The sequence below is a fragment of the Dryobates pubescens genome, chromosome 26, assembly GCF_014839835.1.
Source record: "Dryobates pubescens isolate bDryPub1 chromosome 26, bDryPub1.pri, whole genome shotgun sequence".
NCBI classification, from domain to species: domain Eukaryota; kingdom Metazoa; phylum Chordata; class Aves; order Piciformes; family Picidae; genus Dryobates; species Dryobates pubescens.
Window position 1 is genome coordinate 4526346 of NC_071637.1, and position 121896 is coordinate 4648241.

Genomic DNA, 121896 nt, shown 5'->3' on the forward strand with positions numbered 1-121896 from the left:
CGAGGGGGTAACGCAGGTGTCCTGCTTTCTGATTTAATTTACCGCAGACCTTATTACATCCATCACAGTTCAGTTCAAAACGATATGGTCCCTTTTCTATCAGCCAAGTTGGAGGTGTCTGAGAAATGTCTAAGGTAGGAGGGGAAGTCTGGGGCTTGCAGGGAAATCTGATCAAACGCTGCCTCCGTTTCCAGCATTGCAATGTCAGCAAGTCTCAAACCTCTCTCAAAACCCGTGTCACCCGTGCAAGGTCACAAAGGCAAAAGAGAGGAAAAGGCAAAAGAGAGGAAAAGGCAAAATGATCTTTAACAAACCTCAGAGGTCTGAGTTTCCAGAAAGCAGGAGCTGCATTGTCCACAGGAGGTAGCTCACTCTGACACCTATCAGTCCATTTTGCTCAGATCTCTTAAACTACTTCTTGGTTTAAAATTGTTTTCCTATAATTCCTCCCCCATTGCTGGGTAAAGACCTGCAAGCAAAGCAAATACATCTGCCAGCATCTTGGCTCTTCTGCTATTGAGACATGTTCAGAGCAGGACTGAGTATCTCTGGTTAATGCTAATGCTCAGTTAGCGTCCTAATGCTCTCAGGAGCAGTAGCAAGGAGAAAGCCTTATGTAAAGCATTTAGAGACTGGCAGGAGAAGGTGATCTAACCTGACTCTTAATATTTCTCTTTTTCTAATTTATTGTAGCTAATTTCAGACTCTTCTAGGGTCTAGAAAAGGGCAATGGGGCTGGTGAGGAACAGCTGAAGGAACTGGGTTTGTTTAGCCCAGAGAAGAGAAGTCTGAGGCCAGACCACCTTACTCTCTACATCTCCCTGAAAGGAGGTTGGAGTGAGGTGGGAGTTGGTCTTTTCTCTCAAGCAACAAGTGATAGGAAGAGAGGAAATGGCCTCAAGTTGCTCCAGGAGAGGGCTAAACCAGATAGTAGGAAAAATGTCTTTACTGAAAGAGTGGTCAGACATTGGAACAGGCTGCCTGCAGTGGTGGTGGAGTCACCATCCCTGGAGGTGCTCAAAATACACATAGAAATGGCACTTTGAGACATGGTTTGGTGAGCATAGTGGTGTGGGGCTGATGGCTGGACTTGATGATCTTAGAGGGTTTTCCACCTTAGTGATTCTATGATTCCGTGACAGTGTTAACTTCATTTGAAAAGACAAAGCTCCCTCCGGTTTGAAGAGCCTCATGAACAACATATAAAGTCATCAATATGTATATACTGAAGGCTGAAATAGCCTCTGGTTGTTTAGCAGTCCAGCAATAGCTGGCATGTAGCTTCAGAAAAGGTATTTCTGTGCTGAAAGCATCACTATCAGCTCCCATTCACAAATAGTTTGGACATGATATAATAGCAAAGCTGCTCCAGAGCAAGCAGCCCCCAGATTTCACAGATGTGCTGTGCAGCTGGCTACCACCCAAGCCCCAACAGGCTCCAGCTAGAGCAGAGCAAAGAGGTTGCACCCAAAAAGTCTGAACAGCTCCTCCCTAGGATGGCAGAGAGCAGAGTATGAGCTGCATTGGTCAGCACTGACCTGCTTGTTTCCATCAGCAACAAAAATAGATGGGACATCATCCACAGGTAACACCAGCTGGAGGGTCCTCAGAGGTAGCACTACATTTCCTTTTGTGCTTAGGGAAAAGGAATGCACAGCAGAACAGCAAGGATAAATTCCACTTGCTGTTTCAAGACATATTCAAGAGCTAATTAAGGCTCTTCTGGTCTCAAGCCCACTACACAAGGAGGCAAAACAGGTGGAGGAGCAGGATACTTGTGTGAGGTTTTTATGGCATCAGGCAGCTCCAGGTGTTGCTGTTTAGATCCTGACATCCTGACCCACCTGGGTGATGCCTCTCAAGCTCAGAAACGCTGTAAAAATAACAAACACACACAGATTTCACGGAGAAGTTCTTGCCTCTCCCTGTCTTTACAGTAAGGGCTTGATGTTTGGTGGTATGGCAATCAGCACAGTGTCTGGATCTTTTGCAGTCTTTGGTATGACTACACTGCCTGTGTCTGACTAATGCTAGCAGTGCAGAAATGCCAGTCTGCAAATATTCCTTGGAGTCTGCTGGAAGCCAAGTAGCTGTCTTCTCTCTTAGCTGTGAAAGGAGGCTACTCACAGCACTGATGCAAAGCTGAAGTAATTGATTTTGAGAAGCATTCAACTGTGATGGTGATACCACCACGGAAATGTACCTAAGTTAATGAGCTGTCATATTCCAGCAGCATTTAAATAATGTGCAGTACAAAACATCTGGGACCAGGTATTGAAAGGGGATATAAAAATCCTGAACAGGCAGTGAGCATCCAGTGGGTGAAGCAGTGCAGGGTAATGCAGTTAGCATCTAACTGAATCAAGCACAGGGCGGGGGGAAAGGCTGTGTTAAAGTGACAACGTCAGCTCTTGATTATCTTCATTTTCAGATGGGTCTTGCACATCACACAATCAAAGAAACATTCATGCTGGAAAAAACCCTCAGGATCACCAAATCCAACCCACAACCCTATGCTAAAAGGTTCACCCCTAAACTACCTCCCCAAGCACCACATCCAAGCCACCTTTAAACACACCCAGGGTTGGTGACTCAAGCACCTCCCTGGGCAGCACATTCCAATTCCTGCACTAGACCCTGCAGCTCCCAGGGTCTTCTTTAAGAGGTTAGTTTGTAGGTGGGAGGTACTTCAGCAGCTTCAGCAGGCTCACTGTCTGCTGCCTGTGTGTGACTTCTTTCAGCCCTATACCTGCCCCAGACATTTTTCTGTGGGTCAGGTTAGAACCTCAGAAATATCCACGGTACTCCACTGCCTTCGTGAGTTTAAACAGGCAAATTCAGTGAGCTTGGCTATGTATAACTGAACCCTCCCTGTGCTGACTCTCCATTGTTTTGGTTCTTTCAGGCTAACAGAAGTAAAAATCAGTAAAAACTTATTTTTGGCAGCAGAGGCAGCGGGCACTGCCTGAATACAGAAAAGCAGCAGATGAGCTGAAGCGTTTCCATTCTTACATGCTCATTTTGCGTGGTGAACTCCACTCTAAGCCAAAGAACACGCTAAAGAAAATAAAGCCTGAATATATCCTTCCCACATTTGCAAACCACTAGCATCAGAATATTTTTTGAGCATCCTAACTATTCACCACTTTTTGGCAACAACTTTATCTCAGTCACCATCTCCAATGCCAAGTTTATTTTTAAAGAGCAGTCCAGTTCCTGCTCCTTCAGGTTTATGCGGACAGCTGTTTTGTTTTGCTCTTCCCGTGCTATGAAAAATCTGTCATTCAGTATTTAATTCTAGCACCCTAACTGCCTCTCTTGGGACAACAGAAGAGCCTCCAACAAATATGAACCCATCAAGATCCTCAAGCAGGATAAAAAAAAAAAGAAACAGCCAAAGTGAAGGCTAAAGCAAAACAGCAGGTCAGGAAGCTCAAAGGGTTGCAGCGTTGATTTCTTTGGCACAAAAACCACTGGGTTAGTCTCGTCCCAACTCCGATTTAAATGGAATTATCCCGAGGTAAAAATGAAGGAATGCAGTGGTGAATCAGGCTCCTTGTCTCGGGTTAGCACAGAGCTGGGAGGAAGGCACCGGGCTGTGGGTGATGCAAGGTGTAAATGAACAACACGCGTGAGCAAGGCTTGATGTGTTCCTTATGCTGCTCGCTAAACTGTGTCAGGGGTTGGTCTGCACAGCTCCATGCAAAGACTTGTCTCTTTGGTAATACAAAGGTTTGGCTGCTACTTTGAGATCTTAAACCACACAAATAGAGACAAATGGTACAGTAAGACCACCGTTTCTCTGGCAAAAACTGGAAGAAGCCACATTTAACTGTGAGTGTTTAAGGCTGCAAGCTTTTGTTTGGGAGCAATTTGTCATCCTTCCTTCTAACCTGGCTGCCTGAAAGCTGTATTTGATTTTTTTTTTTCTCCCCATGTGAAGGTTTAAAGGCTGCTCCTTCCCTCCTCCTTGTTATCATAGAATCAAGAAGGTTGGAAAAGACCTCAAAGATCATCTAGTCCAACTTGTCACCCAAGACCTCATGACTACTAAACCATGGCACCAAGTGCCACGTCCAATCCCCTCTTGAAGCAAAGATGTTGCCTGTCCTGACTAACGTGCAGAGAGCAGGGGTCTGGCTGGCCAGTGGTGCAGACTGCAGAGCTTCAGGCAGGGTGCTCTGCTGTATTTGTACCCCTCAGGAGCACTGAGGGCAGGTGACTTAGCCTGACTTCAGGCTCTTCTAAACACTGCACTGCACCCCTTAGGTATCCGCACATGCAAAGGGCTCATCAGACAGTCTGGGCATCCTGAAACAGAAGGGCTAAACACTCATGGTTACAAGGCTGGTCAGTTAGACTCAGTTTCTTGTGGCTTTCTGTGCACATCAAGCATTTTTCAAGAGAGAGCCATAAGATAGGCAGAGGTCAGGAGAGAAACACCCACTGGAATGTGCAGAACTGTTGCCCCAGTGCCACATTCTAATCTCTCTTTAAAGCAACAGCTCTACTGCTGTGTTTACTGGATAAGGAGATATTACTTCATTTGAAATCAATGAAGCATATTGAAAAATCAGAGTTCTGAGGACAATCTAAACCCTTAAAAGCTCAAAGAGCACATCATGACTGCTTTAAGCATCAATGGACCTATTCTTACAGCAGTGAGGGAACCTCCCTGTGATGTTGGAGCTGCACCGTCAGATTTGGAGGGAATATGACCTGGGTGTACACGAGCCTCCTGGGGAGGCGAGTGACACTTCTGGAAGCAGCTTCCTGCCTTTCCAGGATACCTCTTCTGGAGATTTTCATATCTTGCTACAATCTGCCTGCATTTTAAAGAGAAACTTAGCCGAGCAGGGGCTTCTCGCTGTGTTTCACAATACCTGGCACTGGCTGCTGCAACAGTGAGCACAAACGCCCTAAGAAAAACACCACTTCAGCCATAATTTCCTGTCTTTCTGTTTCTGCTTTTGGGGGTTATGCATACCATTACCTAGAGCTTAGCAGTGTTGTGAAAGATACTAACCAAGTGTAATGACTTGGGGAATTCAGCTCACTTTAGAGTTTCCAGAAATTCTTTTCCCTGAAGAAGTTTTTCCAGCTATTTTATGGGCACCAGAAGGACAAAAATCAGCTTGCCCAGACAGCAGCAGTGTGAGCTCTCTTTGGACTCTCACTGTCAAACGCAGAAGGCATCTGCTGGGCAGCTCTTGAAGTATGCAGGCCACAAGATTTCATCAAGGAAACTCAAGTTCATGTCCTCTTTTGCAAGAGGTATATTCCCCAAAAGGGCTGGGCACACCTCCAGAGAAAACTCATCACTGCTGTGGAGCAAACTGGAGAGGGCAAATACTTCAAGTCAGGAAACATGCCCTCGCTGCTCCTGCACTGCTTGGTGACCACTGGCCAGCAGCGCTGGGACCACAGCTTGTGCCTGAGGTTCTGCAAACTGGGGCACTGCAGTGGGGCACTGGAGCTGCTTCAGTATCATCTGCCTGGCACCAGCCCGTGCACAGCCCCTTGGTGGGTATTCTAAAAGCTCCAGAATGTCCCTAATAGCTGCCCAAAGTTGTAATAAGTATTCCTAGGATTTCTGCCCTTTTGTTAGATAACTCTGATTTGTAAATGTTTGTTAACCAGGGCACAAACTCATTCAGGAAGCCCATCCTGTGCCTCCAATGACACTGGGGTTGTACCAGCCCAACGAGAAAAATTACCAACAACTAAGGCAGGGAGGGAGACACAGGTTCTGTTATCTTTACTCACCTAAACTAGCACTTATGTGAAAGTAACTCCATGGAAGCTGATAGCTGCTGAATGAGGAAAAGATCAGCAATCAAATAATATTCAAATAGCATGAGAACCCCTCTTTCTGTAATAACAAAACTGAATGTCAAGGGTGAGGATGATCTACACCAACAAGGAGCAGAGTGTGCTTCTTTTCAAAGGCAAAAAACATCTGCTCTGGGTTGTTGGTTTTTTTCCCTGAACACTCTGAAAGTAGTTGGGTTTGCCTCAGGAGGTAGAAAAGGCTTCACTCCTTTAGTAATGCCTTCATTTTTCTTCTGACCCCTTGGATCATTTAATTGGGCGCCTCTTAAAGGCAGCATGTAGGTAAACTGCATGCATAATTAGCCAGCTGGGTCCCCTGCCAAGAGTGTGTCATTCAGTATCTGTGAGTGCCAGCAGGGTCAGGCATGACACATGGTGCAGTTCTGAAAAGCAAACAACCTTGAGGTCTTGTCCATAAAACATGGAACGCACTCAGGGCTGTCTCAGGCTCTTTCAGCAGGTTCTCATGCATGACCAGAGGTGTGGATTTTATGTGCAACTCATAAAGAAAACTCTCCCATTTGCACGCCACAAGCACTAGCAGGTGATGGCTCAGGGTAGCAGAGGAGGTGAAAAAACATTGGCAAAGACATTGAACTGCTTCTGCATGTAAAGGACAGAGCAGGCATCAGCTGCCATGTGGTGGCTTAAGGAGCCAAGCAGCAAGTCTGAAATATGGTTGGGAATCACTGCTTCGTGTCCCAGCAGGACTAGCTCAGCCCCCCTGGGAGGTGAACTTTTAGGAATCTGCTTGTAAGTGCATTTTAAGTGGCAGAAAATACCCTGGCAGGGTCCACCCTTCAATTTCAGTGCAAATGTGGAGCCTTGCACAGCTTCCAGGCAGTTGCTGGTGCCCTGGTTGGGCAGTTGCTGGCACAAAGTCCTGGGTGGATTTTGCAGCAGGCTGTGCGTAAAGGAGCTCTAGGCATCTCTGCAGCCACCTGAAAAGCACTCCCAGCACCAGAGCTGCACTGTGCTGTGTTTCTGCCTTTGCTGGAAGTCATCAGGCACCATTGGGTCTGCAGCAACAAGACACAGCTTATCCAGAGGCTTATCCAGAACTGATGAGCAGTGAGACCATTTCCTAGCCACAGCAGAGTAATTTGATGGGTTTTATACCATCACTTCCATCAAAGTCACTCTTACCTGAAAGCTCTGCCTTGCCTGCAGTTCATTTCCTTCCAAAATCCAGATGAGACTCACACACACAATAAAGCTTTACCTGCCCACGCACAGTGAAGAGCCATCAGACAGCATCTGCTTCAAGGGGCTCCTGTCTCCATCAGTTACCTCTGCTCTTCCCAGGCTCAGCTGTAACTCAGCCACCAGTTACCTGCTCCTTTGAGGGTGTATGGCCAAGTCTGGTTTTGTTAAATAAATGCTTGTTTTGATGAGGACTTTCCCACTTCTTGTGGGAGACAGAACATGGGAAGCACTCAAAAAGCCAGTGATGAGGACCAACAGTGACATTCATACCCCAGTCATGACTGCCCTAAAGCTAAGACCCAGACATGGATCTCAAGCACTCAGGTTGTACCTCCTTGCTGTCTCACGACCTGCTCTGCAAAACACCCCCTGAACGACAAAGGATGAGCAGGGAATGTCTGAAGGATTTTGGCTTCTCAGGATGCCCACATTGCCTCTTACCACTGATGTTTCCTTACTGTGGACACTTCATAGGCCACTGCTTTGATTTGTTGAGGCACAGGCAAACTTTCACGTTCCAAATACATAGATCTGCAAAACTGAGAACTTTGTATTTCTTAGTATTTGAATCTTTTAGAGGCCTGACTTCTAAGCTCTTCTCCACGAGAAGGAAAGCTTGTAGCTGCTCTGTGGGCTTGCTTATGTAAGGTAGGAGGGAATGCTGACAAATTCCTGGATTCCAGAAAGTGGAGGTTTCAGCAGCACACCCAGTACTGTGAGACTCTTAACAGTCATAAGACTTTGATGTTTTGAATGATGGATTTTTCCACCACTTCCACTGGAGACTGCTCCATAACATGTCCCTGGATCCTCATGTTGCTGTTACTCAGCAGTTTTGTGTTTTCACTACAAAACCACTCCTTTTGTACCATTCTTGACGTCCCATACAGAGGAAAGCCAAAGTGTGGAGGTCTCTCAGTTCCCCACAACGCTCGGGGACATGAGATTAATACACTTCTGTGGTCCAGCAGAGGTTATCACATGATTATCCCCAGGAAATGAAAGTGGCCAGCACTTTTACACACTTAGAAGCATATCCCCAAAATCAGCATTCAAAAAAAACCCCCCCACCCCAACGCTCTCCAATCTTCTTGTTTAACAAAGAAGATATTGTTTGGAAGATAGAAAACAAATCAATTTTCTACTATGACCTCATTAAAATTGGATTTAGGTCCCAACGCAGAAGAATTTTAGAACAACATTAGTCTCTTGCCCTTAAATCTCCATCTATTGAAGCCAGTCTATTTATTAATTCCCCTGCCAGAAAGCATATTTTGACTGGCCTGCAAGCTGAGCAGACAGTCTCTCCCCAGAAGCTCACACATGAGGGCCATTTCCTTGTTCACTTCTGCTCAGCAAAGAGGGTGTTCCCAGCCCTATCACTTTTAATCAAAGCACCCTTGCCTCAGACACAATCGCTCGCATTGACGGGGAGATGGGGACTGAGCCCTGCCCAAGAACACAAAGCAGGGAGAGGGCAGCGCCTCTCTTATCTGCAGCGAGCGGAGATCAGCCACAACCTGTTCTCTTCTCACCGCACAGCAAAGCCAGTGTGTGCTCGGCACAGCCAGAGATCCTCATCTTGTAATTTTTAATACAAGACATATCCAGCCTGAGGGAACAAATTACTCTTCTGTGTTCAGCATGCTTCAGTGCCTTCAGAGGGCTGTGCTTGAGAAACACAGTTACTTTGCTTGGCAGGAACGGCCTCTGAAAACAAAGGAGAAGGCTCTCTGCGATCAGAGTCAAGTTCATCCCAAAAGCAACAAAAGAAAGCAGTTCGGGAAGCCGGACATGCTCTGGTGGAAAATTGTCAAGACACGAGTTTCCTTTCTAAGTGGCACTGTGCAACAAATTGCTTTCTGTGCAATCCCAAAGCATGTCTTTAAAAAAACCAAAAAACAAATAACCACAACAGTTGGCAATTGGCAGGACGTTGTATCCCAGCTTTCCCGTTGGGAACCTGGAGCCGAGTACAGGGGAGCTCCTTCTCTTCCCTCTCCCTGCTTTCACGTGTGCTGTTAAAATCTCAGCCCTTCAGGACAGGCACTATTTTCTCATGTGAAAGGAAAAGGGGATCTCAAATGCTACTGAAACAAAAATCCCTCTGAGAGATGCGAAGCGCGTGGATGCCTATAAATAAGGCAGAGTGGGCTCGCTGGCTGAGACCCTCCTGCAGCTGTGCCAGCCACCTGGGCACTAAATCATCACACCCTCAAAAGCACCACCCCACAGCAGAGATACTACTGTAAGAATCATGAGATGTTAGAAGTTACAAGCTTTGAGAGATCTGCTTTGTTCTGTTGAGCACGAGTGGAAAGCAGTTAAAACTACAAACGGAATCATAGAATTGTCAGGGTTGGAAGGGACCTCAAGGCTCAGCCAGTTCCAACCCCCCTGCCATGGCCAGGGACACCTCACACTACAGCAGGTTGCTCACAGCCACATCCAGCCTGGCCTTCAAAACCTCCAGGGATAAGGCGCCCACCACCTCCCTGGGCAGCCTGCTCCGGTGTCTCACCACCCTCATGGGGAAGAACTTCTTCCTGACATCCAATCTGAATCTACCCACTTCTAGTTTTGCTCCATTCCCCCTGTTCCTATCACTACCCAACCTGACTTATTCTGTCACCAAAAATAAATAATAATAATAATAATTAAAAGGAAAGCCATTTTGGGGCAATTGCCTGTCTTCAGAAACAAAACCCCACAAGGAGTACATTTGTTTTACTGAGCTAGGACATGGGGCTCTTTTCAGTGCTTGACAAATGCCATCAAATGCTCCTTTTTGAATTTCCTTTGTCTGATGTTTTGCTGCACAAAGATTTCTACAAGGCTGCGGATGTCAAACAGGGAAAAGGTCTCTGCCTCTCTGACTGCAGTGCTTCTGCTCCTTTTTGTGTAATACTCCTCATAAGAACCTTGTTAAAAAAAAAATCCAGTGACCAGGGCTGCCCCTTTCCTGTTTCTCTGGAAGGTTCCCAGATACGATAGGATTCTGTTCCCACTTTATATGGTCCAAATGACAGCATCAAAATGCTGCTGCTTTATTCTATACCCACTCCAAAAATCACTTCACATTTTGGCAACTGAACATTTTTGTTTTCCACCTCTGCTGGCAGGGCAGGAGGGTTTCCAGTTTCCTAACTTTCTCCCTCTCTACAAAGAACAATACAACTTGGAAGGGGCACAAAAAGAGAAAGAAAATGTAAAAAAGACAAGAAAAAAGGGGGAAAAAAAGTGATATTGCTTTGCGTGGAGGATGTAAATGGTGTTTATTTATCCCCTTAGGCCAAACTATAGCCCCATTTTCTCTTTAAAATGTAACCTAAATGTAATCTAAATGCCTCTCTTCCCAAACAGTTATGCAGCTTTGGGAACAATGCAGGCTGTATTTTCCAGTTTACAAGTAATAAAGTGTAACTTGCAGGAAGGAAAGCCAAGATAAAGTATCCTGTCATCTTTCCATACAGTGGCTGCTACATTAATCTGCAAAACTAAGTTTGCAAAACCATGCACAGCCATTCAAAGGAGGTTTGGAGTGCACACAACTGCATGGGTAACGAGGACACGTTTGTCTGCTGGCTTGTGGGCATACTTCTCTCCAAGCGCAATGCTTGTCAGTCTCCTCTGAACATCTGAATGCACAGACAAATGCTCTCAAGTCTCTTCCTTCCTAACAATTGTCATGACAACAAAGGAAAACCATATGCAAAGGGTTACATGCACAGAGCCACATGCACAGCCCAGCAGCAACAACAACAAAAATCCTGCAAAACCAGTGCCCATGCTCCCTGCAGGGAATCTGATTTGGTCTGGTGTATAACTAAATCCCCCGACACTCCGGTTTTATGGTGGTGTGATGTAGCGGTAAATCAGGGCCATGCTGACGATCTAAATCAGAACAACCAGCATGTTTTTCATTTCAGAAAGGGGGGGAAAAAAAAAAAAAAGAAGAAGAAGAAAGAAAAAAAGTTTGCAAGAGAAAGTTTGCCAGTTTCAGCACTTCCTGGCCGCCAAGAACATTTGCTGAAAATCAATGGTCTGTCCAAAACCTAATGTGAGCAGAAATTGTAGTGCAGCTGTTCAGAATCTATACTGCTTCCTAGGCAAAGTTTCTAAGCCCTTTCAGTCCTTTAGAATAATAAAAGTGATTAATGGTCTCGAGCACTGTGAACCAAGTGTTTTGAAGTGTAACCTGCTACTTGTAATGCACTCAATATTTCTGATCTGTATTGTACTGGCACACGGGGCCTCTGGAAGTTAATGTTAGAACAGGCCATGTTTGAAATGAATGAAGAGAGGCTCCTGAAGTCTGGCAGCAAACCCATTTTCTTCCAAACCAAGACATTATTTTCCATCACTTTGTAAAGACAGAAGTGACTGTAAATATAGAAATATCTGTCATTTTATACAAAGGTATACTCTTAAGAGAGCGATGCGGGTGTCACACAGTATTTTATCAGCAAAGTGATCTGTCTCACTCAGTGCAAGGGTTTGCTGTAAAGGAACCTCAGCTTGTTTTGGAGAAACATGGAAGTGTTTGGTCTTCTTAGAAACTGTGTGCAGCAGAAAGTGGATCAAAAGCTTCATGGAACATATCCCTGCCATACTCGTGCCCCTCTTGGGTGCTGCCCCAGACATAAGCACAACCCTTAGAGCCAGATTGATCTATGTCAAGAGCTGGTGGAGTCATCTAAGCAATAAAATCCAGTGAGGCACAGTAAGATGCTGGTGACCAGCACATAGCAGGCACCTGCACTGTACAGCTGCCCAGGTCACCATGGAGCACTTTGGTTTGCACCAAGCCACTCTGCAGCTGCAACATGCCTGACCCCCAGGTCTGCTTGCACAGAGGCTGCAGTTGCACAACCACCTTCTCCTGAACAATTGGACTTAAGCCTAAATTGTTAGTTGGCTCCCCATTTATCTTGACTTGTTTGCTCATGCCCTGTACCAATTTCAAGCAAACACACTGATGAATTTGGGCCTCATTTATCTCCAGATATTGCCAGGAGCATGAACATATGAAGAGGCCTCAACTGCCCTCAAGCCTCGCCTGAAACCTCCACCCACAGCTGCTGCCCATGGCCCAGGAATGCAATTTAAGCTCAGCCCCATGGTAGAGAGACCTTGCCTAAGCTGGAGGTGTTGGTGCCTCCAGCCTTGGCTGCTGGGTGGACCATGGCCATATGCTGTAGGTAGTTCATCCCTGATCTTCTCTTTGCCCCTTTTGTATCAGACTGGGCTCCATCGCTGGACCCTGGATCTGGCTCACTGCTCCCTGTGTCTGGGGCTTTCAGTGGGTCCCACTGTCAGCATCTATAGTTGCCTTTCCTGGAGTCGTAATTCCCTTAGGAATCTATTGTCATTTGCTGCTCCCTGAAAAACAAACAAAACACCCACAACAAAAAAACTACAACAAACATAAACTTTAAGTGAACAGTTGCTGGGGTAGAAAAACATCAACAAAATACAATGGAACAGGAGAAAGCTTGATGGCTGGATAGAATCTCCACCACTGCTTCAGCACCTCTGCTACTTGTACTTCCCTGTCTGCTTGATGTGTGTACTGGAAGCTCAGGAAAGCATTACCAGGAACACTCAGTTAACATTTATAAAGAGGTAATGTGCTAAGTTCTTATGAAACTTTTTACTCTAAATTTACAGGCCTTATATGCAGTATTATTTTGGAGACAGCATATTGTATTCATTAGATATTTCAAACAGTATAAACAAGGCAGTAGAAGTACTCAAATTGCTGCAAGCCAGATGGAGATCTTATCATCCTACCTCCCACAATATGGAATTAACCTCTCTTTGAAAGCCCCAAGTTATTCTGCTTCCAGCACAGCAGAGGAGTGGATCTCCTAGGTCAGTGCTGACCCATGCCATGCAGAGCAGATATTTGCCTGTCCCCTCTCTGCTAAGGAGGAACACGAAGTGCAGCCTCCTGCCTGAGCCCTGGTTACAGCAGTGCACAGTAGTGGAAGGTGAATGTAGGCTTAAGCAGAAACAAAGTAAAAATTAGATCATGAGAAGCCCGCATTTTTGCAGCATAAGGGAACATTTTAGTCTAATTATCTTCTTGAGCACAGAAAGAAAAGGAAACATTTTACCAGAGTCAGTTTTTAAAAGAATTATCCTAGGTAAATTGATCCACAGAGAATTGCTCCCAAAACTATAAATCAAATTGATTTACTTGCTTTACACTTCTAAAGGGTGACCAGTGAGTTATTGGAAGGTTGCAGGGAGCCCTCAGCCTCACAGGCTTAGGACGTGGCTTATTCCTGCCTGTAATATGTGTTAACAAGATGCAAATGATCTCTGCATCACAGCAAACTGAAAGAATTGTATTCTTGTGTCCCCACCAAAAAACCAGAAGAGAACAGACTGTCTGTGAATTCCTAGCAATACCTGACTGGGTCTGAGTTTCTTACATTTCACTGCATTTGCTAGGAAAGAGCATTTCTTGTTTGACTTGGGGTGGATCTTTACAGTTTGCATTCAGTAAATGCAGTACAAGTTGTCTATCTCCATTGGTACTTCCCAGCTTTTCAGCATGAAACATTCTGCCCTTTCATTAGTTTGTAAAACCACTTTTAAGCCCAATGACTACTAATGATGGGAAAACAGCAAAACGTTCTTATGCATCTGTTGCAGTCTCAGCTTGGTTTCAAATGCTTAACGGCCATATTTTGGAGCAATTTTTACAACCCCCCCCCCGAAGTTTTCTAACCGAAGTTCAGAGGCAGCCGGCTTGACTCATCTGAGCAGAGCAATCAGTCTGGCAGAATTGACTCGTGGTCATTCCACCTGACAGCCTCCCCTTTTGTGGCAGTGTAACTCTTGACTGTGAAAATGTTGTACTGAGCAAAACCTTAGTTCCGCTCGTAAATCAGCCCGACGAAAGGTCTGAAAGCCTGGTTCTGTGGTGTAGTTAAATTACATCCAAAGTGCAGCTGAATTTGTCCCTAGATTTCCATCAAGTACAATGAGACTCAAAGAAAAGCTTGCTGAAGACGGAGCACAGGTTAGAAAGCCAGATGAGGTTTCTTGAACCAAAGTAGATGGATTTTAGGCAAACATTCTCCAAGTTTAAAGTAATGAACTGAAGCATTTGTCTTTGATTATCCATTTTAATGTACATAATAATGAAACTTCATTCCCATGGGGACAGGCACATTAAATAAAGTTCCAGAGTGCCTGCATTCTGATTATGAATCAAACTCCTCCTTGCAGTCAAAATCCGACGTAAAGTTGGAGGAAGGGTGGCTTTGGATTCACGTGTGAATGAACTTCCCAAATACTTGCCAATTCCACAAGATAAATTAAATGGAAGACTTCTGGAAGGCTTGCCAGCCACTGCACCAGCAGTGCTGTTGAGCTGCTGTCACAGCAACAGCTGAACAAGTTTGACGCTCTGGCATCAACAGCTAACCAGTGCCTAATTTGGAGGCCACCCAAAATTCAGCTTTCTTTGGCTTCCTGCAGCATCAACTACCTGGAGGCAGATGCAACATTATATGGGTCAGAGGCAACCTCAGTGATGTCCCTGACTTACATTTTGCCTCATGCTCACTGCCGCTCTAGTCACAAACAAACAGGACCAAAAGCTGTCGTTTGTTAGTAGGTTTGCCAGCCTATGGAATTCCTAAGCCTTCCCTGAGGAGGAAGCTGCTATCTACTTAATCTGAAATGTTAGAAAACGGGGTGGGGTGGGGGGGTGGGGAGGAAGAGCTAATGAGAAAACAACTTCACAAACACCTTCCATGTCCTTTCACAGCCACAGGAGTGGACTGTGTGCCTTCCTTTTGGGAAAACAGCTACAGCCTATTTTCAAAAGGAATGTGGGGGGTTTCTTGTGTGGTTTTTTGTTTGGTTGGGTTTTTTTTTTATTAAGAATTAAGACAAGCTTTCTTAATCTGACTTGTAATGCCCATATTGATTAGAACTGAAAGCCATCCCTTTCCCAGCTCTACTCGGGTGTAAAGACCTCACACTTAGGCACCTCCCCTCCCAGTGCTTCAGTGTCCAAATGCTTCCCAGTAATTTTTTTATTACTGGTAATTGAAATAACATCAAATCTTAACGTGAAAACATTGCTCCAGCTCTGCCTCAGGGCCAGTTTTCCAATCTCTCCTGCAGACCATCATTCCTCCCACCCAGCAGAGCCACAGCCGCTTCCCATACTCAGGAACAGGGTTCCCAACTCCATGTGCTGAGGTGAGTCAGCAGGAAGCGTCCATCCACACATCATGCTCCATCCCAAGCTGAGAAAGCCACACAGCACAAGAATTTTTGCTCTCCCAAGATGTTATTGAAAGAGCTCTTAAAATAAAAAAAAAATCACAGAGGAAAACAAGCAAACAAACAAACAAAAGATAGCTCAAAATGGTCCCAAAAGTTCTATTTCCATTTCAGGACCTTTTCATGCAAACTAATTGCTGTGCAGTTGTGCTGACAGGTGAAATTGGTTCCATTCCTACTGTGAGAGATGGCTGAGTGCAGTCAGCAAATCGTTGGGGGGGGGGGGAGGGTTGTCATTGTTTGTGTGATTTTGTGGTCTTTGTAGTAGAAATCATTTTGCTGCTAAAGTGTGAGGTAACAGGAAGGATGGAGCAGAGGGATCTTCTTATTTCTCCAGGAGAAATTCCAAGCAAAATAGTGGGAGGGTATTAAAGAAAAAAAGAAGAAGGAAAAGGGGGGAAAAAAAAGGGTAGTAAAAAAATTCTGCTTTTTCTCATTTCAAGCCAGTAGTGGAAATTGATTAATGAAGCCCGTCTGTAGCTGGTACAAAGGGCCCAAATCTTCAGCCAATATAAAATAGCAACCTTCTACCTTTAAAAACCAGAAAGAGGAAGGGGACATAAAGCTGAAAAACAAAGAGGCATATTTGATCATTTAGTGATGAAGAGATCAGGCACTCCTCAGTCGCAGGGGTTTATTTGTGTGCATTGTGTCAGTGATTGCAAACCATATGTTTTAAGAGCAGCTTCAATAGTATCAGTAGCTACAGTCCTCCTCTCAGATTACTTTTTACTGCCTGCCTAATTTTGAGCTTTAATAGCTAACATGCACTTTGTTTATCAGTTACAAATGTTCTGAATTTTGATGAGGCAGGCTAAACAACACATATTGATTTGTCATCAGTCCCAGAGACCCAACCAGCAGTCTGCTTAACGTTGTGGCCTGCGACTTTGCAAACAAGCATTTCTGAGGCATAAGCGTAATCTTGACATTGCTGGCTCTGGTTTTGAATGCTGAACACGAGATGTTAGCACTGGGATCCTGACATAGCTCTTGTCATCCCTGGAAGAATCCATCCTACAAGGTGCTGAGCCTTCTGGCATCAAAAGTGCAACTGATTATAGCACCATTAAGTCCCCCTGGATGGCACTCCAGCTAAGCAGGCAGATCTGTACTGAGTGCTGTATTGCACTGAGCTCAGACTGCTGCTTCAAGATATATTTAAAGTCTTTCTAGGATCAGACCCTCAGTACCTTGCAGGACTGAGTACTTATACATGAAATAGCTCTTTTGAAGTAATTCTGTTTCAAGCATCACAGGATGTCAAGAGGGGATTGGATGTGGCACTTGGAGCCATGGTTTAGTTGTCAGGAGGTGTTGAGTGACAGGTTGGACACGATGATCTCTGAGGTCTTTTCCAACCTTATTGATTCTATGATAACAACGAGGTGCTGGTGGTTTGTTCTGTGTTGGGGGTGGAAAGGGATCTCAAAGATCATCAAAATAGTCTCTAGCTTGTGTTACCCTCTAATGACTTGAGGACAGAGCACCTCTCCTCTGTTTTTAAAGCACTAAATAAATTAATGATGTTATAATAATAACAGCAGCAGTTCTGGGCATTCACAAGAAAGGAAGCAACCATTAGGCTTGAGAATGTAATTTTAGTGGAGTCTACAAAATAATGTGTCAGGAAATATTAGGGGTGCCAGCTTTCACAGTTTTGTTGAAAGTCTTCTCAAATGTGAGGGTTGGGGGGTTCTGGTGTTCTGGCTCTGTTGGATGTTTGGGGTTTTTTTCCCCCCCACAAAGCTTGAGCTCTGCCATCATGTGAAAACACGAAAATGTGAGGTTCTGTGGTTTAATTTTCGAAGACCAGTTAGTTACTCAGTGTTGTGGCTGCAAAGAGAAATTGAAAACATGAACCCAAAGGCCAAAGAACAATTAGTAAGAGCCCCAAATGCATTGCTCTTAAAATCTTACACTTCGTAAAGCTATTTCTTGACACTCAGGGTCTGACTTGGAACCCCAATAAATCCTCCACATCCTTTTACAGGGCTTCTCACCTTGGTGTGTACCAGAGGCTGGCATCACATCTTACGTGTCAGAGAGGACTGTAAAGTTAAATACTGACCATTTTCTTGGTTTTGAAATTGGAACAGTTGTTTGTCCTGGTGCAGCTCTCTTCATTTTGATGGTGAGGTGCACATCAAAAACGGGAAATGTTTCCTCAAGGAAATACCCTTTCCAAGTAACAAAACTTTGGATCTAGCTCCCTGCCTCCTCAGAGGAGAGGCTGAGATGCAGCTGCAGGCTCTCCCACACTGTGGGTAAGCTCTCTGGATTCCAGGCTTTGGCTGAAGGCAGCTCCCCATGTGCCCTAAGGCTAGGGTATGGGCTGGCTGCTCAGGTGCCCCAGGCTGCCAAGGAAGGGGACCCTTAGCTCTTCAGTCCATTCAGGAGCTGTCATCTGGGCAGGTGAGTGGGAGCATTTCCATGTGGTGGGTATGTAGAGCTTTCTGCTCTTTTCCTTGATTTTTCAGGTTTATAGGAATAAGGACAGGGTAACAAGCCAGGCAAATGCCCTTCTAAACCTGGCTTGGTCTTCAACAAAAAACAATTCCATCACTCTGAGAAATCCCCAGGCTCACAATGACCCAGCCTGATGAAAGGCAGACTTCCCCTGAGCCAGCTATCAGGACTTGCTCTCCTGCCCTTCAGCCTGGTACCGCTGGTTCTTGTGCACCCCAACCAACAGTCTTATCCGCGGGGCAGAAACCATTTTGCTCCCTTGCCCCTTTTAAATTCATTTTAAGGTCTGCAGATGTTTTTCTGGATGCCAACAATGACAAAAATACTTAAAATTCCTAACTGAAAAATAGCCTTTATCTCCTGCTTTGCATGATTTTCCCACTGTGGCCTAATCTACTTTTCCAAATATTGCATACAATGTTTTTTAGCAAATAGAAAGGATATTAGGGCAGACAAATGGTGTTTACCCAGCAGCTCAAGAAAGGTGTTTCTGGCAACCAATTCACAAGCTGCAAAAAATTACTTATACTGAAAGGGACAAGGAGTGTCTTTTTGTGTGCAGGGCGCTGTACAAACAATGAGGTCCTGGTCTCTGACTGGCTCTCTGTGGCATTACCACAAACAATACTAATTCTTAAATACCTGCCTGCCTTTAAGCACTTAAGTAAATAATTGTGTTGATTGTTGTAGGACTGTTCACATGCATAAAACTAAGCATATATTCAAATATGTTGTGAAATCAGGGACTGAGGGAATTTTGCACGCAAGGCATTTCTAACTGATTACTGTATATGAACTTACTTGTTAAGACCAGCTTCAAAAGAAGCTAATGCGGCACTGAGGTTTTGGGGCAGGGCAGGGGGGAGGAAAAAGGGAAAGATTTTTTCTTCCAAGGCGGATGTAAAGGTTTTCTTGGACTTCAGAGACTCCTCACCGGGAGCACGATTACAGGCAAGAAAGGCAGCAAGGAAGTCCCCCTAAACCAGCGATCTCTCCAAGTTTAATGTGAGAGCGGTGTAAACTCAGACCTGCAGATACCCCATGGGGAAATCAGGGGGTTAGTGCTGGGAACTGATGGGGAATAACAACCAAAAGAGCTTTGGTTTTTCTAGGCCGACGGGAGGTAGCTCATGCTAGGAAGGCTGCCAGCTCTGAACCGATGCTGGGAGCTTTGTCTCTTTTGGATTGTAGGAACACACTTTGCAGTCGAAGTGATCTGAGAGATCTTGATAGTAAAAACAGCTGTCTCATTGCAATGATGTTTTTTGTTCCATTGTCAAAATTTTGAGTTAAATCCATGAGTGGGCTGCAGCTTGTTCAAACCCTGAACTCAAAACCCTTTGTGCTCCTTTGGCTTTTCCACTGCGGTTCATGGGATATCTCCTTCCTGAGGAAAGGGCTAGGTGTAATAAAAGCCGTCGGGGCGAGGACTTGCAGGTCTCCGCTGATGCCTCCCCAATGCTGGAGAGACAGAACGGGAGAGCCGCAGCCTGCCTCGGAGTGGTGAGGAGAAGGGACTAAGGAGGAAGAGCAGGGTATGGAAATGAAACGCCCCAATGCTGCTGTGGCCAGGCTGCATCCCCAGCAAGCAGGTATGCGGGTGGGAAGGGGCAGCTGTGTGGTACTTACGCTGTGGGGATGAGGCTGACACAGGCAATGTGAAGCTGTGTGCATGGTGCTCAGCACGAGAGGTGCATGCAGTGGGAGGCCCCTATCTCCCTAGCATGAGCCCTTCAAAGGTGCCTGTTGCACCTCTCCTGGATGCATGGAGAAGATAAAGTCCCTGGTAAAGACACCAGAGAGGAGCAGAAGTGCCTCTCAAAGTGCACATGCCAGAGGCTGCCTCTGATTTTGTGCTGACATGGGAGAGGGGGAAACCACAAATCCATCGTGATTCCCTTGAGATCACAGCTAGAGGTAGGATCAGAGCTAGAAGCAATATCAGCTGAGGGGCTTTCACGCTCTGGGGAGGCAAGAGCTGTGTGGTGCTCCACGTTTGTGAGTGCACAGCGATGGCTTGCGCGAGCAAAGCTATTTCAGCAGGACCTAGTGGCACATTGGGTGTAAGAAAGACTGCTGTCCACAAAAGTCTTGCTTTTCAAGATGGTGTTGGAAAATTGTGGCTAGAGATCAGTGACACAAGGGCTGCTGTGAGAACAGCTATGTTCAAGGAAGAAGCCGCAGAGAAGGTGGCGTTCAGGCAGTATTCAAAGGTCCAAGTTTTACACCGAGAATCTTCTTTTAAGAACTTGCAGCTGAACGTGTCTGCTAGCAGCGGCAAAGGCACAGCTGTGGCTAGGACAGCAGAAAGCTCGTCAGGAGCTACCTGCGATCAGTGCGAGCACCGACTGCCCGTCGTTAGGGACAGCGGGGCAGGCGGCCGGGCCGGGTCTCCTCCCGCCGAGACCCGGCGGCGGCGGGTGACAGGGCAGGTCGGTGACAATAGCAGCGGTGCTGCCCGCGCGTATCCCGCTCCGGCCGGGCTCCGCGGCGTGCGGGAGCTCCTCCTCCGCCCCGGCCCCGCAGGCAGGACAGCCGTGCGGGTGCTGGGACCCCTCCAAGGGCCGGGAGAACCTCCCGAAGGTTGCCGCTGCCACACGCCACGGCCTCAAGCGTGCGGTAGGTGCGGGGCGGGCCGGCCTGCCCCCGACGGCAGCTAGCGCAGGGACAGGCCCGGCGTGCTACTAGGGGCCGGAGGTGCCGGTGACAGGCTGCTAGGGAGGGGGGCGGAGGGGCCGGCTGTTCCGGCCCGGCTACCGGAGAAGCAACAGGTCAGATGAACCGATTAAAAATCGCCGCGCCATCGGTCGTGCTGGTGTGTGCCGGCGAAACCCACCGCGCTGTTCCGCACCCCCGCGGGAGGCGCGGCGGGGAGGGGGTGGGTGCGCTTGGGGCGCAGCGCGGGGTGCGGAGCCGCCGCCCCGCTCCGCTCCGTTCCGCGGGCATGCGCGCCTGCCTCGCACATGCTCACTGCGCCCGCAGCGGGCGCGCACACTCCGCAGCGCTGCGACTCCGCGCTGCGCCTTCGGTGAGTAGGGGCTTGGGGGGTACGGCCGCGGAGCGGCTTCTCCCTGCGCCCGCAGAAGCGACCGGCGACAGCGGGGTCCCGAGCGGGGCTTTGCCTGCCCGCGGCTGGCCCGAAGTGTGAAACTGTCTCCGCGTGTGGTGCGCGGAGCGGTGCGGGGGCGCGGAGCGGAGCGCTGCCGCGAAACAGTCGGGGACTGGCGGCGCCGGGGGAGCGCCGTGATTTCCCTCCGCGGGTGCGGAGCAGCTCGAGGCGCGTTGCGGTGCTTTCCGTGGCGTTGGGGTCTTGCCTGCGGCGTTGCGATGGAGAATTAGCCGCGGTAGTTAATTGACGCGCGGCGCAGCGTTTGGTTTTATCTTCAAGCTAGCTGCGCTCCGTAATTGTTTTTTAAACTGAAGCGTGCTTTTAAATAAAACGACCGAATGCTGTTTTCTGCGGCTGCACGTGTGAGGGAAACTTGTGCAGTGATTTATGCAGTTTCAGTAAACTTCTCTTTTTTTTTTTCCTTTTGAGCGTTAAATTGTGCTTGAGTCCCGCGAACGGCCTCCGAAGGAAATTATTTGTGGTACACAACCACTCTTTTCCAGACATTTCAAATAACGATCTATTTCCATTGTATCAAATCGTGATTGTTAAAATACACACGGCTAACCAATAAAGACTTTGTTAGTCTGCATCAAATCTATGAACAGAAATTTTGTTCAGCGTGGTATCAAATTCGCCCATCCCTTAGCGCAGTTACAGGCAGGGGCAGGAAGGGTTTAAAGTTTGATCCTTCTTGTGAACTGTACTGAGAATTCCTTCTCTCTGCAGTGCCATCTGTAGAAGAATTTTCCCCCTCAGTATCTTGAGGAAGGATGTCTAACATCTTTCTGCCTGTCCGCTTCTCTGTGCGTTGGGGCAGCCGGGTCCCCAGAAGATGGCATGGATTTAACTTAGTTGTACTGTGCCTAATGGTCCCTGATCGTTTCAAACACCAAGCGTTACGTTGTTTTGTCTTACTCGTTGCTACGTACAGGATAAATTCTCGCTCATCCTTTTTGCCGCCAATAAACCGTTTATATTCTTCAACGAAGCTGATGTTTTTTTGCTACTTTGAAACTGAAGGCATTGTGTGGCCTCTAACGTTGCACAGGCAGGTAGGAAAGGCTTGCAGTACAAATGCCCTGAAAACAATCAGTGCTTGCAGCTTTGGAAGCGTTCCAGAAGCTTTTTCAGCACGTTTTGAAAATTCCCTTGAAATGGCACAGCAGCTGATAATTTGATTTAATTATTCTAATTTATATCTCTTAATAATAACTTGAAAAAACTCTTAATGTGTGATGCAAAATTAAATTGTGAAGTTATCGAGTGGAATTATCCAAGCAGTCCTCATGCCTCTTGGACTCCCCCAGCAACAGGTTCGAACATTTGACTAAATAATAACAAGTGGTTTACTCTTTTTGGGTTCAGGCTCATCGATTTGCTTTGCTTTCTTTTGTTTTGCTCACTCCCCTCAGCTCATTTTCTTCCAAAATACTACACAGAGACTTGATTCCCATGCCTCACTAATCTTACCACTGTTACTGGGTTGAAATGCTTGAAATGGGCTTCTGTTTCAAGTATCTCCCAACCTTGGCAGTCTTAAATTTCATTAGAAAAGCTTCATCAGGGAGAAATAAAAATGTTGTTGATAATCCTCACCCCCCCCCCGCAACAATAAGTCCCATATCAAACTAGACAGCGTGTGTGGCTATAGAAAGGAATTAAACTCAGGTGTCCAGATGAAGAACTTGACCTCAGAATATCACTTAAAGAATTTTGTGTGCTGCTGTGGTGGTGTGCTTAACTGGTTGACAGGCTGGGTTTGGGGTTTGGTTTTAGTTTTCTGAAAAACACAGTAATTTAACTATTACCCCTGCAAAAAATGTGCTGCGTGTTTAACCTCGGTGCTGTAAGGCATCGCGCTGAAGGCGGCGGGGCTGTATTTGTGTGTCCGTGTGTGTGTGTATGTACACACTGCTGACAAAGAAAACAATTAGAGATGTTAGTAATTTTCTGCTGTCTTCCCAACTGTTATTTATGATGTGCAGCAGTAAAACAGCCCTTCTGAAATCAGCTATAATTCTCTTCAGAAAGATTTGTTTCTTCTGTGCCAGATTTTGCAGGAACCAGATGGTTTTAAGGTGTCTTCAAACTGGAGAACAAGCAAGAACAGCGCCGAAGACTAATTATTCCTTGCAGTAAATTGCTTTTGCAATAAATTCACAGGTTGTTAGGCCTAATCTGTGGAAATGATTGTTAAGATTACTTGTGCAGTGAAAAATGCCTTTCTTTCCCTCCCCCCTTTTTTTTTTTCCCTTTGTGTGTGAAAACTAGCAGGAGTTTTTAGAATGCTAAGAAAATATTTTGGAGTTATTTTTGCCTGCCTAGGGTAACTCTTATTAGGGACGAACTGTTAAATGAGGTTGTGAATTCAAATCCTTTTCTTAACCCGTGGAATGCTGCAGTTTTAATGGGAAGATTTAAAATCCATCCCGTTAAGTGGAAGGGTCATTTGGTAGAGGGAGCAGGCAAGTCTGGTGGTGCTGTTTTGCAGTGTGCAGTTGCCGTATGCATGTGCACTGTTCAACAGCAATGCAATATAAACTTGATTAGTCCGTGGTGTGGTCTCCTGGACTAACAACCAGGCTCTTTTCATTAAATTTCACATTGTGCTACATGGGACAGAGGAATAGTTATCCCAAGAAGGAACAGAAAAAGCAAGAATGTGTTCAGAGGTAAAAGGAGCGGCATGTACAGAAGGGAAGCTGGTTAGATTTTAGATGCATCCTCCTTCGGTACCTTAATTTAGTAAAAAGGACAAGATTTCTTAATATTTTTATTTTAAAGTAAATATGTAGATAAAATATAACTACTCAAACCTCTTGGCATAATACTCACTTTGATATAAACAGGCAGAACTCAGCAAATCTCTTTTCCTCCCTTCTGGAAACCCGGGAGCACCATTCTGTTTGGGACTGTTTCTTACTGGGTCTCATCAGAAAACAATTGTTCATGGCAGTCTAATTCTTAAAACAATTGACCTTTATTTGCAGATCTTAACTCAACTAATGATGTTTAACAAACACCTTGTTTTAATCAGGTGAGGATAAGCCCCTCAATTAGGATGCAAATAATTGCTCATCTCGCTGGGGTCATTCGGGGCCTGGAGGTGTTGCCATTTGCAGGTAGATTCAGTGCTACCAGAGTGTTGAAGCAGGAGGCAGGAGAAAGCGGGAATAAGGATTTAGGACTATGCAGTCATCTTGCAAAATATTGTTTGATCCCAGCATACAAAACCTGATCCAGCTCTCTTCATCAGCAAGCTGTTCAGTTGCTCCTGATTTGCAGCTGCAAGAGGTGTGAGGGGAAAATTGGATCCAAATTAGTGGTCACTGTGAGATGGTTCCAGTGAGTGTGTCTCAGAGTATTTAATTAAAAATAGTCAAACCTTTTTGGTCTTTCTACTTGGGCTTTAATTATGCGTTGGAATTGTTTCAGAGGTGTACGAAATGAGATGGGAAAGATTACAGGGGCATAATCCTTCCCTTCTAAAATTATTTGTCTGCAGCTGCTTAAGTCCTGGCATTAGGAGTCCCATATAAACATGTTTATTTAGCAGCAGTGTTATCTGTTAGATTGTACATGGTTCATTAACATGGAGAGAATACTTTTTTGTTTAATAGTGTGTGGGAGCTGCCAGAGGTCAGAGGAGGTTGTTTGCCTGAAGTCGAGATCGCATCTTGGCTTTGCTCTCATTCTGTTGGTCACCTCTGCTGCATCCGGGAAATTCTTCCTTAGTGGCATGTGAAGGTGTTTTCCCTCCTGTTTATGGCCAGGGGCTCTGGGGAAAGGCAGGAGTCTGCTGCAGAGCTGTGGTAAGGCTTGTGGGGGAATTCTGAGGAGGGTTTGTATTAATTTCTAAAGGATTGCTTTAGTTGGGGTTTGATTAAGAAAAGCAGCTTGGAAAGGGAGGAGGGCAGCAGGGGAGTGGGGAACCTGGGACGCTGCTGTTGCGATGCCCACAAAGTGCACGGCTGTGGATTTTAGAGTCGGGGAGATGGCGGTCTATGGATTGGGAAGTTCAGAGTGGTTTGTGTGCTGGTGAAGTACTTGTTGTTGGGATGGCTGGGTAATAGTTGGACTGCACTGGAAACGTGTACCTGGGGGTGATGCTGAGCTGAGGCTCAAGAGGGGAAGTGGCACTTCCATCTGCACTGGACAGAGTGGGAACAGGCCCTTTGGGCTGGAGAAAGCTTGCAGGGTGCTCTCTGCTTTTTGTCATGTTGACTAGAAACGCTCTTGAATGTATGAAACTGCATCAGCCAGGCTGGAAATACCTTGGAGAGGAACAGTCACAGCCTGGAGTTGAAAAAGGTTGTTTGACATGGTTTGCTGTGCTTTGTGCATCTACGCACTGCTCCGAGGGGCAGATGTGCGCACACGCTCAGATGCACCGATTGCAGGGGTTTTTTATTTCAGCTTCTTGAAAACATTTCTTGACGTTTCCAACAAGTTGGTGAATTTCTGCAGCCCAGTTTAGGCTGGTTGGGTTGGGTTTGGTTTTTTTTTTCTTTCTTTCTTTGTTTTGCCTCAAAGGGAGAAGATCATTAAAAAAAAAACCTCCTTTAGAAAAGAACAGAAAATTGATTTCTATGATTTTTATCAAGCAGGCCCCGCTGGTAGATAATGACCAAAAGGCATTGACTAAAATGAGCCTTAGCACAGAGATCAAAGCGGCCTTGGAAGATGCAAAGTGACCGAAGCATGCCACAAATGTGCTGCTTTTTTCTTTTTTTTATAAAAGCAGAGCAGTAAAAATAGAAGGGATTTAAAAAAAAACAAACTGAACTTGTGCCTTGGTTAGAAGTCGTAACTGAAGCGCACCGAGGGCCTGGATATTGTTTTTAAAAGCCAGCAAAACAGCTATTTCTGAAAAATAGTAGGTTCCCTCAGGAGAGGGGAGAGAGAGAGAGAGAAGAAAAGTCGGTGTTATGGAGTGGGGGGATGTGGGGGGGGAATGTGTGGGGCAGGGTTTTCTCCTTTGAATTATTTTCAACAAGTACTTACCCTGTTCTGTAGGTTTAAGGAATTATGTGGACAGCAATGTTGTTTCTTTACCAAGGCAGTGAAAACACCAAGAATCTTTTTTTCTTTTTATATAATTTGGAAGGAATGTCAAAAGAATGAAGTAGTTAAACCTAAGTGTATTAGATCATACGCCTTAAATGCATAAATAAGCATAACTGCAATCACAGAAACCAACGTTAAAACCACCAGGAAAACTCACCCACAAACCCTAATGACTTAAAGGGAATGACTTCAGCCATTGTGAAATTTGTGCCTATTTGTTGACTGACTTTTTTTTTTTTGCAGAGGCAGAGGGCCTGTTTCCTTGGGGTGTGGGATTTTGTTGTTTGAAAGACTGCTTGGGGATTGATTTTTGTTGTTGTTTTGTTGTCACTGCCAGGTTTGAATACAAAGAGTGGAAATGGGATGGAGGCTGGGAGAGCCTGGACATGATTTGGGCCTTAGCAATTCGAAAAGCAGGTGAAGGGTTTGTTATTGATGGAGGGAGAGTGGTTGAAACTGATGGAAGTTTTGTTTTTCAGATGTTAGAAACTTCCTCGATGATAGCCCATTTCGAACTTATTCCCAGCTGGTTTCCTCTGAAGGAAATGAAGGTTTAAAGTATTTGGTTTCCAACCTGAGAATTCTTCAAGTCTGTGTCTTTGCATGAGCGCTGCGTGAAGTGCTGGTGTCATTCATCTCCCCTCTGCTTTTTGGAGAGGAAACTGACACATGGTAGAACCTCAACTTTGTCTTTGCTGCAGCACCCCTTAATAATTCAGGAAAATGGAAGTCCTGGATGATTTCAGCCATAATAGATTTCTTTGGGAACGTTTTTAAACCAGTGCTACACACTGCAAGCTTTGGCAGAGCCAAGTTGCTCCGCAGACAACTTTTCTCTCTGCTGCCCGTTTCTGGCAGTGGGGTCCTGCATTTCTGAGTTGCAGTAATTAAAGAGTGTCCAGATTTAATTGTCCCTTCTTAGATAGGCAGTAAGAAAATGGGTAACGTGATGCCATTTGGTGGCTGACTGGAAGAATTCAGTCTCTTGGTGCAGAGATTTTCATTTGCCATCCCGGCTTTTGAGAAGGAAAACAGCCCAGCTAAATAAATCAGTAAAAGTCCTAAATAAAAAGAACAATTTAATACTAGCCAGCCTAGCTAGTAACCAGTTAACCCACAGAGAACTGATGCTTCTCTCTGTGCTGCAAAGAGCAGACTTCAGAGGGAAACAGAACCAGGGCAGGAAAGCCTGGGACTCCCAAACAAAGACAAGGGGACGTGGGGGGAAATTTCTTCAACTCAGCAAATGCCTTAAAAAACTGGAAATGCCTCTAGGATTACTCAGGCACCCACAAGAAACAGTGAGGGGAAAGTGGAGCAGGCATCTGAAATTATTATTTTTTTTGGTTGGTTGTTTTTTAACTAGGTTGGGTAAGCAAAGCAACGTGGGGGCCTCAGTAATTTACAGCTTGGTCTGTGCACCATGCCGAGAGGTTCATCAGCCGTCTTAAAGGCAATTTTTGCATCTCTCGCAGATTGTGCCTTCTGACGACAGGTTTGATTGCAATTGTCCTACAGCTACTTTGGAAGGACTTTGATCAGCTTTAGAGTTTAATGGTCGCTCTCTGAGGAATCTTTGTTGGTCCAAAACGTGTTTGCAAAATGCTGTTAATCAATTTTGGCAACCTGCTCTTCGGCTTTGTAAGTGGACAGCTTGGAAGCGTACAGAAAGAAAACTTGAAAACTGCACTTTCGTCAGCAGCCTGGAGTACTGCTCTACCAGTTTGTTTCCACCCCACCCTACCCCCCCTTTCTGTGGCTGAAACAGCTCAGAATCTTGTTTAGAATTGAGCAATACTTTTTATTTGAAAAAGATTGTTTTTCTACCCTTTTAACAACTGAAAAGCACTACTTTTTATGAAGCGTGACCTGGGTTTTTGTTTAAGCAAAACATTCACATGTTCTATTCTGTGTCCAGTTTTTCCCTCCTCTTTTTTTTTTTAGCATGCTAGCTAATTATTATTGCTTTTAATTTGTAAAGGTATGGGGTTTGTTAGCTTGTATTTGGTAAGTGCTAAGTAGTCAATACTGCTCTCAGCTGAGATACAGAATTAGGAGCAAGTCAGCCTCAATGCTTGTGGCATTGAGGGGCAGATGTGCACACGTGCTCGGATCCACGATTTCATTGCTTCTTTGAGCCTCTTGGAAATGTTTCTCGGTGTTTCCAACAACTTGGTGAGTTTCTGCAGCCCAATTTAGATGGTGAGGGGCTCTTCGGGTTGGTGTTTTGTGGGGTGTTTTTGCCTCAAGGGGAGAAGACAATTTAAATTTCCTTTAGAAAGTGGTGGAAAACTGACTGGTGTTTATCCAGCAAGGACTGCTGGTAGATAATGACCAAAAGGCATTGAATAAAATGAGCATTAGCATAGGGGTCCAGTCGTGCTGCCAGGGCAGTTCCCACTCATTTCATTCAGATGGGGTTAGCCCACATTGAGAGGGAGCAGTTTAAAAATCTCTTGTACTTGTTGCACAAGTGCATTTAAAAAGAAATTATCTCAGAAGATCTCATTGTAACCACTGTCAGAGGAAGTCCAGCTGACCTCTTCACTGCCTGAGCCTTGTGGAAGGGGAACCGGAGTTGCCGTGTTTCTGTGCTGTCCACGCTCACAGGCTCTCTTTGCAGCTGGGCAAAGGTTTCAGCAGTAGCTGGCAAAGGAACAAATCCAGACTGGGTGGAAAGCCAGGGCAGGACCCTGTAACTGCAGTAAAGACTGGATTGTAACCTGCACCGAAAGTGCTTGGCCACACCACTGGGAAGGTCTTGGAATAACATCTCTGACCTGATCCCCCTGTGTTGGTGGAGTTAGGTGTGGAGCAGGAAAATAAGGCAGGCACCACTTATGTACTGCATTTAAATTATCCAGATCCTCGCTGTGTAAGTATCTGCTTTAGAGGCATCTTGGGTTTAATAAAATTCAGTTATCTCTGTATGAAAGGCAGGCCTGGGTCTCTGGCCTAAAATACTTCATGGTTCAGCAGCGTTGTAAACGTGTGTGACTCGATGAGGCAACGCCAGGTCTGTGCCTTGTGTGGAAGCTCGGGCAGGTCTTTGCTGGCTCTCCTCAAAACGGCTTTGCCCTCTTCAGTGTTTCTGCACCTGAAAATCTCAGGCTGTGGTTAGGAAGAAGCCACATGCTGCCTATTATGTGTGAGTTCATTTTGTTTGTTGGGCAGCTGCCCTTCCTGTTCAGTGCAGTGGAGGAGGGTAATCTGGGGCAGAGAAGTGGGTGGGGAAGGGGGACTGAGGGAGCCAGCTGAGTCTTCTGTAAAATATTCGAAATGCAGGGAAAAAACCTCTGTGCTAGATTAGCTTTGAAACACCCCTTATGCCTCCCTGTAAAGCAGGGAGGGGGAGTGGAGTCAAATGCTTGATTTTTCTTTTTGAGTTGGAAGTAAGAAGGGATGCTGCTGCTCAGAGACAGATGCACTGATGTTGGAGCCTGGCACTTGCCTTCTCAGCCCCCAGTGCACCTCCTCCTCTGTTCCCTCTGCCACAAATCAGGATTATTCAATCACAACAGTGGTTTAACCGTATCTGTGGTGGGAGTGGGATGGTTGCTTAATGATGCACAGAAGCATTGTGCCCAGCTTTAGGACAGGAAGTGGAAAAGGAATATTGTTTTGAACTTGAACTCTGTGAGCAGACAGAAAGTAATTATCAGAGCTGGGACTCCCCCGGGGGAGGTGGGGGAGCGATGCACTGTGCTTGTTGGAAGCACTCTGGGATCTTCAGTATCTAGCAGTCTTCAATGCTTGGGGTTTACATTTCTGCTTTTAAATTGATCCTTCACTCCTCAGTTTTTTGTCTCGGCAAACAGGAAGAAACAAATGCATGCAGACTTCATGTGCTGTATTTAGAGATAGACACCCTGCTGCCCTCCCTTTGCCAGTGAGGCAGGGCTCTAATGTCTGTCTTGGTCCTGGTGTTACTTTCAGTTGTAAAATGAACTCTTTCACTGCCTGGGTTACTTAATGGACCTATTATAACACGGAGCCTTGGCTTAATTGATGATTAAGAGCACACAATTGTATGTGAAGCCAGTTAATCATAAGTCACTTGTGCCTTATTTAGCATTATAAACTATGCACTTAGTATTTATTAGCATTTAGTATTCTGAACTATGGGAGCGTATCTGTCTTATAAAGTAGAGAACATTACTGAAATTCCACATACTTGTGATGTCAATGTTTTGAGTATCAATGTTTTAACAGCATTACTATTAAAATAGCACTGACTGCTTTCTAGAAAAGAATGAAAGCAGGCAAAGCTCTGCTCTTACTGAATGGCTTGCTTTATGTTGATGGCCTGTGACTTCAGCAAGCTCCCTAAGTTCTTGGGAATGTTGTGTTGTGGTGGGGTTTTATTTGTTCTGCTTTGGCTGCTAGTTTGCAAGTTCTTCAACAAAGAATATGCAGTGCAGGACTTCATCTCTTCTTACAGACTGTGGGGTATCTTCTGTAGATTTGAAAAATACTGTTCCTTGTTATTTTAGGTAGTCACAGAATCAATAAAGTTGGAAAAGACCTCAAAGACCATCAAGTCCAACCTCTCACCACAGACCTCATGACTAACCATGGCACCAAGTGCCACGTCCTATCCCCTCTTGAACACCTCCAGGGATGGTGACTCCACCACCTCCCTGGGCAGCACATTCCAATGGTCAATCTCTTTCTATGAAGAGCTTCTTCCTAACATCCAGCCTAAACCTCCCCTGGCACAGCTTGAGACTGTGTCCTCTTGTTCTGGTGCTGGTTTCCTGGGAGAAGAGACCAACCCCCACCTGGCTACAACCTCCCTTCAGGTAGTTGTAGAGAGCAAGAAGGTCTCCCCTGATCCTCCTCTTCTGCAGGCTAAGCAACCCCAGCTCCCTCAGCCTCTCCTCACAGGGCTGTGCTCCAGACCCCTCCCCAGCCTCGTTGCTCTTCTCTGGACACGTTCAAGAGTCTCAATGTCCTTCTTAAACTGAGGGGTCCAGAACTGGACACAGGGCTCAAGGTGTGGCCTAACAGGGGCACGATGACTTCCCTGTTCCTGCTACATTATGATTATGTTTTGGCTAACTTTTTGAAGGTGATACTTCTACCTATGGTAGGTTTTATTCTTAGAAAGGAGTGATGCCTGATTTTAAGAAGTATAATAATTGTCAAAGCAAAACCGTGTTCATTGTCAAAGCAAAATTATATGGGTGTTCTTTGTGACAGTGTCTCCTCGATCAGGTTTATGAGACCACTTTAATCTTGCACCAACACAGTTGTGGGATTCTTTGTGGTAAAGTTTTAAAGGCAGTAAAATTAAGTCATTTTTTAAAAGAAAATTGTGTGATGATTTATTGTCGCAGAGCAGGCAAAGTTCCTCTAGAGAGTTTAATATCTTCCACCTGGTATAGAAATGAAAAGAAAATATTCTTTAGCTGGTGACTAATTTGTCACTAATACCCAGGGGTCCCTTCATTACAATGCAAAGATGTCAGTTTTAGGAGAAGCGTGCAGTGAGAAAACTGAGTGCAGCTTCCTGTGCAGTCACTTAGAAAAGGGAGAAAAATAGAGGGCTGGAAAGCAGCCGCAGTGGTGTGAAGGAAGGCGCTCAAGCTATCAATCAGGGTAAAGTGGTTGTGGAAGGATTTTACCTGCAGGCTTCAGTGGAATTCATTAGGACATGTTGGAGGAGGAAAGTCACTCGATATGACTCCAGGGGAGGAGCTCTGACACGCAGCAATACCCAGGCTGAGTTCTCCTCCAGACTGCACGTACTGCATCCTAGTAATGCTTTGAGGAGGAGCTGGATTGTTGAAAGTCATGCTCTGATGCTTTTACACTTTATCACAGTGTTTAATGAACTGAGCCTAAGACTTGTGGTTCAGATGAAAATGCTGCATCTCCTGGCAGCTCGAACCTGACAACAAATATTATGGTTTGTGCCACATCAGTGTCTCCAGTCACTTCTCCCAGTGGAGAACTAGTCCAACATCGAGACACCTGTGTAATGTCATCACTTTGCCTCTGCTGCAATAACAAAGCTTTAAGTTCACTCCTGTCCTTCCAGTCCTGCAGCATAGTGCAGTCACTATAAGCAGGAGGACCATGAGCCATTTTAATACCAGGAAACTGGAAGGGGGATTTTGGTCTGTCTCCCTTAAAAAAAGTTCTGCACTCACATTGTGTGCAGGCAGGTGCAGTAAAATGTGAACATTGGACTGAGGACATCTGCTTATGGCCAGCTTTAGAAATGTAGAGTAGCCAACTGGTGGTGGCAGTGAAGTGTCCACCTGTGGAAGCAGCCTCTGTTGTCCATTTTACTTCTGCAAGAATCTCAGCAACTGAGATTTCTGAGGTATCTGCTGCAGGAGTGGATGCTCTTGGATGGAGCAGACATCACCATGCTGTTGCCCCAGCAGCAGCAGCAACCTAGCTTCTTGAGGGCTTTCTGGTTTACTCTTCCCCTACTCTTTTGTACATCTTGAATAGAATTAACATGGTTGGAAAAGACCTTTGAGATCATCGAGTCCAACCTATCATCCAACACTATCTAATCAACTAAACCATGGCACCAAATGCCCCATCAAGTCTCTTCCTAAACACCTCCAGTGATGGTGACTCCACCACCTGCCTGAGCAGCTCATTCCAATGGTCAATCTCTCTTTCTATGAAGAACTTCTTCCTAACATCCAGCCTAAACCTCCTCTGGCACAGCTTGAGACTGTGTCCTCATGTTCTGGTGCTGGTTGCCTGGGAGAAGAGACCAACCCCCACCTGGCTACAACCTCCCTTCAGGGAGTTGCAGAGAGCAATAAGGTCTCCTCTGAGCCTCCTCTTCTCCAGGCAAAAAGTTGGTGGTAAGATGTCTGTGACAGAAGTAATGATTCAGTGGAGTTAGAGATTTGGGAAGAAGGAGTCAGCACTGCTCCAAACAACATCTGTGTTAGGAACAATGTTCATGACAGCTTTGTGGTGAAAGTGTTTATGTAGCAGGGGAAACTCTGGCAGGTCCTGCAGACTCCAGGCCGTGGTGATTCCGTTCTCTGCTCCTTGCTGGAGAGCAAGGTTTAATCTCAGCTAGTTGGAGAAGAGGAGGGTTTTCTATTCTGCTAGAGGCAGATTATTGGAAAGCAAATTTACTGGGTTTGCTTTGTTTCCGTTTCAGCGTGTTCAGTCAGAGCGCTGCGGTGAGTGGGAAACATTTGTAGGTGTATTCACTCCTGAGCCCACTCAGCTCCTCTCTCATTCCCCATGCAACAGGTTGTTTAAGGATTGGATTTTTTATTAGTATCATCATCATCTAATTGCATTGCACAGTGGCACACTTGCTGGTGAAATGTGTTGCTTCTAAATGGCTACCTGAACAGGGGACATACTTTTTTTTTTTCCATGTTCAGAATCTTACATTTGCTAGATCTGTTTTCTTGAGCGTGTGGTGGTGGTGGTTTGTTTTGTTTGGGGTGTTTGTTTGTTTGTGGTGGGTTTGTTTGTTTTTAATTTTGGTTTTTTGAATTGCTTGTAATTTTTTAAACTACTCTGGGAGTGGAAAATGCTGCTGTGGGGACTTGTCCCGCTCCCTGGCACTCCAGAGGCCAAGTCTTTATACATGTCTGGTTGGTTGGTTGGGGTTTTTTTCTCATGTTTCCTCTTAATATTTGTATCAGCATTGTATAAACAGATGAGATGGTCTTGCCATCAAGTGGTGGCCACCCCCCTGACCTTAATCGTGTGTCCAGGGTGTAAATGACATTTCATAGAATCATAGAATTGTAGAATCAATAAGGTTGGAAAAGACCTCAAAGAACATCATGTCCAACCTGTCACCCAAGACCTCATGACTACTAAACCAAGTGCCACATCCAATCCCCTCTTGAACACCTCCAGGGACAGGGACTCCACCACTTCCCTGGGCAGCCCATTCCAATGGCCAATTACTCTCTCTGTGAAGAACTTTCTCCTCACCTTGAGCCTAAACTTCCACTGGCACAGCTTGAGGCTGTGTCCTCTTGTTCTGGTGCTGATTGCCTGGAAGAAGAGACTAACCCCCTCCTGGCTACAGCCTCCCTTCAGGTAGTTGTAGAGAGCAATAAGGGCTCCCCTGAGCCTCCTCTTCTCCAGGCTTAACCATCCCAGCTCTCTCAGCCTCTCCTTGTAGGGTTTGTGCTCAAGGCCTCTCCCCAGCCTCGTTGCCTGTCGGGAAGAGAAGTCCATCGGTGAGGGGGGTGAGGGGAAGACTCGCAGCAATCAATATGATTGATAAGCAAGCTTCAACTTTATTGTTCGAAAGCACGGCTTATAAAGCATCTCAGCTAAATATGCACAGATGTCATTATTCTATTGGTTATTAGTCCAGGGTTACATTATAATGTCCAGCCTCCTTGCAGTTAGGTCTACCTGCAACTTCACAAGTTCTTTCTCAGTAGTTCTTTGTTTCACATATACTTTGTTTCATATGCTGCTATCTTATAAGCAACTGCGAGCACAGCCACAAGGCTATGGTGGCCTTGCTGCATCAGCACACTAGCTTACTGTGAGCAGTAAACAACAAGATGGAGTCCGGCCTACACACTTTGTTCAAGCAGCTGTTCCATAAAACCATGTCCCTGCAATTCAAGCCATTCCACAACAGTTGCCCTTAAATTTCCTTCAGGCCTTCTTCAGAGCATTTCAAGCCAGTAACCTGAAGCTTGTATGGCATCACTCTTCTACCTGATTTACACTGCTAAGGAAGGTCTGCGTTCAGAATGTTGCCATTCCTGATGGTGTTGGCAGCTGTGTGTCTAGGAGGATCTTGGAGTGTGCCGGGAAGAGTTTGAGACGAGCAGCTGATGCTGTTGTCAGTGGAAGCAGGTTTAGTCTAGAAAGAGATCTAGCCAAAGACAAGTGAAGATGACTATGTGGTTCTAGTGTTGCCACACATTAATGTGGCAGGTGCTCTGTTAGCAAACCAATGTTTTGTTGGGCTTCCTTCTTCTCCATGAGAGCCAGGAAGAAAGTTATAACAGTCATTTGAGCAGCAGTCAGCCCAGGAGAGGGCTCTATGGAAGCATTTTATGCTTAGTTTGCCAAGCTTAAGCCTTGCCCCAAGTATTGTCTGCCACTCTTACACAGAAGCTGCCCTTTTGTCATTGATTAGTCAGTGGTCCTTTAACTCCACAGTAAACAAAACCAAGCAGGCTTGTGTTGTCCTGCTTGCAACCAATCCTCTTATGCTCAACACCTCATACAGAACTTGGTTTGAAATCCAATCTAGCCAGGTGCTGCCTCCACCAGTAGACAAAGTATTGATGGCCCAGCTGTCTCCTGAAAGGAAAGGTTTTGTTTTGCCAGCACCAGGTTCTCTATCTTTCCTCAAATGGTTGCTGTCTCTGTTAATGCAGATACCGTTAGCAGAAGCAGCAGTATGGAACCTGCAGTCTTGTGGAATTTAAAACTCTGTGATTTTTTGGCACATACTCTTACAGGTTAGTGCACACTGGGCTTTTTCCAAAGTCACTGACAGTGAAGCCCTGAGCTGTGTCATGAGTTGGGGTGGGTTTTCTGTGCTGCCTCAGGTGGTTGATGCCTCCTTTGGATCTCTAGAAGTGCCTTTCGGATCGGAATCCACAAATTGAATGTTAGTGAAGAAGAAATAGCTGGGATGTGACTTATGGAGACATGTTTCAGGTGACTCCCACAGTCAGTAGTGTGGTGCTCAGAAGCTGGGGAGTTACGTGTGCAGAGGGGAAGCCAGGGTTTAGTTGCCAAAACCTGACTGCTTTAACTTGCAAGTTGACTGAATATAGGCATGCTTTGTCCTCAAGCCTTAGCTGGAACCTACACAGCACTTCCCAGCACAGTAAATTTGAAGATTTCCAGGCTCATTTAAGTGCTGTCAACCAAGGCTTGTGCTCAGTCTTAAGCATTTTTTTTTTTTTCACTTCAGTTAGGAAGGCCTGAAATAATCAGCCTTTGGAAAGGAAGCTGTGGTGTCCTGACACGAGTTTAAAAGAAATATTCCTCCTGGATTGTTCGAAATAGACTGCTCAAATTTGTTCTGCTAAATGTTAGCTTGCAGTGGTGAAGGTAAGTGACTGTGAAGTCGATTTTCATGTTCAGTTGTATGCATGATTCGTGTGGTTTGTATTCTCATCCGGATTTCTTGCCAGCCTTGTCGTCTGACGCTGCTGTGAAGCTGGAAGTTTGTGTTTTGAGGCAATACTTGTGGAGTGCTGGCCACCAGCTCATCCTTTGTGGACATGCTAAATGCATTTCTGATCTGAGGATTCTGACTCTCTAGATACAAGTCAGATTAACATTTTTTGTTTGTTTGTTTTTAATCCAAGAGAGATGCTCAGTTGTCTTGAACAATGTTTGTGACCTCAGAAGAGTAAAAGCCTATGCCTACCTCTCAAAAAGCTCTTCAGAAAAAGAATTGCATGGAGGAAGGATCTTGCCAAACCCTCTGCTGCCTAAAAGCGCTCTCAGGGACCCTGCAGCCAGCCTCTCTGTTCACTGATACCAAACACAGTGAGCAATCTCCCATCAATTCTTAAATGCTTTTTAATTCTCTAGTTAGGGAGCAGAGCTTTTTGGCTCTGCCCTTAACTGCGTTAGAAGGCTGCCAAGGTGCACGCATGGCATGAAGTAACTCCCCTGAAGCAGTTTGGTACCCCTGCAAACGGGACAGAGCTGATGTAGATGTCGAGTGAGAACTGCTGACTCTGCACAGGGGTAGTTTGTGGATTTGGTGGGGTGGGCACAGCCTTCAGTTCAATTAATCTGTCAGTAAACATTAAAATGTTAACTGACAGAAGTGGTGCCAACTTCTGCTGCATTGGAGCATTTAATTGTGGTGCTGTGTTTACAGGGAAGTGCAGGTAGCTGCTGCCTATCAGTGGTGTCCTTTGGGCAGGCTGTCTGCCTTGGCATCAGAATTACAGTCACCCTGTGAGCAGTGGGACCTTGCTTGTAGCAGACATGTTGAGAGAGTGCAGGTATGGTTTCAGGACTGGATTAAGCTGCCTGAGAGCTGAGTTGACATTGAAGGAAGTGGCCTCCTCAGCCTGGCTGCATGTTCCTGTCTCTTTCTCTGCATTGGTGCTATTGGGAATGCTACAAACTGGATCAGCTTGCTGATCTGGCCAAGAAGAAAATCAGAAAGCGCCCCAGTTTGTTGAGCTGGCTGTAAACAAACTGGGTTTGCTGCAGGAGCTGGTGGGTGGGCTGGGCAGAGGACAGGGTTGCATCTTTGGTCTTTGAATTTTCACAGTGGTTTGAAGCACGATGCGGTTTTGCTGTTGCCCTTGATGACTGAGCTGCTGGGCAGCGGTTTGGGAAAGAAGTCAGCACACAAGGTGGAGTAAACTTAGTCATTGAGGACTGATCAGCTTGATGCTTTAGGTCAGGCATTTTTTTTCATGTTCCCTCTTATTTATGCATTTAATATAAAATTCCAACCCCTACCTGGCTTAGAGTTCCAACAGCATATGCCAAGTCCTGTTCTGCTCCTTTACCTGGTTCCCAAGGGCACTTTTGGGTGGATATTTTTGAAATGTGCATCTTAAGCACATTCCAGAGGAGGTTCACAGCAAGATGTGAAGTGTTCTGCTGCTTTCTGTTAAGAGAGCCGGAGAAGCTGAAGGAAAATTCATGTATTGATTTGTGTATTGAATGGTAAGAATACTTGTTCCAGTCATAGGAGAAGCCCAGGATGATTTCCTCCAGGCACAGCCTGTGTGTGACATCCTTGGTGGCCAACAGCAACACACTGATTTCATTCCCATTTGAGCTTGTTAGAAGTGACTTACCCACAGTCTAACACTATGTTAGTAGGACAGGGATGAGAATCAGGAATCCTTAGTTTCTGGGTTTCTGAAGTCATTGGTGCATGAGCCTCCTGATAGACCTCACTGAAGTGAGCCAGAGCAATCCCAGTTTTTCAGCTGTGATTTGAAAAGGTGGGCAATTGGGTTTTAAAGTAGCATTCACTCCCTTCAGGTGGGGTGGTGGGGACTGCCTGCCTGCCTAGCCGTTGCAATTGCTGGCTGTAGATTACATCTATACAAGCAAAGCTTCCCTCTGACAAAAACACATTATATCTTGGCTCTTAGTGCTAACCAGCTCAACTTTAATTTCACAGCTTGCTGCCAACAACTGCTTTACTAAGGCATAGTGCTCATGATAAATGAAATTTCACAAAATAAAGAAAAATGGAACCTGTTCCAGCTGGATTGAAAAAGCAGTTGGAGCATTTCTCTCCTGCATATAAAGCTGCCATCCACATAAACATTTCAAATGACTTTTTCATTTTTAATAATCAGGATCAGACCTTCTGCTATTATTGAGGCAAATGCGACATATTAGAAACATACAATTTCATTCAGGGCCCATTAGTTATTGAACCTTGTCCAAAGTTGAGCATTTGAAGTGTTTTGGGAGAAACTCACCTTTTTAGTTTCAAGTCTTCAGGTTTTTGACAACCTGCTTGGATGAATACCCTGCAGTGAGCAGCCCCCTCCAGTCCTGCTTGGTGTCACTCAGAGGGATGTGAGTTACATCATTTGCTGTTGGAGCTGGAGTATTGTTGGAAGCCCTGCAGCTGATGGGTGCTTGCCCAGACTACCAAGGGGAATCTCATCTGAATTATCACACAGGCTCCCTGCACATGGAAGAGATTAATTCTTACAGCACAAAGAGAATGGATGCTTTGTACTTAGCACCATAACGTTAAGTTCGTGCTGGAATACAGCGCCAGCAACCAACTCCTTTACCAATCTATTCACAGTTCTAATCACCATGTGTTTTCACAGCATCCTGATCCCAAAGGATCAAAGAAACATTGATTTATTTAGCTTTTGGTCCCATCCCCTGTTTTCCTCACCCTTTCCCCTTGCTCCCCATGAGCTCAAAAGAGCCATATATGAGATGAAAACCAGCAGTTGTTGTATGGCCCACAGCAGGGAGGGACACATTGCAAAACCACAGAAAAGAACATTTTAGCAAGTAGAAATGACAGGAAGTGCTGTGGGCACACAGAACACTAACACTAGAACCTGCTTTGGCCAAAACTCGAGATCAGCCTGTCTGAACTGCCAGAAAATTCCTTGCTGATGATAAATGGATTGAAAGTTAAAAATTACACCATGCTGTGGCATGCAACTTTGCTGTTGTGTGGGAATGGTCCTTGGAGACAGCATTGACCTTCCCAGACTGAGAATGCAGCTAACAAGACAGTGAGCCTGAGAAATGTTGATGTGTCTGATGAAGCAGGTGTGCATTAATCAGTGGAGATGCCAGCAGCAGAATTGTTCTGTCCTTTAGTTGGAAGAGGTGAATAAATGCTCACAAGGAGCATCACCACTCTATGGTGGTGTGATCTAGTCTTCAGCCCTCTATAAATCCCCCATGTCCTGTTGCACTCTTTGTAAGTGCAATATATATATATAAAACCTGTTTTATAAGTAGTTCCTGGGGGCTGTTGGGATTTATACCCCAAGGGTTTTCAGAGCTGTAGGACTGCTTGATGTTCCTCACCAAAAGGCCAACCCAACACAAGGTGTCTGAAAACTTGGGGCTGACAAAACTCCTCAGCAAGCAGTAGAATAGAATAGGATAGAATTAACCAGGTTGGAAGAGATCTTTGAGATTGAGTCCAACCTATCACCCAACACCATCTAATCAACTAAACCATGGCACCAAGCACCCCATCAAGTCTCTTCCTAAACACCTCCAGTGATGGTGACTCCACCACCTCCCTGGGCAGCACATTCCCACGGCAAATAACTCTTTCTGTGAAGAACTTTCTCCTCACCTCCAGCCTAAACCTCCCCTGGCCCAGCTTGAGACTGTGTCCTCTTGTTCTGGTGCTGGGTGCCTGGGAGAAGAGACCAACCCCCACCTGGCTACAACCTCCCTTCAGGTAGTTGTAGAGAGCAAGAAGGTCTCCCCTGAGCCTCCTCTTCTGCAGGCTAAGCAACCCCATCTCCCTCAGCCTCTCCTCACAGGGCTTGTGCTCCAAACCCCTCCCCAGCTTTGTTGAGAGTACTGAAATTACTTGACAAAGAGGTGGTTTATGGCTCTGACAGGATTTGGTGGCTGTTGTGTTACAGCAGAAGGCAGAGGACTCAGGCTCACTCTGTATCTAGGTGTAGCCAAAGTTCTTGCCTCAGAATGTTTCTTTCTCCTGTCCAGAGGAAAATGTTTGGAAAACCAGCACGGACTCAGGATACAAATTGCTGTGTCCAGGTTATTACCAAATCTTTGCTTCTTGCCTCTGAATCGCACAGGCTTGGGAAAGCTCTGCAGTTCCTGATGGCTGAGCTTCCTTTCTCTAAAGTCTAGAAATTCTGCTCCTGTCTGAAAAACAATTTCTTTTTAAAAGAGGACCCTGGGGCTGAGCAGCTGCAGCGTTCACCGCTTTAAATGTTTTTTCAATCCCATCGTAGACCAGTGTGATGAAATTGTTATGGGTTGTATGCAGGCCTGTGGGTCTATCAGGGCTGGCAATTGTTCAGGGAGCAGGGAATTGATTCACTGAACAAAAAACCCTGTCAGCAATTGGTGTGGAGGGAAATCCTGTTCTGGCATCGTTCTTCTTTTAAGATGTTTGCACTGCCACAGTGTATCGTCACCTCTGGCTGTGCTCTGTTTGTTCACTGCTGTCTATAAATTTTTGTCACCAGCAAGAGCCAGAAGGTGCTGTGGGGAGAGTGGGAGAGGTGACATCTTCACGAGCACGTTTCATAGCTTTTTTGTTTTGTTCTGTTTGGAAAAGGCTGGTCCAAAAGCCATGTGCTGCAGAGCTCCTTACTTTGTGTCTTTGTAACTGCAGTGGCAGAATTCCCCTCAGGTGTCTGTTCTTACAGACATGGGTGGGAAGTCTGCTAAAAGAGCATGACTGCCTCTCTAAAACTGTTCCCAACTCTGATATTTTTCTCCTGCATCCAATGTGGAGTGCAAGCCTTCTTTTGACATTTGATCTATGCTGTTCATAGGGCTTTTATATACACAGAGGGATTTACTGCTTTGTAATCAAGCTGCTGAGGAAAAACGTTGTCCTTTTATTCACTAGGGAGGGCTGTAATAAATTGAAATGGTTTCCCATTAGCCTTCTCTACTTAGCTGAACCACTTAAAATTGCTTTGGACTTTGCCCTTGTCTGACCTCCTCACCTTTGCTCAAACATTTCTCCTTCCAGGAGTACACCAGTGCTGGTCCTAGAGCCTTACTTCTGCAGTTAGGTTTCATTTCGGTCTGGAAGCAGAATGCCAAGGGGGGAACCTGCTTGGAGTTAAGTGCTGGGTAGTTTGAAAAAAACTAATGCATGGCCTAAATCTTGGGTGATTTCTGAGATCACAGCCCTGCTGTCAGTGTGAGGAGCTGACACAGCCTGACTGCATGCCTGTTTTTCAGTCAGGCTGTATGCATCCAGATGAAGATAGGTTGTTTTGTTGGGTTTATTGCTCCTGTGAGCTTTCTGTGGCAATAATGGCTTTACCAGCTTGTAGAGCTGAAACAACCAGATCTCTGGGGCTGCTGTGGGCACAGAAGTACATTTAAACAAGTGCATGTAAAGCTCTCTCTTTTTCCTGTTAGATGCAACCAAAACAAAGCACAGGTTTAAAACTGCTGTGTCAGATGATGTGTCAGTTAGAACTGATAGTGTCCTGGGGTCAGATGTGCACTCATGAATCAGTTGGGCTAAAGTAAAAAGAATGCCACCAGATTTAGTGGCCAATTTCTATGCAGTTCAAATCATTTTTGGTGATGGTGGGAATGGCAGGGCTGCATTTCTTACAGAGTTCCCAAACCTGGTGTCCTCTACCTCTTAATTCTCTTTGTATCCAGGTTCTAAGTTCAGGTTTTGTACTTCTCACGCAATTAAGTACCTTGGTGGACTGGAGATGGTTTCAGTGCAACCTTGTCATCTGAAGAGCTTTAGAGAAGATGCCAGGCTTGTAACAGTGCTGAACAGGATTCATTCCAGTGAAGTGAGGTGCCTGAGGAATGGATAGAGGGAGAGTGATAGAACTGGGAAGTATTTTAACAATACAAACGTCACTTGTTTACACATGGAAGCCTTACCAAACTCTGTGCCAGGAAAGCATGCAGGGCAGGCCCAGAGTGATGCTCTGTTGTGGCACCCTTCAGAAACACAGCAACCAAAACCCAAGCTCAAATGGCATTCAGCCAAGGTACCTTGCAGCAGCCTTCCTTTATAGAAATTAGTAGCTAATGCCAGCCCACTTGGTTCAGACAAAGCTCCAAAACTGTCCTGTAAACCCCTGCTAGTCCAATTTTGAAATGTTTTTTGTAAAGCAAGGGCTGTCTTCAAGAAGAGAAAAAGCAGCCTTTGGTTTCTTGACTGGTCATAGTGAGCATTTCACATCTTTTATCTTTTCAGCTATCTGTGACTATTACATACAGGTAACAATAACTTCCAGTACTTGAAGGGGGCTTACAAGAAGGATGGAGAAAGACTGTTTCCAAAGGCCTGTAGTGATAGGACAAGGGGCAATGGTTGGAAATTAGAGAAGAGCAAATTTACATTGGGTGTTAGGAACAGGTTCTTTACTGTGCAGGTGGTGGAACACTGGAGCAGATTGCCCAGGGAGGTGGTTGGGGCCCCATCCCTGGAGATATTCAAGGTGAGGCTCAACAGGGTTCTGGGCAACCTGATCCATCCTGAGGATGCTCCTGCTTACTGCAGAGGGGATTGGACTAGATGACCTTCAGAGGTCCTTTCCAACCCAGACCATTCTGTGATCCTCTTCCATGATATTCTACCTCTGTTTGAACGAATAAAAGGGAACCACAAGCTGATGGCAAATCTTACTTGGAGAAGGAAACCATTGGGTGTGTTATTGAGCAAAGTCATTATGTCATAACTGAGGACGCTTTGGTGTCACCAGCATTTCCTGGCCCAGAGGCTGCTCGATTAGGCTAATTTGTGGGGTCATATTTTGGGTTTCAGGTACAAGAAGTGTTGTTGGGGGGGGGGAAGAGAAACTCTTCTGAAGCTTCTGATACTATTTTTGGATTCTCTACTTGTGTCTCTTGGGCCACTATGATGCCAGGGGCAGTGTCATGAGCAGTTGAGCAAAGCAAACCCATTCCCTGTTTTTTGCAGTTGCTGGTGCACACTTGCATCCTGGGAGGGGAGCAGATCAGCGTTTGCCCAGGGAGCCTTGTCTCTGCTCCAAAACAAACTGTGGCCTTTTTGCATCTGAAAGTATGCAAGAATTCATAGTCTGTCCCTCTGTATTATTTGTGTGTGTATATAACCTGCAAGTGATTAAAGAAATCCTTTCTGCAGCTCCCTGCCTCTGACTGTCTGGGAGCGGTGCAGAGATCAGAACAACCTTAGCAATTGCAAAAGATTCCATGCAAAACCACCAGCTTGCAAGAGCTGATCACTGGTGAGAGAATGATCTCTGGCATTTCATAAATCATCAGCAGTACTAACATGCTGTTTGGAGATTTGTATCATTAGCAAATTAATCATGGTCAGAAACATTCCCGTAGCAGCGTTGGATGCGATGCTGTGCGATGCCTTCCTGCCAAATCAACTGCAGGGAGAGGGGCCTGGGGGTTGGGAGGTGGAGAGGAGTAGCCAAGCTCAGCTTTCAGATTACCTCAGTGTTGTCCTTGATAGCAGCCTTTAAAATATTTAAGCAAAGGAACAGTGGAAAGCTGCTTAGCAGCCTGACTGATGCTGTTGGCAGAATATGGGGAAGAAGTGACTTTGATTCTGACATCTTTAGTTTCTGTCCTCACAGGAAGCATCCACAGAGGTTTGCTCAGATGCCTCCCAAGCCTGTAACATCTCTGCTGTCCTCCAGCCCTGGCAAGCAGTCTTCAGACTGTCCTGTAAGGAAGAGCAGAGGTGGTAGGAGGTGCAGTGTTCTTGCAGGCCACAGGAAACCCCATTTTGGAGTGAGACCTGAAGCTGAGGTTCTGCTCCCCTGAGCACCTCTGTCGACAGCCATGGAGCTTTTCTTGGCGCGAACCCAGAGTTTTGGTGTTACTGAGGGTAGCTTTGCCAGCCTTTCTAGAATTTCATTTCCACACCCAGTTATTCATAGCTTCATGCATATTCATGTTTTTCCCTTGGATTCACTGAGCCTCAGTTTTGAATTCTAAAACCAATTAGCAGTGTTTCCCATGCATTACGCTCCTGAATGTGTGCTGGGGTTTACATTTCCATACAGCCAAGGATGGTGTTTATACCTCTGCTGCTCTGATCGTATCTCTTCCTCCCTTGAAAAAAGAAACATAAATGTATATAGCATGATAAAACTGTTGACTATTAAATCAAGCCAATCTGCAATTGCTGGGTGTTGCCTGCAAACTCAATGCTCCAACAATGAGAACAGAACCATTCTGTGTCTAGATAATTGATGAACTGACCTGCATGGAGCCTTTTATTTGGCTGTTTTCTTTGACTACCCTTTTTTATTGGCCAAAGTTAGAATGCTTCCACTGAGGAGCAATGCAAATTCCCTTCAGCAGCCTGGAGTCAGGAGAGTGGATATCAGGTGTTGCCATACATAAGGTTGGTCCACAGACCACCACCCTCATTTTGTGTGCTGGCATGAGTCAGAGAGCTGCAGTTAATGGCATAAATCTGCTGTGTTTGGAGACAGCTGTTAGGTTAGCTCCCTCAGTTCTGCTGTGGCAGTGGATGCCATCAAAGCTCCAAATTCAACTGCTTTTTACAGCACTGGACACATTTTACAGAGCTGAGTAGGAGATCTGCTATATTGTGTTAATAAACTACTCTGTAAAATAGCCACGATTCAGCTGCCTGGATGGAAAATGTGTGCTTAGCTTTGGGAAAAATCTTAACTCTTGGAGCTCTCAGTGCCAGGTGATGGCTTTCAAAGCCTGGAGTTTTGCTAAAGGTGTGTGTGTGTGTGTCCTGTTCCAAGCATGTGTCCCACAGGCTGGCAGAGTGGTGTGTGCAGAAGGAAAAGGTTGCCTTTTTTAATTAGATGTTGTTAACCTCTCCCCCAGCAAGCCAGAAACTTGAGTTCTTGTGGACAGTCCTGTGATAGAGATAAATCAATGGAGTGTAATTCTAGCAGAAACTTACTTTGTTGGCTTATAGATTGTGCTGAAAGTGTGGTTTTTTTTGTTTTGTTTTGTTTTGTTTTTTCTTTTCAGTGTGGAAGGAGCAGAGGTTGTGTTTTGCAGTGGTGCTGTGTAACTGCTCAAAGACTTCTCCCAGACCCATGTCCCATGAACTTTTATATCACACACACTTCAGATTTTGTGTTGTTTTCCCAATGATTTTTGCCTCTCTCAGTGTCCCCTCTGCTGACACATGCACAAGCACACGAAGGAAGTCATTCCTAGATGTTTTCGAGGGGGTACAGGTTATACTCTTGAGAAACCTTGCAGTTTGGCATCCCATTTACTCCACGGCATCTGGTGCTGAAAGTGCCCCCTAGTAAGCTTCAGGGACTGTGCTAGAAGTGAAAGGTGCAGGATTTTAAGGTGTTAGATGAGCCCCAGTGCCAGTTTGTGAAGAAAAGCTAATCTAAGCAAAGCTGGTTCTCTTAGTTGAGGCATTTCAATTCCATGATTACATTTATAGCTGAGCTGAATGCATTCACTTGCAGGGTTTCTAAAGACTCCAAATCCCACAAGCCAGGCACACAGGCACCCTTTGTGATGACAGCCTGCAAAACCAGCAGCTGTCCAGGGGTTAGCAGATTGGTCATGCTTCATGTGAACCATGGCAGGACATACCTAGCACCTACTGCTCGAGGGCAGGAACGGAGCAGCTGGAGTAGAACGAGGAGTTACACAGCCAGATGTGAATCAAAAGGAGAATTCAGCCAGGCAAGAGATGGGTGCAGGAAGGAGAGATCTTAAACATGGGCCAGGAGAAAGCAGGAATGTGAGACTTGTGCATTGGCAGAGGAGAAGGGATGTGAAGTAGTAAGGGAAAGGCAGAACTGTGCTGGTTTCATGGCACTTTTAGTAGGTGTAGGGTCACTTTTCTGCCTTACTGACTTTTATGTCATTTTCTCCCTCACACCTTGATGCTGACTTACCTGAGTGCACCACATGAGTTTGATGGTTTGGGGCTCAGCCTGTTCAGAAGTGGAAAAATGTAGTAATCCCTGCTTTGCAGAGAAGGGAAACAAAGGCCAGCAGATTAAGTATGAGTTGGCTTTGTAAAATACTCTGATAAGAGGAAACCTGTGGCTAGCACAGAGCTGAATCCAAGTCTCCCTAATGAGAGCCTGAGCCACTGGACTATGACAACCACTTCTGACAAGTCCATTTAAAAGTGAATTCCACACACCCCCCCCCAGCCCCCCCCCATTTTAATTTGATTGGTGCTAGTATTTGATGGTGGCTCTCTAATTAGCAGGTCAGGGAAATTCCTGTAGTAGTCTAATTTATCTGAGCTCAAACCCCTTCACTTCAATTTTTTTGTTTACTAGTTTTGTTTACTTTTTCTCTCCTCTTTTCTCTCCTCTTTTCTCTCCTCTTTTCTCTCCTCTTTTCTCTCCTCTTTTCTCTCCTCTTTTCTCTCCTCTTTTCTCTCCTCTTTTCTCTCCTCTTTTCTCTCCTCTTTTCTCTCCTCTTTTCTCTCCTCTTTTCTCTCCTCTTTTCTCTCCTCTTTTCTCTCCTCTTTTCTCTCCTCTTTTCTCTCCTCTTTTCTCTCCAGCATAGAGGTGAGCTGCTGTGTCATTTGACAGCTACATTCAGATGTCTTGCACATTTTTGTTTGTTTAATTTTATCTTTCTCTTTTTTTCAGTAGCTCATTGCTGCAAATGGTGGCGATCAGCCAGAGCATCTTTGCATGCTGCCCATGAGTGAGTTGGTCATATCTGTGCCATCCCAGAGTAGCCAGAGGAAGGAAATTATTTTGAGTCTTTTGTCTGTTGTGTAAGTTGTTCCACAGAAATGTGTCAGAGAGAAAGTGTGCTGAAGGTGATGAGCTGAAGCTAATCCAGTGTCAGGAAATGCATCAGTTGTTGAACCAGGCTGGCGGGCTGCAGTTCTGGGCTGTGAAAGGGGTGAGGGCCTTTGAAGTGCCATGTGCCCAAGAGAAATTTGCCTTGAAGCTAGGGATATTGCCAATCAAATCTGAGTTTTAAGTCTGAGGCAGTCACCTTCTTAATGGCACAGGTAAGCTTCTCAGATTTCCAAGAAGCTAAAGTTGGCTCTTACTTGCAGCTGCATTTCCTAATCTCTACGGATGACAAAACTCTCTTCTTAGATTAACTGAATGACCTCTGGGTTGTTTTCTGTACTTGCAAGAAGATATCCTGAGCTGCCTTGCAGTGCCATAAATGAAGCAGTCACCTCTGTTGCTGTTCTGGATGCCAGCACTCTTGTGTTTGCAACTATCTCTGGCTAGGCATCGTGCTTGAGCCCACTGTTGACAGGCAGCTTCGAAGGTGGTGAGCTGTGCTGCAGGGCAGCTTCTTGAGTGCTGGGCTGCTGATCCTCAGGCTGCTGCTCTGTGATGTGATAGGAGGAAAGTGCTCTGTGGCAAAACAAAGTGGGCTTCAGGATACTGGTTTTGTTGTCAAATCTGTAAGTACCTCCTAGTGAAAGACACCACAATCTGTGCTTGTTTAAAGTGCTTCTCTGTTTTCAGACTTGACAGGAGTTTTCTGACCAGTTTGAAGCCATCAGGGCAAAAGTTGGGTCATAGTCATCAGATTTGATTATTTTTTCCCCCAGTTTGTGAGATTTCTGGGGGTGGGGAAAAACCTTTCACCTTCATATCAATTCTTGCTTTTCATCTATGCCTAAGGAAGTTGCAACAGGAAGTTCCACTTCTATACTAGTACTTGCCTAGATCTTTGGTGTCCCCCACACCCCATCACCATGCCAGACAGTGCATGAGGAATGCCTGTTGGTGGTGTTTGTGGGACTGCATGGCTGCTGCTGAGGATCAGAGCAGTCACCTGCAGTCTGCTTTGAATGTCACGTTGCAGTGTTAACTGGAGTGGCAAAAAGCTGTTCTGGCACTGCACATGCTTCTGACTTTGATCTGCTTGCTGAAAGGTGGTCCTGTGTTTGAGAGTTGGTGCTTACAGAGTTTTAAGACTTGGAGAAGTTCAGGATGGAGTGTGGAGTTTTTCAGCTAGGTAATGAGTTTTAAGAAACATTAGTAGCAATTGAAAAATGCTGCTGTTAACACCATTGTCAAGAGCCTGGTGGCATCTGTCCAATTGCAGGCAGATGTCCACATCACAAATCATCAGACCCTTGGATAGAGCAGAGAAAATCAGGCCATGGGTGGGTTGGTTTTTTTTTTTTCAGTTCAAGCTGAGAGAGAGGAGTGCAGTGAGGAAAACTTGCATTGCTCCTCTCTTGTTCCATCTGTGTCTAAAAGAAGAAAACCACACATCTCTTCCAGAGCACTGCTCCAGCATCACTGAGCAGGAGCCAGCTGCCTCTTGGGAAAGCATAACTGAAAAGTACTGGGAAGAGAAATTTGTTGAGACAGATGTGTTCCTTCATGGATCAAGTGTTTTTCTTTGGAGTGATGGAGTGGAACTTGAAGTGGTGCACAGAGCTGTCCTGGCTAACTGGTAGGGTTTGTAGGTTCACTGTGGTATGATGGACATCTGAAAGGCACTGTTATGTTACACTTTGGTCCCTGCTACTGCCCTTAATTTTGACGTGCCGCTGTAAAACTCTTTAGTTTTCATATGTAAGTAGGTGCTAGAACAAGTGGTTAGCTAATGGAGGTCTTTGTTCCAGCAACAAACCCATGGCCTCTTTCAGCACTTTTCCATCTACTGCTCTGGGTGCTGCTCACGGCAGCAGTGGCAAAGCTTTTCCCTGTGGCTGCCAAATTCCTTTTAAAGATCATGGTGTTTGGTGCCAACTCTAATCTCTCTTGGTGCCAAACTTGGCTCCAGCAGCAGTAGCTCAACATTGTCAGTCTTATGCAACAGTTGCATTACATCATGGTGAAAGGAGGAAAAGGGATTTTAACAATTCCAGCTATTCAACTGCAAGAGTCAGGGCAGAGAAAAACAAGATGGAAAACAAAACTCCTGCGGTTCAAATGTCAGTGTCCCTCTGTACTTTGGCAAGACATGTGAGGCCTGCTTAATATCACCAAATGGCACTTTCAGGAAGTGTTTTCCTTTGTCAGATCTGACTTTGCAAAGGAAAACAAGGACATTGATGTGAATGGCATTGGGTCGGTGCATTTGTCATTTGGTATTTTCACTTCCGAGCTGCCTCGTGGTGTATCAGTGACTGGATGGCAGGATCCATAACTCTTGCTTGGGTGATAATATCCCCTGGTCATCTCTATCAAAATCCTGTGTCTCTGTCTTGAAAATAAACCTGCTGCTAACAGCTTTGGGATCTTGGGGCAAGGTTAGCTTTCACTTGGGCTTAAAGGAAAAGCTTCAGCCTATTGTCACGCCAGAACTCTGGGGAAATCAAACCTCAGCCCACCTGAACCCACGAAGTGAATCAAGCTGTCCCATTTGTTATTGCTATGCTGTTGTTTTAGCCTGACCTTAAATATCCACAGAAATAAATTATTAATGGAATAAATATCAGGGGGAATGCCATGTGAACATTTGCTCTGAGTAAACTCCTTTTTTCTGTGGCTGTTTCTGCGCTAGTGATTGACACAAGTGACAAATCAGTGTGCAGTTACTGCTCAAACATTGCTTTTTAGTGAGCTGTCTTTTTTTTTCCCCCCTCCTAACATCCACAAGACTTGCAGCAAGCAGGTTGTGTTGTACTGTAGCTCTTTAAAATGAGAGGTCTGCTCTGCATAACTTTGATCTACAAACTACCAGCATCAGACTGTCTCCTGATTCAGAAAATCCCTTTTGAACCTCTCAGGTACAGGAACAGCAACAACAACGAAAATGTTATTTGTTATTGCTGCTGCCCAACCTTCACTACAGAAACATTTACCAGCAGGGGAACTCCTACACGTTTGACACAGATTCTTGAAGACTTTAACCAAAACAATAACTTCCTGTGTTTTTAAAAGCATAGGAGGAGCTCAGTGCTGTGAAGATGCCTGTGTGAGATGCACAGATAGTTGCCAGTAATGACAGCACAAACCTTTTCTGTGCTTGCGTAGTGGGGTGGTTTGAGCCTTAACTGGGATTTAAGAGCTCAGATGGGGGCAAGAGTGAGAATCCCTCCCCCGTTCCCCCCCTCCTCCTTTCCAACAGAGAGAGAAAAAGGGAAGGGGGGCAAATCCACCGAGAAATAATGTGGAGTCAGTTTGGAGGTAGAGAGGAAAAAAAAAATTCTTCAAACTCTATATATATAAAAAAAAACACAACAGGAAGGGTTCACAAGGGTAAGGAACAAGGATGGATGGGGAAAAATATGTATACAAAACCAGTTCTTTGAAGAGGTGTGGATGTAGCAGGGAGGAGGAGGACCAAGCCTGACCACATGGCAGAGAAGCAGGAAGCCAGCCAGCAGCTCCCTCTTGTCCCTGCGAGGCAGAAGTAAAAGAGCGAAATGACTGCAGTGTCTTCCTTTTTATAGGCTTGCTGGACAGGGAGGGGGAGTGGAACAAACTAACTCAGTTCCCCAGGGGGAAAAACACCCTCCAGAGAGAGCAAGGCTCTCACAAGCCCTCCCCCCCACTGCTTTCAGGATGGGCATAACCCATCATGTATAGGCAGATGCAAGGCTAGCACTTGCACGTGGGGGTACATGAGTTCCAGTACCCAAGAATTGCTGGTGTGTAGAGCTGCTTGCTGTAAAGGCAAATAAACCTTGTACAGCCCCGTAATAGGGAATGGGCAAAGGGGATGGCCAATGAGCTGGTGTCAGAGCTGTAAGCCTTGACTTCCTGGCTATGACCTCTGTTTCCTTCCTCAGGTAAGTTATTTGAGATCAATACTTGTCATTAATAATAACATTTGATTGCTATTTTATTAAGAGTCAAACGAGGAGGAAAAGGTGGCTTTAATTAGGTCAGTTAACAAGAGGGAAGGGTAAATTCTTGAAGCTTAGATGAGAATAAATCTTGGAGAATAAATCTGATGAAGAGTGACTGAAGGAGCTGGGGATGTTTAGTTTGACAAAGAGGAGGCTGAGGAGAGACCTTATTGCTGTCTACAGCTGCCTGAAAGGAGCTGGTAATTAGTGATAGAACAAGAGGGAATAGTCTCAAGCTGTGACTTGGTAAGTTTAGACTGGATATTAGGAAACATTTTTTCCCAAGAAGACTGGTCAGACGTTGGAATGTGCTGCCCAGGGAGGTGGTGGAGTTGCCAACCCTGAATGTGTTTAAAAGTCGTTTGGATGTGGTGCTTGGGATATGGTTTAGGAGTGAACCTTGCAGAGTAGAGTTGTGGGTTGGACTTGGTGATCTTAAGGGTCTTTTCCAACCTGAATGTTTCTGTGATTCTGAGTCCAACCTGTCACCCAACACCATATGACTAACTAAGCCATGGCTTCAAGTGCCACATCCAATCCCCTCTTGAACACCTCCAGGGATGGTGACTCAACGTGTCTAAAGATGATCAAGCCAGAAATTCACTGCTGATCACAGAGTGGTCTGAACTTTGTTGATCTGCTGTTTCTGGAAACCTGAGCACTGATGGGGCAGCTTTACTCTAAAATCCCATGGGCTTATTACCTTCAGTCTGTTTTACTGATAAGGAGAGCAAGGCAGGAGGGCTGCTGGTGGCTTTCTCTAACAAAAGCACGTGGGCCTCTTGGCTTGGGTATTAAATGTGCTGTCCCAGCTTTGCAGAAGTGGACAGGGAAGTCCTTCCCATCCGCACAGTGCTGAGCCTTGGGGCAACTCAAATCTCCCTGGCAGGCAGCTTGCCCTTGGACCCCATAGCGGGGCTTGCACCCCACTGCTGCCACAGACATGTTCAATCAACCATTACTTGTGCATGCCAAGTTCTGATGCAGCGATACTTTAATGAAGAACACAGCAAGAAAAATCCAAAATGAAAAGCAAACCCCATTCCTCTCCCTCACAAAAACACCTGACCCAAAAATCTGTCAGGCAAAGAGAAGTAACTGGGAAAGCCAACTTCAGAGGGATGGAGAGCCAGAGTTTTTCTTCTCTCTCACATGTAGTAATGGGTAATTTTTAATCTGAGGAGCTGAGCCATAGTTGAGATGCTGCTTAAATTCTAGACTCTGAGACCAAGCCAGAGCAACACAGGATTTTCAATGTATTGCTAAATTACATTAAACTTCCAGTTTCTTAAAAGAGTGTCTTCAGTTTCAGAGAGACCACAAACTTTGCTTCATTTCCTTCTGGTCTGCAGGGCATCAATTGCCTTCAGGGTAGCGAGGCTGATGTTTATGTTTTCCCTCGCCAAAATACTTCGCAAATAGATAAATGATGTGCGGAAGAGAGAAAACATTTGGCATTCATTGCTTCTGAATCCTTGGGGATAATCTTCCTTGGTGTATTCCCACAGACAGATGAGATAGTCTTCCCTTCTCTCACTGAGGGCAGGAGAAGAGAGTCCCAGTCACAGAAAGATGCTTTCAACCTGCTAGATGTACAGCAGACCTTCCTCTTTGCTGTCTCCTCTGGTCAGGGGGAGCCTCAGGGGCTGCAGCAAGGAGAGGGTGCGTCATTCTCACTCCAGTCTCACCTGTGCTGTTATACTAGGCTTGCCCTCCCATCCAAGGGCCTTTTACTAACTTGCATTTCATCGTTTTTTTCCATAGCTCTTTTTGAATTACTGCTCCCTGAATGCTGCTCCTTTACAGGCTGAGAATGGAGGTGCTGACACAGGCCTGTTATAAAGGGCCAGCCTTACCTTTCTCACTGGGTTGTTGGAGCCATTGCAGGACTCTTGACAGGTTTAAGAAGTAAATTAGAAAGGTGAAGAAATTCTCATAGTCTGGGAATGGAGAGCTTTTGGACCAAAAACAAGTGAGAGAACATGCCCTGAAGGACAGCTCTTGTGCCTTACCTCCTTGGCTGTCTCTGTTCAGGATGGTTATTCATTGGCATGGATATTGGCACTGCAGTGATGTAGCAGATTTCACCTAAAGATTTCAGAGCACTTTCCAGCCTCTCTAAAGTGCTTAACTGGCAGTTTGTGCTGCATTTCCCAGTTTTACAGAGGACTTAATGTAGTCCTAAGAAACTCACCCAATCTGTTAGTTACAGAGCTTGGGAGCAAAACTAGAACTGCAGTTCTCAGGTTTATCCTTCAGCAGCTACCCGTAGCTCTCCCTGGATGGTGCCAGACTCAGCCTGGTGGCAGCATGCCCCTTGATACTGCACCACGTTGCTATTTGTGGGGGCAGCTGCTGCCTCTGCAGTTCGTAAGCCCTCTGTGCACATGGGAAGCTGAGGCAGCCTGCAGTGTCCTCACTGTGTCCTATGTGAGATCTGTTCTGTGTGAGCACCACCCTTTCCGGCACACAGTTACCTTTGAATCAGCAATTGTTCTTTAGGATCTGGCTGCTGTCAATGTTTATGGGTTACTATGCACGTTTAAATCCACAACAATGTGAGACCAGCCAGCCAGGGTGGTGCTGGTGCTCCCTGCAGCCAGCTGCCCTCTCTTCAAGGTACAGATCTGAGCTTCCTGGAGGATGCTTCCCTTTGCCACTCATTCAACTTCATGGCCAACTTCCACTGTGTGACACCATCCTTTTTTTTGTTTTAAGAAACTCTCTAGGTCCTCTGTTCCTTCCCTTGACTTCTGAGCAGCAGAAGGAAAAATGAGGTTGGTGCTATAATGTTCAGCTCAAACTGAAATGGAGTGAAAGGCTCCTGAGTGGAACACATGGGCTGTGAGTGGTGAAAGGATTAACTTTGCTCCCTAACTCATGGATGCATTCAGCCAGTGGCTGTAGCAGCTCTGTAAGGGAACCCAGGTGATTTCAGCATGAATATCTGAATTACCAGCTGTCATTTCCTTCTTCCAAACCTCACATATTTCTGTGATTTACATTGAAGTGAGCTTTTGGTGCTTGTGGTTCTGAAGAGAAGGGCTAGAAAGCAGGGTTCATCAGAGTGGAAAGAGGTGCCTGAGTTGCCAAGTAAGTCTCCTGAGCTGGACACTACAGTAAGTGGCTGGCCATGGTCTAGTCATGGGGTCTGTGGTGACAGATTGGACTCGATGATCCTCAAGGTCTCTTCCAACCTTGGTGATCTTTGGTGGCAGTTACAGGCCATGATTCTGCAGCTGGAGGTGCCAGAGTGGTTTTCTGCAGTTGCACACAGCCTTGGTGTGTCTGATGGGTCTGGATAGAAAGAGCTGTCATGGAATTGAGAAGCTTCTGAATGCCAAAGAGAAATGGGGAAGCTGAGAGAGATGATCTGGGGCTGTGTGCACAGGTATACAGACACAGGCTGGTTTTGCAGATGCCTGCACTTCAAGCTTGTAGTGTTCCTTCACCAGGTCAGTCCTGTGTGCTGCTTGTCCACAGTCCACACAGGCTGAGTGACTTTATTCTTTGGGAAACAGTAACTTCTGCAAACAGGTTCAACAGACAAAACCCCCCAAGGCATTCTGAGGAAAAAACAATTTTCCCTTTGAGATTTATTCTAAGGGAAATACTGCTGTGGAATTAAACCCCCAGTGACTCAAAGCAATTCTGGAAGGTGTTTTCCCAGGCTGCCAGATTGAAAGTCTGCAGTGTGGACCCCATCATTATCCCCTTTCAAATTCTGGAGCCCCTTTCAGGCTGTGCTTTCACAACAAACAGTGCAGGCAGCTCTCCTTGTTTGTTTGCATGTGCGCTGAGTCCCCTTTACCTTGGAGTGCTCAGCCAGAGAACGCTGATGCTTCCCCTGCTGTATCTCCCTTCAATCTCTTCCTGAGTTAATTGCAGGAAGTGCAGGGGGGGCTCACAGCTCAGCCTGCCCCCCCTCTTTCTTCTCACTATTGCTCTGGTTCTGCAGTGTGGGGGTCAGAGAAAGGAGCACCTGGAGAAGGAAGTAATTGAAGCCTTGTGAGGAGCAGGAAGAGCACTTCTTTGGCTGAAGGCAGCCTGATTCTTAAAGACGAGAAAGAGTGTTTAAAAACCAACTAACCAACACCATAGCAGGTGCTAGAGCCTGGTGAGGCAAGCCAACACTTCTGGAGATTCAGGACTTCCAGGGAAACAGGGCAGGCAATTATTTTTGCCAGTTCCAACCAAGTACTGAAGGCAAGCTTTCTTCACGAAGGTGAAACTGGCTCAGAAAATTTCATGAGGCAGGATTTTTGATCTGGTTTTTACTGTCTGGTCTATGGGTTAGAGCAAGAGGGGACTCTTCCAGTGAAAATACAATTTTGATCAAAAAGACTGGTTATAAACCAACAAACAAACAACAAATAATCAAAAAAAATCCAAACCAAAAATCCAGGGGAAAAAAAAAAATCACAAACAAAAGCAAACCCAAAGCAAACCAACAAACAAAAACCCCACCCAAAACCAATGAAAAAACCCAAACCAAACAACAACCAAACACTACAAAAGCCCCAAACTAAAGCAGAACAACAACAACAAAAAAACCAACCATGTGGGGAAGGATTAAAAAAGCTGTTGGTGGAATACTTTGGGTGTCTTTAAAACAATAGTGGTTTCAGAAGTATGAGAGAATTGGGCTATTCTGTCCTTTTTCTCAGTTATTTTTCTTCAAATTGCTGAGAATTAACACATTTGAAAAAGCAAAAGGGATTTGAAACTCTCAATGCAAACCCAAACCAACTTGGTTGGTTGGTTGTTATGCGAGTTGAAGCGTTTTAGATGCACACAGCATTAACACAAAGCTGTCTTTGGGAAAAGTTTTCTGCATCCAGGACTTGCTTTGGGTGTTTGTGCTCTTCCTTCGGGTTCCAGGGCTGCTGGGTTTGGGTTGGTTGGGTGGTTTTGTGTTCCAGCTGAAGCCCTCTGAGTGTGTCTGTTTTACTTTGTTGGAGTTGCAGGGTTTCTTTAACACAGCCCCCTGCCCAGCTCTTCCCATGCTGGGCTCACCAGAAGATGAATGTTTCTGCAGCCCCAGCGGACCAAGAGTGAAAAGCTGGGTGTCAGTCTGTGCATAAGGGGAGTGTTGAGGGGGCGTGAAGGAGCACAGCTCAAGAGTGCTGTCCTCGGGCCAGGGAGGGCTTGTGTGTCCCTGCACACTCCCTGTGCAGCCCCTGCCCAGCTTACTCTGAGCCACACAAAGACCCTGCTCACAGGGCTTTCTCCTCAGCTCTTTCAGAAAGTGGCTGGCACCCTGCTTCAGGTAAAATGATTTTTTTTCCTTGCTGTGGTCCTGAGTTGATCCAATACACCCTCCAGCTCCTACTTTGTCTCACCTGTTTTCTTTTTTCTCATCTCTTCTTTTTGACTCAGTCTGATCAGCAGTCCCAGGAGGACTGTCTGTGTGTCATCAGGACCAGCCTCATGCTCACCTCAGTTTCATTTCTGCTTTAAGTCTGATGTGCTTTGTCCCACTCATCACATAACTTCTCTTTTGTTCCTTTTGGCTTAAACCTTAGCCTGAGATATTATTAAGCACCGGAGATTAATGCAACTGCGTACCCCCACTACCAGATGCTGTGCTACAAGCTCTGACTTTTGTGTCTGGGCAATGATAAATCCAGATCAGTAGTGCTGCTTTTACTGTCTGATTACATCAGCAAAAGGCAGCTCTCAGGAATATGAAGAGCCTGAGGCAGGCTGCCCTGCAGGTCACCTTGAAAGGATATCTTGTCATCGTGCCTGTGCTGTCAGTCTTGTACATGAGCATTTATGCCAGCTCAGGTTTAACTTTATGCTTGTTCAGGCCTTTCCTGCATACACCTATCAGATGTACGTGGGGATGAGCTAAGATTCATTATAAAGGAGAAAACAGCATTGTGGGTTTCACCTGCTGAAGCCCTTCGGAGCTCTTGAAATGGAAGGAACAAAGGAACTATTATAAGCGGGGAGAAAACGTCCTAGCAGTGTGAGAAGGAATGCACTGACAGAGGAAATGAAAGGACTTCCCTCTGCTTTTGAAATGTGTGGGTAGAGGTAGCCAAAATCATCAGGATGGGAGATTCTCTATTATTATACCACCTGGAAGATGACTGCAAGATGACAGCGTTTTCACTTGTGCCTTTCTTTGTGCAGGAGCAGAGTAAAACGGGGAGCCAGTTGGTCCTGGAAAAGCTGGCTAAGCTTCCATGCTTCCCAAGGAGTTCAAGCAGTAGAATTCCCAGTGAAAGTGACTGAGTTGGAGCAGGTGGAAAAAATTGACATGTGGAAAAAAATTACAGCAAATCTCATCTTTGCTAGGAATGAAGGAAAGTTCAGGATTGGGGGTTTCTTTCTTTGTTTGCTTTGAATCAGACTGAGGAGGGCCATCCTCACGCTTCCTTTGCAGTTAGGTTTTGGTATTTTACTTCTCAAACGAAGTGGAAAATCACTGTCTGCTTCTTTATCATGGAGTAGCACTGGAGTGGTGAAGTTGCAGGTTTCTGCTTAATCTGCACCATTTTTTTGAGGAGGATAAAGGTAAAAACAGTCGATCAAGTAATTAAAACCAGAAAAAGTCATGGAAGCAAGACAAAAATGTTACTCTTGCAATTAGAATGCAATCTCTGCCTCTACTCCTCCCCTTCCCAGCAGAGCTAAAAGCAGAGAGGACTTGGCTTGTACCACTCCTGCCTAGGGCTCTGTGTTGGCATCTGCCTGTGTTTAGGAAGGTCTGGTGCTTTAAGCTTGTCTTTGGCCTCCAGCCAGAGAGGAGTAAAAATTCTTGAGAAGATCGTCCCATGGGGTTGGTGCAGGGAGAGACGTTTCTGGATTTGCCTCTCCCTTCATGGATGAACTTTCTTTGCAATTTCTTACTCCCTTAAAGTATTTTGTCTTTCCTATTGTTGAATCTGGCAGCTTTTTCCCCCTAAGGGCGAGAGTCCTGTCTTTCCTTTCTCACCTGCTTCATCCTGTGGGGCTCCTAACCCATCAGTTCCTCCACTGATGGCAGAGGCAGAGCTTTCTCTTTATTTTTTTCCCCAGCCATGCCAGATTTTTCTCCCCATACCCACCTAGAGACTGCTGTCATTTCAGGGCAAATGCTGTGCTCTTCTTTGAACACATTCCCTCTGAAATCTCTTCCTCACTTGGCTGTTCAGTTTACTCTGGTACTCCTTACTTCCCAGGTACATCATTTACTGGAAGTGCTCATTTGTTCCATTTGAGGTGCTTGCATGTATTGAAACCAGAATACAATCTTCTCACCTCAGAAATGGAGCACAGACAAGTGAGCTACACAGACTCCCAGGGTCAAGTCCACGGCCTCCACAGTGAGGATGGAAATGCCCATGGTCCTGAGATGATACGTTTAAGTGTGTGGTGGGGAGGATGCTGAAAACAAGTTAGAGCAGACCAAGAGATGCTTTAAATTATGCCTGAGCAGCTGAGGTTCTAGCTTTTGAAGCTTGCTGGTGTCTTTTGGCCTGCCTTCCTCTCTTGCTGGTGTCTCTATCTTTCAGCTGTGCTGAGCAGAGTTGTGGTGTGGTTGCATCTGCCCACAACAGCGTGGTGGTTTCTTGCTTCATCCTTTCAAAGCGTTCTCAAGTTCTCATCACTACCAGTGTCCAGAGCACCTCCTTGACTTAGTCTGCACACTGGGTCCTACTTCAGCATTGCAGTGATGCCTGTCTTCGAATGCTTTGCTCTACAGAGATGGGACCACTACTGAAATGAATCTTCAGCACACATTTGAGTGTTTTGAGCTGGGGCCTTCAGAACGTGATTGCTAACGAAAATGTCATTTGTAGGTTGCCCCAACATCTAGATTAAAAGTTTGAAAGCTTAAAATGTTCCACTTGGCATGCCTACCTCCAGAAGAACTGAAAAAGACTTTCCTTCCTCAACATTAGAAAAGAGAACAGTTTCTATTCTTGGCAGATATTTCGTGGGCCAATTCTCAGGGCAAAACCTTGGGTTTTGAGTAGGGGATTCTACTGGAAAAGCTGAGCACCAAATTCACACAAAGTTCTTCTTAATTAGAAGCCAAAAGCTCTTCCAGATGTCTGTCAGCCCAACGTGCTGGATGCTGCCATCACTGGTTTTAATAAAAGCTCACATCCAGCAAGCTTTATTACTGATTTACTGTGCATGACTTAAGCCAGAAAATGGTTTTACTCTAGGAAGCAAGCAAACAAAGGCCTGATATTTTCATCAGTGGCACTGCAGCATGTCATTTGCTGCGTTAAGTAGCAGCCCAGTTCCATTCCTGCGCCGAGGATTTTCCTGTCCGTTGCCATCGCTAGACTGGAATTTCAGGAACTGTTGTGAAGTGCAGGAGCGAGAAATGCAGGGGGACAAATGGGTAAATGGTGCGTGCAAAACAGGCAGAGCCACGAGCTAGACAGACACACGTGAGGGGCACAGCCAGACAGACCTTCCTCTGAGCACTCGGCCTGTTTGGACATGCAGCTACTGCATGCTCCAAAGACAAGGGGAAGCCGTAAAAAAACATGTTACAGAACAAAGAGAGGGAAGTGTGGTGTGACACTGTGGATGCAAAAGGGAACAGAACAAAACCGGGTGAAAAATCATCAGAGCAGCTAATGAAATCTCTGAACAGTGATGTAATTAAAGTACATTAATCGTTATAAAATATCATTTCCCTTTAAACATCTGCTCCCATGCACTTGGCAGCAGTCTGGGCAGTGTCATGAGTGATGGGGGTTTGGATTCTGCTGCAGGGCATGTGTTATCTGAGAAACAATGTAGAACATCTCCAGCTTGACAGGATCTGGGCCAGCAGGGCTTTTGCTCAGTCCAGGTATAGCACTAAAGAACTAAGTGGGGGGGGGTGGAAATGGGATGTTGCTGGCAGTGGAAGGGAGAACCTGGTTTAATGCTGAGCCCTGCCTTCTCAGCCATGCAAACAAGATTTAATTGGGTGCCAGTGGATGTGAACGAAGTAATTTTTGTGGGGAAGGGACCCCTGCCCAGCCCACTGCTTTGAAAAGAGTCTTAGGAGCCATAGTTTTATGTGGAAGAGATCTTCCTTCCCACTGAGAAGTAAGCACCACAAAAACCCTCCTGACCCTTTTGTCTGCAGCAGCCTGGCTGTGCCAGTGAAAGAATGAGACTGGCCATTTTCAGGAGGGGAATCTCTTTTTCTTCTGCTATAGAAAAAGTGTGCAGGAGAGCCACAGCCATCCCTTACTTCTGACAGTCTCTGGCTCCGAGGCATCTTCTTCAGGCTGCCTGGGCAGTGCTTTGGTAAAGCCTCTGTCTACAGGTACAGTCTGGAACATGGCTTCCTCCAGTGCTGGCAGGACTGAGTGAAGTTTCTCATGGTCTGTGTTTTATTTAAGGTTAGGCCAGAGCTTTGGCTCTGCCATTAGACTGAGTCACTTAGGAATTTTTACAGCTGGGCACTATTTTTGATGCGTCTGTGCAAACCTGACCCCTTGATGCATTTCCATGCAGTTAGTGGTGTGAACACTTGCACAAGTGGTGGTCCCTGTGCACCTACAGTTTTACTTCTGCCTTGCAGTGCTTTACTACCTGTGTCAAAGGTAGGGAGATGAAGGGAGGTGTGCTCATCTTGCAGGGGCACACCTGAGTCCTTTGGGATCCACTAGCATCCTCCAGCTGCAAAGAAACACTGATTTTTGGGATAGTATTTTTTCCTTAGCAAATCTATAGCACACAGCATTTGGGAGCATAAATCTCCTAAGATCTGGATTCTGTGTATCTGTCCTGTTGGTCATTCCCTGCCGACTTAAAGGTTTTCATGGCTCATAATCAGGAAGTCTTTAGCAGCCTCTGAACTTGAGGCTGTATTGATGGTGTAAATGTGTGTGACCACATGCATCCCTGGATGTTTTTAAGGCCAGGCTGGATGTGGCTCTGGGCAACCTGATCTAGTGTGAGGTGTCCCTGCCCATGGCAGCGGGGTTGGAACTAGATGATCCTTGAGGTCCCTTCCAACCCTGACTATTCTGTGACTCTGTGACCACCTGGATTTCCAAGGGAAGCAGACAGGAGGAGCCCAGATCTTCTTTGAAGAAGAGAGGCCTGGGGCTGTGGACATTGTACATGGTTCCTCATGCTTGTTTTTGACAGTTCTGCTGGCTCACAGAGGGTGGATTTGTTGCCTGGGCACGACACCTTCCTGGCTGTTGGAGGGCAAGGGGGAGGTGAAAGTGAACTCAGTGCTGGACTTTGTTTAGTTACAGGTAAAAGACTTCATCTGGTTTGTGCCTGTTCATAACAATACTCACCCTGCCTCATAGGGACTTGTAAAAGTGATTGGAAAGTTCAGGTAGAAGTAGGGGAAGTGGTGGTCAGAGCTGGTAAAGCCATACAGTGATGTTTAAACAAAATCAACCTCAACCTCTTTGCTTCTCCCTATAGTGAGCAGATCAGTATTGCAGAAGCCCAGTATCAAGATGTCAGGTTTATGTGCTGTTGTCTTTTAACTTCATGATGGTTTAGGTGTACTGTGGATTGCTGCTGGCCTGTGGCTGCCATGCCACCTGCTACCTTTGTTATCCAGCTCAGATAGGTCCCATCCTGAAGCAGGGGTGTGCCAGCTGCCTTTGCAGATAGTGTTTGGTGCTGGGTGAAAGGGAAGCCCCTGCAGGCTGCTGGTAGGTGCTTGGATCTGCTCACCACCATTTACCCTCTTTCCCATCTGCTCTTGCCTGGGCCCTGAGCAGTTATGCTTTGTCCTGATAGCCCTAATTCATCCCAGTAGGTGCTGGGGAGCTGAAGTAAGGGCTGTGGCTGCAGAAAGTGAAGGGCATAGCATCTTTGCTGTGAGTCGTCCTCTTACCACCATTTGTTTTGGACTTGAACTAGAAGCCATACATTGGTGTGGACCTAGGCAATTCAAATAGGTCTCTGTGCACTGTGAGTGTGTAAAAAATAGATATAATTAATGGGCAAATTTAACTTCCCATTTTCTTTGGCCAGTGGGTTCTTCACAGGTCCATGTGCAAGCACTGGTTGCACAGGAAAGAAGAGTAGAATATTTTGTCCAGGAAGCCTGCTTTGAATACAAGCCATTGTGCAGCTCTCCTGTAGCACAGGTTCCCTTGCTGTCCTCATTCTGCTGTCTTTACCCAAACTTGTCAATGCAGGCATGCAAATCTCTGCCCTTACCGCTGCATTTTGGTACCTGGCCCAAACATTCAACACTTTTGTTTTGGAGTCCATTTCTGACATGATGTGTGGCTGGAGCTGGACACATGCATTGAAAACGGTGGTGTTTAGATGAACAGACCCAGTCATGTTGTGTGTGGGGCCTGAAATGATTGATTCTCTCTGCTGGGCTGTGTGGGTGATGCAGTTTGTCAGCCTCTATCGCAGCACAGACCGAGTGCTCACCACTTGCTGCCTTTTCCTTTGGGCACTCAGGTCCTGCCTGTTGTCCATCTGAGGTCTGTGGCTGTACTGGATGAGGTCATTTCTGTGAAAGGGACTGTCCTGGTGTCAGTGCCACCTGGTCAGAGAACATTAGGGGTTGGAAGGGACCTCCAGAGGTCATCCAGTCCAACCCCCCTGCCAAAGCAGGATTCCCTGGGAACACATCCAGTGGTCCAGACATTGTAGCAAGGTGACTTGGTTTAGGTGTCCCCTGGAAAACTGCTCCTGTCACCAGTGCTAACTTTATTCTCCTGTGAGACTAAACAGTGCTGTTAAATGCCCTCAGCTTTATTTTCAGCCTTATCAGTGTGTTCTGGAGCCTCACTGGCCTCTAGTGTGTCCATTCCTGCTCTGATGGTGTGAGAGAGATGAGGAAATGGAGATTGTGTGTGGCAAGATTCAGGCAGAAAGGGAAGGCATAAACGAGAGGAGGGTAATCTCCAAGGGAGCCAGTGCTGCATGCTAATTCAGCAGTGCCTGTTGATGAAAACTTTAGTGAATGCTATTATGTGGAATTTATATGAAGCCTGTGTTTAGGTAATCAGCTTTAATATTTATACTCTTAGGGAAAAAAAAAAGAATCATTAGTAAGAATGCATAATTAATGAATAAATTATATTTTCCCTTTGTTTTCCTTCAGGTATAAGGAAATGCTAGATCTAGTGATATCACCCAGCCTGACTGTAAATAGAGAGTGCCCTGACAGACTGAAGCTTAACCTTTCTAACGTTTATGCCACAGCTCCAGATGACATAGAAGGTAGGCTGCCTCTTTTGCTTGCTGTTTCTGCCTTTACCATGATGTGTGTGTATGCAGCCAGGGGGAACTGGACCCAGGCAAGGCTGCCAGTTTCATCTGCAGTATAGTGAGCAACAGAGATTTTTCAGTTGCTTCTTTTTGTTTGTTTGTTTTTGTAGACACTTCAGTTGTGACTGAATACTTCAGTTCAGCAATGGTCTGAATGCAAACAGAAGTGAAGTGTTTCCTGTTTGGTGCACACCTGCGTGTAGTAGGTGCATAGTATGCACACGTGCATGGATGTGTTTGCTCCACTGGAATAACTGCAGGGGTAAACCAGACTTTGTGCAGAGCTGGTTGTTCTGCTTTGGACTCTGCTGGAGCCCCAGTGGTGATGTGAATGTGAGCCCCAGGCTTTGATGGCTGTTGAGATGGGGAGCACGGAGGCTCCTGGGCCCAGCAGCAGATCATGCAGCCAGAAAACTTCCTGCCAAAGCAGCTCTGCTCCCCACTTTGCATTGCTCTGAGATCATTGCTCTCATCTCCAAACAGTTAGCCTCTGCTCTGAAGTTTCACATTTGGCAGGTACCAAGGACAAATTCTTTCAGTGGTTGAGGCTCTGATGGAAATTTATCTGCTCTCCTTCTCTCCCCCCTCTACCCCCACCATGCTGCTCAAGTGAAGGAAACAGAAGAATGTTAAATCTGCTAAAAAAATTATTGGCAAGTGATGCAGCTGAACTAGTTCTTGCTAGTACAATCCCTGCTATTGTTTGCTGCGGTCAGGATCTGTCAGCCTTCCTGTTAAAGGGGAGCTAGGAGAAGGCACTGGCTGCTGTGCTTCGGGAGTGTGTTTAACTCTTCATTTATGGGCTCTTAACAGCCAAGGAGGTGTTTTGCTTGCATGTTTGTGAAGGCATTAGAAATTGCCTGGTTAAATCAAGTACATGACTGCTTATGTACAGGAGCAATTGAAGGGATAACAATCTAAAGGAAACACCCTTACAAATAGATGTGTTTGCAGAAGAGATTAGAGCTAGAAATGGTTTTTAAGTACATCATTTTTTTTATGCCTCTTGGTGCAGTAACTCTTTGTTATGTGACACAAGCAAGAGCCAGCCTAGCTGGTGTACTCTTGCACACCAGTTTGCTGGTGACAGCTTGTGTTGATGTGTTTCTCATAAAAATACTGCTGGTTCTTTTTCTGCAGAATGATCCCCTGTGCTACCCAGGTTATACTCTTTCCCTTGGAAATGCTTCTGGTTTAGTTTGTGATTGTCAAGAGTGCCAGAGCTTGTCTCAGAGTGCCAGAGCTTGTCGAGCACTAACTGCACACAAATGTATGCTCTGCATTACAGAGTTTTCATTTCAGCAGAACTAGCAATGGGGAGAATCAGATTGGATGTTTGGAAGAGGTTCTTCCCCATGAGGGTGGTGAGACACTGGAATAAATTGCCCAGGGAGATGGTAGAGGCCCCTTTCCTGGAGGTTTTTAAGGCCAGGCTGGATGGGGCTCTGAGCAACCTGATCCAGTGTGAGGTGTCCCTGCCCATGGCATGGGGGTTGGAACAAGATGATCCTTGAGGTCCCTTCCAAGTGTATGATTCTAAGTCTACGTAGATGTCTGGCCTCCTGTCTTCACAGACACTTACTGAGAGATGTGCAAGTATCACCAGGATTTTCAAGTGGCCCTATTGCCTGTAGTGCTGCACTTTTGGACAGGAACACAAGGTTTAATTTGCCTTTTTTGGGGGGGGGAAATGGCAGGAGCATATTGCAAATTGACACACAGAGAATTCCCACGTGGCATTCCTGACAAAGACATGCACTCTGTCTTTCAAAAAAGATGAGATTTGAATAGGTGATCTTTTTCAAATAGGAAATAAAATTAAGCCTGTGCTCTGCTGCTTTTCAGACATAAAAGGCATTATGAAGTACATGAGTGAAAGCTGGGCAAATGTACATTCATTGAATTCTGTTTGGTAGTGAGGAACAGTGTGACAGAAATGGTGCAGCTTTTGTTTTCCCAGTCTAAAACCCTGATTTTTCTGAACTGTTTTCTTTCAGGTAGGTCAAAGCAAGGTTTTCCTAGGAGGTTTGAAGGTGAGCCAGGTAAGCCCAGCTGTGGATTTGAAACCCAGTCTCTTTTTTTTTGATGTGTGTGAATGAATTTGTACATTTGTACATCACCATCCTTCAACAGTGGTTTTAAGTTTAGTGGTTTTAAAACTAAATCTCTCTGCTTGCTGCTTGGGAAATAGGTTACTGGTACCCACTTGTGTTCTGAGGAGAAAAGCAAGGGGTTTGCTGGTGGGGTTTACTTTTCTAAGGTGTTTCAGGACTTGCAAGAGTGTGAAGGAGGAGCCCTTATGGTTCTGTTTCTGTCAGTGATTAGGGAGCTTCTGTAGTGACTGAGGCTGTACAGCTTTGACAGTCTCTCCAGTGGCACCCTGCCCAAGCTGTCCTGTGCAAACAGATCAGTGCACAGAACAGGCAGTGCAGGTGGTATCTGCAGGGGACACTGGAAGGGGACACAAGGGGGTTCTGTGGTGTTTTGGGATGTGCTCGTGTCCTGGATTAAGGCCAGGCAGATCCTCTCTTGCCCTTGAAAGGGGCAAAAGAATGACACACACACAAATGGCTTGCAAAAGTGATGGAAAGTTTAAATGGAAAGCACTAAGTGTTTTACAGAAGCTATGAAGTGTAGTGACAAAAGAATCCCAAAGCATACAGAATCCCCTGTAGCACACTCAAAAACCTCACAGCACCTCCCTTCTCTCCACCTGAAGGTATACCCAAAACCCCCAGGGCTCACTCTTCCCTCTCTGATCCCGTGGGAGATGCTCTCTATCGGGTAACACTGGGGAGTATCTCAAGACCTCTTAGGCCTGGCTAGGCCTAATGCCAGGAGGAGGAGGAGGGGGATTCTTTTGTCACTATGCTTTGTAGCTTCTGTAAAACACTTAGTGCTTTCCAGTTAAACTTTCCATCACTTTTGCAGTCCATTTTAGTGAATGTAATTCTTTTGCCCCTTTCAGGGGCAAGTGAAGATCTGCCTGAAGATCTGGTCTGGAGCACAGCCCTGTGAGGAGAGGCTGAAGGAGCTGGGGTTGCTTAGCCTGGAGAAGAGGAGGCTCAGGGGAGACCTTATTGCTGTCTACAACTACCTGAAGGGAGGTTGTAGCCAGGTGGGGGTTAGTCTCTTCTCCCAGGTGGCCAGCACCAGAACAAGAGGACAGAGTTTCAAGCTGTGCCAGGGGAGGTTTAAGCTGGATGTTAGGAAGAAGTTCTTCACAGAAAGAGAGATTGGCCATTGGAATGTGCTGCCCAGGGAGGTGGTGGAGTCACCATCACTGGAGGTGTTTAGGAAGAGACTGGATGAGGCACTTAGTGCCATGGTTTAGTTGATCAGATGATGTTGGGTGATAGGTTGGACTCGATGATCTCGAAGGTCTTTTCCAACCTGGTTAATTCTATTCCACTCTACTCTACTCTACTCTACTCTACTCTATCCTATTCTATTCTCAACCAATCAGTGAAAACCAGAATCTGTATTTGTTGTGAAGTGGAGAATAACTTTCTCATCTACTTTAGTGTGTGGGATTCACTAAAAACAAAGTCTTTTAATTCCTGTATGCTTTTCTCAACTCAGCAGAGATAAATACAGTGGTACCAGCTTGGCTGTAGAGCATGATGAAAATCCAAGACCCTCTAATTTTGTTTTCCAGGCAGCAGCAAAGCAGCACCACAGTGTCCTCTCCATCTGTACTCCACCAAGTGAGTGCTCATGTCAAGTGCTGTAATGTACAAACTGTATTTTGCTGACCACCCCTCTCTGCGGATTTCTGTCACCTTAAGAAGCATTTGCCTTAAGCCCATCCACCTGTTCCTCTGCACATCTCTGGCCCAGAGAAGTAACTGGTTCTTAATCTTGTTAGATATGGAGTGAAAGGTTTGAGGTACTGTTGACTGTGCTTTTATACTCCTGGGAGTTCAAACCTTGTCAGTCTGAATGTTGCTATGTTAATGAGTAACCACAGAGGGATGTATTGAAATGTCAGGGGGTTCCCATGACACTTGCTTATTTGACAGACTTGAAATGAAAAGTGAAACACCGGAGTGTGGATTTTATTTGTAACTGGCACATATTTTGCAGAGTCTTTAAAGTCCCTGTGCATCAAGGTAGCTCATAGCAGCAGCCATACACTGGAGCAAACTTCTGGCCAGTCTAGTCAATTCTCACTATTTATGAGAGTGTCTGGAAGTGTTCTACACGTGCTCTAGAAGATCCTGTGCAGTAACTACTGCCTTAGACCTTCTGTTTTCTTTCTGAACAGACATTATCCCCACATAGTGGCAGTCCCATCCTTCTCAACAATGGCAACGTATGGACAGACTCAGTACAGCACAGGGATCCAGCAAGCTGCTGCGTACACTGCCTACCCTCCTCCAGGGCAGCCCTATGGCATCCCCTCCTACAGTGAGTACTCTGAGCTCATGCTATCTCTGGGGACATTGTCCTCTTGCTCCTACAAAAATGTATTTGAAGTCTTAAGCCTCAGAATGGAAGATCAGCTCTATCCTGGCAATGTTTTCTTCTTAGGCTTAGAGAAAAATCTGACTTGGTTAAAAATTTCATCTATCAACTCTTGGTATCCTGAGTTAACAGACTAGGTATGTTTGGAGGCAGTCAGTAGCAGGATATGAGACAGGATGAGAAACTCGGGTTCAGGAGGATGTGCCGCTCAGGAGGAGTAGCTGGTGGGTGTTCTCGTGACTCACTGCCAAGACAAAGTCTCTTGCAGTATGATATTTAGGTAAACTACACCTTGTCTTCCCTGGTTCCTTCTGGAGTTACAATGATGCAAGCTACGTCAAGGAAACTGTTGTTGTTGTTACAGAAGAACCAAGAAAGCATGGGACAAACCACAGGGTACTTCAGCTTTGGAAGATGTTTCGTATTTGAATGGATGGTTGTTAGCTGTAGGTGCAGGAAACTTTTCTAACCCCAGCCAGCTTTGTTCCCTGCTTGCTTGCACAGCCTGGCCAGCAGCTGTGGGGAGACTGTGCTGGACAGGAGCAGCTGGGAGTTTCAGGCAGGGACTAACTAAACCAGCACTCCTGAGGGAGGAATGCCTGGTGTTAAGAGTGTCCTTAAGCTCTGCATGGAATCACTGAGCTCTTGAGAGAGCTGGAAATTTCTTTCCACTCCTAAAGACCATAGAGACATTGCTCTTGCTTAGGTACAGCTCTTTAACAGGAAGCTTTGGGCTCCTTGTTCTCAGCTGATTCTTTGAGTGCTGCAGCATTAAAATGGCTTCATGCTTTTGATTCCACTCCTGTTTCCTCTTGTGCTCTTAAACGCCTTCGTTTGCTTGGCAGATAAAGCATCTCTTCCCAACAAGAAGCTTTTATACAGCCATTGACAAGGCTTTTACTGAAAGGAAATTCAATGCAACAGTCTGGAAGGCCAGGGAAATGGGCTTGGCAGAGCTGAAGCTCTACCAGGATGATGAGAGGAATGTTTTGAGACCCTTTCCTGGAGCTACTTATGTGTTTGCATCGGCTGGCTGATTTCCAAGGCAAACTCTGAACAGTTGTCCTGTTAGAGCAGGTGAAAGCAGAGCCATTTGCTACTGCCTGGAGTCTTTAGGGCATACATGTGTCAGGCCCATATGCTGCGTATAAATCCTGCAGATGACCTCTTAGCATCCTTGAGCAGTGATTTCCCCTCCTCCCCTCCCAGCCCATATAGCCTCTCTTAAGATACTCAACACAGCATATGAAAAACTCCACCTGGCTGCCAACCAAGAACAATGAAGCACTATTGTTTGGAGGCACAAAAATCAAAACTCGGCCAGTTTCTAGACAAAACAGAACATTGTGTGGAAATTAATTTGGTGCTAAGTTATTTCACTGTCTGACAACAATCTTTAGCCTTCCAAAAAGGCCCATTTGCTGAAGATTAATGGTAACTGGGGTAGGTTGAATGCTGGCCTGTGGAGTGCTGAGGTAGTTGGAAAGCTTGGGGTGTTGTGAGAAGCGGCTTGGAGATGCCGTTGCCTCCCCAGCCGTAGTGGAGCTGGATGCTTGCACTGACAATTCACTGTCCAGAGAACCTTCCTGCACCCCCCAGTGCAGCGTGGGCAGCTTGTTGCTGACTTGCACTCAGATGGTACTGCAACTGTTCTCACCTAAAGCTAAAAGAGTTTTATTTTTGTGAGAGAAAACCATCTCTGGGAGAGCTTTTTCCCAGCCCGAGCGGATGCAGCCTTGGCGTGTTGCATGTTGAGCTGAAAGCAGCAGGTTTGGTGAAAGGCACAGGAGTACCACTCGGCTTCTGGCAGGGTCACCTGCAAGTGCTAAAAAAGGACAACAGCCTGACAAGGGTGGAAATGCAAGGGCAGAGCATCAAGAGGGGCTTTGTTCAGTTGCAGCTCTCAGGGTGTGTCCAACAGGCATTTTTTTGTTTGGTGCAAATGGGCTGTGCAGAGGAGGGAAGGCTGCTGCCCAAAGGCTGCACAACAAGCCTCACCTTTCAGCTGTTTATTTTAATAATACAGCTGTACAACCTGGAGAGAAAACAGCAACCAGCAGCAAAGGTTTCATCTTGCAATGTTTAATTCAACTATTGCTGAATTTAATTCAGCTATTGTTCTCTATTGCTGTAAATATTCAGTTTAATTGCCTGTTTTTAGTAATGAAAAGATTTTTGTGGCTTCGGGGCTTACCTGTTGTTGCTGAGCTGTGTGCTGTAGCTAGCTGAATAGATGATAACCCTCCTGGATGGCTTGCCAAGAAACATTCTGCTACCAAGCTTTGAAAATAGAATGCAAGTAAAAGATAACCTTGAGAACAAGTCTGGAGGTTTTGCTGAAGGTCCTGGTGCTTTGTTAATCATTGCTTGCATCTGATACCTGTTCAGAAGGTTCTCGAGTCAGTGAGGGTTTAAAAATTATAAATCAAAGCTCCCTGTCAGAAACTGGTTTTGGAAACAATGTTAGTGATGATTGTTTACCCACCTAGCAAAAGTTCAGTCTGGTATTGGTATAGGGATGCAGCTGATTCAAATAGTATTTGTGATTAATTTGCTTGACTATTTTTAAGAGCTCTGTTGGGGTCATGTAGCTCATTGCTAACAAATATAAGAAAGTGCAGGGGGGGAAAAGTTAGTTAGAGTTTATTAGATTAATTGGGAAAAAATGTTAATTCCTAAACTTGCTTTATAGGACAAACACTCATGTTCTGCTCTTGGTTCCTATTCTGTGCCCCAAAGGCATCAAAACAGAGGACAGCCTGAGCCACTCCCCAGGGCAGAGTGGGTTTCTGAGCTATGGATCCAGCTTCAGTGCCCCAGCGGCTGGGCAAGCACCCTACACCTACCAGATGCACGGTGAGTACAGCCTAGTGCCTGGCAGGACATGCTCTGAGGAGCCAGCATCCTGTACCCCCATATTAAACCAGCTCTTCTTCTGCAATTACAATCAAAGGCTTAGGTCTGGGCAGCCCGCATAGGGAAGGAGGTAAGTCTGCAAAGATCTGGTTTGCTCATCAGTATACTTCTGGCTGAGGCATTGCATTGATCACAAGCACACCCTAGCAGAACCTTGTTTCTGATCAGAGGTAGCTTCGCCTCTCTGCAGAAACTGTTTGGTTTGGACTTTGTCATGGGGTTAAGCACTGGAAGTCTTAACCACAGAGACAGAAAGTCCTCCAGGGGCTAGATAGTCCAGGAGGTGGACGCAGGAAATGGTAATTTTGTTATTCAATCCCTGAATTCTGCTATCTCTTTATGAACTGGCTGCAAGACCAACTCAGTCTCTTTTCTCCCTCCTGCCTGTTCTCTCTGGTGGGAGCTCATCGGCCTTCCAGGCTGAGCATGCATCACAGTGCTGTGGCTGTCCATATCCAGTCTGGGTGGTTTAAAAGCAGCTCAGGTACAACTGCAGCAGGTCTCCTGGCAGCAGTGTCAGTCTGTCTGTCACCTGCTCTCTGCCAGGCTATTTCAACTGGAGGGAAAACATCACTCCAAGGGGAGTGACTTCTATGGGGGGAAGGCGAACGCACACAAAGCTCTGTCTTGGCTTCATCCTTCCCTCAAAGATTTTCAAAGGGTTAGAAAACCAAAGAAGAATTGCATGGCATTCCCAAGTTCCTGTGGAAGCCATGGAAATGGGGAGAGAGCTGAAGTGTCTCACTTTCCTTTTTTGATGTTATTGGGGGTCCTTTTTAGGTCTTCTGGGCAAGTGTTCCCTAGGCCAATGCTCTGCTATTGGCTGAAATCTCTGCTTTTCAGGATTTGGGGCCAGCTCAGTAATGCAAAAGGTGATGAAGGAACACAGTTTCTGCAAGTGGCAGGTGCTTATTCCAAGGCAACGGGAGCAGGAGTGAATGTGTCTTCCTTTTGTAAACAACTATTTCCACCCTTCTTCTCCTTGCTGATGAGAGGAAGGGACTGGAGCTCACTGACCATGCAGTTTATTTACCTTGCTGAGTGCTAGTGAAAGGTTTGAGTGAGGAGCTGGGAGCCTTCCTGTGCTGAGTGCCAGTGAGGAATGTCTGCTCGCTGCTTTCCCACACCACAGCACTTAGGCTGGGGAGTTGGTCACTCGGCTGCCTGATGCAAGCAAGCAGCTCTTCATGCCCTAGCTCCAGGACCATTGAGACTTTACCTAGTTCACATCAGTGCCTTTGCTCTGGCCCAGGCAGGGACTCTGGGTGATGGGCAAATGCAGCTGAAAAGGGCAAATTTTATTTGTGTATGTTTATAAATTCATTTTTCAGGGGGACTTCTAAGAGTCAGGCTCTTAGCCCCCACTTCAAGGACAAAATGTTTACTGTGTCATGTTAAAAGGCAGATCTTGAAGGGGGTAATTAGCAAGGATAGGTTTCTCCAGGAGCCTGGCTGATCAGTTTTCTGTTTGTTAAGGGTGAGGGGATAATGACTTTATTAAGCTCATTTCAGCAAGCGTTGTAAGATGGTGATAGCTCAAGTGTGTAAGTGAAATCATGTTGATACTGTGCCTCTATTGAGAACCAGCTCCCAGAACAACACAGTAAAGTCCTCTGCAGGGGGTCAGACTGAATCTTGAGCAGATTGTGCAGCCTCTATGACTTCTCCTCACTGTCCTCTCATTTAGGAGTTGCGTGGTCCAGCCAGCAAACAGGTACCCATTGTAGGTATGTTCTGCCAGTCACCTCTTGGGTAACAAATGCTTTGTCTCGCAGGGCTCTGTGACAAACATTCTCCTTCAGGAAGTGCCAATGTAGTTGGCACTGGTTTGTTTCCCCAGAGCCGTTGGCTGATGCCAGCTTGTTTCCTCCTCAGAATGGTTGGCTGGCGCCGGCTTGTTTCCTCCTCAGAGCGGTTGGCTGGTGCCGGCTTGTTTCCTCCTCAGAATGGTTGGTTGGCGCCGGCTTGTTTCCTCCTCAGAGCGGTTGGCTGGCGCCGGCTTATTTCCTCCTCAGAGCGGTTGGCTGGTGCCGGCTTGTTTCCTTCTCAGAGCGGTTGGCTGGCGCCGGCTTGTTTCCTCCTTAGAGCGGTTGGCTGGCGCCTGCTTGTTTCCTCCTCAGAGCCATCGGCTGGTGCTGGCTTGTTTCCTCCTCAGAGCGGTTGGCTGGTGCTGGCTTGTTTCCTCCTCAGAGCGGTTGGCTGGTGCTGGCTTGTTTCCTCCTCAGAGCGGTTGGCTGATGCCAGCTTGTTTCCTCCTCAGAATGGTTGGCTGGCGCCGGCTTGTTTCCTTCTCAGAGCGGTTGGCTGGTGCCGGCTTGTTTCCTTCTCAGAGCGGTTGGCTGGCGCCGGCTTGTTTCCTCCTCAGAGCCATCGGCTGGTGCCGGCTTGTTTCCTCCTCAGAGCGGTTGGCTGGTGCCGGCTTGTTTCCTCCTCAGAGCGGTTGGCTGGTGCTGGCTTGTTTCCTCCTCAGAGCGGTTGGCTGGCGCCGGCTTGTTTCCTCCTCAGAGCGGTTGGCTGGCGCCGGCTTGTTTCCTCCTCAGAGCGGTTGGCTGATGCCAGCTTGTTTCCTCCTCAGAATGGTTGGCTGGCGCCGGCTTGTTTCCTTCTCAGAGCGGTTGGCTGGTGCCGGCTTGTTTCCTTCTCAGAGCGGTTGGCTGGCGCTGGCTTGTTTCCTCCTCAGAGCCATCGGCTGGTGCTGGCTTGTTTCCTCCTCAGAGCGGTTGGCTGGTGCCGGCTTGTTTCCTCCTCAGAGCGGTTGGCTGGCGCCAGCTTGTTTCCTCCTCAGAGCGGTTGGCTGGTGCCGGCTTGTTTCCTTCTCAGAGCGGTTGGCTGGTGCTGGCTTGTTTCCTCCTCAGAGCGGTTGGCTGGCACCAGCTTGTTTCCTCCTCAGAGCGGTTGGCTGGTGCCGGCTTGTTTCCTCCTCAGAGCCATCGGCTGGTGCCAGCTTGTTTCCTCCTCAGAGCGGTTGGCTGGTGCCGGCTTGTTTCCTCCTCAGAGCGGTTGGCTGGTGCCAGCTTGTTTCCTCCTCAGAGCGGTTGGCTGGTGCCGGCTTGTTTCCTCCTCAGAGCGGTTGGCTGGTGCCGGCTTGTTTCCTCCTCAGAGCGGTTGGTTGGCGCCGGCTTGTTTCCTCCTCAGAGCGGTTGGCTGGTGCCGGCTTGTTTCCTCCTCAGAGCGGTTGGTTGGCGCCGGCTTGTTTCCTCCTCAGAGCAGTTGGTTTGGGCTGGTTTGTTTCCTCTGAGCGGTTGGTTGGCACCAGTTTGTTTCCTCCTCAGAGCGGTCGTTTTGGGCTGGTTTGTTTCCTCCTCAGAGTGGTTGGTTGGCACCAGTTTGTTTCCTCCTCAGAGCGGTCGTTTTGGGCTGGTTTGTTTCCTCCTCAGAGTGGTTGGTTGGCGTCAGTTTGTTTCCTCCTCAGAGCGGTTGGTTTGGGCCAGTTTGTTTCCTGCTCAGAGCGGTTAGTTTGGGCCGGTTTGTTTCCTCCTCAGAGCAGTCAGTTTTCGCTGGCTTGTTTCCTCCTCAGAGTGGTTGGTTGGTGCCGGCTTGTTTCCTCCTCAGAGCGGTTGGTTGGCGCCGGCTTGTTTCCTCCTCAGAGCGGTTGGTTGGCGCCGGCTTGTTTCCTCCTCAGAGCGGTTGGTTGGCGCCGGCTTGTTTCCTCCTCAGAGTGGTTAGTTTGGGCCGGCTTGTTTTCTCCTCAGAGTGGTCGGTTGGCACCAGTTTGTTTCCTCCTCAGAGGGGTTCGTTGGCTTGTTTCCTCAGAGCAGTTGATGCTGGTTTGTTTACTCTCGTGTTTGGTGGCACCAGCGGTAACTCAGGCAGGGACAGGTGTGCTGTGCTGCAGCCTCACTTTCCTGATGGCTATTGTGGCAACATGCTTCTGAAGCCCAGCTCTCCCTCTCCTAAGCCTGCTTTCATTGCAAACACAGATGACACAGGTGTGAGGGGGTAGTGCTCAGCTTTTCCTCCTCAGTTATCAACTGTAGTCTGGTTCTTGAGGGAGAGCAGAATCCACTATCAACTGTAGTCTGGTTCTTGAGAAAGAACAGAATCCACTATCAACTGTAGTCTGGTTCTTGAGAAAGAACAGAATCCACTATCAACTGTAGTCTGGTTCTTGAGAGAGAACAGAATCCACTATCAACTGTAGTTTGGTTCTTGAGCAAGAAGAGAATCCACTACAAAGCAAGAATGAGGGCAGAATATTCTTCTGGTCAAGTGGTAAAGAAAAAAAAGAGATTTTACAGCCAACCAGAAGGGGAGGTCTATTTTTGTGCTTCCCTGCTATGAAAATAAATTAAATGTGGGAGGGTTAACAAGCCAAATAGCTAATGCAATATGTCACACACACACACAAAAATATAACAGATGAGATTGGCAAGTTCCATGGCTCGTAAAACTTGACAAGAAAAGATATCACAGAGGTACCATAGATTGAAATAATGATTTTTTAATTGCCATGTAACAGTGGATATGATAATACACCCTCAGAATCCGAATAACATTCAAATAGACTGAAATCTATTCACTTAGAATAGAATAGAATCATAGAATAGAATCCACAAGGTTGGAAAAGACTTCAAAGATCATCAAGTCCAAGTTGTCACCCAGGAGACTCATGACTACTAGACTACTCTTGAACACTTCCAGGGATGGTGACTCCACCACCTCCCTGGGCAGCACATTCCAATGGCTAACTCCTCTTTCTGTGAAGAACTTTCTCCTCACCTCGAGCCTATACTTCCCCTTGTGCAGCTTGAGACTGTGTCCTCTTGTTCTGGGGCTGGGTGCCTGGGAGAAGAGACCAACCCCCTCCTGGCTACAACCTCCCTTCAGGTAGTTGTAGACAGCAATAAGGTCTCCCCTGAGACTTCTCTTCTCCAGGCTAAACAATCCCAGCTCCTTCAGCCTCTCCTCATAGGCCTTGTGCTTGAGGCCTCTTCCCAGCCTTGTTGCCCTTCTCTGGACATGTTCAAGAGTCTCAATGTCCTTCTTAAATTGAGTGGCTCAGAACTGGACACAATAGTCAAAGTGTGGCCTAACCAGTACATGGGCACAGTGACTTCCCTGCTCCTGCTGGCCACACTATTCCTGATGCAGGCCAGGGTGGCATTGGCCTTCTTGTCCACTTGGGCACACTGCTGGTTCATGTTCAGCTGGCTGTCAATCAGTACCCCCAGGTCCCTTTCTGCTAGTTACTCTGAGAGAGATTTTATTCATCTCTGCTTTTTGTTTTGGGGTTTGTTGGTTGGCTGCTGGTGGTTGTTTTTTAACCAGTGTTTGCATTGACTTTTTTTTCTTTGACGTGATTCATTTGCAAGGCTGGCAAATAAATGTTGTTTCAAGGTCTGTGTAATTTCATAATCAGTCCTCATGTAAGTGTACAACCACAGTGACAAATCCCTGAGCCCTAGGCTGCGTTTCAGGTGCACATTGTGCCTTTGAGCACAGATTTCTGCATTTTCTGACAGTTCAGTAGGACTGTGATTTGCTCAGACTTTTGCTAAAGTTATTAGGCAAGGATAGAAACTGAACACAAGATACAAAGATTACGTTCAACTTCTGCCCTGAAGAGCTTACTGTCTTCCCTGGCAGTTGAGGAAATCTCTTGCTGAGGGTGAGGGAGAAATCTCTGGCATATAAGAAAGTTATCATTTAATGAGCTATAAAACAATACAAGGAGAAAACTGTTCCAGCACATTAGCTAGCATAGGAAACCATCATCTCTGCAGAGGCAGCAACAGCAGCCAGCTTGGAGCATTTCCTGTGGCTGCAGGAGCATGTGCTGCCCCTTCATTGCACATCAGGCCATCTCTTCTGAGCTTGTCATTAATCCCTAGGCAATGCCTTGCTCTTCAGTTATTATCGCTAAAATGACAGCTGCTATGAAACTGGGAAGCTGCACAACACTTGAAACTGTGGCCAAAGACCACTGCAGATAATGTCACTGGGCAGGAAAGGATTCGGCCACTGGGTTTTCTTTATTCTCCAAATCAGTCTACCCACAAAATGCTTTTTATGTTACAAAGGAAAATCCAGTTATGTGACTGGGATGCCATTCCTCTGCCAAGGAATTGCAAAGCAGTGTTGAGTTTGGTACAGAGAGACATTTGGGGCCAGAGACCTACCAGTGAAATTCTTTGCTACTGCGGAGAATTTGTTTCCTTCGTAGAGTTCTGATCAGCTGTCACATTATGAATGAATAGAAAGCAGCTTTTCCTTTTTTGCAGTGCTGATTTGCAATGCACTAATTACCTACATTGCTTATGTCTGTGGAATGAATTGCCCATGAATTTTTCTACTGGCCTGAGACCAAGTGAAAGCTGAATATTTAATCAATTGCGATGTTTTATTGTGCTGGAAAGATTTTGGCTCTTGGTAATATCTGGATCATCTAGACAAATGTTTTTCCAAGAGCTGCCTGAATTTCTTGCAGTTGTGTGCCAGTTTGTGTTACATATTTAATATGAGGCCATAAATATCTCTTTGGCATGAGCAGTTAGCTCTGCATGCATGAGTTTTGCAGAGGAAGTGGCATGTTTAATTTTAAGCTGGATTCTTTAAGTGCCTCGTGATGAAATGTGTGAGAAGGGGAAATTTCAATCTGCACTCGAGAAGTGTGGCTCATGCTTTGGCATGCAGATAGTGAACCCATCTGAAGTCCCAGAAAATAAAGGAGAGCAGGAGCATGTCCTCAGCAAACTGTCACTCAGATGCCTTGGATTCATAAAGCTCAAACCTCAGTAGAAAATGAGAAGCCTCTTTCAAATGCTTTTGCTCCACAGCTGGTTTGCATTAGCTGCAGCCTAACGCTGTGGCGGCAAAGCTCAGCTCTGCTCCGCTCCACGGTGAGTTCAGCGGGGAGAGGCCTCTCTTCAGGAGGGGTCAGACCTCACTTTTTACAGTGTAAATACAAGGGTCCTCAGAATAACAGCAGTCTCCCTTTCAAAGATTCTTAAACACCAGGGGCTGACCATGCTACATTTGCTTTGTTTTAAAATGAGCTATCTTACAGGGGAGGGAAGTCAAGGGGAGAGGCAAAGGTGTTGACAGTGATGCACTGTAAGCTGCAAGGATCTGTGCTACTGCTACCCAAGGAGAAAACCCTGCTCTGACTTCTCCCATTTATTGATTTGTTTGAGGTTCCTTTCAGAGCTCATTCCCTGTTTATTGTTAAGCAAGGAGGGACTTGGGAAAAAGATAAGCTATTGGAAGAAGGAGACCCCATCTCCTGAAGCTAGGGCAGAACATGTGTTTGTAAGAGAGAAAAGAGTTGGCAGATCATCTGTGACTTTTGCTCTGCCTGTGCTCATGTCACAGAGATGTTTGGATGTCACAGAGGCTGCTGTTGGTGCATTTTATTTTCATCATTTTTGTCAGAAGTGAAAAAACCCCAAAGCATAGGATGGAAACAGCTTGGGGAATTCTGACATTGATCTTGATTTTCTATGCAGCTGACATAGAAAATGCTAAAATGTTGTAGAAGCTTCACTAAATAATAGATTTGGTAAAGCTAATCATGGGCTCTTAACAATGTCTATCAGACTATAGAAGAGCTGGGTCAAGGAGCATCAAACCTGCATGGTCAAGCACTTGCCAGTTAGGAAACACCAGAATTGTGATGCTGTTGTAGTGCTGGCGCTGCTTTCTGTCCTATCTCATTTCCAGGGGCTGTGTGAGGTAATGCTCTGGAGGGAAAAGTAGAATGCAGGCATACGATCAAAGATGAGGGCTGTGGACAGATAAGGTCCAACCCTGCTTCAGTTAGCACAGGCTGTGCAACTCAAGATCTTTCTAACTGCTGTGCTGGCACTAGGTAGTACTCTGTCAAGGGCTTTTATACCTGATTTGGATGCATTCTTTGTGCTGGCAGGGTTTGAGCACTGACATTTCTGCACTACAGCACTGTGACTTCTAGAGCTACAAGAATACCTGCACTGTCTGAAGAGTCCATTGACAGTGACTAAAGATAAAAAGAGGAGGCTATAAACTTGGCACACAGAATCTGTAGCTGACAGATTAATTCAAGGTGACCAGGCAGTACCAGGGCACAGATCATGCTGGGTTTGTCCCATTTCTTAGCTTTTCTCTGACACCCACTGCTGGCCACTGCTGTGCTTTTTTTCTGGAGGCACTGCAGTACCGAGGTCAATTTTCATCCCCAATGTTATAGGGATAGTTAGATTTTAATGCTGACCAGGGGACTGAAATCTCATAGCCACTAAACAGCACAGGAGGTGGCAAGTCCATTTTTCTTTTATCATGACTTGGTTTCTATTAGTGGAGAATTGTGTCCAGGATGAAAACAGCTGGAGGAACCTTTAATCTTTGATGCCCTTGGAGTCACCCAAATAAAAGTCTTTTTGCTGGTTTAAACAAGGGGTTGCACAGAAACAGTCTGCATTGTGGTTGTAAGGATGTTCACATTTCTGGTGATTGGTTTTTGAAGACAATCCAGTGTGATTACTTCCTATTGCTGCAGCAGCATTTGATAGGAGTGGTTAAAAGGAACACTTTCCCCAAAAGGAATAAAACTTAATGGCTTTGCCATGGTTCAAATCCTGAGAGTAGATATAAACCATCCCAGCACTTTCAACACAATTGTTGAGCTGGATTGAGCTATACAGGTGACCAGGCCCAAAAGGATGGTAAAAACCAGGCCCTTAAACTGCTCTGGTCATCACTTATTAAAGCTCTGTGAGGCTCTGTACATTGAGTGCTCCCAGAAGCAGGCAGCTGGGGAAGAGCTTTGACTCAGAAAAGCTGTGCTGGGAAATGTTTGATGTCAGTGATCAGAGTGCCCTCAGGCACCTGGGCAGGCTAGCAGGGCTGAACAGGATTGTACTGGGAGACAAATGGACATCATTTAAATGGGTTGTGTATCTTCAGGAGGTCTTCACATGCTTCTGGGAGCAGCCACTGCTGGTGTCAGGGGCTATGACACTGCAGAATCATGCTTTTCACCTGGGTTAACAGAGTGTGCTCTTCCCTGGACTGTCTTGAGTCCTTCCAGACAGAAATACGAGGCTGGGTTTGGGGAAGGGTTCATTATGCCTGATGGCAAACAGTCGAGCAGTATGTTGCAAAGTACATATGGGTTGAGTTTTTCTTCTCCTTTAACAGGGCAGATAGTCTTGAAATACCTCTACAGCTGACAGCCATGCAACATTTTATGAGTTTTCTTGCCCAATAAATGCAGGCAGATGTTGTAGGATTTGGAACCTTACAAGGCACTGGAGTATAGCTGGTGGGAGGTAATTTTGAGGAGTGCTTAACCTCTCACTAAAAAAGTAGCAGCTTGGAGAAGGCAATATTTACTGCAGGAAACATTAGCTTGTCAGAGAGCTAAAGCACTGCAAAGAACCTCTCTGAATGACCATACAGGTCTTCAGCCAGATGTTCTTCATAGCACAGAGTAATGCACGCTCTGCTGGGAGTTAGACTGAGGCCTTTCCTTGCATCACTCACAGCCAGCATTGTTTCCTGTAGGAAAACAGCTTGCTGGTGTAAGAATGCACAAGCTTGTGAAATACCAGGCAGTCCAGCTGAACCCTGCAGGCATTTATTGTATTAGTGCTAGGTGAGCAAAGAGTCCTTGGAGAGAAATCTCCCTGGAACCCTGTGTGATTCAACTGCATCTTGGGTCTCAGCTTTGTTGTTCTGTTTCAAGCACATTCAGAAGTGCTCGTGGTAATCTCCCTTTGAAGACTCTCATCTCAGTCCACTGTTCTATCTTTTGAGTGTTCATGGACTCCCAATTGCTGCTGGCTTGCCAGGGAGCTGTGAGAAATGCCCTCCTGCCCACCTCTGTTGAACCTGGCTGTCTCCTCCTCCGATGGTTAAGTATTTAATTGAATGTTAGCAGTACAAATAAATACTGCAACTCATTCTCTTTTGGGCAGTAGAGGAGGCTTGGAGAACACCTGCCTGTTGTCAGGGTCCCTTTGAGCTGTGAAGTGCAGGGACACAACATGGATTTTCAAAGCTTGCTGTGGTGTTGATGTGGGCTATACCGCAGGCCCCTGCTGTCTGCAGCCACAACTTCCTGAGACCCCCATGTTCCTCTCTCATGCTGTGTATTCATAAGCTGGAAGGAAAACCCTTCTTTAGCACTGCCAAAGCTTAGTTCTGAAGATACTGAAAATAACTAATATTCCATTATTTTCTTTACTTGCTCTTTCCTGGAAGGGAGGGAAAGAAACACAGCCTGCTATCACAGAGACTGAGATAGAAAGGGGAAGACTGAGTAGAAGGAGAAGCTGGCTTGAAAGTTGTTGCAGGAGCACAGTCCAGATGACACACCATTCAAATTACCATTGATCATTGAAAAATACTTGAATTAAAAAGGGAGTCAGGGGGAAATAGCAAATGAAATCCATCTGTATGAGGACAGAACTCTACCATCAGTCAGCTCACAAAGGGTTTCTCTGTACATGGTGTCTTTGGACACTCGCACAGAGAAGGGCCAAGTCTCCTTCCCAAGGAAGAGCCATGGCACTGGGTCTGTGCAGCCTGTGCTGCCTTTCCTGCAGTGCCTGTTCATGCCAGTGTGGCTGTGACATGCATCCTTTACAGCAGCATTTACAGTGCCACACATCTGAAGAGCTCTTCTACTCTACAGCCCAGATTGTTTTATTACCAGCTAAATGTTCTTTGAGCTACCTGTGAATGAGGGCATTGTGACATTTAGCAACTGGTTTGATTGAACACAGATGTGAGCCATATTCCATATGGAGAAGATCCAAAGGGAGAGATCCTAGGCTTGTTTCTCATTTGCAAGTAGGAGTTTGAATGCAAATGCTGGACATTGAGCTACCCATATAGATGGAAGCAAATTACTTGCTCACACAGCTATGGTACTGCAGATGTAAGATCAGCTGCAGTCTGGGGCAGTGCACTGTCCTCAGAGGTCAGGAACAAAAGAAATAAAAATGAGGAAGCAAAGGGTCTGTGGAGATGGGCAGCATCCTCTCAGAACTGGGGGAGGCTCAGAGGGTTCATGTTCACTGATTACCAAGAGGCTTCCTGGCTGTGCCCTATGCCCCACCAGCAGAGCTTTCTGATGTCAGCTCAGTCTGTCTCTAAACAGTACAAGAAATGCCAGCACCTGGGAAGGCACCAGAAATGGCTCCGTGGGGAACAGGGCTCTGGCTCCATTGATAATGCCAGCGTGCAAGGCCTGCTGATAACTTCCCAGTGTTTCTTGAGTTTAAAATTTACTGCTGCAAAACTGAAATGGCAGATGGCAGAACTCATTTTATTACAGGAATGTTTATTTCTTACCAGCCCCACAAGTTTGGGGCCAGTTCTGATACAGGTGTTCTGAACTAGGAGGCTGCTCACGGAAACTGGAACTGGCAGGCTTCGTTCTCTGCATGTGAAGGGAGAGGATTTATCCTGCTCTTTGTTGCCTGTGGTGCTTGTTTGTTTTCCTTCCATTTGAACTAATTGTACATCATTGAAAACATCTCTCCAGTCTAGCCTGTAAACTGGAACAGGAACTGAGCTACAGCTGTCCCCAGGAGCCAGCTCTAGTCCCCAGGACAAAGGTTGATGTTGAAATGAAATATTTCTGAACCTTCAAGAACTTTTTTTCATCTACATAACTCTTCCCTCCCAGCTTTTCATCCCTGTTCAGCTGGGAAGAAACTGATGTTTCGGTAGCTTTGGTTGTTTGGTAACCTCAAGTTCTATAACTGTTGTAGTGCAGCAAATTGTGAGCTGGGCAGCTCTCAAGGTATACCCCTGTGAGTGGCTGCATTCTCTGAATGTGATGCTACGTGGCAGGAAGAGGGTTGTGTTTGATCTCAGCTTAGACGAGCTTGGCTCCAATGATGCTGCTGCTTGATCAGGATACACTGACAGAGTCTGGGATAAGTGAAAAAACCTGAGCTGCCAAAATCTGTTCCCAGGCCTGTGGAAGTTCAGGCTGTAGGAAATGCCAGTCCTAGGCACTCTCACAAGTATTTAAGTACATAGGTCAACAGTCTGGGACTTCAGTTTGTGTCTCTGCACCACAGCACTGCTTTTTGAGACTTCCCTGGGCAGGGGGATGCAGACTGCAGCAGCCTCTAGGGACACCTAGGGTAGCTGAGTTAAAATGGCAAAAATATCTCTTGTGCAAAGTATCTTGAGTCCTGTGTCCAGTTCTGGGCCCCTCAGTTTAGGAAAGATGTGGACTTGCTGGAACGTGTCCAGAGAAGGGCAACAAAGCTGGGGAGGGGTTTGGAGCACAGCCCTGTGAGGAGAGGCTGAGGGAGCTGGGGTTGCTTAGCCTGGAGAAGAGGAGGCTCAGGGCAAACCTTATTTATGTCTACAACTACCTAAGGGGAGGTTGTGGCCAGGTGGGGGCTGGTCTCTTCTCCCAGGCAACCAGCACCAGAACAAGAGGACACAGTCTCAAGCTGTGCCAGGGGAGGTTTAGGCTGGATGTTAGGAAGAAGTTCTTCCCAGAAAGAGAGATTGGCCATTGGAATGTGCTGCCCAGGGAGGTGGTGGAGTCACCATCACTGGAGGTGTTTAGGAAGAGACTGGATGGGGTGCTTGGTGCCATGGTTTAGTTGCTTAGATAGTGTTGGATGATAGGTTGGACTCAATGATCTCAAAGGTCTTTTCCAACCTGGTTTATTCTAGTCTAGTCAACAATATAAAATCCAGCACACAGGCTCTACCCACAAGGTGGGAAGCCATAGGGCCATAGCCCCATCCTCTCAGCCTTGTGTCTTCTCCCTGCTCACACACCTGAGCTGTGTGTGTGATGGGCATGCTGGCTTTGCACAGTTCAGGAGGACTTTGTTCCAGTTGTGAAAATCCTTTCTTATCCTCCTTTTTATCATTCTCTCTGTTTGGAAACCAGGAAGCTGTGGTATCATGTGTAGGTAGCACAGCAATAAACATGTTCTCATCAAAATTTACACATAAAGTGTGAGTTCCTGGAGGTAACTCATCCCCCTGTTGGCAGCACTAATAAAGGATGATGGATTGTTTCTAAATGACAGTGCAGGAAGATCCAAAATTCCCCCCTGTATTGTTTGGAGCTCTGGTGTACAAGAACTGTTTTGTGTTCTGTGGAAGTTGTGTTTGCCTGCAAGTGCTGGGCCTCAATTCCTCTCTTTCCCAGTGGCGAGAGGTGCTGAGCTCCCAAGGAGTGGTTTCATCCTGCTGCTTGCTCCTGGCTTGTGGGGAACTCTGCAGAAAAGCAAACCTGACATGGGTGGGAGGTAGAGAGCTGCCTAGAGCTGAGTACATTGCCCTTCAGGGTGCTGCTCTGGGCAGTCTCCCCATATGGGCTGTGGGGAGAAGGGGTTATGTACTGATCCACCCAGAATTGTCTCTGAGGGGTGAATGCCAGGAATAGGCATCACCTGAACTCAGCTCCCCAGCCAGCACATGCTAATGGCCTGGGGAGGCCCAGGCAATTACCTACACTCTCTTCATTTCCCTCTCTGCCCTTTTCTTTTTAAAGACTACATGTGGCAGCAAATTAGTTGTGAAGGGCAGAGTCCTCCCTCTTGTTTCTCTTTGGCTGGAGATTTCTCTCTCAGATCATGTGCTTTGTGGCTGCCCTTGGCAGAGGGGAGTTTTCTCAGCTGTCCTTTCCTCCTCCTAATCTGGCATCTGAAAATCAAACCAGTGGATCTTTGGAGGAAGCTTGGCACATGACGATGTGCAGGGAGTCCTGTGGTTAATACAGCCCAAAGTCATTCACGTGGTAAGAAATCAGAGAAGAGAAGAAGGCTGAGTGCCTAAGTAAGGCTTGGTCTGGTGGTTCACAGAGGTGACAAAATGAACCTCACACAAGCCCACTATAGTCACACAACACCAAAATGACAGCCCTGGCACTCTGGAAGCAGCAGGCCTCGGTGCTCTCAGTGCTCTGTTTCCTTCCAGTGGGATGGAAAAATCCAGGTTTTGCCTCCTGGACTTTGGAGCCTTTGGAGCAAGACATGTCACAAACCACTGGATGATTTCAAGTGTAGATTCTCATGCAAAGACACAAACATACAAAGAAGTTCTCTACCCACTTGGAAGAGAAAGCAGCACAAACTGGAGTTAAAGGAAGACTAGAGCTTGCTGGGGATGCAGGATCCAGAGGGTGAGAAGCTTGCAGCTCTCCTACCACTTCCCTGACAGGGGGGTGTGAGTGTGGCTGCAAACATAACCTGAGGGATCCTTCTACAGGAAAAGATGATAAAAAACCCCTCTTCCATTGTTTATTGGAAACAAGGTAACTGACTCTTCAATTTGTGTTGGATCCCTGTCTTCCAGCTTTGTTTCACAGCTGCTTTAGTGGAATGCTTGCCCCTGAACGCCTTTCAGTAAGCAGACTTCAGCAGTAGCCCTAAGTCTCTACAGCCTGTTTGTCCACATTAGTGATGCTTTTTTTTTCCTGCTGAGCTAGTAATTTATTTCCTGATGGAATTGGCATGTATTACCATATCCTGTTGATTCTTGGTGTGTTTTATGCCCACGATATTCTTTTCCTTAGGCACGACAGGGATTTACCAGGGAGCCAACGGCCTGACAAATTCTGCAGGATTTAGTGCTGTGCATCAGGTATGGTTCAGCCTTGTCACAGACAACAAACACCTGAAAGTTTGGTGGGTTAGAGAGCTTGTTTTGATGATTCCATGTATTTGAGGGAGGTGCTGCCACATGTCTGCCTGAGCACCATTCTGCTCTGCTCCCAAGGCCTGTCCGTGTGCTACACCTCCAGGTACCTTGATTAGTTCCAAGGTGCTTGTGCAGGCATCTGTATTGATGCAGCTCAGTGCTCGCAGGAGGAGGGTGTCCCAGCAGTCTCTGCTGTGCTGCTGTGGCAGTGCCAACGGTTTCATCATTCCTCTACCACCTTACAGCTTCCAGATAGGGTTTCTATCCTCTGCAGAGAGCTTCTCGGATCCTGCCGGGCTGCCTTGGCACCGTGTAATGATCGTGAACAATTGAAAGAGGTGTTGGGAGGCTGTGATAGACACTGAGCCCTCTGAGCTGCCTGGTGCTGCCTTCTTTGAGAGCACACCTGTCTGTGGGCTGCATGCCTCAGCTACCTTGATAAATGTCTGTGTATAATAAACAGCATGATACAGACACCAGGCAGATGTTTTTCAGCAGCAAATGGCCCTTCTTGATTGGGCTAAACAAATGAATGTTTTGGGTGGCCAGCAAATTCAGTTCCTTGTTTGGAAGATGATTGTTGGCTTGCTTTAATGACAGCAGTGGGCAATTTCTTTATTACTTCAGTTCTGGATAGCAACATCAGCATTTGCTGGTAGAAGGGCATTTGATTGGAGCATGGAGGTTACCTAAGGAGGGGGGAGAGAATAGTTGGGCTGTTTTCATTGTTTTGTGATAATCTTGAAGAGAAAACAATGACACTCTCTCATTTCTTTTTCAGTTTAATTGTTCTTATGACAGCTTGAGTCTTTGTTCTTGAGAGCTCCCTGGTGATTGAAAGTTAATGAAATAGCTGTGTCACAGACAAAGATGTAAGCTGTTAGGAAGAAAAGGGCTTGTAGTCTTGCTGGAGACTATTTGTTGTTTAATTTTTATTTAATACCAGAGAGAAATCAGCATTTCTGAGAAAATAAAAACCTTTTGCTGACAGGCAGTCCCCAGAGCATGAGCACAGTTGCCTACCTGAAAAAGGCAAATAGATGGACAAGAGCAGGAGCTGCAATTAAAAGGAAGAGAAACAAATCTAACCTTTCATGCTTTAATTGTCCAGAGAGAAGTATTCTAATCTGTTCCTGTGTCCTGCTTCTCCCAAAAGGGGTGTATGAGGGTAATGGTGTGAAGTGTGTTTGGGAGCCTTAAGATTAAGACAAAGGGGTTTGTGATACCTCAGCTCCCCAAGGTTCATTTTTCTGTAGGCAAGGAAGATCATTCAAGCATTTAGTTCTTTTTGAGAGAGCTGGACAATCTCAGCTGTGAACATTGCTGCAAAACAATTGCTGTTTTTCCTTTTTGCCTTCATCTTTGTCACTTACTTTTACAGCTGATCAGAAAATACTGCTGGTCATGAGAAAATGCAGCCTGTTTTGCTCCTTCCCTCACCCCAGTATCATTCTGTTCTGATTTCACTGGTGTTTTGTTGTAGGTCCCATCAAGGCCCTTTTCAAAAACCTGCCCTCCATCACTCCTGTATCAAATTGCTGAACTCTAACACAAGATGTGTCAGCCCTGATTACTAAATTCCTGTAGAGGAAGCAGAACTCACCTGATTTCTGAGCTCTTGTTGATTATTTGGTCATAATAAAATAGGAGCATGTTTGAGAGAAGCAGAAATGTCAGTTTGTAAGTGCATGAGACCTGGCTCTTTATGAAATACTCCTGAGCCATGGCTGGCTGCCTTTGTGCCGCCTCGTGGGTAAGACACAAGCAGATACCCAGAAGTGAGATGTTTCTTTTTTCCTCAAAGGACTATTCCTCGTATCCAAGCTTTCCTCAAAGCCAGTACTCACAGTATTACAGCTCCTCCTACAACTCTCCATATGTGTCTGCAAACAGCATCAGCCCCTCAGCCATCCCAACCTCCACTTACTCTCTGCAGGAGCCTTCTCACAATATCAGCAGTCAGAGCACAGAATCACTCTCTGGTAAGTGCCTCTCTTCTCTTTGCAGGTTGGCAGCCTTGGCCACCTGCAGACATAAACACAGTAACCTGATGTGGGAATTTTCAGAAGTACCTGTGTTGTCATGGCTAAATCAGATTTCCTAGCATTTAGCAGATGTTCTTACATGGTGCAGCACAGGGTTGTGAGAAGAGATTTGAACAACCAGGCTCTCTAGAACCATCCTGTGTCATTTTCATGAGTGTGTGAGGTTGGATCTCTTCTAAAGGTCATACAGAAAGATAAAAAAACTACAGACAAAGCTCAGATCAGTACCTGTGGGTAGCAGTGAGTTCAAAACAGCCAGGCTCTGAAAAAGCTCCACTGCTGCCTGGTTAGCTGCTGATTGTGAGGCTCGACAGGGCTCTGGGCAATCTGATCTAGTTGAGGATGCCCCTGCTTACTGCAGAGGGGGTTGGACTGGATGACCTTTGGAGGTCCCTTCCAAGCCAGAGCAATCTATGATTCTATGATTCTGTCAAAGTTTATATTCCTCTCGTGATTCAACTTGTGATGTATGTGTGCATGAGTAAGTGCATCAAGAGGAAGGCCCTGTTCGAAAGATCAGCACAAACTGTCGGAGCTGAAAGTTCAAGGCACAAAAAGGCTTCAGAATTTGTGGCCTTTCTTTGAGTGCCTCATTTTTGAAGTCTCCAAGCTGAAGTGATGCACATAACTGCTGAGAGGTGATGATCCTCCATTGTGCTGTTGAAGGGCAATCTTCAGATATTGCTTCCCTACCAAAGTTATCCCTGGCATGCAAAAACGTTTATATGAAACCCCACATCACGTGTGGATCACAGTCTCACAGTATCACTAAGGTTGGAAGAGACCTTGAGGATCATCGAGTCCAACCTGACTCCACAGACCTCATGACTAGACCATGGCACCAAGTGCCACATCCAGTCCCCTCTTGAACACCTCCAGGGATGGTGACTCCACCACCTCCCTGGGCAGCAATTCCAATGACTAACGACTCGCTCAGTGAAGAACTTTCTCCTCACCTCGAGTCTAAACCTCCCCTGGTGCAGCTTGAGACTGTGTCCTCTTGTTCTGGGGCTGGGTGCCTGGGAGAAGAGACCAACCCCTTCCTGGCTACAACCACCTTTCAGGTAGTTGTAGAGAGCAATGAGGTCACCCCTGAGCCTCCTCTTCTCCAGGCTAAGCAATCCCAGCTCCCTCAGCCTCTCCTCATAGGGCTGTGCTCGAGGCCTCTCCCCAGCCTCGTTACCCTTCTCTGGACGCGTTCAAGTGTCTCGATGTCCTTCTTAAACTGAGGGGCCCAGAACTGGACACAGGACTCAAGGTGTGGCCTAACCAATGCAGAGTACAGAGGCACAATGACTTCCCTGCTCCTGCTGGCCACACTATTCCTAATGCAGGCCAGGATGCCGTTGGCCTTCTTGGCCACCTGGGCACACTGCTGCCTCATGTTTAGGCAGCTGTCAATCAATGGATGATCACAGAATGCACCCACTGCAGGCCTCCTGACTTGTGAAACAAATCTGAAAATCTGTGGTTGCTCTAAAAGGAAAAATAAACTAATCATGGGGTTTAAAAAGAGGTGCTCACAGACTTCTCTAAAAGCAGTTGGGAGATTTTCTGTTCCTTAGATCTCATCTCAGCCGCTTTGAGAAAAGGTGATTTCAAAAAAGGCTTCTTAGGCACAATCCAAGGTTCTCTGGAGAAGATTTGGGTGATTCTAGGAAGATGGAGAGGCCACAACTTAGCAAGGTGAAAAGGAAAATAGGTTTGAAAAGGATTTGTAATATAAGGTAAGTGAAGTGCAGGCAGGTTTATGAAACTGAAGCCAATCAAAACAGACACTGTGCACAAGGGGGGCTCACCTTTGACTCTCTCCTCTCAGTTATTTCTAAAATGCTGTCCTCAGTGAAATGGAATATGGCTCAACAGGGTAGTTCTGTGTTTTTAAACAGAAGTTGATCTTGAAAGTAGATTTTTAGTGGTGAGCACTCATCAAATTTAGAAATAATAAATGTAGAAGTTGAATTGCCATTGGTTTGGTCTTCCACTGCCTTTCTAATTTCTCTCATGAAAAGCAGAAGGGAAGTGAAATTCAAAAAGCTGTGTTTTCAGTGAAACATTTGCTAAGGTTTTTGAAGTGCCTTACCCATTTGTAAATGGCATAGCTGCAGTCTTGGTGATTTTTGAAACTTTAAACAAATCTCAGGAGCTGAAAGTTAACTTTCCTGACAGTGCCAGCTATTGCCATGGAAAGAGTTAGGTTTCCTGGTGGTGTTTTCACAGTGTTTCTGCTGCTCTCCAGTAAAGTTTCCTGCTTTAATCACAAGGACACAGGGTGCACAATGTAAGATGCCAATGGAAGTTCTCTTTTCCTAACAGGGGAATATTCAACAACACCAGCAAAAGACACAGAGACAGACAGACACCACCGAGGGACAGATGGCAAGGTCCGAGCCCGCTCAAAGAGAAGCAACGATCCTTCCCCTGCTGCTGACAGTGAGATTGAGGTAATCACTTCAGTTTGTATGTGTTCTGCTTTTGAGCCATGAGCTGCCCAGGGCAAAAAGGACACAAAAAATATTTTACCCCTTTCCAAGGATGAAAATAATGAATGCTTCACCCTGGATTGGAAGTTTAAATGGAAATTTAAAAGAGCAGCCAAACTGCCCCTCCTCCCCCCCAGACCCAGGCCTACTGCAAGCTTCAACAGGCCTTGTGGTATAGATGGAAATTCCCTGCCATGCAAGAGAAAGCCATCTCCCCCACAAACCATAAAATAATAGCATGCACATCCTGACTGGAGAGCAGAAGGAGAGAGATTTGGCTCTGTGTTCCCTCAAAAAGAGAGATACAGGAAAAGAGAATAGACAGATTACAATACCCTGGGATGAACTGCCTGTCCCCCTGGGACTCTCCAGCCTTTGGAGCACTTTTCTTTGTGGTTATACCAATTAACTTTTGATTGCCCTTAACCTACAACAGTATGCCCTTGGTCAGTCCAGCAGAGATAAAGGGTTGCATCTTTTAGAAATCCCAGCATCAGGCTAGCAAGTTGTGAGAGCCAGAGTAGCATCAGTAATGTAACTGGAGCCTGCACACATGGGTAGTTCAAATAACTGCGCCACCTTGACATTATTAGCATCTCAAACTATTCTTCATGGGTGCTTCTGTTTTCCTTTGGACTTGTGGGAAGTCTTCTGGTTTGTTGCCCTGACTTGACGTGCAGCAGGGGATTTGGGTGGTTGTGAGGAGAGCAGGCTCTCAGGCTGCCCAGCACACCCAGAGTTCCATTTTGCCTGCTTTCCCAAAGCATCTGCAGTGGGTGTTCTAAAGGGATCTGAGGCCTTGCAAAGCTGCAGTCCAACAGGCCACATTTCCTGCCTGAACAGACTCAGGCCATTGCTTCCTGTGTAACTGTGCTTCTTTCTCCCCCCGTGCCTGCCCTCGCAGCGTGTGTTCGTGTGGGATCTGGACGAGACGATCATTATCTTCCACTCCTTGCTCACGGGAACCTTTGCATCCAGATATGGGAAGGTAAAATTCAATTTTTTTAGCATTACTGCTTGTCCAGCCAAATTGCATCAGGAACTGTGGGGGCAGCTAATGAGGCAGCTTCTCAAACAGATGCTGCTGGGTTTATTTAGACCCTTTGGTATAAATCTGTCCTGTGGTATTTCCTTCTAACATGTGAAAATTTAATTTAACCTCCCTTTCATGTTGCAAGTAGCCCTTTGTTTTTTAAATCTGGTGGTGTACAGCTGCTGCTAGACAGGACACCAGGATGTTCTTCCAGTGTCTGTCTCCTGCAAGGAGCCCATCAGACAGGCAGGCAGCATTCACTCCAGCCTGAGTGAGGTAACCGGAGGCTCAGCCTTTTAGGAGAAGTTTTGTGTTGGTCAGTCTGGGTTGCCATGAAGAATGCTGCCTCTTCTTCCCACACATCCTGAAGCTCACACTTCAAAGGGGTTTTAGGAGCTGTTTCTTTAGCTTTCCATCCTTTAGGTCCCCCTTTGAAATGCAGGCAATTCCATTTTTTTTTGGGTAGCTCTCTCTGTGGCTCAGCAGACTGAACTTGGCTAAGGAGAAAATGCTGGCTCTTGCATTCAGTACCACGTGCTTCATTTTCTTCCTCAGGCAGCTTTTTACAATAAACACTTCAGTCCCTTTGAATTACAGAATGTCAAACACTTTTATATGGCTAGAAAAAAGACAATATCATTACCTAATTAAGGTGGATGACTTAGCTGGCAGCTGTTTCCACACATGGCTTTGAACAGTCAGTGTTGTCAGGAGGCTGGAAAAATCAGCCTGCCTCTCTCTCCAGAGCAGAAATATGATTTGACATCATCTCATGGCTTTAGCAGCTGTACCTGTTTTATGAGGGCTATAACAAGCTGACTGTGCAATTAGTGAGATAGATTTATTGTTCACTGTTAGATGTGCCTAGTTGTAAGGGGTATAAAATGGTGTTTGTGGTGTGGAAGTCTACTGCAGCACTTGGAATGCTGCTAACACTTCCAGCAGCACCCTCTGAAAAGCAAGCAGGTGTTTGCAAGCAGGGATTTGTTCAGACCTGTGTTGTACAAGATAATTGAAGTGGGACCATAGTGACCGAGGCAGGCTGAGGTGTACCTGTGTGAGCTCAAACCTGCTGCCTGCAGAAAAGAGAGAAAATTGGGCAGGATCAGCAAACAGAAACTCACTGTGTGTAGATCTGCTATGCTTAGCACTGGGTAGAGGCTGCAGCACACATAAGAATTCTCCTCATGGGCTGACTTTGTCCTAGCACAACACTTCTGAAGCAGATCCCTTCATCTGATGTCTCTTGCCTGAGTTTAGAGGATGAAGGGCTGGATCCTCTGCATGGGAGCAGATGGTGATTGTCTGAGGGATGTGATGGACCAGCCCTGCAGCGCAATACTGCTGCCACAAAGACAGAAGCTGCCATGCTTACAGCAGCTGGGGTGGGAATGAAGTGGGGTCAGGGAGGAGAGCCAGAAGGGGCCACCAGTGGCCAAGCTGTTTCCATCAGCTGTGTGAGCAGGCTTAGGCCAAGACAAGGCACTCGTGAGCAAAAGGGACTAGGGAGAGAGGAAGACAGGAAAATAGGGATTCAAGAGGCTGTCTGCTTTGGGAGGCTTTTAAAGGTACAAAATGACAAACTTCTGTTGGTTGCTTCCTTTATACAGATGTCAAGAGTGGTACAAACAGGAGTGTTTCTTTTGAATCAGTGAATCACCTTTTCTGTTAAGTTGCAACAGGCCCTTTGAGAAGCTTCTCTGGAAGGATTTTTTTCATAGCTCTTCGTTTGTTTCATCAGTATTAAATTCCTGAGGGCTTTCCTATAAGGGAAATGGTTGTGTTATTAAAGCATTGTAGACTAAGAGCTTGATCCAAAGACAACCCAGAAGCTTTGGTGGGCTTTGGAGCAGACCTTAAACCAAGAGAGAAATACAGCACAGTCAGACAGGCTGTCCTGGCAACCATTAAATAGTAACACAGCTCAAAATGGTTATGTGAGCTGAACTTCCACATACAAGTACAGCAGTGAGCCAGAGGTTAATGGAGTTTCAGAACCTCTTAATTGAATAATGTAGGAAGCATTAATCTCAAAGCAGAATAAATACCAAGGCCAAAAATTCTTATCTTTGTCCTTAATTGCTCTTAATAGGTTCATGAGCCTGTAACTAGACATGGATGTGCTTTGATTCAAATCTCACACGTGGTGGCCTTGATTCTTTATGTCCCCCTCCAGAAAAAGTGTCATTTTATATGACCTTCACCATTCCCCTGGCCAACATTCATGTCCCACTATCATCCTGTCTGCTGCACTGGGAGAGCTGCTGTGCAGCCACTCAGAAAATGAATGCATGAAGTCAATCAAGTTGAAAAGCAACACCTCTTTCTGGGCTGATTGGTCTGGGAAGAGGGGAGAAGAAACATCAGCCATAGCTTCAGAGGTTTGAGTCTAATCTCCTGTGTTCTTTAGCTATGCAATCTCAAATGGTTCTGCAAGATGTCCCTTCCTTGGTGATGGCAGCCATAGGGAGCTGTCCAAAAAAATCTGGTTTGAGAAAAGGGGAAAGAATTCACCAAAGGGTGATCAGCTCCAGTTGGATTATTGATCAGTTAATGCTCCACTGTCTGTTTTCTGACCTGATTTCACGTGAACATTCTCTTTGGTTTCTGAGGGAAACCTTTCTAGTCCTTGCCATAGATGGGAGTTCCTCAGAGCATGGAGTGCTCATCTCAGGTGCTTAGAAAATATTTTTCTCACAGCATTAATAGAGGTTTGAACACAAAGTTGAAGCATGAATGAATAGCCCTGCCTAGGTTCCTCCTTTCTTTCCCCCTCTGCCCACGGTTTTTGCTCTGTCCTATAGATTACAGACCCATCGGACATTTGCTCTTAATGTCTTTCCCATAGGTCTGGTCACTGCAGGATAACCTTTAGAGTGACCTGCAAAGTCACATCTCCTTTTGCCCTCAGCTGAGTGGATGCAAACGTGCACAAACATGGGAGTCAGTCCAACTGATCAGGGCAGCAAGGCTGTCAAAGCCAGGGGAACCTCCCCACCCTTTGTTTCTCAGCAGGAGGCCCTCTGACAAGAAAAGACAGGAAAAAAATAGTTCCAGAGGCAGTTAACCCTGGATATTATGGTTAGGAGTGTTTAGAAACCTGTTCTGCAGGCTTCTGATCATGGATGAGTGCAGAATATTCAGCACATGCCTAGAGAGCACAGCAGACTTAGGCCATCATTGCAGCTCCACACAGTGTCCACCCAGCCCTTTGCATCCCTTCAGGCCCCTTACAATGGAGCCCACATTGAGCTGGCTGCAGTCTTTACTGTGTCTGCACAGATCTGCCCCCCAAAGCACTGACCAAACACGATGAAGAAACAGGGCAGAATCCACAGCTGTCTTGCTGAAGTTTCACACAGCTTGGGTGGAAGTCAAGGGACTTTGGCCATTTCTTTGGAGCAGCAAAGTACAGTACAGAAAGACAACAGAAAGACATTGCAGGCACTTCCATGCCAAGAAAAAAAAATAATGATGAGTGTATTCCCCTTTCCCTGAGAACTTTGCAGGCTTGCTTCATAACCTGTGTCATCCAAGCAGTGAAAAAGAAAAATCTCTGCCTTTCTTCCAGTGTGAGAGATGTGAAGGATTTTATTGCAGATTCATTCTCACACCTTTCAAAAGGACTGGTATCAAGCACAGAGGGGGCACTGGGTGCATTGCTCTCCCTAGCTGAGGGGTGTGTGTGAAGCCAATACCTTCTCCCAGTACTTAGTCTTGTTCCCAGAAGGTGTATCCCTGTCTTGTGTTGGTGCACTCCTTGGGATTTTAGTGTCAAAAGGAGTTGTGATTCAAGTAAAATCCAGAGGTAAAATTCAGCATTTCCTGCAAGTTACTCTGAAATCCTGGAGCCAAGTGGAAAGGATTTTAGTTTAGCACTGACTTAAAGAACTGAATACTTGGGACAGTCTAAGTCCTTCTGTTGTGCTGAATCTTTTCCAGCAGTCTGGTGATGCCTGCTGATGCCTGTGAGTTATGCTCTATAAAATCCCCTGTAGGATGCACAGGAATATCTGAGGTTGTTCAACATCTTGAATTGGCTTAAATGAACAAAAACATACTGCAAAATCTCATTAAAGCAGGTTCTGTCTGAGCTTGCAACCACAGCCATGCAGAGCCGTGTTCCACATTGCAGTCACCCTTGACTGAAAGGTGTTGGGATGGCCTCTGCTAGGCTGTGCCCTGTGAGCCTGGAGTACATGGTGGCTTTGCCTGGAGCTGCCACTCTGGCGGCTTTCAGTGAGGACTGTAATGTGTCTTTAGTTATTTGATGGATGTAAAGGCTGCTTTGCTATCAGAGCTGTATTTTGTTGTTGTTTTTGCATTTCAGAAGTGCCAACATGAGCTTTACCCAAGCTGTCAGCAGACAGAATCAGAGAGACAGGGACAGGACAGCACTCAGCTTTCCATCCTGTGTGAAACGAGCTCTGCCTCTCTGATGAGCAACTTGCACAGGGATGTCAAGGACTAGGAGAGGGTCTCTCAACCACAGCAGGGCCTCAAGACCTTTTGGGCAGAGCAGCTAAAGTTGCTGCTTGGCCCAGCTGAGGACAGGACATAAACTTTATGACTTTCTAGCATTCCAAGCACATGTCACAGCTGCTGTGTGTTGGCTGGCTGTGACCTGGGCTGTCCTGCTCTCAGCAGAAACGCTGTGGATCTAAGAAACCTTGTTCCTCAGACGTTTCACTGGCAGTAACATGTTCTCACATAAAGTTTTCCTTTAAGTGAATTATAATTTTCAATTAAAAAACCCAGTCATTGAAAAGTTCCTGCTTGGCTCTACCCAAGATCCTTGTAAAATCCTTGGGCTGATCCCCCCCCGCCCCTCTTCTTTTTCCTGCTTTCATTGAGTGCTGCAAGTAGCTTTGTGCTGTCTGCTTTGTTCTCCTGCAGGACCCCAGACCAGGGCCTGGCTGAAACACCAGAGGGATTTAATCAAATCTGATGGTGATTCATGCTTCTAATGGCCGAATCTGTCCTTTACTGCTTTACAAACTGAGAAGGAATAAAACCCCATTTTATTGCTGGGCTGTTAAAAACTATTTGTAGGAGTTGCTAAGGTTCAAATCAAAAGCAGCCTCCCCTGAGAGCTCCCAGCTAATTCTGAGTGCCACGGCGTCGTTCTTTTCCTTCTCTCCTTGAGATGTGGCCTTATATCACTACTGCTGTTCAAACATCTGAGAGCTTTCCATTCCTTTGACAAACATGAGCCAAAGTGCTTAAGGACATCTGTTTATTTTATTTCTTTAATGAGAAAACCTTCCAATTTCTTACTGGCTCAGCTGTGTTTATTTACATTTTGTTAGTCATATGTGTGGGGCACCTTGGGACGCTCAGAACCTGCGGAGGCCTTCGCTGAGGGCTGCTAGCAGGCATCCTGGTCCGAAAGGCAGAGTAAGCCCTTCCTAAGGAAAACACAGTCCTTGGAACTCCATAAAATAGATTTTCAAAACAAATAAGAGCCTAATTCACTCAGTAGATCATGGATTAAGTCAAGATGAATACAATTTGGAAAGGATTTTCTGAGGAAGCTGGAGGTTTTTTCGCCCACTGGAGGCTAGCCCTTGCATTTAATGCCTTTTTAAGTTAAATTAAAAAAGCATTCAATCACTGCAGGTAATAAAACAGTCTGTTACTTTAGACATGCTGCTATATCAATTATTAGTTCATTATTGGAGAGAGGGGAGTAAATAATTCCAGCCATCTGATGATTTCAGATGTGTATTTCAGGAGCAAACATCTGTGTTTATCATCTGCACTGCTCCACGGGAAGCAGCGGCAGGAACAGCAAAACCAGACCCACAGCAGCTGAGATGGTGGGCACGGGAGATGCTCTGAGCTCCTGTGGATGTAACCTCTTGTACTAGAGCTTAGGTGAGCAGAGGGGTTTCTAAGCACACTGCATGTGTGGCATTTGGAAGTATTAAAGGATTATTTTGGACATAAAAAGATGTATCAGAAACCATGCTGGGTTGTCAAACGGGCAGGAGCAAAGGGAACCTGCTTTCTGGCATGGAGTCATAGAATTGTCAGGGTTGGAAGGGACCTCAAGAACCACCTAGTTCCAACCCCCCTACCATAGGTAGGGATGCCTCACACTAGACCAGGATGGTCAGAGCCACTTCCAGCCTGGCTTTAAAAGATTCAGGGAAACTTCCACCACCTCCCTGGGCAACCTGTGCTGGTGTCTCACCACCCTTACAGAATCATAGAATCAATAAGGTTGGAAAAAACCTCAAAGATCATGAAGTCCAACCTGTTACCCAACACCTCATGACTACTAAACCATGGCACTAAGTGCCATGTGAAATCCCCTCTTGAACAGCTCCAGGGATGCTGACTCCACCACCTCCCTTGGCAGCACATTCCAACGGCCAACAACTCTCCCTGTGAAGAGCTTTCCCCTCGCCTCGAGCCTAAACCTCCCCTGGTGCAGTTTGAGACTGTGTCCTCTTGTTCTGATGCTGATTGCCTGGGAGAAGAGACCAACCTCCATCTGGCTACAACCTCCCTTCAGGTAGTTGTAGAGAGCAATAAGGTCTCCCCTGAGCCTCCTCTTCTCCAGGCTAAACAACCCCAGCTCCCTCAGCCTCTCCTCGTGGTGAAGAATTTCTTCCTAACATCCAATCTGAATCTGCCCACTTCTATTTTTGCTCCATTCCCCCTAGTCCTGTCCCTAACTGACACCCTACAAAGTCTCTCCCCAGCTTTCTTGTAGCCCTCTTCAGATACTGGAAGGCCACAATAAGTTCTCCTCAGAGCCTTCTCCTCTCCAGACTGAACCACCCCAACTCTTTCAGTCTGTCTGCATAGGAGAGGAGCTTCAGCCCTCTGATCATCCTTGTGGCCCTTCTCTGGACATGTCCTAGCACATCCAGATCTTTCTTGTAATAGGGGTTCCAGAACTGGACACAGTATTCAAGTACATCTCTGAATTGTGAGTTAGTTTTAAGGGAACAAGAGTTTTAAAAACCCAAGGAGGCTGCCTGTGCAAAATATGCTGAGGATTACACATAGGGATCTGCTCCCACCAGGCTTTGCAGGGCTCGTGTGTTTTCACAGAGATTCCCAGGCCTTACATGGAGAAATGCAGTGCCTTTGCTGAGTGGTGGGGAAGGAAATGAAGATGCATTAGGTTTAAATTCCACTGCCTCTTTTGACATTTATACCCTGTGTATTTAAAAAAAACCCAATATTTGCAGACATTTGGTCATGAACCTTTTCTATAACTAAATAAAAATAATAGCCATTTATTCTGGAACACCACAGCCCAGCTTTTAACCTGTATTTAAGTGCAGTGTTCCCACGGGACTGGAATCCATTTCAGAAGTCCTGGGTTCAGAAACTGGATAAATTAGCATGGTCATTACTGCTTGTCCCTCAGCATAGGTCATTTAGAGAAGGAGAAGAAACTTTTCAGCCTCTGTGTGCTGTTGAATGTGAGGAGTTAGTGACTGACATGTCCATTGATTTAGTGGAGGGTGTAATCCCCAACCATTTCTGAAGAGATACCTGCCAGCAAAAAGAGTACTGCAGTAAATAGTAATCAATACTGTGCCTGGTAAGGCACAGTAAGAGTGAATATAAAAAGGATACCTGAAAAGAGATTAAATTATGTTTGCTCTCTGTCCAGCACAGGCTTTTCACAGCTTCACACTGTGCTGATTGTAGATACTGCTCATGGTTGCCCAGGGAGGTAGTGGAAGCCTCATCCCTGGAAGTTTCTAAAGCCAAGCTAAATGTGGCTCTGAGCAACCTGATCTAGTATGAGGTGTCCCTGCCCATAGCAGTGGGGTTGGAACTGGATGATCCTTGAGGTCCCTTCCAACCCTGACAATTCTATGATTCTGTGAAACTGCCTGGATTGTCTTCATGAACCTGGCTGTGTCATTGAGGTAAAACAACAGATCTTCATTTGGAGGGAAAAACTTCCAGGGCCTGAGAAGCTGAGGGATTTGAAACAGGACAGTCCTGTTAGAAAGGTCTGAAGGGCAGTTACTGCTGAAAATGGGTTTCAGCTCCTGAGGTACTTTTCTTATTCAGAGCAGCTTTCCTCACAAATACACACAACTCTCTTCCTCGAAAAGCTGTGGGAAGCTGGGTCTAGCTTTAGCCTGTGTCTTAAACAGATAAAAATGGCAAGCTAAGGCACTCAAGAGCAGGAAAGAACCAAAAGTGTTCCCTGCCTCAAAAAGACGGGGACTTACCTGAGCTAGAGCTGGTGCACATGTTTAATTTCCTGTTCCTCTGGGAGAGCATCATTCAGGGCTCCAATTCTGATCAAGGTATCAAATGTTACAAGGATTATTCTCCCAGACTTGTTTTGTTGGAACATGTGGCCCAGGCACTGGCATCTGTGCTAGTGTATTATGATGATTTTTATACTACAACCAAGCTGGTCCATTTTCCAGGGGTTTCCAAGTAATTAAATCTAATTTAAACTATTAAATTCTTTCTTTTGCTGACAACTTCATATTAACAGCTAACCACAAGGAGATCTAACTTAGAAAGCCCTTGATTGTGTCCTAATCCGTCTCTCACCTCTGGCTGACACCTGTGGCAGATAAACCCTAGAGAATAGGGGTCTGATGAATGCTCTTAATTAATACTTTCTTCCTTGTAGAAAAGTAATTATTTGCTCATGGCATAAACAGGTATTTGGCAGGGATTTAAAGAGGCTGATTACTTTTAAATGCTAGGGCTTTTCCCCCTTTTTTTTTGAAATTTTAAAGCAGGGGGAGGAGGCCTGGATCTAAGATCCATGCTCAGAAGGACTTTGTCTGGACATTGTGAACGTCAGGTTAATTGGCACATGGCTAAATAGGAGCAGAGTCAGACAAGCTGATTTGTTGCCTGTCTGAAAGGAGCCAGCTTTGCCCTTTTGCTAATGGCTTGCAAGTCTGAACAGGGTACCTGTAAGGCAGAGGCTTGGAATGGGCTTTGGAGCCAGGATGGGAGGCAAGAGTGACTTGTACTTGAGAGATTGCCAGAGATAAGTCTGCTTCTCCCTTCCTTCAAAAATCACAGTGAACAAGAGAGGAGAGCTGTCTGTGGACAGCCAGCCAGCTGGATTAGGAGCAGCTGCAGGTGTTAACAAACACATCCCTCTTAATGCATACTCCAGGGCAAGTGTAAGCAGTTTGTGGAGGATCAGTCTCAGTGTTCCAGGTGAGCTGTAGTAAGAAGGCTTTAGTACAGAGCCATTGGGGAGGATGCTGACTGTGCAGTTTGAGGTGTGCCTGCAATGCACATGGCTTTTGCCTTTAGCAGTGAAGATATAGCAGTGCAGGCTTCTGTGTAGTTTAGCTCCTGAAAAAGGGTCTGGGGACCTACATTGTGCATGCTGCAGCATACCTGCAGCTACTTGTACCCACATTTGCTGAATTAAAGCCACTTTGGCTCTGCTTACACATTCTGCATTCCCTTTGCTCTGCTGAAACAATGGCTAGTCAAGAGTTTTAAAGGGAGTGAGCAGACCTAACCTTCCATTCTAACCCACTGCTGTAACAGGAAATCTTTGTTCTTTGCTCATCTCCAATTTTTGTGGAAGTCATCTCCAAGCAAAAACAGACCAAAGGCTGTTTAACAAGCTGCTCTTAACCTTCTGATCTGATCTTAGCTATCTGACCATGTGATTCTGGTATAGGTGATCCTGCTGTGGCAGGGGGAGTTGGACTGGATGATCTTCTGAGGTCCCTTCCAGCCCCTAACGTTCTGTCATCTTCTGCCAACTTGTTACTCAAAATGAAGGGACAAAATGACAGCAGAAATAAACTAATTTTAGGCAAGGTGGGCAAAACTGGCCTCAGGCTGGAATTCTAAAATGCAGTTAATTTCTGATGTACAGAACCAGTTCAAGGACAAGGGGCAGTGCAGGAAAGCAATCACAGCAAACGTCTCAGTGATGCCATGAGGATAGGGGAAGTTCCCTTTGACGAAGGGACACTTGGGTCTTCCTCTGCAGCATGCTCCACAGGCTTCTGTTAACCTAAACTTTCCCCTAGCATGAGTGTCTGCTGAGCAGGCAGCAAAACTACCCCAAAATAAGCAGATATGGAGCTGAGAGTGCCAGTGGAAATGACCTTGTTCAAAAGGTGTGGCTGTTGTCAGCAGCAGGCAAGTGGCCACCAGTCCTTAGCTGAAAGTCACAGCTGTAACAATCAGTAGAGACCTGTCTAAGGGTGCTTCTCAGGGCAAACTTTTTTGGTGCAGAATGTTGAGCAAAGGCCTCTCTTACTCTGTGTGTTTTGACTCTTTATAGTTTAGGAAGGAGCAGTAGGGAATGGGGGCTTTCTGCCCCTCTGTTCCCTCAAGCAGTGCACTCAGGAGAAATGGATTGCTGTTTGCTAAAAGTGAGGGTGTTGAGGAGGGGGAATATCAGCCCCTTCCAGAAAGAATGCTCCAGAATGGCCACCGCTCATTTTCCCTAGCCCATGGGAAGAAGCCTGTTAAAGCTTTGTTGGAGCGTCAGGAGTGCCTGGTCTGTCATGGCTGAGCACCAGAGGTCAGCACTAAAAGTAATTTGTGGGACTGTGTAATTTTGACCCTCAAGGAAACTGCAGCAGTGGTGCATGACAGAAGTGGGGCACCCAGGGATGCACTGTGGAGCTGGAGGTTTTGTTTACTGAAGGAGTTTATTGCCTGTTTTCTACCCCTGCCTCTCATTGTCCTTGTTTGTGGAAGCATGACTGGTAGGTTAGCAGAGGGGTAGGACCTCACTCTTCTAAAGTTACTGAACAAGCACTCAGGGTTGAATTTTTAGATTAATTCTGTTTTCACTGTAAAAAGTGGTTCCTGGAGGAGATTTGATTTCAAGCTGTCTGTGGTGCATCCTTCTTGGGGCTTCACGTGCATCAGAAAACATTGGCTTTATGTGTTCAGGAAGCTGGCTCCCAGACCTCTATGGTGCACTTCTGCTATAACAGGACACCTTAGCAGGGATCACTGCTAGGAATGCAGCAACTTTTCCTTGCTCTCCTCAAGCCACGTGGACATTAGCAGTGCCCCAGGGCATCCCCTGCAGCACAGAGGCATCCTGTAGTGGCAGAGGATTTCTGTGCCTATGAAGAGCTCTCTATCAACGTCCTCAGATAAATCTGATCATTGTCTTTCAGCCTGTTTGCCCCCTGTACAGAGAGGCTGGGCAGCAGGGTGATGGTCAGGCCTGTCTCAGTTTGCTGCTTTCCTGTCCACTCACACTTGAAAGCTGCAGCAAGCATGCCTGTCTGTGTGGGTACAGCCTCTAGCACAGTGGGGTTCAGGTCTGGGCCCAGCGCTTCTAGATGCTGCAGCAATGCAAATAAATAACTGCCAGTGGAACCCTGGCCTGGTGCCTCTAGACACCTCTGTCATGCTGGGAGTGCTGATTTGCCTTTTAACTTTATCAGCCTCTGTAAGACTTGGAAGCCTGCCTTGCTGTAGAGGAAATGTCCATACTGTGAAGGCAGCGATGCCAAATCATTTTCCCCAAACGACTTCCCCTCTGGGTGGTAAAGTGCATTTTTCTGTTTTATTTTCATTCCATCACATTCTCTATCTCAAGAGAAAGATTTTTTTATTCTCCCCCTCCCCCCCCCCCACCTCAACTACAGTTTAATTTCCACGCTGTTTAGTTTAAGAGAAGGTAACTTCATACACCCTGGAAATGTTTCCCACTCCCCATTAGTGATTAATGCCAATGAAGCCACAGACAAAACTCAGGGGATAAATGACAGATACTGACCAAAGAGATTTCCTGAAAGAGTTTTAAAGGCTAATGGTCCTTGAAATGGATAAAAAAAATAAATTGCTTCATTAAAAACTATTTTACCAAATAATTTCTTCCTAGCAGCATGTTTGCCTCAGAGCAGTTCCCCTATGTCACTACACCTGGGCAGTGAAATTTGATTTGGCGCTGTTCACGTGGGGCCAGTCAGATGCCCTGCTCCTGCCTCTGTTGCTGGGCTTGGGGCTTCAAATTAGAATAGAGTAGAGTAGAATAGAATAGACCAGACCAGGTTGGAAGAGACCTTCAAGATCATTGCGTCCAACCCCTCAACCAATCCAACACCACCCAAACAACTAACCCATGGCACCAAGCACCCCATCAAGTCTCCTCCTGAACACCTCCAATGATGGTGACTCCACCACCTCCCCAGGCAGCACATTCCAATGGGCAATCACTCTCTCTGTATAGAACTTTTTCCTGACATCCAGCCTAAACCTCCCCTGGTGCAGCCTGAGACTGTGTCCTCTTGTTCTGGTGCTGGTTGCCTGGGAGAAGAGACCAACCTCTGCCTGTCTACAACCCCGCTTCAGGTAGTTGTAGAGAGCAATAAGGTCACCCCTGAGTCTCCTCTTCTCCAGGCTAAGTAGCCCCAGCTCCCTCAGCCTCTCCTCACAGGGCTGTGTTCCAACCCCCTCACCAACTTTGTTGCCCTTCTCTGGACTCGTTCCAGCAAGTCAACCTCCTTCCTAAACTGAGGAGCCCAGAACTGGACACAGTACTCGAGGTGTGGCCTAACCAGTGCAGTGTACAGGGGGAGAATGACTTCCCTGCTCCTGCTGGCCACACTGTTCCTGATGCAGTCCAGGATGCCATTGGCCCTCTTGGCTGCCTGGGCACACTGCAGGCTCATGTTCAGCCTACCATCAACCAGTACCCCCAGATCCCTCTCTGCCTGGCCGCTCTCAGCCACTCTGACCCCAGCCTGTAGCACTGCATGGGGTTGTTGTGGCCAATGTGCAGAACCCGGCACTTGGATGTGTTCTATCTCATGCCCTTGGACTCTGCCCATCTGTCCAGCCTGTCCAGGTCCCTCTGCAGAGCCTCTGTACCCTCCAGCAGATCAACTCCTGCCCCCAGCTTGGTGTCATCCACAAATTTACTGATGCTGGACTCAATACCCTCATCCAGGTCATCAATAAGTTGGAGACATGTTCAAGGCAAGCCTGATGAAGTTTACTTTTTGCCCAGAGGAGAAAGTACCCTTCCTTCTGGGACAGCAGCAAGCACTTTTAAACAGGAGTGACAGAGCTTTTTCTGTAGATGGGCACAAAGCTTCTGAGTCAGACGTGGCTGAAGCCACAGCATTCTGCTCCAATTAAAGAGAGCTGCCCCAAGAATGCGGAATAACGAGGTTAGTGTGTGACACACCAGCCATGTCGACAGCATCTGCCACAGAGCCTGATTGAAATGTCCTCCATCCTCCAAACATTGTGCTCCCTGTTACAGCTCCTCAACTAATTCATCATGCTCCTGTGGCACAATAACATGAGTCCACAGAAATCTGCAGAGCATTAGAGCAAAGACTCCGCGGCAGTCTGCCCTGCTTCGGCGTGGCTTGCAGCTCTGGTGGGGGAAAACCACCCACAGGAGCATAAAGATGAGAGATCCCTGCCCTAATGAAGATGAATTACCCAAAGAAAAAGGGAAAAGGCAAAAAAAGCCTGTTGTGGGAATGTTCTTTTCTTCTTTTCAAGTTGTCTGTTGTTGTTTAGTTGGAGCAGGCACAGCGCTTTTGAGCTACCAGTGCTTGTCAGACCATCTCGGTGTGTTTGAAGTGTTGAAGGAATAAGGCAGCATTCTGCTGGAGACCTTCTTTCCAGCACAGTGTTTTTCTGTGCTTTTGTTGTGGGTTTAGGAACAAGGTCAGTTGTGTGGGGGCAGCAGAGGTGGCTGATGTTTAGCATGAGGGACATGGAAAAGCAGCTAAGACCCATTTAATGTTGCAGGGCACCAGGCTGGGTGCCCTTGGTTGTGTTTCAGAGTAAGAGATCCGCAGAGGATGTGTCCAGTGCCTACCGAGCAGCTTTGGAGAAGTAAGCCAGGAGCTGTGGCAGGCTTGCTGCCTCCATCCCCCATCCAAGGGGCAGCTTGGAGGACCAAGTAGATCTGCTGTGTATGTGCAGTCAGCTGCCCAGGTAGCCCTCTAAGCCAGAGGAAAGGGAAATGGCCTTTCTGTTCTGTGCTGAGCACCTGAGCTAGCATGCCAGAGAAGATCCATCCCATGGATCTAGAGGAAGAGACTCACTTGATGGTTGAACTCCTGGGTGCTGTTTTCACCAGGTTGCTGTTTGATAGTAGAAGAGGACAATGCTGAGCTGTGGCTGGTTTGTAGGATGTGGTCAGGAAAGTATCACCCTCTGCATGCTCTGCTGCTTGTAACTTGTCTCCTAACCTTTCACTAATGCTGCTGCTCTCTTGGGCTAACCTAGTGAAGCAATCCTGCCATAGTCCCAGGTGCTGAAATGTTCTTGTTACCTCTTCAGAAGTGTGTGGGCCATTGTGGGTCACAATGAGCCATAGACACCCCAAAGAGAGCAGCATTTGATTATCGAGGAAAGCAAAAGAGCGAGATGGGGAAAAGTCACGTTAAGAGACACTGGGGAAAAGAAATTACTTTAATGAACCAGTTTGCAGAAACAGGGATGTGTGTGGGGGGGAAAAAAAACAAACAACAAAACAACAGCAAAAGAAACAAAAGCTGGAAGTGAATGGAAACAAATTGGTTCTCCTCTAACAGGACACCACGACGTCGGTGCGGATAGGGCTTATGATGGAGGAGATGATCTTCAACCTTGCAGACACACATCTGTTCTTTAATGACCTGGAGGTATGTAGCTGCTTATTTTGTTTAACATCTCCCTCTCTAATTATTTGCATCTCCATCTCTAATCATTTGCATCTGCTCTACAAACTTGGGTTTTTTTCTGCCCAAGAAACTTTCATTTTTTGACCCCAAAGAAATGGGCCTGAGATGGGCTTATTGGAAGCATACTTCACTGCCTGCCTTTGACATCTTCATTCTGTTAAGGAGTCTTTTTTTTTTTCCTAAGTACACATTAACAGTGATGGCTTTGGGCAGTTTTACTAAATCTAATCATGAGGACATTGCTGCTGCCTCTCCTGAAATTTGCTATTTCATAATTTTATTAAGCTAAATTAGCATAGATCCTATGGGGCAGGTAGCAATTAGCTGCGAGCCAGCCCAGAGGTTTGTTTAAAGGCTCTCTGTTCCTGAGGAAGCTCTGTTTGTGCACACAGACAGAGCAGGAGGTCTGCTCAAGCTCAGGCACACTGCAAGATGAAACTGGGAGTTTCAACATCAGAGGCCAAGAGGAAGAATCCTCCCTGTCTGGGACGTGGTGAGGTCTGACTATGTCTCATACAAAGCAAAAATTCTTTTCAATATATGGTAAAATTCAATCACAGTGATGGCAGCAGAATTGTGTCACCAACTGAGAAACAGCTGTAGAGTGCTGATGAAAATCTGTGATCAGCAGAAATAGTCTGGATGAGCCCCACACAAAGTGAGTTACCAAGGCAGGGGTTTGTGCTGTGGGCACCTTGGAGTCAGAATACTGCTTGGAGGTGTTTGGTGGGAAAAGATCTGGCATCCTTGGGCAGACCTGTGTGGACTTTCTCTTCATCTGGAAAAGAAAGAATTTGCTTCTGTGTCTAGATTAAATGAGAGAACATTTTCTGTCCCTGATGAGTTCAGCAAGAACTTCTACTTCCTTAACTGCTTGCTTGCACTGTGGTCCTCTGCATTTCAGGAGGTGCAACCTTCCCTACCACCTGGCTCCTCCTAATCCAAGGTTGCACTTACTGAGAATTTTCATTTCCTTTCCAAGAGGAGTAGTGGGCAGCACCTAAACTGACAGGTTTTTCCTCTCTCAGCTTTTTTCAGAGTGAGTTGGTGATGAAGGCAAGGAAATTGCCAAGTGAAAAAGATCCTTCTCTTAGGAAAAAGCCCAAACAATGAGAGGTGCTGCTTGGGAGCCATAGGTGCTGTAGATGCAGGGATAATATTCAGTGTGCAAGCAGCACTTTCCACCCAGCAGATCTTATGTTATGATGCAGCAAAGCTCTGTGCCCTGCGCAAAGCCACCCTCCAGAAACTCACTGCCTATCTAAACTTCTGCAAGAACAGAAGATGGCAAATCATGTTTTAAAACAAGTTTCCTCCCTGCTTGACAACATGGAATTGTGACTTGTCTGCCTTCAGTCAGACCCTGCACCTCTATCAGTCAGTGACAGCTTTGGCTGCCAGCAGCAGAGCCCTTAGGTCAGTTTGGTCTTTGATGGCCTCTCAAGTTCTTCAGCCACTACAGCAGAGCAAAGGTTTTAATTAGAAGAAGTTAAGATGTTGTGCTGCTTCTGTGGTTTCCAGACATAAAGGAAGGAAAAGCTAAACAACAACAAAAAATTAGCTTTGAGTATTCCCAAACTCTGTTTAAGGATCACAGCTCACCAAGTGCAAAGCTTACCAAAAATGCAGTGAATTATACTCTGAAAAAAAGAGATTGCTAAAACCCCAAGCACAAAAGCTGCTGCTGCTGTGACCCCACAAGCATTACTGTATACATCAGCACCATCCTGTGGTCTGACACTGGCCTGTACAAGGCCAAATAAGCTGAAACCACGCAGGGCTGAAACGCTTCTGACTCTGCTGGGACAGGGTGGAAGAAGCTGTAACTAAGAAAGCAGGACCAAAGCAGGAGTGCTTTCACTGGATAATGCTAAACATAGCAAACCTTTCCTCTAGCACAACTCCATAGCCAAGCTCAGGCATTTTGGGAAGCCCAGCAGTCCAAACCAGCCAGAGCATGGCTGGCCCCAGTCCTGACAGTAGAAGCTGGGGGAGAAGTAGGGGAAATGTCACCCATCCTCACCAGAGACACAGCCTGGACAAAGGAATCAGTTATTACCTTGCTTTAGCACAAGGGAATGGTTTCTTTTGCTGGCTGCAGCTTCAGTGCTGTGCAGAGCAGAAGGTGCTGCCAGGGTGTGAAGCCCTTTTGAAGTATGCCCAGAAGTACCTCATCTGACCACAGATACAGCAAGGATTTGCTCGGCCCCTAGGAAAGCTGTGGGATCCTTCTTAGCTCGGTGAGGATGTCATCTCACATCACAGCACAAAACTGGCTTCACATTCTGACTGTGAGGAGCCTGAACTGCAATATTCCTTTTCTTCTATCAAAAAAAAAGGGATTCTGAGACTCTGCTGTCAGCCAGGGCTTCAGCTGGCTTCAGAATTCACCCAGGTGGGGTTCAGGCAGCTGCTTCCTGGCTGCATTTTCTGTGTACCTTTTTCCCACTATGCTCAGGAGTGGGAATCTTGGGTGTGTGAAAAGGTGATCCAGGAGATCCATTCAGACAACCTGCTCCACCCCACCTCTCCTCATGCTGCAGCCTAGTAGAGGGGCCAGTTTCCCATTTGACTCACCCCAAACCTCAGGCTACTTGTACAGGAAGAGGATGATCACAGGTCCCCAGGGCTGGGGGAGCCTTAGACCTAGGCTCCTCCTAACACTTTGGTCTTTTTACAGGAAGAGATTCTGTCAGCAAGTTAACTCTTCAGTTGTACATCTTTGAAGCTGGACTCTTTTGCCAGCTGATTGAGGGCAGGGAGGGAGGTCCATGATTCCACTTCGTGGTGTGCCAGCCCTGTAGCAGGACCAAGACCTCCACCCTTGCCCAAGGCAGTTGGTGTGTTGCCCTTCCAGGGCATGCAGTGGCACAAGCACTGCCCTGTTCTGGAAGTGCAGGCCTGTAGGTGTGACATGTGCAGTGCAGACCGTGGCAGCAGTCGTGTGCAGAGACCTCTGAGCACGCTGCAGAATGGCAGCAGATGTGCACTTGGAAGGAGGCAATCCTCACTCTGTTCCCCTTTTGGAAGCTGGGAGAAAGGGAGTTGCCCAAGGTTCCAGTGCAGTTAAAACACAGTCTGTGGGGTTCCAGGATTCTGCTTTTCCTCCCAGGTGCCTTTTGTTCACACTGTGATGCAGGCTGAAGAACAGCACCTTCCACCCTGGTGCCACAGGAGATACTATTGTCTATCACCCTGGGAAACAGGAGGACTGACAAGGGGCTGAGGACTTAACAGACCAGGGGTCTGGTGTGCTTCCAAGTTACTGCCTCTCAGGTTGGAGGTTCTGTGTTCTGGGAGCTGTTAATCTCCTGCCTAAGGAGGGATGCAGGTTCCACTGATCAATGAATCCATGAGATGTTTAAAAAAATCTCTGTCACAGTGCTGCTACACAAATGGACAATCTGTGCATTCCTAACTTGTTTTCATATGTGCGTGAGACATACCTGAGAGGATCAGAAGGAGCTCCAGGAGCCTCTCCATGCCCCTCAGGAACAGCTTGTGTTGCACAAGAAGGCAGCAAAAGCTTTCACAGAGTCACCAAGGTTGGAAGAGACCTCAAAGATCATCAAGTCCAACCTGTCACCACAGACCTCATGACTAAACCATGGCTCCAAGTGCCACATCCAGTCCCCCCTTGAACACCTCCAGGGACGGTGACTCCACCACCTCCCTGGGCAGCACATTCCAATGGCTAATGACCCTCTCAGTGAAGAACTTTCTCCTCACCTTGAGACTAAACTTCCCCTGGTGCAGCTTGAGACTGTGTCCTCTTGTTCTGGTGCTGGTTGCCTGGGAGGAGAGACCAACCCCCTCCTGGCTTTCTCTAAGCCTGCAGTACATTGCCAAAGCTGCATTAGCTCAGACCCCTTTAAGTATGGATACAGGGGTCTGGTCCCAGCTGGAGGCAGGTTGTGTAGCACAGGCTGACCTAGAGATTCCAGAAGAGAAAAAGCAGGTCTGCTCCAGGAGCTGTGAGGGTTGGCTGAGGTCTTCCACAGTAACAGGCTGTATGTGCCACACAGCATACAAATCTGAGATCATAGAGTATTGTTTTAGAAAGGCAGCAGGAGTGAAAACTGGGAGGTGTCCCCACTGCAGACTGTTTGAATCCTCAGGAGCTGCTTTGCAGCAGCCCAGCTCTCCTGCCTCGACTCTACACTCCCTAAGATTTCAAGGAAGTTCTGCAAGAATGAAAAATTGGTCTCACAACCAAGTAGTAAAACAGGGCCCACATTCTTGCTTTGACCAGCTTCCCTCTGTGTCACCCAGTAACATGATAGGCTCAGCCAGTGGACTATGAGGTAGTGTCTCCCCAAGTGTCATAGTGCTTTATGAAGTTAGAAATGTGATAGCTGCTGTTGTCACACCTCAGTGTACAGAACAATTCATCCACAGATGAGGAAAACAGATTCCTGCACAAATGCCTCTGCCCTGACTCAACACCCCACAGCATACAGCTGGAGTGGACTGGGCTGCAGCAGTATTATCCCAGCAGGGCTCACAACAGCTACTGGGAGGGAGGGGTGCTCAGAAGAGGATGGGGGTGGAGGAGAGAGAGGTGCCAGCAGAGATCTGCTGTTCAGCTGCTTCACTCCGGTTACACACAGAACTCTACTCCCCAGTGACAGGCTGGTAAGAGACAAGAAGCAGCTAAGATCCTCTGTCTTGTTGAGAATTATCTGAGACAACCACTGCAGAAGATCTCAGTGTCACAGACAAGAAGTATGTGTGAGACTGTGTCACTGCTGGCAGGTCTGGTTACTTGTGGTGGGAGTCTTGGGGTTTTTTAAAGAGCCTGGTTTCAAGTAATTCATGAAACTCACAGCTGTGTAAGGAAGGCAGGGCAGACTCTGGGGTCTGCAAAATACTGAGGTGCTGGAGACTAACTGTACCTGGGGTGGCTCAGCTGTTCTCTTCAGGGGCTTGTACCAACTGCTTTCACCTCTGCTGAAAAAAGCCAACCAGAACAAGAGACAGAGTTCAGCAGCTTCAAGGCTTTCTGGTGTGTTTCTACCTGCAAGGGGCATGGAGAAAGGAGGTTGAAGGTGGTGGGAGAAGCTTTCTGATTTTTCTCTTTCTAATCTTAAGACAAAGAAAGAAAGCAAAGAAAGAACATTTCTCACATTTTTGAGGCAGGGCCTTCACCATTCCATGAATGAAGAATTTTGGAAGATAAGCTCTAGACAGAGTTCTTACTTCTGCAGGATTCTGCTTCAGTGTCCTGTGCATAGGTCTCTTCATTAGTGACACACATTGTTCCTTACCTCTCTCTGTGGCTGGGGATATGAAAGGGTGCCACATCCAGTGCCTCAGCCCAGCTTCCCTGCTTCACAAAGGAAGCTCAGCCCCCTCAGACCAACCGGGCAGAGCAGCAGGTCAGGCATCTCTGGAGATTTCTTTGGGACAGATCTTCTCTTGTAATGAAGTGGGCATGCACCTTCTGTTCAAAGCAGTATTCTCACTGGGGGTAGGGCTGCCAAACCTCTGCCTTATCATGCACACAGAGCTGAAAACACTCAGTTTTCCTGGCTGGAACACAAGCATCTGTCCCTCCTGCCTGCATAGGAAGGAGCTGCACTTACTGTGTCATTCCAGAGCTGTTGTGCCCTTAGACAGCAGCAGATCTCCCTCACACACACTCTGTCTGTTCACATTTTGTGGAAGTGCTGTGTTGCCTGGTTCTAACAGCTTCCTGGCTCGACTGTGCCAGACAATGCTAGCAACATGTGAGATTTGATCTGCTTCACACTGCCCTCAAAGTCGTTTTTCATTACGTTCTTTCAACGTGTTTCAAAGCATCTACTTACTGCTGTCTCTTTTTCCGTGCTCTCCTCAGGACTGTGACCAGATCCACATAGATGATGTATCCTCAGATGATAATGGCCAAGATCTAAGGTAGGGGATCTCCAGGCTGGAAGCTGCAGGTCAGGTAGTCCCCAGTTGTTTGAAAACAGCAGGGGGCTGGTCAGTGATGTAAAATAACATTGTCAGCCTGTGCCCTCTCCCCTCCCTGGCTCCATGCTGTCTGCATTTACAAAGCACACAGAAGCAGAGTCCCCTTGCTCACATTAATATGCCTGTGCCTCCTGTCATGCCCTGAGCTTTTTGCTGCTCTGGAAATACAGCTCAAATCAGGCTGGATTCCAGGCAGACCTCACTAGTGTCTGCCACGGCATAGCCCAGCCAGCTGGCACAGGTGTGGCAAAAGTACTTCAAAACCAGACTGAAAGGTTTCTCACTGCTCAATCTGTCATGAATGGGTTTAGCAGTGCAGGTTATGGACCTTGCTACACCAGAGTCTTGTCACTGGTAGACACTTGTACCTAAGCAGCACCAAACATTGTACTGTGTGAGTTAGATCAGCAGCTACATAAAAACCTCTGCTGTACAACTGCATCTACCTGTCACAGAGTGTTTCCTGCAGACTTGTGGCAATTGGCAGAGGAATGAAAGGTGCAGAGCTCACAGAGTTGTGTAATTTGTGTTTGCATGGCTGGTCATGATGAGAAACTGGTGCAGAAGCAGCATTAAAAACAGTGAAGTGTTTTAGGGAAGAGACTTTTCCTTCTGCAGAGAACACCTGCAAGGCTTTTGGTGGCAGCTGAGACACTAGTTTGTGCTGTGCAGTGTGCTGAGGTGTCTGTATTGAGGGCCTTTGGCTCCAGTGGCCTGCAGGCAGGTGAGTCTGGACACTTGTGCAGGCACTCAGACATTCATTTGTGGTTTATCTCAGCCAGTGCACTAGGAGTGAGATAAAGATCTGCATGCTGACAGCTTATCCTGAACACTGAAATGCCCCTGCCTGAGTGGGTTCTCTTGTTTCAATACCACTCCTCAGCTGCCCAGGGCTTGCCTGTGTGGGCAGCAAGGCTGAGCTGGCTGCAGCTGCCACCTGGATGCTCTAATTCAGAACACAGTGGCATCAGGGCTTTCTAGAAGGGGATGTCAGTAGCCAAGCTACTGGGCTGCTCGCTGGGCTGCTCTCCCAGTGAGGTGTCAGAAGCACCACAGACTCAGCTAACTTCAGGCTGCAGTTGAGGTGGGTAGGTCTCAGTCACTAACCCTTGTTGCTGTCCCTTTCCTTGCTCTGGTTCAAGCCCAGTTTGTCCCAGTCCAGTGACTGGTGGCCTGACCCAGCCAGCTGTGCCCATGAGATGTGGCTGCCCTCTTCCAGCACAGCTCAGCCTGAGACCTGCAGGCAGTTAAGGCTCCTCTTTTTTTCTTGCTCTGCTGCCTGTTCAGAGCCTGAGCAGCTGTGCACAGATCTGAGATCTGAGTGCACTGAGGTGTCTGTATTGAGGGCCTTTGGCTCCACATTTGTGCAGCTCAGCTGAACAGCTGAGGCACAAAGGTAGCCTCAGGATTTCCTCCTTTAGGATGTGGGTATTTCTCAGTTACCTTGGCAGCAGGTGAGGACACTCAGATGTGCTGTGGTCCAGAGGCCCTGAAGCTGGCTGGATGAGCTGTGCTCACAGGAGGGCAGTTTCTGGCTCCGTAGCAGTGGCTGCGCAGGAGATGCCCTGCGGGGACCTCTGCCGCCGCCTGCCTCCACCCCTCCTGCTCCCCTCAGGCACTCTGCAGCCTGCCCTGCCGCTGAGCTCTCCCCTTGCCTCCCCCTCCCCAGCACCTACAACTTCTCTGCGGATGGCTTCCACAGCTCCAGCGCCAGCGCCAGCCTGTGCCTGGGCTCGGGCGTGCACGGCGGCGTGGACTGGATGCGGAAGCTGGCGTTCCGCTACCGGCGCGTCAAGGAGCTCTACAACACCTACAGGAACAACGTGGGGGGTGAGTGCCTGCGGGCAGCCAGCCTGCCTTGCGTCTTCCACATCCTCCCGACCCTGCTAGGGACATCTGTGGAGGAGGTGTAGAGAGCAGCGTGGTAAGAACACTTTGCTGGGCAAGCGTTCCAGCAGTCATCCCTGAATGCTGCCCAGCGTTTGCAGGAGAGATTGCTGAAACACCTAGGGGAGCGGTTTGAGAAGGACCCAAGTCCAATTGTGGGGCTTTGTTGTGGCAATAGAGCAGCCCACTTCAACGTTCCAAAGCATTTAGGCAGCAAGCAAACAGTTCAAAGCTAAACATGCCCTTTCCCGCCCCCCCACAGGGGAAAGCATTTCTGTCTGTCTGAAAGCACTTTTGGATCACAGTGATTTGATTTTCACTCCCTCAAAACAGTGCCACCAGATGCAGGATGCCCTGGGTTTCTTCAGCTCAGCTAGCTCCAGGCAGATAGAATGGAATGGAGTGGAATGGAGTGGAGTGGAATGGAATGGAATGGAATGGAATGGAATGGAATGGAATGGAATGGAATGGAATGGAATGGAATGGAATGGAATGGAATGGAATAGAATAGAATAGAATAGAATAGAGGAGAGGAGAGGAGAGGAGAGGAGAGGAGAGTAGAGTAGAGTAGAATAGAGTAGAATAGAAAACAGTACCACTAAATGCAGGATGCCCTGGATTTCTTCAGCTCAGCTAGCTCCAGGCAGATAGAATAGAATAGAAATAGAAATAGAAATAGAATAGAATAGAATCGAATAGAATCTAATAGAATAGAATAGAATAGAATAGACCAGGTTCAAAGAGACCTTTGAGATCATTGAGTCCAACCTATCATCCAACACCATCTTCTTCCAACAGGCTGGTCTGCTACTTTTTTAGCACATCAGTGCCAGGTCTCTGACTAGAAGGAGGAAGAAGCAAAGCTCTTCTTTATCACTTTCCTTTTTGGTTGGAGGAATCCCTTAGCCACATGTGCTGGAAACCATGGATAGCTTTCCAGGAGGAACAAAACCATCCTGGCTTCAGGTGTCTCTCAGCTGAGGCCATCACCTGCTATGCACAGCTCTTCTGTCCTTTCACTCACTTCCCAGGCAAGCTTAATGCTAACTCCAGGAGAGAGGTGGCCCTGCAGTGTGCAGGAGGCTGATGCCATTCTGCTGGAGAGGAAGGAGGCTGAGCTAAGCAACGCAGCAGTATGCTGCAGCAGGGCATCCTACACCTCAGGGCAGAGCCTTGGAGTAACCTGGAAGTGGGCAATGGGAAGCAGCCTGCACTGGGGCCAGGAGAAGGACAGTGGCAGAGACAGGGTTCAGGACGCAGGCAGGAGCCCTTTGCATTCTAACACAAAGCCATGGGACTCCCTTTCTGTGCTTCTGAAAAGATGCTTTCCCTGCCTGCAGGTTTAATAGGAGCTCCTAAGAGGGAAACCTGGCTGCAGCTGAGAGCAGAACTTGAAGCACTGACTGATCTCTGGCTCACACACGCTCTGAAGGCGCTGAATTTGATACACTCCCGGTAAGAGCAGCTTAGAGAATTGCCTGCAGGCTTGGTCCAGGATCTCCTTTGCTTCTCCCCACCCCTAAACTTTGCTGGCCAGCCTGCAGGAGGCCAATCTGCACGTGTCTGCCAGACTTGGGTTATCAGGACTGAGCCTGAGGTGCTGAACTGGCTTCTCATCTGTGGCACACTCCTCATGTGAGCAGCTTTCCAAGAGCAGGGAGCAAAAGGCCCTTCCATCCCTGGCCATGTTCACTCAAAGCACCCAGTGTAGGCATTCTTACCTTGTGTTTGAATTCCTGCAAAGGAGATCCTGGCCCTCATGCAGTGAGGCTGCATCACTGCTGCTGGCTTGGTGTGTGTGTGCTTCATTCTGCCAAGCCGGTACGAAGGCATTAGCAGTACTGACATAATCTGTCTCTAGCTGTGGCATCTCCCAACAGCTTGGGAACTTCCAATTGCAAGACAGGGTTTGCTTCCTGCCATCTCTCAGCCCAGAGCAGAAGCAAGAAGCACAGATTGGTCTCTTCTGACTTTTGTTTTCTAGGCCTAACTGTGTGAATGTGTTGGTCACAACAACTCAGCTCATCCCAGCTCTGGCCAAAGTGCTTCTCTATGGACTGGGCACTGTCTTCCCCATTGAGAACATTTACAGTGCAACAAAAACAGGTAAGAGCAGCTTAACTCAGGCCTCAGCAAAGACATACTGATGTTGTGTCCCATGTCAGGCACATCCATCCCCCCAGTCACAACAGGCAGGCTATGAGCTCTATTTTCAGCTCCATGTTTACACATTTCCTAACTCACATCCTGACTGCCCACACTTCACCTAGTACAGGCTGCCAAAAAAACACATCAAAGGCTTCCCAAGTGTCTCCATGGTGAGTGAGCCTGAAAAACACTCACCCTGTGGAGCATCTGCTGCATGTGGGATGTTCAGCTGCACCCAGCCAGGAGGAAGCTGCTCTGCTTGGAGCTGTTACAGACAAAACCACTATTTGGATCCTGCAGAGGGGTTTAGTGTCCTCAGCAAGCTTTATGAAGCCCTGTGAGTTATAGATAGAGGCAGGGCTCATTTTTTGTTCTGTTCTTTCTGGTACAAGTGTTTGAACCTCTGAGGATGGTATTGTCATGTTTTGACTGCAACTGGAAGGAACAGGAGAGGACTCTTGGACCTGGGTGCCACTAGTGTGTCACATCACTCCCCCAGTGGCCACTCTAAGCAGTGCATCCAAGTCACAAAGCTTATGGAATACTGGCAGCACATGGAAGTCCTTGGCTGGAAATGCTAGAAACTGTCCTGAGATGGAGAGAATCAACCTCAGATAAGATTCAGTTAGGTTCTGATTTCTAAAGACAATGAGGAATGTGGCAGCAAATTCAGCTGGGTCCCAACACCACTTCTAGTACCTAACAGCAGCCCTACCTTGAGACTCTGGAATGTGTCCAGAGAAGGGCAACAAGGCTGGGGAGAGGCCTTGAGCACAAGCCCTATGAGGAGAGGCTGAGGGAGCTGGGGCTGCTTAGCCTGGAGAGGAGGAGGCTTGGGGGAGACCTCATTGCTCTCTACAACTACCTGAAGGGAGGTTGTAGCCAGGTGGGGGTTGGTCTCTTCTCCCAGGCAACCAACACCAGAACAAGAGGACACAATATCAAGCTGTGGCAGGGGAAGTTTAGGCTGGAGGTGAGGAGAAAGTTCTTCACAGAAAGAGTTGTTGGCCATTGGGATGTGCTGCCCAGGGAGGTGGTGGAGTCACTGTCCCAGGATGTGTTCAAGAGGGGATTGGATGTGGCACTTGGAGCCATGGTTTAGTAGTCATGAGGTGTTGGGTGAGAGGTTGGACTTGATGATCTTTGAGGTCTTTTCCAACCTTATTGATTCTATGATTCTATGTGTCCAGCTCAAATGTGTTTTTCCTTCTGTTGCTCAGGGAAGGAGAGCTGCTTTGAAAGGATAATGCAGAGGTTTGGGAGGAAAGCCGTGTACATTGTAATAGGAGATGGTGTTGAAGAGGAACAGGGAGCAAAAAAGGTACAGTTTGTGGATGCCATGGATTCCTCCAGGTTTTCATTTCCATGACCCTGTCTTTACTTGAGCATTAATGAAGCTCCCTCCATGTGAACAGTTTACAGTTAGTCTCATTTCTTCTTGTGCAGAACACTTAGCAGACTTGTGAGAAGTTTTGTGCTGTAAAGCCCCAGCCTGGGCAGCTGCCAGGCAGTGGCTGTGTCACACCTCCCAGGAATCATTCTTGCTTAATAAAGGTTTCTTTAAACCCATGAAAAGGAAAAGCCCAGTGTGTGTGATCCCAGGTGAGCCAGCAAGGTGAAGGGTTGCTTGTGGAAATGCCAGATTACTGGGGTGAGTTTTGAATGACTGATTAGAACATGCACAGCTCCACCCCTGTATTGCTGACTCCTTCAGTTCTTAGCGTGTGACATCTTTGGAGTGAGTCCCCAAGGGCCTGGTACTGAGTTGCTGCCTTTATCAATGGCTGATGGACCACTGGCATTAAGTTTACAGGTGAAGTTAGAAGGAGGGACCAGACAGAGCAGAAGCTGCCAAAGCAGCACTATCCTTAGGTACTGTTTCATGCCCCTGCACAGATGTGGCCCCCTGGCATTGGCAGCCATGGGAAGAATGAAAGGGACCAACCTGTGCATCCAGCTGAGCCCTCCACTCATTAGTGTCCACTGTCTGGGCAACAAGAACTGGGGTTTCAGGGGCCAGCTGAAGGTGCTTTGTTTTGATTGGACTGGGAGAGGAGAGAAGCTGAAACCCCAGAGCCTGGAAGAGAGAAAAGCAAAACCTGAGAAGACCAAAGCTGCTTATGGTGACTCTGTGGGGAAGGGACTAGAGACAGAGCCAGGAATCCCTTCTGCCATACCTGTGGGGTTTCAGTGTAGGAGCTGCAGAAGCATGGAGAGCAACAACACAGACCCAGAGGGAGGCAGTCAGGTGCATCACCTGAGCCGTGCAACAGGAGAATTGCACAGCCACACTTTTCACTTCCTACTTCAGAGAAGGAACCTGCCTGGACTCCATGGCTTTGGCTTTCCAGGGCCAGGAGCACAATTTGCTACTAGCAAGCATTCTCTGCAAGATATCTTTATGCCTCCTGGGTCTTGTGCTCCTGATGTGACTGCAGAACTACCCTTGAGATGCATTTGCTGAGACACAGGCACTGACTGCATGAGTCCTGCCTTCAGCAAGCTGCTTGGTTTGCAACAGGCAGAGAGTGGGAGCTCAGTGATGCACAAACTGTGACATCAGAGGAACTCAGCTGGGCAGCTGAGCCCTGTGTTGCAGGACCTGAGCCCTCAGTTCTGAGTGGAGATCCTGCAGACTTTCCAAGCAAATTTGAGCCCACTGGGTGCACAAGCCCAGGAACAAAGGGGTCTCTCAAATAAGGTAACAGGCATGTGTGCTGTCCCTTGAATTGTATCTCAGGCCATCTTCAAAGCTCTTTCGTAGTGCAGCAACACCTGTGTCCACCTAGCTAGATCTGCAGAGGGTTCCCCAGTTCATGAGGGGTTAAGGAGCTGTAGAGAAGAGTCCAAAATGCATGATTGGGAATGAAGGGATGATAGCCTGCTGCTTTTGACATCCCTGTGCCATATTTCAAAGGCACTGGGTCAGTGACCATGGCAGCATCAAAGGCTGCAAGGGCTGTCTGGCTCTGTGGAGAAGTGGGAAGGATTCAGCAACCTTCTGTGCCAGGATTTCAAGAGCCCTCTTGCTTGTGTCTCCTGGCCTAAGCCTCTCTCCCATTAGCAGAGCACATTCTTTGCTGGGCTGTCACCTGCTTTGATGGATGACAATCATCAGTCAAGGCTGCCACACTCCTGAGCTTTCGGCACACAGAAAGGGCAGGGAAGAGGTAGAGCCTTTCACTGTCTTGGGGCAGCACTGACAGCTTCTCTCTTTCAGGGGGTGAGTTTTCCTCACCTGTCTGAGGGACACAGCTGTAGGTGCTGAGCAGCAGCGGCTGGGAGGCCAAGAAAAACATCATTTAATGGAGGGGGTTTAATAACAACCAGGGAAGGGGGAGGGAGAAGGAAATAACTTTTCCCCTTACAGTGAAATTGCAGAGCAGTGGATTCCAGTGGCTTCAGCTGTCTGTTGGCTGTCTCTACACAAACAGTTAAACAGCCTGAAGGAAACAGTGGCAGTGTCTGATAGGCAACAGACCAGGGGGCAGTTCCAGTCATGGTTAAACATTAGAGGGCTGTAGGGAGACACTGTGCAAATAAAACACCTGGGAGCACTGCAGTGGGTTTTTTCCACACTTGGAACATCTCCCTTCAGAGCCATCCATGCTCTCCCAAGCTTAGCCTAAGCTGTTCATCAGAAGCTGGATGCTTACAGTGAGAAAATGCCCAGAAAGTTTATTCCTGTGCTGGGAGGAGCAAGCTCTGTCAGTGGAGGCTTTCCCTGGGTTTGTCACTGCACACAGAGCTCTGGCTGTACAGAGAGCAGCAGCTGGGAGGAAGCAAAGCAAATCACAAGCCCTGATGTTGTCAAATTTGAAGTGCAAAAGTGCTTGAATTGTTTTTGGAGGAGAAATTAATCCAGCTCTAATCCCAGTCTTGGCAGAGCACACCAAGGACAGTTGTCTGTAGTCAGCTCTAGAAGCAAGGTTTCATTATTTTAAAGTTGCCTCTTTGCAAGCAGCCACAGGTTCTGCAGCTGCTGCTCATGGCTGCAGAGCAACCTGGTTCTGACAGAGCCTGCAGAGACCTGGTTGTACCTTAGCAGGTGACAGTTCCAGGTCCCCCACATCACTGAACTGCTTTTGTTCAACAGCACATCAAACAGTTGGTACTTTGCCCTCTGTCAGATGCAAGTCTTATTTTCCCAGGGGCTACTCCGTTTCCAGATCAGCCAGGATGGTCTGAGGGTGATGGAGCAGGTCACAGGTACCTGACCTGCCCAGGTTTCAGGTGGAGCTGGCTGGTTAGAACTTGGACTTCAGCTGTATCACAATACATGTGAATTGGGAGGCAGGAGAAGACTACAAGAGAGCCTCAAAACCAGGAGTGAGGCAGTCGGGGGTGGGTGGGTGGTGGGTGGGACAGGCTGCCCTACAGCATATCACAGCTAAGTGAATAACTGATCTGAGCAATGAGCCAGTTCCTGCATCTCCAGGACACGAGCCACTGCTGCAGGTGGCTTGGGAAGGGAATGGTTAAGAATGGGTTTCACTGGGGGGGCATTTTGTTCTTCTGTTTACATTTTAATAAGTCTTGTTAACTGCTTTTTGTAACAGCTAAGCTTTGTCTGTAAAGCACTGACAACACCTGAAGTTGTTTCTAATTAATGGGGGGTGAAGGGTGGGGGTGAGGGAGGGGTGGGAGAGAAGGGAGTCAAGGTCAGAAAGGCAGCCTGCAGCCTCCATCCCCTCTGGAGCAGGACACTCCAGAATTATGGAGCTGCCTTCCTCACTACACTTCCCTCTCCCTTCCTCTCTCTGGTGAGCCCCCTTGCCTGTGACAGCCTGGTGGCCCAGGTCCAGAGCTGTTGCTGAGGATGCAAACTAAGATAGTTGTGTTGCTGTCAGTGTTAACCCAACCCTCACCCTCCTCTCTCTTGGTTTCACTCTAGCACAACATGCCCTTCTGGAGAATCTCCTGTCATGCTGACCTGGAAGCTCTTCGGCACGCCTTGGAACTTGAATACTTGTAGCAGAGCCCAAGGCCTGAGCACTGTGAGGGCTTCACTCAAACTGTTCCCTGGGGTCCACCAAGTCCTCAACATTTTCTTAGTAAAAACCACCCCCCAGCAACTGCAGTTTTTCCTTTTTTTGAAGGAGAACCCTTTCAGTGGAATCCTTTCAGAACCTGCAGCCAAAGAACATTGTCCCAAGTGGTCCTTCCTTTGGACAGAGGAGAAGCCTTCAGCTAACTCGCTGGCTACAGCTGGAGGCATGGAGCTGTAGCTGCCTTATGCCACCAAGAGCAGACTTACTGAAGCCTTGGGTCTGCTTGGCAGTTTCCTTGCTTTTGAAAGGGGAAGAGGACACAGGAAGGAGTCTCTGCACATCCCATGGGACCTTCTGGAAATGAGAGTGAAACTGTTGATTTGTTTTGGTTTGGTTTTGTTTTTCCTTTGTTTTAATTTTCTTTTTGTATTTGTTTAATTTATGAACTAATCTCATTATTCTGGTATTAAGCTCTACCTGTGTTTTTAATCTGGCTTCCTGGGGAGGGGAGGGAGGGAGGGAAGGGGTAGGGTGGGGAGGGTGGGTCTTGTCATTCTAAATTAATGGTTGATTTCTCCAGAACAAGCCCTGGGGAAGACGATGGTGTGTACAGTGATACCAGGGACACATGGTACTGCTGGGGAGGACTCCAGCTGTGCTTTGACATCTCACACAGGTGGTACGTGGACTGTGCATGTGTCTACACGGTGCCTTATGCTGCATCTGGGGCTTGGGGGTGAGGAACAAGTACCTTGTGATGAGTGAAAGGCATTCAATAAAAAAGTGTTTACATTTTGGGGGACTAGTTTACCTGCTCTCTGCTCTCCAAGCCACTCTTGGCTCTAGAGCTGCTTGTAAAATACATCCTCCCCGTTTCAAGGTGGGGTTTGGCTGCAAGGACTCTGAACAGAGCCCCTCGGGTGCCAGGTGGAGGCTGTAGCCAGCTCCTGTGTCTGTTGGTGGGGCAAAGAGCAAATGGAAGGTGTCCTTCAGAGGGCAGGCAGAGCCCACAGCTGTGCCTGTTTAAGCCACAGCTGTAGGATGGCTGCAGAGCTGGCCTGTTCTCCTTGCTGTCACAGCTCAATTCTCTGGCCCTGGAGGTCTCTAATTTGCTTCCAAACCTGCTCATTCCTGCTTACTGTGGCCCAGCTCACCTCAGAAGGGTTAGAGCCTCACTGGAGCAAGGTGTTGGAGAGATGCAGCAAGGAGCACTTACCCATACCTTACACTTACTCTACCCTCACCTGCCACGTGCCAGTCGAGACCAAACAGGTGAGGGTTACATGAATGACAAGTGTGACACAAGTCCTACTCCTACGGCCTAAAAGTATCTACCTCAGGAAACCCCTTCTTGATTAGGACATGGAGAGGGTTTTGGGGCAGACTAAAACAGAAAGTCAGAATCCCAGAGACTGATCAGAGTCTCTGGCTCCAAAGGCAGCAGCCATGCAGCAGATGTAACAGGCATTAGCTGGCATCAACAAACGGCCCACCCCCGCTGTAAGAATGCAGCACTCTGTCAATAATCAGAGAGCTGCATTGAAAAACAGTTGCAAAGCCCCCCGTGAGGGCCGGGCGTGGGGCAGGAGAGGCTGCGCTCAGGCCCTTTCCCTGTGCTGAGCTTCTCCTGTCCGACCACACGAGGGCA

The 121896-nt window shown here is 46.7% G+C and overlaps 1 protein-coding gene across 6 annotated transcripts; it reads left to right on the plus strand.

The window, feature by feature from the left end:
• The first annotated feature begins 19306 nt into the window (after nt 1-19306).
• EYA2 (EYA transcriptional coactivator and phosphatase 2) lies at nt 19307-120646 on the plus strand. Of its 6 annotated transcripts, XM_054173634.1 has the most exons (18): nt 20823-20845; nt 35898-36037; nt 62914-63032; nt 65078-65122; nt 66739-66787; nt 67348-67490; nt 70287-70403; nt 84943-85010; nt 86872-87049; nt 89429-89556; nt 90500-90583; nt 105136-105225; nt 111104-111162; nt 112892-113052; nt 114450-114564; nt 115094-115215; nt 116478-116578; nt 120152-120646. In XM_054173634.1, exons 3-18 carry the CDS (start codon nt 62924-62926, stop codon nt 120230-120232), a joined length of 1650 nt encoding a protein of 549 aa, XP_054029609.1. In that variant the 5' UTR covers nt 20823-20845; nt 35898-36037; nt 62914-62923; the 3' UTR covers nt 120233-120646. The 6 variants fall into 6 exon arrangements, with proteins under 6 accessions (XP_054029611.1, XP_054029610.1, XP_054029606.1 ...); XM_054173636.1 differs by lacking the exons at nt 20823-20845; nt 35898-36037 and adding an exon at nt 19307-19409; XM_054173635.1 differs by lacking the exons at nt 20823-20845; nt 35898-36037 and adding an exon at nt 20510-20588.
• The last annotated feature ends 1250 nt before the right edge of the window (nt 120647-121896 follow it).

Bases quoted from the DNA above. Each gene is read 5' to 3' on its own strand.
- EYA2 (XM_054173631.1), top strand. From the start codon at position 20,781: ATGCTCACTGCGCCCGCAGCGGGCGCGCACACTCCGCAGCGCTGCGAC. The intron at 87,050-89,428 runs GTAAGTGCCTCT...TTTTCCTAACAG, and splicing joins GAGCACAGAATCACTCTCTG to GGGAATATTCAACAACACCA. The intron at 113,053-114,449 runs GTGAGTGCCTGC...CCCTGCCTGCAG, and splicing joins CTACAGGAACAACGTGGGGG to GTTTAATAGGAGCTCCTAAG.